A 144,179-nucleotide genomic window follows, 5' to 3' on the forward strand; every position below is an offset into this window, starting at 1 on the left:
GAAAAATTACAATCTGACGCCGAGCAGCGAATGTATCTATATAATATGTCGTAATTTAAAAATTAGAAATAATTTCAATCAATAACAATCTAAAAATACGACTAGACGAAGCCTAAAGGACTGGCTTATGAACACATCCTATGCAGTGTTAGAGCTGCTTCTGAGACCTAGTATCTAATTACACACTTCATTCATTCGCTCATTGTCTCGCTCACTCACTCATTATTACTATCACTCATACATTTGCACCCACACACTCAGTAATGCACTCTGGCGTGTTGAACAAATCAGTTTAATCAAAAACAACAATAAATACAATAAAATAAAAGATGTAATTAAATTATATATAAATATATTTAAGGAATTTATAATTAAGCTTGTTATGAAAGAGCCGGGAACCCATCAAGGAATTTTTTACTTAAAGGGCTCCCAAATCTTACACATTATAAAAAAAAATAATAAGCAAACATTAAAATAAAATCACTTGTCACTTTGTAAATACAATTTATTAAAAAGAAACCAAAATTAAAGTTGTGAAAAAATCAAAAAAAATGAAGCCTCCTTTTCTAAATGGTGACTTTTCATCACTTACGAAATCGCTAAATCAACATAAGAAGCCATTTATTTCTCAACACGATGACGTGAAGTTCGTAATTATTCAGTTACGTATGACATCTTTATTTAATGAGTCAACTGTCAATTCGTTTGACACCTGACTGTTACCCTTCATTCCGTCGCCATTAATAAGCTGGCTTTATTATTTAATCTAGATATGCAAGTCGCCTTTAAAATGATATTTTATAGTATTTTATTAAAACTTTTTAAACTCCAGGGGTAACTCCAGGCTATTTATTGTCATCGTCGGTATACGACAAAGGGAATTGCTGACCGGTCTGTGGCTTTATAGTGCATTTCTTCATTTGCTAATGGAATTTCCTAATGCAACCAAAAGAGAAAAAACAATACAAAAATTAATATACTATGTATTGATGTCATAAATGACAAATGTCGTTGATTCTAGAATAATATAAAATGTTGTCAACGTCAAAAAATATAGGAATATATAAAATATAGGTGCATTAATTGCTTCATGTTACTCACAATCTTATAACCATCCAGATACAAACCAGCAAATCACATGAGATTTCGAATCTGCAGTTACTACGTACCTTCGCATGAATTTGTGGTTCCAAAAACTAAGATGAACGCAGCGCACGATCGGATCGACAATTACTCTAAGCCACACTCTCAAATACATACGCATACACACCCATTCACACACTCACCCATTCAGGCAAACTTATAACTTTAAAATGTAACATGAACCACTACCTAATTGTATCTAGTTACTGTTAGTATGAGATTAGATGAATTTTGGTACAGTCCTTTTTTCATGAATAAAGTTTTTATTATTTTAGCTTGTGGCTAAACAGTGTTAAGAGCGATGTTGGCCTAGTAGCTCCAGCCAGCGTGCGACACATATCCCTGAGGTCGTAGATTCATTCCCCGGCTGTGCACCAATGGACTGGTGAAGGAAAATCATCGTAATGAAACCGGCTTGCTTTAGACTCAAAAACTCAAGGGCGTGCGTCAGGCACAGAAGGCTGATCACCCACTTGCCTATTAGATTGACAAATGATCATGAAACATACACTGAAATCTGTTATTTAGACCTAAAAAGGTTGCAGGATCATTGATTTTTTGTTAGTTATACTACCTGAAATTAAAAAGGCATTTAGTTACATTGTATTCACAAATAAAAAACAATCATTAATGCATATTACCTAACATGAAGTTAATGTGATCGTCGATCTTACTTTGATGAATCTTATAATAATATAATAATAATAATAATATTATAATCTTATATTATGTAGAATATATAATTGACCTCTGACTTTCCAGTTATATATGAGGATCTAGCCATTATTGTATTAAAACGTCACTACGACAAAAAATTGTAATTGTTTATTAAGTATAAGAAAGTCCGTAGTTCTTGACGTATGTGACGGGCGTCCCTCACATATTTCGTTGATAATTTACCTTTAAGTCTTTTAGCCTTCGACAACTTTAAGGAAATGAAGTCTACTTCCGGATTATTAAATAACGAAGGATAACGCAATGGTTTCAGTTAAATGATAACGTTTAAATCACCTAAACTGAACTAAATTAAATTATTGTTATTCTCCTAATAAAAAAATTACCTTCTTGAAATTAATTCTCTATTAATTTTTGTCTATATCTACCTAAATCATGATTGAGATATTTCCATTGATAACAAACAGTTATTCCTAAAAACTGAAAGTATAATACTGTTTTAAGTGCACTGAGCACTTAAAACAGTATTTATTTCCCTTTTCATCACATAGGAAACAAAATTCATAGAAAGAGACGAAAGCCTAAAGTACTTAAAAGAGCGCAAATATACTGATTAAACTTTTATGAATAACCCCTCCCCTTCCTTATTATATGGGGTTTACGAAATAAAATATATATAATAATTAAATAATAATCACACAGTGCAGAAACAATATTTAATTAAATATTGTTGAATGAGAATATAAAAGGATATTTAGTAGAAAATAAAGTTAACAAACTAGTGTCTTCCATTTGAATTATTAACGGTACTTGATTTAATCAATTCTATTTTCCAATTTTATAATTAAACAATTGTTATGCAATAAGAATACTTTCCGTTTAGGTATAGGACAGGTTCAGAAGATGTATTCTTTGGGATTGTATAAAGTAACGATAACATTCAACTATTAAACGTAAGGCTGTATTTTAGAACTGAATCAAACCCACAATGCAAACATATTTTTTGTTTACATCCGGAATTTTCATTAACAATACAACGTTAATTGAACTATACTGTTATTACTTTATCGTTTTTTATACATCGTATTCTTTTTTTTATATAATTCTTCGGCAGGACACGTTATTGGTATGATTAATTTTTACAGTAAAAAAAATCTCGCCAATAATCATACCACCTTGTTGTTCTGAGAATGATCAACTTACTACCTTAACTTCGCATCGGAAAATATAATTGAAAATAAGATGACGCGTTAAAATGGATAAGCAAAACGTAACATTAAATATTACTTTTTGTATGACACAGAATTCGGACCAACAGACATTGTCTCAAAGAAATCAATCAGATTATTATCACATAACAAGCTTTATAATTTTCTGTAATTCATTATTAATATAACACTACAATTTTTAATCTTCTAGTCTTTGCGACTCTCACATATTATCACTTTCCGAGCTTACGTACTCGGCGTTACGTAGAGATGTGGAGTCACTCTGCATCTTCTACCACATTTATGATAGAGAGTGTTCAGAGGAATTGTTCGAATTAATACCCGCATCTGAGTTTCAGTCGACAAAGCAGAATACAAAATACCATCCGTATCACCTTGATGTCCGTTTTACCACAAGTGAGCGTTTTTAAGGCAGTTTTTTGCGCGCACCACGACTATGTGGAACAAGTTGACCACTGAAGTATTTCCGAACCAATTATACTAAGTGTCCATGGGCGGATCAAGAATTGGTGATCCTCCTAGGATCACCAATTCCCCGTTGGCCTCTTGTTACAAAAAAATAAATGAATAATCTTAGTACCTACATGAATCATGAAGGTTTATGTTCTATGATGGGTCTTGTCATATTGATAATGTCGGATTTGAAGGCTTTGACGTGTTTCGATGATCGCATATACCTTGCGCACTTTCCTTGCGACGCGTACTGCATTAAAACCTTTATTATTTATTTTTCCCTAATATGCAGCACCTTAAAAATTCACGGTCTTGATTCGTATAGCTGGCAAAAACATACATTATATATTAAATAACATTTTTATAAAGCAATGATTTGATAAATTTTTAACGATACTATAAATAATACTTTATGTTATCTTTAAAAGCGTTCTCTACCATAAAGTATTTGCATGAGGGTAACTTTTATTACGGATGAAATATCACGAAGATTTGCAGCGTTTTTGTCGAAGAAATTGGAGAGAGATTGAGAGAGTAAAGGAGATGTAGAAAAAATACACGCTATTGGTTGATGTATTCTTTAGTAATTACGTATATATGAGAACTTTAGATGGCAATTCTGTTGCACAATGTCTTGTGCTGTAAACGCAGATTTTTTATTTATTTATACTACCACTATTCCATGTCTATTTGTGAAGTACTTCAACCATCACTAGGCCGGTGCTGCAGTGTGCCTTAGATGCTATTGAGAGGCGGGCTTAGTTTTCAGCCTTCTATAGATTGAACTGCGCAACCGTCATCTTTCAAACAACGCTCACCTAGAAGCACGCTGAGTACCCCTTCATTGTAGAAGTAAAAAAAAATGTGTTTCTCATGGAATGTAAGATCCATTTTATCGCAGACATCCTTACTCATCGGCAAAGAGTTAATCAAATAATCGTTAACTTTGTAGTAAACCGTTTTACACATCTTTTCCTTCACGCATTTATTAAATTTATTAAAAAGCTGAGATAAAAGAGCCTCTGGGATTTTATTAAAAAAAAGTATCCCTATTCCAAAAAAAGGAATTACTACTACTGCAGCCTGCGTCGGTTCCAAGTATTAACATTATGCATGTATGTTCTATTCTAGTAAATTTATCAAACTTTGAAGTCACTTCACAATATAGATCTTTGTTTCTTTAAAAACATCGCAGTAGTATCACTTAACATCAGGTGAGCCTCCTGCTCGTTTGCCCCCGGTTCTATAAAAAAAAAATAGTGGAGGTCATCGCACACTATCTTCCCTTAACACATTAGTATACACATACGAGCGGTGGTTTTAGACAACTCTTGGACAGGCGTGTCCTCCAATAGGCTGCATCAAGTGGGATTGTAGCCATACTTCTGTCCAGTACTGTATGTACATTTATTTGATACGATTAATTTTCCAAAGGTAAAAATTAATTAATAAAAAAAGCATATTCATTTACTTTGTGTTATTTTTTGCGCTCATCACTTATAAACGTTTTAGTTTATTTTTACTGTTTAATTATTTTGGTTGATTATAAATTGATAAAAAATCCTTAGCTTGATTGTAGTTCCCGATGTAAAATCAGAAAAAATATATCAGTCACGGCATTCGTTATGAATAGCTAAGATCAATCAGCCTGTCAATCTGCGTCTGATCACGTCATCGATTTTTAGGTCTTAGGGTTGGTTTGTCGGGATCAGAGATCACGGACGGCGCATCGACAGAGTTTTTTCTATACAGCGCATATGTTTTGACGCGGTTTCTGACTGTGGCGGGGTTATGTATGACTCTCTGCTATGCATAGTGCTTGCACTATTGTCCTAGCCGGTGCATTAACCGTAAACTCTTGTTCTCCTGTGTCAGACAGACAGACATAACAATTACTACAAACAAAACACACATAACCACACAAAATAACAATAATCAAAGAAAAAAATTAAATAAGATATCAAAAACAATTTAAAAAAATCCTTTTCCCTTTCGACATGTGTAATGCGTGTGTGTTGTGGTTGTAATTGTCCCTGGCTTAGCATTTTGCTGAGGAGCAGCATGTTACACAGCGCTGGTCATTCTGCCAGAGAATTTGCAGCTAGTTAACTGCCCAACTCTTTTCAGCTATGAGATTTGTGACAATTTGTAAAAGAAAGGCCCATTTGAGCTGGATTGTGGAGCTGGTAGAGGTCATAATGTATGTTGAGCATCTTTATGACCAGAAATGCCAAGTGCCTCGTGTGAGTGCGCGATGCTGCTATTTCTGACTTCAGCATTTAGACAACACATACTAAGGACTAACTTAAACTGTATAATTAAATTGATTTTTTTTTATCTATGAGTGATTTAATCATTTGAGTTTGAGTGATGACCTACGCAAAACTAATTTTTATTTATGCATTTTTTTAAAAACTGGAATAATTTAAGGGTTAATTATTACTTTAGCTTAGAGTAAAAATAAAATAATTTTTTTTATCTGTTCGTTTAGACTGCTCTTACATATATATTTATAATACGGGTATTAAGTAATGCCTAGATTTAAAACTGTTAATATATCGTTAAAGGGCATCTCTTAGTACCACCTACCACCACAAAGTTGCATAAGGTTTAATCATTTGGTATTTTGCATGTCTTGAACTGTCTGTAGCACTCATCCATCGCCAAAATAGTTTATCTTCATATCAGTGTAGAATACTGATGTTCGGCTTAAATAGGAAATGGATTGTGCGCACACGCAGTATAACCTAACCGAGCGCGCAGAATGCCCGTCTAAAAAATTACGAGTGTGAAGACAATTTTTTTTGTGTTAGTGCTAATTTGTGGATTAAAAAGGTAGGAAATGACACCTTTTAATTATACCTAATTACATTATTTATTTACTATAGCTGGAATATCATGACATTTTATTGTTTTTTTTATAATTTTAATATTTTACTCGGTAAATTTTATTTTAAGAAATACAGATAATAATATATAATAACATAATAGTCTAGCGACCATGAAAGTATTAACAATTTCTGTTAATAATTTAAAACTATAAATTTCATGTTTATGAATTTTTATTTAAAAATACAGGAAGTATTTTTACAAAATATTCTGGACGTTTAAAATATTTTTCCAATAAACGTGGTTTATAAAAATAAATACGTCCTCCAAACTTAATGTAATTTAAAAAAAAGGTTATGCGAGCAATACAATTATTAAATGCTTTAACTTCACAAATTAAGTAAAAAATGTATTGGTTCAAATAATTATACCATATTGCTCGTAGTGATGGCATGTCAAACACAAAGGTCGTGCCTTCAAATCCCAGCTCTGCACCAATGTATGCGCAATTCAAATCTAAATATGATGCATTCATGTAGGTTACATAACACTTATGAACCACATAATATAATTATAAATTAACACATCCAAATGGTGAAGGCGAGCATCGTTAGATACACTGTAAGCTACAAGGATTAAAAAAATCGAATGTAACTGGAAGCCAAGTATCAGATTCACATTATTAAGAGGAACTTAAGGTCACATTATTAAGAACAAAGCTTTTTACCATCTGTGGTTTAGATTTTTTGGAACCAGCTGCCCACTGAAATAGTTACAAAATTCTATTGAGGATTCTAGAAGAAAAAAGCGTTCGAATTTCTAAAATGCCGGCAACGCACACGCGAGCCTGATATTGAGTGGACATAGACAGGTTTGCCTCGTGTTCTATAAAAAAAATAGTACAAAAGGTAATAAAGCGGTAACTGATCGGAATGGAAACAAATAAAAAAAACTTTGTTAACTCGTTAACGACAGAACATATAATTGTTTTAAAAAGTATTATGTTAAATTAGCTTTTCACACTATTTAAGCTAAGTTAAATAAATAGTCATTATTGAAATGGCAGTCCCATTAACAAATAGAGCGATAACTATGATAATAACGGACAAAAACGAATTATATCATGTAACTGGTTCGAAAATAAATACTTGTCTATATTCTTCGCGGCAATTTTCAGATTCTGCCCCCGCTATCCCTTTTACTACATCTTCCCATGTTTCTGGTGGTCGTCTTCTCTTTGATGTGATCATAAATTAGACCTGCCCATTTCCACTTCAACTTTTTCATTTCCACTTCCACTTCTTCACTTCCCTTTTGTATGCGTTTGTACGGCTTCGTACTTTTTAACTTTGTCTTTAAGTTTCAACCGAAAAATGTAAAGCTTCTTTGGCATACTGCTAATGCTAGAATAAGTTTTTTATAATTACGCCGAGGTAATCCTGCATCGCGATTGAAGAGAGACAGAAGTGCAAAGTGGCATAACGCCTCTCAAATAAAGGATATATTTATTAAAAATATTACAACATTTACTATAATGTGAGAATATACTACCTAATACAAACGTTAAAAGATTATAAATTAATTATACAAGTAGGAAAAAAAACGATAATTTTTTAAATTAATTTTACTATCGGGGATTTGACATAGTTTTAAACAAACTCGTATCGCCTAACACGTGACCATAAGTGCAAAATAAGTGCTTTTTAACATTACACATAATATAAAAATATGTTTAATTATATATAAATATGAGTTACTTATGTGATTTTTATTAGTTTCCTTAAAGAATTTGGAATGAATTTTATCGGTAAAAAAATTTGATAACTAATTTAATTTATATATATGCACTACAAATTAAATTTAAAATGTCTTAGCCGTTTTGAAAATTGTTATGATTTGGGCTAGAGATTTTACCGTATAATTTAACACCATCGTAAATAATATTTCTTTTTACATGAGTTGAAGGTTTTCTAATAACGTTTAAGTCTGCGTATGCGCATTTTGTGGGAATTAAGTTGTGAGACAAACGAGTGTTTTAGCTGTTTATTTTGTAAAATTTGAAGTTGTTTAATGATTTGTTTTTCCCTTTATGTGAGGTCAAGATAATAAATGACACGTACTTTTAACAAAAATACTTTTGTTACAAACAATACACAACAGACTTAGAACAAACTATACAAATATGATTATTAGGATGTTATATAACCTATATTTTCTTCTAAATTATTTTGGAACATAAAGTCGAATCGTGCGTAGTGCATTCTCTGTTCGGGTATTACAAAACTACACTCCTGTGTTCTCTCTAGGTTTACCCAACCCTTCCGGGTCATTTGCCCTTCAGGTGTCTCGCTCACGACAGCTCAAGCCAAGCTTCGAGTGTCGCAGATGACGCTCTTGCGCAAGTCGTGGGAAAAACCTTTTTTTCGGCTGAGCTGCTCTTCCCAAAACCTGCCAAAAGCCTAACCTGAGCTTTCAACTCTCTTCTGGCCAGCAGTGAGATATATAAATAGATTACAAACACCCTGGAATAGCGCCTGGGTTCACGTCCTGACCTGTTTGAAATAAAACACGTTTCTGACACAATTTAATGGCGTGATGGTGAGCCATCAGTACCAAACAATAATACCAAGGAATTCATCCAAATACAGAAAGATGCACTATTCTGGTCCAGAATGCCAATCAGAAATGCAAACGTAGCTTGCTCCGTGAGAAAGAATAAAATCTTGATTTATCGGATATAATAAGAACATTGAACTTACACATTTAATGGGCCATAATTGAGTATTGACCGACCGACCAATAACAAAATTACCGCCCCATGTTTCTTTTTAAATCTCAATAATTTGAAATTTTAATCGACTTAAGGAAACCTGATGAAATATAATTTTATAAATATGTTTCGTGTTCTGTGCCTGGACCGTTCATCTTTGGAACGATTATGATTTCAAAGTCAAATCATTTATTTTAATTAGACCCTTTGAAAGTCCAAATTACAAATTGTTAATATTATTATTAAATGAGGGCAATTTCCAAAAAGTACTTCCATGTGCATAAGAAAGAAACTCCATACTTACTCTTTTAAAATTGTTTTCACAATATTTTGTACACGTTGATTTAATAATTATACATGAAGACCTAAGACAAAAAAAAAACTACTACACTAAAATGAAATAGGCTGATGGCGTTATAAAAAACATATTATACATACATAGCCCTCACATAAATTTTGCAACTATATATTTTACATTTTTCTTTAAAAAAAAGTAATAATAAACAAATAGCCAAACAGTGTGTGAGCTATGCCAAAGTTAATTTCTTTCCAATATATACAAACTTACATAAATAGATTAGGAACGAGTTGATTTTGTCTAGTTCGATTGTCCTATGAAGCAGGACCAGTATTCCAAGATGTACAAAACAAAATATTTTATTAATATCACTAGTAAAGTAAAGCTATTATTTATAAATCCTTTAAAATTGCGAAAATATATACTTGTGTCATGTGTAATATTATATTCTATCACTGTCTTATACCCCACAATAATTTAGTTTAAATTATTAATGTTTACGACACATATACTTAATTTCCCTCGTAAATTTCTCTTATATATAAAAATAATCACTTTAATTGTCATTAACAGCAGCTAAAGTGTATCGTATCTTCTGTATAATTAATTACTAAATATAACTTCGCATACGTCGCATTATTAATGTATTATTTGAAGTCAATGTTCTTACTGTCTCTTCAAATGACAATAATTGTTGACTGTTATTTTTTACTACTAGCAAATGGATTATATGTATATTTTTCATCTGTTTCATTTTCTGTATTCCTTTAAAAGTTTGACGTAAAAAATGTAAATGATGAAATGAATTTGTTTTTTATTAAAAATACTCTGAAAACACTTTAAATAATTGAGATTTGGTTACTTTAAATATGTTTAATATATTCTTTATTAAAGTGTATAAAATTGGGCACAAGAAATGTATATTTAATTTTTGGTGCCAAAAAGAAAGACCGGAACAAACAGACAAAGAAGTGACATTAGTTCGAAAGGTATGACAGTTGATACTACGAATAACAAACAAGAAAGGTCAAGGTAAAATGCAAGCTCAAAAGATAACTTTCAATAAATCGTATTTATAGTTATGTATTCAACAGCGCGTTACATGTCAGGTAAACAGTTTTAAGTATTTTTTTATCATCATTGTTTCTATCTAGATACTACTAATTAATAACTTAATGCACACCTACGCAACTGTTTTAATATAAATAATTTAATGTATATTTCTCTTCCTTTTTTTACGTTCATAAGTGTACATTATGTTACCCACATGAATAAATGATTTTTTGAATTTGTCCTGAACTGGCTTGGCGAATGTCAAGCATTTTACTGAACACGTCAAGTCTTGTGATGTTAGTTAGTTGTGATATTAGTTTTTTGAAGAGAAAACTTCTTTAGCGGCGTTGTACACTTTTTTTGAAATGGTTAAAAAATGTTAAACTTGCGTCAGGACACGTGACCTGATCGAAAATGCGTAAGACGGATGGAGAGTAGACAGCTGGCGCGGCGTTTTTATGTAATATAAATTGTCGTGTTTGTGTACGATAGCGCTATAAATAAATATAATATTTTACCACAACTAATGGTACTTTTATATTGATAATTAAAGCAATTCGTGCAAAATTATTCCCTAACCATTCCAAAATATCAAAAATGCACAATGTTAATATTCAAGTTTTCACTTCTGCCCGCACTACCGGAGTGCAATACGTTGTTTTTTTATATGTTACGTTCACCGTCAGATACTCACGTCATATTACCAATGTTTATAACGTGAGATAACACACTTAACTCCTGTATGTACGTTAAATATATATGTCCTGTATGAGCCAAGGCAACATTATGTTCACTAAGGCTTTCAAAGTTTATATTTTTTGTACATTTTCGGTACAGAAACAGACAATAGATTGATTGAATACAATAACTTCAACATAAAATAACATTTGTTAACCTGAAGTCCAATTACACCTGTAAACTGCGTTTCATTGTTTCACTTATATCCTATTTAAGAGGTAAAAAAAAACGTGTGGCACTCGGGGACTGCCGCGGTAAAGCTATTACATAGCATTTTTTATCAACAATTATAATTGTTTATTTATACAGTAATTTTTAAATATTTTTTTAATTTTTTCTTTGATATTAATTCAATCTACCAATCTACCACACTACCGGACACAGACTAACACGCCTAGTCTGTCTCACTCTAACTCGTACTGGCTGCAACGGCTGCGTTTACGCTACGTCACCGATCACGCCAGAACGATGTGAGTATTCGTTCTGTCCCGCTCTAACACGTACTGGCACCTATATTACGAAATGGTTTTAGGTATTTTTCGTTACGGAATTTCTTGATTCGGTCGACGTGCTCAAAGCCCGCGATTAAATCTATGCAATAGCTTAAAAATAAAATCATTTTAATACTAAGGTCTATCTACATACACCGATCCGCCTTACCACAGATAGCTTGTATCGACAGATAGCTATTAAAATCCGTCGATTGGTTATTGCAACACTTTTATCAATATTTCGATTAAGATCTATCTCAGATGGTCAACGTTTATATGTAGAGTAATGATGGAGAAAAGACAAAATTCATTTATTTACTTGGTATTAATCTGTTCTTTTTCCAAGTCAAATCGTGAGCGCGTCAGTCATTGTAAGTTTTGTGTTAAATGTTTATTAAAATAAAAAAACAGCCGAAAAGCCAATTTAAACGCCTATTTAAATTTTACTCATAAAAATCATGAATTACCATGGATAACATACAAGTTTTTGAAAATATATTGCAAATTCCGGGTTTATCGACACATTAAAGATCTTATAAGCTAAACTGCGTGGGCGATCACGTATTGATAAGAATTTGTAAAATTTCTTATAGCTTATAACGTTTCTTAAATAACTTGTCGGATATAGATTTTTTTATAGAGTTTTGAGTTACTTACAAAATACATACGTCTTCTTAGCAGTACTAAGCCAATACATATATATTAGAAAAGAAAATAAAGTAAGTAATATTAAATACATAATACACACAATATCGCTACCTTGAACTGACTCTACAAACATGTAAGTATGTCGATAGTGTCGGAAACAGTATTCAGTAGCAACATCTTTGTAAATGGGGATCTGTTAAACAGACTGGTTCTGGCCCTTGTTATCGCAAATAACCTTGGTCTTCGCTGTCGCACATATCCCATAGGTACAAAAAACCGAGTTCTGGGATCCTCTCATCCCGCAAGACTTTCAGTATATACTAGGCGAAATTATTTGCACCCCACTTATACTATATTATATATCTTATAAATAAAACAAAAAGAGTTCTTAATGCTGTTTCTCTGTTCGTTTGATTCGAATATGTTTCCGCACTTACAAAAACACATTACAGAAAGTGATTTTCACTGCATTGTTTCGCCAATTTCGACTACATTTTTGCTTTAATTTGGTACCGCTACCTATTAAATGGCGGTAGTTTGACCTATATGGTATACTCCTAGTTGTATATTATATATTGTATGTATTTTTAAGTTTCCCAAAACGTTAACTAATAGTATGTATGCCCACAAAAGTTTTGGTAATTATTTAATCTAAATTAAACGAGATGTTTTTAATAATGTATATTTCAAAGGAATTGTTTCATGCTTATATAGATAGGACTTTAGGGCACATGTATAACATGCGTCGGGTCAGGTTTTTATTTATCGTTCTTTATTATATCTATAGTATGTCTTTATTTATAAGTGCAATGACTCAACTTGTTTACTTATCTGAAAACGTATGCATTTCTATTTATATATTTTTAGCTTCGAAAGTGTTCTAGGATCTTTAAATTTATTAATAATTGAAGTATCTGATTGCTTCCTTATTAAAAAAGATAATACAGTCTAAAGCTCTTGTGTTTATTATTTATAAACACATATGAAAATATGAGAAAATGGAAACTGTCACGAGACATGAATAATTCATTTAATCATAATTTCATCGGATTATTTTCAAGAAATGTGTTTTGTGCAACAATATAATCTAGCTTGTTTGTTTAGTATTCCAATAATTAATTAAAAATTCATTTAATTACTCAGTCACGAACTAAACATTAATATCGAAAGATAAAAGCAATACACTGGAAATTATAATAAAACAATTATTTAAATTAGAATATTTATTGTTACGCAAATGGTTTTGACGTGTCGGTATATAAAACGAATTCAAAAGGCTATGTACAAGCTGTAATTAAAAAATAAAATGCCACTACAACCTTTTTAGGTCTCAGCCTCAGATTTATGTATCTCTTTCTCGATCATTGTTAATATAATAGGTAGGTGATCAGTGTGCTGACTCACACCGTCGGCTTTTTGGGTCTAAGCTAAGCTAGTTTCACAATGATTTCTTTCACCATTCGAGCGAATCTTAAATGCCCAAATAGAATGAAAGTCCATTTCTGCATCGCCGGGGATCGAAACTACGACCTAGGGATGAGAATCACACGCTGAAGACATTAGACCACCACTGTTTCCCTTATTTCGACTTAAGCTAAATATTAAGACTGATTTGAATCGCTGTAAGTGTTCGCATCAGCAAAAGTATATAGCAAGTTTTAAGGCGAATTTTGCAGTTATCGTATTGTACGGTTCCTGAAAGAGGTTTTAATTAAATGTCGCGGTAACAAAAGACAAAGATATAGTTTGTAATAGTTAGTGAGCCGTAATTATAAAACTACTTCTTAAATATTTAACCTCGTGACTAATCCTTACATAACATTGATTTCTTTTGTCAAGGACCAAAATGCTATTAGTACGTGTCAATCTACAAATTGAAATTTTCTGTTCTATAAAAAAAATTTATAGAACAGAGGGCAAACGGGCAGGAGGATCACCTGATAGTGATCAAGTGATAACGCCGCTCATGGACACTCTCAATTGCAGATTATTTATTTATTTTTTTTATTATAGAACCGGGGGCAAACGGGCAGGAGGCTCACCTGATGTTAAGTGATACCGCCGCCCATGGACACTCTCAATGCCGGAGGGCTCGCGAGTGCGTTGCCGGCCTTTTAAGAATTGGTACGCTCTTTTCTTGAAGGACCCTAAGTCAAATTTAAAAAATTAAACCACAAAATACTATTTTTAAAGTGTTAAGCACTTATAGGTAAACATGACATACACGAAGAGATCACAAAAGAAAACAAAATAATTGCGAATAAAAAAAATTACAACAAAAATCGAAGTGTAACTTTTATTACATCTTCCCAAGTTTCTGGTGATCTTCCTCTCTTTCTTCTTTTCACTGGGTCATTCTAAGTAAGGCCATCAAATATACGGGCATTACTTATTACATATATCTATGTGTATAAGTCTCTATTCTTAACTCGCTCAAAGTAAACCAGTATTATATAAAAGCGAAATTGATTCGCTCTGATGCGTGTTACATATCGAATATTCTGTTCTAATTACTTAATATTCATTTTCCTAATATAATATTTCGCTTAAATTATTTTGAGAATTACAAAATTAAATTTTATGGTCGGGCCGTTCCATATTAATTATTGTAACAATCATTTCATAACATCTATTATTTACAGAAAATTAAAATTTGTTGCCAAAAACGTATGGTCGATTAGTATTTGTGTAGCATACGTAATTATCTAGTTACGTGTCATATTATATGTGTCATTGTACTTTGACTTTCAAATGGACACTATATTGGGTAGTATCCGTTCGGTTTTAACATCCATAAAATTATGAGTCAAAAGTTATTTTAGTCTCGCCATATAACGATCTGCTATTTTTAGCATAGTTTATATAAAATTAAATTAATCAGTGGCCTTTTTAGGCCTCAGATTTTTGTTTCTATTAGATGATTATTTGTCAATCTAATAGGTAGTAGTACGTAGTAGTAGTTAGGTACGCGTTATATGCGATATTTTATATTTAATTTAAATAATATAATGACCCCTAAACGTATAATTTGTCTGTCCGTACATACTAAACCGGTCGTTTAACTCCTTGAATGTCAAACGGGTGCTGAACTGCTGAATGAGATTTTGGAGTAGGAGCTGGCTACTGCAATTCTTTGTATAATTGTAGAACACTTTTAGTTGTCACATTTTGCAACGACACTGTCTACAAAATACTATATAAAAACAAATGATTCTTTAATAGCATTGTGAGAAATACCCGAGGTTTATACATGCTATATTCGTGTTGCTGGTGGGTTCTCTGCTTCCGTAGATAATAGTGGTATGTGGAACTGGATTCACAGAACATCTACTAGTTTTTTTTTAAACCAATTTTCCCCATGACATCTCAAAATAATATGGCTACGTCAAAACATAATTATGATGAGCGCTTTTTTGTTTCTGCTTATGACATTTTAAACGTTTTAATATAGCAAGAATTGCGTCATTGACCAGTTATATTATAAAATAGGAAGACATTAATTAACAAGCTCAAATAGTCATCTACTTAAAAAATCTGAAAACTCGAAAAAAAAACAAAAAAAAAAAACAATTTTTCCTGTTGCAACCGTTGGTGGTCCGGTGGTGCAACATTTTTATAAGCTGTCAAGACTTTTAGTTACCCAGTAATGAAAAATAAAAAAACAAAAATATAAATATAGTTAATAATTAGAATTGTTAACAAAATGTAAACTTTCATCTTACACTCAAAGCCAAAACAAGTCCTTTTACCAGTCATGAATTGTAATTTAACATTCTCGTTTTCGATATCCAAACACATAAGTGTCACTTAGCCAAACCCAAAAGCCAAGTTAGTTTTTGTTAGCATCGCAACCCCATTCCACGTAATTTTATTTCAGTTCTAAGCTCAAATATAATTTATAATTATTATTATTCATATACTTGGAGTTTGTTCACACATTTTGTGTGTGTTTCGACACTCCCCTGCTGCTTAGCCGGTCACATATTTGCTTGATTGCGTGCCTGATAGGCTAGAATGCATGGAAAAACTTATATTAATGATTTTTTTTCGTAGGCATTTATTAAAAAGCTGTTTGACCTCTGAATTTTATTTAACCTCTCAACAAAACCTAAAGAAATCCAAAAATACTTTGTTGGCTTTTTTCATGTTTCGGTAAAGGCCTCTTCAAGGACCCCATCGCGTGCATTCTCCTTGTAAATTTTTCCTCGGCAAAACTTAGCCAACCACATATTATCAACGATTGGGGCACTGCTAGAATTATAAAACAGTAGCTTCGGGAGATACTATTTGTGTTGTTAAGTGTCTACTTAGTTTTAGTTTATTAGGTTACAATATTTTAAACGGTATTGTATTAAAAATACTGGCGACATTGTAGCTAATTCAATTAACGTCAGTTCATTGTACTGAGCGGAAAATGTGTGATTCGTCTTTTACCGTTTCAAAAAATTTAACTTGCTCCTAGTCTAGAAAACTTAAAAGAATGCAGTCACGTGTTTTATTTGAATGAATCGTTCACGTGTTTCTCTTAAGTAGTTCGTGAGTGTAGTAACAATTTACGAATAGATTAAACTGACCTAAACGTGTATGGAATACGCGTTTTTTTGTAATTTATGTTTATTGCTGAATGAATTGTTGTTACTTTAAACAGATTCATAATTCGATTTTGACGTTAAAATTCATTAAAAAATGAATCTCTCGTGTCCACGCGGATGGCGGGAAGCGATTAGTATAAAATCTTCTTTTCGAAAATGACATCTGCGACTTTTACTGTGTGAAATTAAATTTTATTACAAATTAAATTTTATTTATTTATTTATATACTATTATTACGATTAAACTCTACTTGGAAGGGAAAAAAAGGCGAAAAGTAATGTAGCTATAAGGACAGCAATAACAGAAATTATTGTGCAATATTGAGAGCAGTTGTCAGTTAACAACCACTAATAGTTAAAAATTAACTTCTTATTTTTAATTAAAGTAAATCTTTAAATTATTATAGATATATTCTATATAGTTCTATATATTTATGTAATAAATTGCTACTTATACTGTAGAAAATGTATTATAATTAAATAAAATTCCATTAACGCCTAAGAAACCTTCTAAGTTTTTCCTTGTTAATAAAAATTATAATTACAGATTCAAAATGGTGTTCGGAGCGAAGAAGGCACTACAAACTAGCAGGAGTCGAATATCGCTTATGAAGATACAAAATTTTACTGTTCAAAAAAGGCGTAAGTATTTCAATAGTCTAAAGTCTAAACACTTCTAATCAAGGTGAGGCTAGCTTTGTGTAATTGTGATGGATCAAAAAGGCGAATTGTCGGAACCTTCATCTTTGATATTTTTTAGCATACAGTGTATCTAAAAGTAACTGACGGAACTTAAGAAATGATTCTTTATGGTGTTATTCTTGGGATTCGAAACGAATAGTTACCATTCTGATTCACAATTCATGATTTCCAAATTACATGTAGAAAAATCTGTCATGAAAGTGATAAGAGAGAGGGTATGTCAGGACCGCAGCAGATCCGTAGTCTCTGCCTACCCAGGAAAAGGGCATGATTAAAAAATCTTCTTTATACATCATCCTTGTTAAGAGAATGAATAGGCGATCTTTATCTACACTAATATTATAAAGAGGAAAACTTTGTTTGTTTGATTGTAATGAATAGGCTCATAAACTACTGGACCGATTTTAAAAATTCTTTCACCATTCGAAAGCTACATTATCCACGAGTCATTTTGAACAAAATACTATATTTAATTTTGAACAAAAATAGGGTTCCGTAAGGTATTAGGGTTTTTCGGACACAAGGTGTAAAAAATCAACCAAAAAAGTTACTTATTTTGCGTACCCTGCCTAAACTATTAAAGGTAGAACCATAAAATGTTCCAAGTGATTGTAGATCTTATAAATATCTACAAAAAGTCCGCGACACACTATACCTATCTATGTCGAGTGAGGCACAATAACCATAAATGATAGACATGGCAAAACGACGTTTGCCAGTTCAGCTAGTATCACATAAAATTTAAATTCTCACCTACTTATGTCTTTTTTTGTCAACAAACTCTCGAGTATATCAAGAACGCGACCAATTGTCTAATAACAATCACGAAAGTATCGTCTCTTCCTTCTTCCGGTTAAAAAAAGTTCATTGACCTATGGACTTGTCAATTGCTCTGATTACACTTATCAACCGGGACTGTAGACTCTATAAAACTTAATCGTTTGACCTTTTAATTGTATTTGTAGTATTCACCTAATTGTATAATTAATAATGATACAAGATAAATGTCTTCGTACATGTGTATAATGAATGTCTAGTAACTAAGAGCGGGACTCTTAATACTAAAGTCGTGGATTCGAGCCCCGGCTGTGTACTGGTGTGTATTAATAGATATATTCATGAGAATTCTTAATATACAAAGCGTTAAGTTTTAAAACCTATATATTATGCATGCTCATGCGATGAAGATAGTCGAGATACGTAAAATATAGAAACACTATAACTAAGAAATAATTTAAAACAGACAGGATATTATACTTTATTTCACTGACATTATATTATGTGCCTATATGAAAATAATAAATCGTGATTTACATTTTAAAATGTATCTTTTACTAAAGCTTTAAATTGGTTTAAGTTAAATTTAAATAATATTGTAATTAACGAAATGCAACGGGAAATATATAAATACAATTAACTTGTTTACACACTTTTATTTGGTCTAGAAATATTCAATTGATTTTAATAAGTAATGTTGTTGTATAAAACATAACAGTCTTTTTGTTTTTTATTAAACCCATACAGGGCTGAAACGAGGCCTGAATATAAATATTTTGTTTGTAGTTTGTTTATTGACAATAAACAAATTACAGAATCAAAGAAACAGCAGGTTGTATATGGCAGAGAGTGGCACAGGGCAGAGAAGAATTACGCGATTCGATGCCTTAAAAGGAAACACAGATACCTAAAAGAAGAACTAGAAACATGGTTAAATGTAAAAATATCTAAATTAAAAGTCTATTATTATTATTATTGACAATAACTTAAATTATTTTCTTTGTGATGGTAATTTGAAAAGGTGCCGTTTCTTTGTGCCGTGATGTAGTTTCAACATCAGATGATGCATGACTGACACATACATACATACATACACATACCACCCAACGTACATAAGAATATGTCAGTAGTTAATTTTATTTTATGAATTAACATGTAGATGTAGTAAAAGGTGCCAAGATGTTTGCTGTCAACCGTTTAAACCTATTAATTTCATAGTACTTTCAAAAATAAAAAGTGTTATCAAATGTTAAGCACTGGTGATAACTGGCAAGTTAACATTCATGTGATTTGAGTCAATTAATTACTTAATTATCTTATCTTTATAATCTAACCCTGATTCGATAAAAGGATTTTTTATTACGTTAAATGGGTCCAGTGATGTTAGACGCTATACAGACAGTGAGTACTTAACGTTATTTCAGTACATATTTCTCACACGGCTTACGTTTTGTTTTTGCTTAAGGATAAACAGGGAGTTTAAGCATGAAGACTTAGTAATCAGGAGAGTAGATCTTCTGATTGTCAATAAAATATTTTTCTTATGTTGCAAATATTGTCATTTCCGCTGTATTATTTATTATGTAAGAATGAAAAATATATTAATAATTCAAGCTAAAACACTTTACATACAATATTTTATATAAACGAAGGAAAGACCTACCAACAACATAATAAATATCCCTTGTACCAGTTGAAAAAATACTATACTTTAGGTTCTAACAGAAACAGAGAGTAGAATTGAGAAGTGTCAAATAACATTTTCATATCATGACTGAATTAACGGAAAGGGGAAATATTAATTAATAAAATTAAAACATTATATAAGGTGCCGTCAAGAATTGGTTTAATAGTTAAAGGCTGATATTGTATTATTATTTTTGTTTCAGAATCTGTGGTGACATTGGTGTATGGCACTCTGATGATCGTACTTGGACTGGTCACAGTTCTAATTGATCCAATCGCCTTATTTACGGATTGGGTAAGAATATATATATTTATATTTTTATATCAAGTTTGATACACCACTTGAATAACTGAATTATACTAATTTGATTCATCCCCCACCTATCTCAGACGTTTTTTTTAAATAAGTACATAATCGCTTTAAAATGCATTTACTACAATAAAAAGTATATTGTAATATTTAAGAACCAAAGAGAATTGATTTGGATAGCAAATAATAAAGCAATTCAATATTGTCGAAAGGTCAAGTACTTAATCTAAAACTGACCCTGACCTCTGAATTACAATAGAATCTTATTTATATACTCATTATTTCAATCAATTTATTATTAAACTGTATGATGCATATGATTTTATTACAAACATATATTACACGGAACAAAATATTTCCTTGTACGATCCAAACTTTTTTTAATATTAATTTAAATGGATCTCGAGATAAGTTATTTGTCATTATAAAGTATAATAATAATGAGAGAACCTTGAAATATTTTTAAAATTATAAATAATGTAGTGTCTAAATGATAAATTTCGAAAACAAATTTTAAATAAAACCAAAGCAAAATTTCCTATTTTAATAGTAACTTAATACAACAGAAAACTAAAGAATATAAAAATTAAACTAAAATCATAAAACCCATTACTTTTTTATAACTTAGTATAAATATTGCGATTATTGTGAATTTTTGCCAGTGTTTAGTTGCACACTTAGCCAATGCCTAATAAATAATGACGATATTAAATGTGCGAATACCCCAAGGAGACCAAGAAGGAATACTGTGAATCACTCACCAAACACCATTTGGATTCTCTTTAATTTGACGTCATACGAATAAATATGGCTTTATGGGTTTTATTGCGTTAGGCTAAAACTATAAAGTGATTCATTAGGATCTTGGTTATGAATATGCCGACTCATTATTAATATTTATTATATTAATAAACAAATCAGTGGCACTACAACCTTATCAAGCCTCAGATTTCTCTGTTTCATGATAATTTGTCAATCTAATAGACAAGTAGATGATCAGCCTTCTGTGCCTGACACACGTCGTCGAGTTTTTGGGTCTAAGGCATGCCGGTGTGAGGGAATGTTAAATGCACATAAATCGGATGTTCATTGCACAGCCGACAATCGAATCTACGACCTCAGAGATGAGAGTTGCACGCTGTAGCCACTAGGTCAGCCCTGCTCACAACTCTTTATTAGATACTACACATTAAAAATTATCTAAATGTCTTGTAAAATGTTTCATGGGATTACTGTTAAACATGTGTGTCACTCATTGAAATTTATTTCTATAAATATCTATAGTGATTTTTATACTTTTAATTTACACAGTCACGCAAAATGGCTTCTGTGATTGCTATTAATTAACACAATCAGAGCGGATTTAATCTTTTACTGAATACAATCCAAGATTTTGATTGTTCGCTTGCCCTTACATTATATCTTGAGCAACATGCCGTACAACTTAAATGGACATGTACAAGACACCTGTACAGATTACACATAGTTTAAAACAATAACCGTATGGATTGGTCCAAAAGTCAACAAAAACAAGGGCAGAACAATAGAGCGATGGGCCCACGGGATCGAAAGGGTAGCTGAAAAAAATGGCAAATGAAACGACGATGGTAAAAAATAATGGCGATGATGATGGTGGAAAAAGTTGGATGGGGGGCTTTCTCCCGAACAGGATCTACATCTTAGAGTAGTAAAACTTTTATTTATTTATATATTTTGTTAAATGTATGTCAATAAGATGAATAAAGGCTTATTTTTATTATATTATTATATATTGCGAAACATGTTGGGTTATCCTAAATCGCTAAATAAACTTTGTTCATAGTTTATAAATAGACACTGCACTAATCTAACACAACATAGTTATTTTGTTCAACTTAACTCGCGTCATGGCAAATACTGTTAATTGCTAGAATAAATTTTGTTTGCTGGTTTAAGTGTTAGTGATTCCTTGAATAAACTTCCTCATCACTTTGCTAGCTATATTATTGGAGGTACATCATTGTCAGTAAAAAGTATCTGGAGAATTATACATAGCTTTGAGAGAAATATTTGCTAGGCGTTTCTAACTAAAGTTAAATCTAGTGACACCAGATTCCTTCTAAGTTTATGAGAACATTTCGCTGGCAATCAAAGACAACACCTAAGCATGACTTTAGTATCCCTTAATCGAATGTTTTTCACAAATTAGAGTTGTAACTTAGCGCTGTTGATTCCGAACTAATATTAATCGCGTATTAAAAAACAATCGATGCATCACCAGTGGATTTAAAACTCGAAGGTACAATTTGTTATCTAAAATCTATCAAATCACAGTGAATTGAAAATACGTTGTATCAATAGAAAAATAATTTTATTTATTCTAAATAATATATATATATTACAAGAACAGTGTTAGCCTAGTGGCTTAAGCGTTCGACTTTGATTCCTGAGGTCGTAGGTTCCCTTCCCCTTCCTATGAACTTTCTGTCTAAGCGTGCATTTAACATTCGCACGAACGGTCAAGGATAACGAGCGATAACCGACTTGTATTAGACCCAAACGCGACGGCGTGTGTCAGACACAGGAGGCTTATCACTACATTAAGATTGACAAATGATGATGACCAGATTCAGAAATCTGAGGTTGTAGTGCCACATTGGCACTACAACCTCAGATTTTTAAATTATTTAAATATGTCTTTATCAATATTAAAATTTATTAGTCTTTAAATGTTTTTATCACATGTTACCCTATCTGTTACCTAATAAATATTAAAACGAATTATAATAATATATATATCTAATTAGTGTTTAGGTTTTTACATCTTTCATGGGTTTTTCAATAATGTTATTCACGTCATCATCAACGTTTCAACTAAACGAATTTGTAGGTTTTGAAGGTGTACCTATTTATCATCTATTGTTATGGCATCAATTAAAGGTGGATGGCTCATGGATTACAACCAAGAAGTCCTTGATTCGATTCCCGTCGAGACATTAATTGATTCCACGTGTCATGATGGTATGTGTGCAAGTGAGCGCATTCTTTGACATTAACTAAAGTGTGTAACATGTTCTGATGCGTAAATGTTAAACGTTCGCTATTGGAATAGCAAGATTTTTCCCATCTATGTATATTACAAATTCATACATTATTTAAAGGCACTCAATTTACTTTTTTGTCACCAGTTTACAGAAGTAAGAGAAGGAAACTTCATTTACAACATGTGGTCGAACCCTACGTATAAAATATATTCTGACGTCTACATCTTCAACTACACCAACGTTGACCAGTACCTGAGAGGAGAGGAGAAACTAAAATTGACAGAATTAGGACCTTACAAGTTTCAGTAAGTTTATAAAACGAAAATATTAATACAATAAATTGGAATGACCACTAACATTAATATTTTTTTCTGTAAACTTCTTTTTTTCTTGTTAAACTGCGCATTGTTTGGCCGAAATATGTTACTATTCGATGTAGGCATTTATCAGACAGGCGACTCCGAATGCGGAGTTAGGAATTGAGAATAATTAAACAAAATGAAATAAGCTAGAACCACCCAGAGTTATTTTTAACTAAATCCCTGACTTGGGATTAAGTCTAAAAGCGCATTTTGATAACATTCCTAATTGAGACTTAGCACCACTAAAACTCTGTGTTTAAAAGTTCATACAGACAGAAGTAACAGTAAAAAATATTGTTTACAGAGAGATGCGAACTAACGAGAATATAACCATAGACAAAGAAAGAGGAGTGATGACAATGAAACCGAAGATTAAACTCAAGTTCCTGTCAGAGGAGTCAGTGGGACAGTATAATGACAGCATCGTAGTGCCTAATATCGCCCTGATTGTAAGTATTGAAGATTACGATACATAATATATAAAACCTCCCAGCTCCATAGAAATAAGCATCAGCACCTAGGGGAACCATATAAGCAAATTTAAATATGAACTATCAGAATTACTTAGGGATAATGTAGCATTCTAATGGTGAAAGAATTGTTGTAATTGGTCCAGTAGTTTTAGAGTTTGTTCGTTACAAAGTAACGCGTAGTAATAAATCTTTCCTCGATACAAAACTAGTATTTGCCTCCATTCTTAAGGATTACAATATATCAAAATCCATTGTTTCATTGCTGTACTACGCGCACCAGCTAAGAACATAAAATGATGAGGATCAGAGGTGGAAGGCCATGTCACAAGGAACGTGTTGTCGCATATTTATTATATATTTAACAATTTTAAACACATTATTACGTATTTATGTTAAGTGGTTTTTTTGTCAAGCGGTGAACAACAATTGAATCTTGAACTTTTGTAGAGTTTTTTGTTAAATTGTATCAAATATAGAAAATTAAATTTCCTATCTTTTATGTACGTTTAATTTTAGCGTAATAAAACGTTATATTTTTTTATAATCGAGATGTTCTGTGTATGTTTCGTTGTTTATCTAAATGCCAATATAATAATAGAATATCAAAGGGATTTACATAATTGCAGATTTGAATGATATCAGAAACCATAAGAAACAAGAATTACGTTACTAATTAGCAAATTATTCGAATGTTATACTAAGTAATCATATTTCTAAGTAATTCCAATAAAAATTAAATTGTAACTTGAAAACTTTGTCGTATTCAAGAATTTTAATGACACTCAATTGTTAATTACTTCGAAACAACTCGTGGATAGATCATACATTGGATAACTTAATTGAGTATTCTGACATTAATATTCTGATGTTTTTTTAATATCACCAACATAGGAACAAGTATGAGTTTAAAATTGTAAATTTATTCAACCACTTCAGTCAGTCAGGTTAATTTTTCACAGGTTTTAAAGTCGATTAACATAAAAGTTAATGGATTTCTAAAAATTAACCTAACAGGATTTTTGAAACTTGTTAAAAATAAATAATTTAACCCAATGCTGATTCTCTGAGTAATACAAGGCCAGCCAAATCAGTGATAGTATCTTTTATTTTTTCGATTATTAAAATTATTTATAATAAATTGTAATAAATGTTATAGTACTACTTAATAATAATGATTGATTTGCAAAAATATGGCACATGTTAAAGAAGTTATAGTTGTTTATTATGGTGGTACAATATAAAGCTAGCATATTCTGCCACAATTTGCGTGCAAATTTAAAAACGTAGAATTTTACATAATAAATATTATCAATTATTATTATAATTTATTATATCATCACATTATTAAAATAGATATTACTTTATCAAGTTATTATTAAAATTTTTCAAAAGGTAGCACGATAAGTCGTCTTTTTAAATATTTTTCCTATATATGTAATTCCAAATTTTATTTTGGCATAACCGATTTCTTGACATGTCTGCTGCGGCAGTTTTACCTTTCCATTGACTTAAAATTATTTATAAATTTGTGAACGGATCAGAACATTTCTAGAATATACATACAGGCACGAGACACTATTCAAATTTTTATATAAGAAACTAAATAAAAGTGAATAAGCCAAATTATATTAAGTAATAAATTCAAATTTCTTCAATACTCAAATTGTTTCAATATGGTTTAAAACCGCTACGCAAAAGAGTGGTTTTAAGGGGTCTGTGGTTAGCGTGATCGAGATATTTATAGAACCTAAGGAAATTTAAGGATGTAAAAATTAGTTATAGTAACGAAATGCGCTAAAAAGAGTTACGACAATTTGAGATGACTTAGATGATGAGGAAAATTTTATTTAATTTTATAGTATTTATTCTGTCCGTGCTAATAGTAATAGTAACTAGTTATTTTAAGTGAAGGTTAGTCTTTTACAATATAGTTAAATATTTAAAACAAACTAAGAGCTTTGTATGCTTAATTATTGCCAGTTCTTCGTTTCCGTTCTACGCCCTTGATTTGAGAACTGTGCGTAAATGTAAAATTAGAAGCATTTAATGTATTTTTTTGACGTGCATAAGTGTACATTATGTTATCTACATGAATAAATGTTTTTTGAATTGATTTGAATTTGAATTGAATTTTTGAATTGAATTGAATTAATAGTTTGGCAGATTATTATGAATTTGGTTTCTTTTTCTTGTTTATTGTCGTCAGGTGTAAGTCTTTATTAGATGTAGTGGTCTCGTTGCATATAAAGACATTTAACCAATAATTTTAGTTTTAAATCTTTAGGTCTCCAAAGGTTTATGTGTCAGAAAGTATAAAGCATAATTTTGATTTCAGGCTATCAGCACACTCCTTGCAGACCAGGGTTTGGGCTTGTTACCCAACACAGCCGCTTATTACACCATGACTGTTCTGGGATCCAAGCTTTTCAAGCCCATGCCTGCGGGTGATTTCCTCTGGGGCTACGACGATCCCCTAGTGAATGTTGCCAGTAAATTAGTCCCTGGTTGGATCGATTTTGGCAAGATCGGAATTATGGATAGGGTGAGTTGAAAATTATTTATTAAAATAAACGTATGCGCGATTAATCATTTTATTTACACAGTGCTTCGTTTGCTTTTGAAATCATAGGCTTAGATCATATTAACGCCATCTATTGTCGCGAAGTCAGTATTAGAAAACAAGCGTCTTTTTTATTTGCTCGTTACAATACTTAAGTACATGTTTTTAGTTCTACGCTCAAAGAAATGATGAAGTAGAGGTGGAGCTGAAGAACATCAGCAGGAGGTACTCTATTAACACATGGAATAGTCAGCCTGGCCTTAGAGAACAGGGTTTTTCGTCAATCAACACTAGGTAAGATATTTTTTTATAGAACAGCAAACGAGTAGAAGGCTCATATAATAGTTACTTCTTATGTTCAATTAAAAAACTATTTTCTTTAAAGGATAACTTTTAAATATAACTAGATATGGAAGAAGAAGATGAAAGGTTTATAACCAACCATCCAACCGCATCGAATTAAAAAAAAAATTAACAATAAAATTCGATTTCTGAAATTTAAAAAACAAAACGCCTTCCAATATCAACAAGGCAAAATGTTTAAGTCAAAACAATTAACGGATATAAGTACTTATTAACAATGTTATTTAGCATCCCCTGTAACCGGCTACAAGGAACCTACGAAGGTCTGATGCTACCACCTGGCTTCAACAGCACGGTACTCCCAGTTTTTAGGAAGCAAGCTTGCAGAGTCTACCCCTTCGTATATAAGGAGGAAGTTCTTGGATCAATAGGAATTCCACTAACTAGGTATTAAATTAAAACATTACAGTGGCATGTATATGATAATTGTCAAAAAACATCAGAAAATACTTCAGTGACCTTAGACATTACTTAAGACTTTAAATTACGAAAAACTTTAAAACCTATGAGTTAATAAACCTATTTAGGTCTGGGCATCAGATTTCTGCATCTTTTTCATGATCATTTATCTATCTAACAGGCAAGTAGAACATGTAACACCTGAAACACGATGTCGACTTGTTGGGTCTAGCAAGCCGGTTTCCGCACGATTTTTCATCGTTCTAGCGAATGTTAAATGCACTAAGGAGGAAAATCCATTGGTGCACAGCTAGGATTGAACTTACGACCTCAGAGATGATGGTCGCACGGTTAAGCCTAGGCCAACATTTCAGTATAATATAAGTTAATTAATCTATAATAATAAATAAGACTGTATAGTTAGTCTTAGTTTATTTTATTAATTCCAGATACAAGATGGATGATACGGCTTTTAACAAAACGAATCCTTTTGCTTGTAAATGCACGACAAACTGTCTGCCTGACGGTTTTGTAGATATTGGCAGTTGCTATTACGGTAAGAAGTAAAACTAAATAAAAACAATTCTTTTGTCACAATATAGTTCAGAAGTTATAACATAATTTTCATTCTACAGTAATTATGTACGTCTGGTATCCGTGATTACCGATTTTCCACAAAGATGCGAAGTTGCTAATATCATCGAATCGTTTTCAACTTAATTTTTTTCATAATAATAATATTATTTTAGGTTTCCCTATAGCATTATCAAAGCCTCATTTTTTGGACACTGATCCTGAGCAGCAAAAATTGTATGAAGGTATGAAACCGGATCCTCTACTTCATTCTTCGCATGTGGATTTGGAGACGGTAAATATCTTCAGAAAGTTTATATGAAATCTATGCCCTTACAAAAACATAACCACTGATTACTTTTAGAAAATTGGTGTACCAATGGGTTTGAGTACGAAGTTGCAAGTGAACATCGCTGTGAGGATGGCGCCGGGAAATCCAATCACCAAACCTTTAAAAGATATGGTTGTACCACTTATGTGGCTGACACTAGTAAGTATTGGAAATGATAATTGTATTGGGAATGGGAGTAATGGGGTATTTGAGGCTAATTAAATCTTCCTTTAAATAATAATATTGATTTAAAATTTGCAGTACTGCGACGAACCACCTCCAGAAGTAGTGTCTCTCCTACGAATGCGGTTAATTTTTGCGCCACCACTGGTTCTTACTCTTGAAATCCTTCTCATCGTCATCGGAAGTGCTCTGGTCATCCATGGTCTTTATCGGCTCTGGTACCCAAAATACCAACTCATCCAGGCCCAAGACACGAAAAAGACAGAGAAACGGATAAACCATAGTGTGTTGGAAAGACGAAAAAGTAGCCTAACGTTAAATATGGCTGATACGTTTAATGATGATGAAATGGCGAAGGAAGCTGTTTCCTTATTAGCTATCACGGAAGAAGATTTGCCGGATTTATTGATGGGCGAAACAATTGATTACGATGAAAGGTTTTCTGAATAATGAGATACTTGTCAATGCATAAATTGTGTCATATAATTACTTTTTCGTTAAAACAACCAAGTTACCAGTAGTAGTAATAATAAAGTCGGAATAGGAGAAGTGAATTTAAAACTATATTTTTACTTCTTAGAAAAGTAAACATATAGCTGGATTTTTAAACCGGGTGTAGTTTTAGTCTGTCTTTATTAAAGCTCTGTCATTTCTATAAAACGTGGACTGAATATATCGTGAATGTTACCATAAATCAAGCTACGTAGCGATGGTAACCATGGAAACAAGCACACTTTTAGTCCACGTTTTTTTGTATGTTTGTATTAATATTTACACACGTATTATTAAATTATTTACGGTCCATTTCAAAATGTATTAAGTACCTTTAAGTTATGTCATCCCTGACCAATGCTGAACAAAAAAACACAAAGGGTTTTTGCTCAGCATTGGGCTTCAATCAAAGAATAATCGGATCTATAGGGTCTTGTATATCTGTACTTTAGTATTTTCGATTTTTACCGGCCTTTAATTTATACTTGCCGTAAAGTTAAATCTTGCCTCATACCCTCATTTAAAATTCGAGTAATTAATAAAGTAATAATTATTGACTACTCAATTAGTTTGCTCTATTATTAATTGCTCAATTAGTTTAAGACACAAGGATGATAATACGATATATCGTATTGTTCTATTGTTTTATATTTTAATTATTATTAAAGACCGCGCCTTAAAAGTTTTAATTAAAACAATAACATACATTACATATTTAGATTTAAAATTCGTAACAGTGGTGGATTCAGCGTGCGATTCTCTAAAGTAGGTTCTATCACCGGCTGTCCATTAATTGCCTTTCTTTCAATTTTACATTCGATCGAACGGTGATGGAAAATATCGTGAAAAAACCGGCTTGCCTTAGACTGAAAATGTCGACGGCGTGGGTCAGGCACAGGAGGCAACCTACTTGCCCATTAGGTTGACAAATGAAACAAATAGAGAAATCTGAGGCTCAGGCCTATGAGAATAACATACTTATTCGGTTCATTGATAAAAGTTCCTTATAGGCAAGTAGGTAGGTGCGTGAAGAAGCCCATTATCTCTCAAATTAGGAATATTTTATTTTTATGTGTTAGTGTTTATTGTGTATCTAGAAAATTTTATTGACGTCTATATTATTATTGTTGCATTTGTGCGGTCTCTTTGTAAGTTTAAATATAAATGAAATTATATATGCAGCCAACTAGCTTAATTAACCGATCAATTAACAGCCTAGCCATTTAACTAACGGTCTGAAAGACGTTCCGCCAGATGATGAAACAGGTAGCCAGATGACTTGGATCATTGATGTTTTATTACCTGCCTAGCCTGTTGATTGTCAATTTAGATATAATTCCACTTTCTGCCACTCGAAACGAAACTTTTCAAACTGTCAAAATGGCCTATGCCAACCACAAGTTTGTGGTGTTTTCATGAAAAACAACAAGTACAGTGGAAAAGTGTAGTGACAATAATAAAGTGAACTTGACTTTATTTATTTTTAAAAGATACATTTTATATGTTACATCTTTTTCATTTGTGCCAAATAATGACTTTACCGTACTAATGGCCCAAGCATTAGCCAGCCAGTTTATTATATGTTGTTAAAAACGCTACGTCTTAATATCTTTCAGGCGGTTAGTTAATTGGCGGCGGTTAGTAAAAAGGCTTGGCTGTTAATTGAACAGCTAAGATTGCAATAGACATGTACATCGGAATCTTTATTATATCTAAAAATTGCGTCTTGTTAACACAGCAGCAGCATACATGAGCGAATCGTAAATTAAAGAATCTTAATAAATAAAATATATGTTTTTTATGAAATGCAAAGACATCATAGTGTTTAAGACTGTCGTGGTGGAATATGTTAAATATTTAGTATTAATAATATAACCATAGTTAATGTGATATTACTTTTATTATATTCAGATTAAGTTGTACATATTAAGGATGGTAAGTTATGTGGAATGAAATAATAGTTATTTAAAAATTGTTTTATTTCTTAATAACATTAGAGACTAGAGGTAATATTAACATAATGGTAATCAAATAATTTAACTAACACAGTACACTGGCACACACAGGTAATACACACACAACTATCACACATTTACACCCTTGGCAATACAGACATCTGGTAATCTAGAAAATATATATAATAATTATAGCGTGTAAAGTCATTTTTAAATTACAGTTAATATGAAATTATGTGGCATATATATGGCCATAAATCCAGGACACATAGTGTTCAACATTTGTATATACGTCTGGGACGCCGCGGTGGGCGCAACCTGAGCCGAAGGATGTGAGGCCCCGGAGTTCCCAGCGAGCCCCACTGCCTCCACTACGGCACTGAAGGGGGCCTCCACTATCGCCCTGTTAACAAAAAAAGTATTGAAATAAATCTTATGGCAGGCAACTGACTTCATGTTAATACTCGTATGTAATGTTATAATTCTGTCATTATTGAAGTTAAACTTCATTGGGCGCAGGATAAAAAATTTATGGAAGGAATATTTCATAAGTCAGTGTCAGAAAAATGAGAAATTAATATATGTATAATAAAATATACACACTTTTAACAATGTGATTCTGTCAAACTGGGAGTTTGTATGTATATAGAGCTTACGATCACCCCTTCGTGACCAGAAACAGAAGAAGAACTGTATAATATTTATTAATGCAAAGAAGGCATAAATTTTATTTGGTTTAAAACCACAAACATAAAATTTACAGAGAAACTATATCTTAAATAATACTATTAACTTTATTGTGCATTCATCAATACCTTTAAAAGCTTAATTGAATCAGCCTATTGTAAAGTTCAACGCGTGCGTTGCTAAGATAGAGTGTACTTACGTAATTGGATGATAATAAATTTTTTATATCAAGATAATATTTTATATTTCAATTTGAAAAATGCTTTATACGAACTAGTAATATTTTCAGCTAGTAAACGTAAAGGGAAAAATCTGGCGCAAACTAGCTGCTGTGTTCTCTGGCAGAATGACCAGCGCTGTGGAACATTCTGCTCCTCAGCATAATGCTGAGCCAGGGCCAATCACAGCCACAGCACACACGCATTACACATTTGAAACGAAACGAACGGAAAAAGTTTATTTTTTATTGTTTTTGATATCTCATTTTATTTTTTCTTTGATTATTGTTATTCTGTGTGGTTATGTGTGTGTGTTTTTATTTGTTATAAATGCTATGTCTATGTTCATTTATTATTGTTATTAAATATATTATTAATAAAAAGTGATACATTAATAAAAAAGGCAAGCGAATGTATGTAATATAAATCAATAGATCGATATCAAACGTCGCAATCTCATCAAATAAAACGGTCTGACCCGCGGACAGTGGGTTCGATGATAGATAACGTACTTTGATTTGTTTGTCTTAATTGCATTCCGCTAATAGAAAGTCGATCTGAGCTTTCGTTGTTCGTTATAATATTAAATTAATTTGAGTTTAATTGAATTAAGTATGACTTATGAAATGACAGAAATGAATTACAGTTGTGTCAAAACTTAATACAACATTTTTAAAGCAGAACAAAGATATCGCACCAACATACTATAGCTATGTATGTAACACGATTGATTGAAATTTTTTTTCTGAAAAGAAAAATACATCAAATATTTCCCAACTACGTCCAGTTTTTATTGGAAAATTTAAGAGTCGTTTTGTAATATTTTAATATACTAATTGTTAATGTTTTCCGTTTAAACCTTGCCTGAACTTCAACGAATGCTACACGAACGCTCCAGCCATTCTCGAGGTATCGCAAGACAAATGTAAAACAATTGATTTTTATACATATAATATTTTATTTCACATTGTATTCTCCCGCCTACCCCAATTTATTAAACAATATGGTAGGAAAATGTCTTTTTTGTATTTTTACAGCATTTCAATTGAGTATATATTGTAACGCGATACCATACATACAGTGTTATATAAATAAGTATAGATAAATACATACCACACAAGCACCAGTGCTTCCATCAGTACTTCCAGCGCAAAGATGGCCATCGTTCAACGGCATACTCAACGAATATTTGTCTCTACATTGTTGAAGTGGCAGAACCGGAACTTCCGCCTCCAACAAAACATCTGTTAACGTCCCGTTTGTCTGTTCTCTTCCCCAACCAGTCGTATAACATTCATCTTTGAAGTCAAGTCCATTGTTATCATCAATAAATGGATCTATTTCTTCACCGAACATTAATTTCTTATCACTTCTATTAATACTCCTTGCTGGATTCTCAAGTTCTGCTACACTATCAAAATCACTATTCGCGTCTTCTTGGGCCTTTCCGGTTCTATAATTAGATGATCTATCGTCAATTCTGGATTTAATCAATTTAATAACACTATCCAAATTGGCACTGTCATATATAATATCTCTGTTGTTATCGTCAACTTTTCTCTCTGATTGCTCATTGGAAACTCTAAGATTGTATTTCGTGTTTTTGTGTTTCTTGAATGATCCGAAAATGTTTTTTGTTAAATTATTAAGCTTTTCTAAATATTTTATGGCCGAGTCGGGACTGGGCTTCGGTTTGGGTTTTCGTTTTGTTTCCGGTTTTGTGTAATGTGTGCTACGCTCTGTGTTGTAATTGGTAACTATAGGTTGGTATGGTGGCAGACAAATAGTTCGGATCCGACTTCCGGGGCTCACGTCAGCCGCTTTAGTGAGTTTCATTAGAGCTGCAACGATACATATTATTTTGAAGTAAATTAATTTCTAGATTATTATCTACCACCTTTTAAAGCTTTTATTAAGAACAAGTAAAGTGATTTAAGTGGTAATTGAAATGTTAATAACAGACCTATATCATGTTGGTAATTGTGAAAGCGATGATGAAGGACTATCCTTTCCACTGGGACGTAAGCCCCTCGCTGCTCAGCTCGGTCCCATTCTCCTAAAACTGCTGTCCACAAAGCAGGAACCGGTAGATTAAACAGCTCACTAGAAATATTACATTGTACATATTAAGAGAATGAAAGTAATTATGTAATAGATACAGACCTTTTTATTGTACCGATTTTATATAATTTTATAATGTATTAACAATCATTGGTGATTTTGTAAATAAGTTAAAATTTTGTAGATTGTATATTACTGCTAAATATAGTATCCATTTAATATAAAAATTATAGATATACGTATGTCTGCGTTTTTTTTTTGGGTGACTGATTGGTTTTTTTTTCTAATTAAAAATCATTTAAAAAGCTAATGGTTCTTACTTATGGATACAGTGTGCAGTAGTGAGCAGCCACATTGGGTGAATCAGCACTCCACCACACCAGTGACCGATGAGGCCGTAGTTAGGATGCAAAAGTTGTAAGGATACCTGGAGAAACAGTTTCTTAATAGGTAACCAAAATGATTCAATTTATATTAAATCAAATATTTTTATAGTAACATTATTGTCTAAGGATTTTAAATTCTCAACTTTTATGACCATAATAAAAAAATGTAATCAGCTGTATTTAATAAATTTGCCTCTTTTATTTATTACCTATGCCTTCATAAACGTAATTAATATCAGTTAGTTAAAAACAATATTTACTTTTATTATTTGCCAATAACTCACAAAAGTGTCAAGGACAAAACTATTTAAAAAAATGTTTATGGGTGAGTACAAAGAAAGGCTTTGAATGTTTTTTCCTTATCACTGTCATGGTAGTTTACGAATAAATATACAAGACAAAAGATAGTTTATAACTATTAGGTCTATGTAATTACCTGCCAAGGCCATGCCCCTCTTTTAGACTCTCTTCCTTTGATGATCCGAAGTTGCCCTGCTGACCTCTCCCTAGGCTGCCTGGTATGCCTTCGAAGTGGAACACCACATTCTGTAATGAAGATTTAGTTTTTAATTAGGCATTGTTTAGGCTGGCGATGAATTTGAACACAGTTATAATAAATTTCAAGTGGATTTCTTCTCTTCCTCTCAAATTATGTTTACGTTGTGATAAAGAGAAACAGGTGAGTATTTTTGTTTACTGGTCTAATTACATTAGACATTCAATTAACTCTCTGATTTAAATAACCCAGATTTCGACTGCTGCGCCATCTCATTTGTGAAAGTAAACCATCCAGAGTGCCACCCTAACATATACAAAGAAAAAATATCATAGAAGTAGAAAATAATTTAATTTAAACAATGCATTAATGTTCTACCTAAGTGAACAATAATGGTTATTTATGATTCTGTAAGATCTTAAATCAGTTTTACTTTCATCCTCAATAGATTAAGCAATTAGGAAATGGCATTGTCACGCACGATAGTAATACGGAACGTCACGCATGAAGTGATGATAGTTATCAGCTGTTTCCCGTATTATAAGTACTTCCACGTGCTTTCCGGTAGAGTTTGAATCTTACGCAGTTCTTTCCGTTAAACTAACTTTATATTATTGAATGAAAAGGTAGCGTTAGAATGTAAAATACATTATTAGGGACGTAACAAGCGATTTTTTCCAGGCAACCCTAAAGAAACTTAAAAAAAAGAAATATGTAAAAGTAAAGTGCATGAAGTACATAACCAAACTTAATCTTGAAAAAATAAACTTAAAGCTAACGCTAAACCAACGGATAAATGATAATGTACTCGTAGAGGACTTTTCAAACTTGCTAGAAAGCGTTTTTTTTTTGTTGTCATAATATTATGTAGTGTTTATCTATATGACAGTGATAAAATATATATAATACTAGCGGATCCGACAGACGTTGTCCTGTCTACACGTCTTTAATTTCAAAATTTCAATTTTTAATAAGCCATTTTGATGAAAATTATTATTCAAATGTTATGACAATATCTAACGATCCAGCACATGGTCACACACGATATAACACAATGATAACAAAACTTTTTTTAAATTTCGGGACAGACTAAAATTAAAATTCGAATATTATTTAAAATTTGACACTGCGATGGCAGCGCCGTCTGTCGGATCCAATGTAAAATATTCCAAAATCAACAACAACTAATAAATTGAAAATTAATTAAAAAAACATTGTCCAGCGGACAAAATTGTGAATCTAAACCATTCCCAGATCCCCTTGAACACACACAAAAAATTTCATCTAAATCGGTCCAGTCGTTTAGGAGGAGTTCAGTCACATACACACGCACACAAGAAATATATATATTAAGATTTATATTTAACAGAAGTGTGATTCATATAATTATTATTAATTACTTAGTAATTTTAGCGAAAAGCGAAAAAAAATCGGTACGAAATTTATCTAGGGAAATATATGGACAATTAATTACAATGAAATCTATTGACCGTAATAGGCCTTTATTCAATCCCCTTTCCTTCCGTTAAATGTTACGTAAGACGCTTGCGCAGTCGGCATTGTGGGTCATCTAATTGATATTCCGCACGCCCTTTGCAAATACAGATACAATTTTATTACAGACCTGTCACTGATTTCACTTTCAATATTTGCATTCTACCTATCTTTGGTTAATTAGAATTGTCTATGGTGTTTATATTTAAGGGTTTGAACCCTCCAACTGGCCTATAAAATGTTATGGTATACATTTTAAGGGCCTGTTTCACAATGTATGGATAAAGTGTATATAACAAATAGCTATGCAACACATAAATTATTCGAAAGATAAAAGTTCCAAATAAGATACTTCGCATTTCATGACGTATAGCGCTATCTGACAGTCGTGAAACGCAAAAATACTATTTATCATACCAATAAGTAACAAATAGCTTATTTGCAACTTATCCGGACATTGTGAAACAGGCCCTAAATGTCTTCATTTTTGTTGTCAAAACTACCTTATAGATACCGGCAATTCTTGAACAAATGCCCTTGAGTGCGCAGAGGCGATTTTCAGGTAACAGTGGGGGAGGGGAAGGGGGGGAATGAGAAAGAGTGACGTGTCGATCGCGTGATTGGAAAAGAAGTCTGTACCAAAGAGGATATGAGAATATATTTTAAGCGGGAGACTGGAAAACATTTAGTTTTTTTTAATATTAATTATTTTATGATTAATTTCTGTTTTCTTTTTTATATTAATGTATGTTTTCTGTTACATATATTTTGTTTATGAATGTTACCTTTGCTTTTAAATTGTCTGTCTTTTATAATATGATGTAAGATCAATAAATAAAACTTTTTACATAATTAATACAAATGTTACTTTTGCTGCATAGTCTAATCTACGTTTAAACTAGGTAATTACCTGCGTGACGTGGCGACTTCAAATCAACATATGCGGCGAAATGCAAGTTTGTTTTAAACAATGTAAAGATTGTCATTACAAATTACTACTTCCGCATGTTACGATAGTAAACATCACATTCGTTACCATTGACATGCGTTTGCTTAGCGTGTTAACACTTTAAAGTGTAATAATAGTTTTAGCGGTAATTGCGCAACGGCTATTATGACATTAGAAGTTAAAAATTAAAAACTATAGGACAGAAGGCTTATCTGATGTTGAGGTACTCTTCTCTTGAAGGGCTCTTGTCTACTCTTATCTTGAAGTCGAATTGGTATGGAAATACTTTAGTGGGCAGCTGATTCCACATAGTGGTGCGCGAGAACTGCTCAGTTGAGGAACGACGCACGTCCAGGTCATCTTGGTGGAATTTCATATTTTACATCGACGACGTCCGTAGATGACTAATACCGCATTTACATTCAGCCGTAGTGAGCAGGGAAGTGGGCAGGACGAGTGTGTAAATGCGATACTTACGACGAAGTATTTCGAAGATGAAGAGCACTGCATCAAAACGCATTGCCAAGAGATCAAGCCGCTAGTAATTGGAATAGTATTAACAATTCAAGCACAAACATATCTTTAAAGTTAGTTTATTGATACAATGGGTGACTGTCAAGTTAATTATAGGAAGTCGTCGTCAAACGGTCGGTAAAAATAGATTACTACCCTAACACCAAAATTACGATTTTCAAAGCCTTACTGAATCAGTAACTACATCCGTTGGTACGCCCACGCTGTTCTTCTGTTTCTGTTTTATAGATTTTACTATAATATTACTAGCTGACCCGGCTTACTTCATTCCGCCTAACAGTAATAATATCGTGCTAACTTTAGTTACAACAAACTTTTAGTTAGTACAACTGTTTTTGCAAATACCGAAATGTTTTATTGCTTGCCATTACGAAAGAAGAATGGCAGTTTTACACATTCGGCCTCTTCTCTCTAGCGCCAACATTGCGATACTGCATGTTAAAGTACTTTCTCATTCTCTGAATACATCATTTTTTGATGAGGTAAGACATGTCTTCAATCAAGATCAAAGCCTGGTCTCTCATTCACCTGAAAATGGGAATTTCTTGAAGTGGCATGAATTCGATATAAAATGATGCGTAGTTTTGTCAACAGATGGAACCACATGCTCTTTGCATACGTAAAATGTATTTATTGTTATTCGATTATTCTGCTATTCGGAGAAGAATACACCAAAAGAGTTAACTAACGTCGGTCCAGCAGATCTTTAATGATAAGTGGTGTATCTTACGCGACAATTTTAAATTAATATTATGATATTTATACTAAACTAACAAAGTCAGGTTTGTAATATACGAATTTAATTAGATAGATATGGAAGCTCGAAGCTAGATTTAGACCTACTTAATCGTATCCACGGATGCCGTGTAAATGAAATTTTTATGTTAAATTTTTAAATCTAAAAGTTTAAGGAAACAATTTAAAGTTTTTGTGATTATGTGAATTACGTCGGGCTTTCGTAACCGGCTTTCTTCAGCACAAAAACTATTACGTGAGGGAATTGTCAGTGGTCAGCCGTACTATTGCCACCCGTTCAAATTGAACATTCAATTAGACACAAAATCTATAATAAAAAGTAGATACCCGTGATGGTAATGCTGTATCTATGATATGTCGTATAATTTGGGTAGAGTAATAATTAAATAACCCACCTCATATGAAAAAAATTATGATTATTATTTTTTCGCAATACCCAGAGGAAATGCTGCCAGCATTAAAGGTACATTCATTCACTGCCACAGGGACCAAACTTTTTCATTTCTGTTTTTTTCTATCTATTCATTTTTAATTATTATTATTACTATGCAGGTTAAGAATACTGTATATTTGTGTGTTGGAAAACTATTAATCATAGTATAAAGTATATTTAATTATGCATTTGATATTTTTATGAATATTATATTATTATTTCAAAATTAACGATACGCGCAATATTTTTTCTCCAAATTACTGTCACGGTCATCAAATAAGTATCCAATAATACTAATTCATAATTGACAATATGTATATTTCTAGAATCCAAATTTGCATTTGAAAAACACAATTGAGACGAAAAACTGACGATGGCTTCATTATCCACAGCTATGCCTTTAAAATCTTATTAAAAGGCTTTTTTATATAGAATAAACCATATTATATCATATATATCGAAATTTATTTTGTTTTTGCGGGAACGAAAGAAAAGAAACAAGATATAAACAAATCCTAATGAACTTAATCTCCGCCGCAAAAGCTCGCCTAAATCGCATCAAAAGTAAAACATGACACACTTTATTAATGTCTAACGCAATAGTGGCCAAGATTATGGCCAATAAAGTTACGTGAACGCAACCGCAAATTGTTATAGGCAGACGCGTAATGTTCACAAATTTTGCATTCAGATTGCATAAGAATTGTAAATTAGATTTTTATTACATTTCGACCAAAAGCTCCGACCGGAGATGGAACGTTTTAAATCGGTTTAATTACTTTAAATATGAATTGGATATGTATTTGTTTAACGTGAATACTAAGCATTTAAAAGTTAACATCTTTCAGGCCGCTAGTTAAACTGCGCCGTTTAGTTAAAAGGCCATCCTATTAATTTAACGGCTAATTAAGCTAGTTGGCTTCAACAGATACACAATACAGACTTTTCTATAGAGATTGACGAAAATAAGCCGTCTTTCATTAACCATTCACAATAAACTATATAGAAATGACTTCCTTGTGAGTTAGTGGTAAAAGGCAGTTTTCACGTGGTTGGCGGTCTCAAAACTCATCAAGATCACATCAGGAATGATTTCGCTTTCACTGATCTATTGTATACTTAAATACTATGTTATTCCTTCCGTAATTACGAGCTTAAGAAGGAAAGCCTCGCTGACTCTGCAAATGTTTGATTGCATCATTAGAACGTTGGATTGTACATTGAATCATAATATAAAATGATGAATTCGGTAGCACTGTACGAATTGCAATTGTTTAGTCATGAGAATTGAAAGGTCTTAAGGGTCGTGAAATTTGTCATGTACACGCAAATCTCTTGTCTTCATATTACCATTTAACCAAAACGCCATAATTTCAGTAACGTCATATAGACGTTAAAATTAAACAGTAAACCTCCGTATAACACGGTACTCTTAAGACGCATTTTCATATTACGCGATTTCAGTCCCGCGTATAACACAGGTACTTCGGGATATAACGCGAGAATTTTATTTCAGTACATGTTACATTTATAACGATTTATTTATATTTTATATTTATTACATAGTTTTTCTTAACATTCAATTATAATCTTTAACGAGAAAAGTTAAACGTGAAGCAATTGTACATAACGCATTTTAACCTATGTAACAACGCGTTTCCTATATTCAATCTACAGTGTTATAGGAAATATTGAGGAGGAAATAAAATATTTGGATTTTAAACAGTATTTTACCTAATCCTATCTTATGTAACTTATTTTACTAAGATTTGTACGTATACTTTAATAAAAACTGAGAATAATGGTTACTTTGAAAGCAATTAGGTGACGTGGACGTAACGTGAGAGAACGTTGAGGTATTTGCTGCAGCGGCTAATTAATGGCCTACCTAATCACTTATTAGGTAGACTACAGTTAAGTCACATAAATACAACGTTAAGTAGGTATTTTTTTATTTTGTTCTTATGTAATGGGAGGCAAAAGAGGAGGAGGCTCCCCTGGTGTTATGAGTTACCGCCGTCCATTGCCAAAAGGCTCGCAAGTGCGTAGCCGCCCTTTCAAGAATAGAGGAGGATAAATTAAAAAAATACAGGATTACTTAAACATTGAAAAATTTCAGATTGAACGACCAATACTTTTAATGAAACTTACTGTTATATTTCTTGCATTAATAACAATACGTTTAATACTTTATCGCAAAGTAATAAAAGTTTCACTTTCATATCCGCATCGAGTACCGATCATATCTCAATAATGACAGCAATTAGCCGCCAGCTTCTGTACTAGATTGCATCTTTTTTAATTGTGCCATCTTTCATTATCAAGTAGAGGATCTTTGCTTGTCGCTAGAGAAGTTTAGTGGGGGGAGTCCAGAAAATAATTTGTATGACTGTTTAGTGTTTATATAATTGGAAAAACTCTACGCATATACTAACTGTTTACATTACTTTTAGACATTTAGTACAATATTAGCAGTTCAGGAAATCAAGACACTATTGAAAATTTTCTGCAACTTAGACAATTTCCGGCAACGCACTTGCGAGGCTACTAGCAATGTGAGTGTTCATAGACGGCGGCATATTAAAAAAAATACTTTTTCATACCCATTACGAATGTTTCAATATTTACAGTACATATTCATTATTTTAAGTAAAAAACTTAAACAATCTCCTTCATACTTAAAGGTGCATAAACATAATTGTAGAAATAATATTAAACAAAATAGAATTAAATGAAATAAAAATCATTTATTCATTTAGGTAACACAATGTACACTTATTAACGTCAAAAAGAAATATATATTAAAAATGCTTCTAATTTTACATTTACTGCCAGTTCTCAAATCAAGGGCTTAGAACGAAAGCGAAAAACTGGCAATAAATTCTCCGCCACTGTTTGCCACCATTATACCATATTCCACATTGTAATTTAAGTTATTAATAGTTATTCAAATAAAAAAATCATAGATTTGTCAATCAGCAGTAGGCATGGTGAAAATGAGCACGCACTTACATTCTCATATGAACAACACGAAAATATAAGTAATATAAGCCAACAATATTATCAATAGGAATTTCGTCTTCTGTTTTGTGAAATAATATGAAATATTTTTCTGTATTTTTAAAACTCAGTATTAAACTTCATTCCCTATTAGTTGACTACAGATTAAACAAAGCATTATGCCGACGATGAACTTATCTAAAACTTATTGGGCAATGGTCGAATATCAACCGAATTTTATGGCTGGGCCTGGGATTTGAATTAGCATGTAGGTGATCAGCCTCCTATACCTGACACACACCGTCAACTTTTTAGGTCTAAGACGAGTCGATCCTCACGATGTTTTCCTTCACCTTACCGACCCAACGGGCGAAAGTTCTTTGTAAAGGTGATGGAATCAACAACTAGTGATGAGAGTCACATTTTGAAACCAATAAGCCAACTATGTACTGGTTACGACACCCTTTTTCAACTCTAAGTTTACCTTTAAAGTGATTGTGTTAAACGCATTCTTTTTTACCAGTGACAGCTTCACTTTCAGCGATGACAAATTCTTGATGACGTCACGCCATTACTTATCCATTACTCCCAATTACCATAGAGTAATGAATGAATGCACGTGCCAAGGAAAGTACATTAAAAACTAATTATGACGAGTGAATGACATGGGAATGGAAATGCGCCTCGATTGGAAAACCTCCCGTTCTTCCGATGTCACTTATTACGGTCGGCAATATAAGGGGGATTAAACTCATTTTCAAATTACTAAACGAAGCCTTTGTGAAAAAAAAAGAAAGAAATAAAAAAAATATTAGTCACAATATACAGATATTATATAGATATTAGATATAATATTTAGATAAAGTAAAGTGCGCTGGCCCCCACAATAGGATTTCCAGTCTGGTGGGCAGCCAGTTTCTCTTTTTACATGTAAACGATTCTTCTTTTTTATAGAACAGGGGGCAAACGGGCAGGATTCTCACCTGATGTTATACCGCCGCCCATGGACACTCACAATGCTGGAACAATCGCAAGTTCGTGGGCGTTTTTCTTCTTACCGCCACTCTACTTAATCGCCAAGTTTTGAGTCATAAAAATTGTTTCAACTGCAGCAAATCAATCCCAAACAACATTAAGTTTTAAGGAGTTTTTAAAAGGTGGGCAACGCACTCGAGACCCATCTGGCATTGAGTGTACAACTTCACTTTAGTCAACAGCCGAATAACCTCAGGCCCTAATCATAACTCAATCAATGGCAGTTCAAATTTGTATTACATCACATCTTTCACCATAATGCACTTATAAACTTATTGCTTAACAAATCAAGATGAACCAATGACGCAATACAACATCTCTGACGAAATAGGCTTTAGAAAGATAATTCGTTTTATTGCTGTTTGGTTAAGTTATGATTTAAGAGTAGTTTTAAGAGTAGTATTTTTTTTATTATATTTAAAAACCTATTTGAAATGTTTTAAACATAGATATGTATATTCTTATATTATTTGTGCGGTTTTATTTACTTTATTTGGTTTATATTAATTATTTAATAAGAGTGTAAAGAGCGAAGATTCTCTACGGCGCCAAAAATGGATTGTTTTCGTAGTGTTTGGTTATTCGGAGGCAGATAGGAAATCGATCTACTGTCACGGTCTGATGATTGAAAAAAATCTGAGATTGTGGATTAGTTATTGGGTTCGGACGTAAAAGAAGATTGAAATAGAAATCGTGTTTAAATGTATCTGAATGCTATTATTATAATTAAATTTATTCGTAATAAACAATGTTCAACTTAATCAAAGGATCAAAGGAAGAACTGTTATCGAAAATAACAAGATAGCTTGCCATATTAAAATATTATGAGATGAGTCCTTGTCTAAGGGAAACAATAAATGACATCATGAACACAAGTTAAATATCAAGTCACGCAACGCAGTTCTACGGTAAGATGTCGTGAGATCTAAGTAATACCAATTCAGTCCCTACTTGAGGGACCTTCTGTGTTAAGTTATTACGTAATTATCTAACTTAACAATATCCTTTTGATTACATATTGACTTGGAAACGTAAAACGTTAAACAATGTAATTTAATATAACATGTTTTATTTATTTGTGAGATACGTGTTTCCATTAGTGTTGCCCAAAATCGGTCTTGGTCTTGCAGTCTTGGTCTTGTTCTTGCATTTTTGCAAGACCAATACCAATACCAAGACCGCCTTATCGTAGCAAGACCAATACCAAGACCGAAGCCTGCAAGACTTGAGCAAGACAATACTTAAGCCTGCAATACTCTTGCGTCTTGCAGTTAGGACAAACTGAGATTTGGGCGTTATCAAATTTCTTTAACAGATTTTCAACTTTATCGCTAGATAATTAAGGTTCAAGGTTGATTGGGAAAATGTGACGTTCTGCGAATAAACTATTGGTCGGTCGGTGTATTTTATACCTACATATTTGATAATTTACCGACAAAGACGCCGCGGTTTGCAACAAGTGTATCACAGCATTTGACACTGTTTGAGCGCCGCATTCGCCGACAAAGAGTACGGACAGAGGCACACAAAATTGTTCCCTATTTTGGTAGGGTTGGTACAGGAGGATAAAATTAAATGACCGTGAAGATGTCTAGCAGTAGGTAGGTATAAATTGAATGCTCTGAGTTTCTTGTACAAATACATTCTCACACTGGCTGTCGGGCGAGATGATAATTAATAACTAAGTAGGTATTGCATCTATTGAATTGCGAATATTTTGATTTCGAAATAATCATTGTTAATATCGGTAAATGATAGATAGTGAGCGATATACCTAGGTACTAAAGTGTGAGCAGCAAGATTGAAAATTGTATATGCCATGTCAGTGCTTTCGTTTTATTAACTTAAGTTTATTTTAAAAAAGCTCTCAAGTAAGATTTAGAATTTACTATTCAATTACACACAATAAATTATTGAAAAACAAAAAATTATGAAAAATATATTAAGACTGAGTACTTAGGGAATTAGTAGAAATAATATTCTATCGTGGATACCTAGTTATTAAAAAAGTGATAAACGTTGTGTTTACTTAATTTTATTTTTCTGTGCTAATGCCAACATTGACAATCCTACCAAAATAGGTAAAAATTTAGTCCTAGACTTTGTGTTGCCGCCGTCGCGTCGCTTTCATGTCAAAGGTCGCCGCCACTGGTTTTCGGGTGCTCAGAACGGACGTAAGTTATGTTGTCCTCCTCGCAAGGAAGATTGTAGTCGTAAGGATATTATAAAAAATTTAGTTATAATAATATACATAGTTTATATTATTATTAATACCTATTATACCTTTTTGAAGGACATTGCACTGCAAATTTGGAAGTGGGTGATTTAAACAAACTTGAAACGTGGAAGAACTCCAAATATGAGCGACGTCACATTGCTTTACGCATTTGGTTTTAAAATCACACATTTCCAAAAATCGAGATTTGCAGTGTCGGTTTATCAACTTATTTCGTATCTACTCTAGTAGCTTCCTCCATAAAAACCTCCATAAAAACAGCAGGCAACGTACAGTTACAATAAAAAAGGAACATAATAAACAATATTATTTGTATTATTATCTACACTTTATTTTTGCGTAGGCACAAAACCTATCTGATTTTGATTCTGATACTTCTGTTTTTTAATCTTTCAAAGATTTATTCTATCTATCAAAGATTTCCGCATTTTTCTTTGTCGGTAAATAAATATGAGTTTTTATTTCAATTTCAGTCATTTCCAATTGAGTTTCGCTTCGAGTCTATCTTATTTATTATTCTCGCCCATTTACCTAGCTAGATACTCTAAATTCTTTTTGCTTTCGCAGTGAATGTTTACAATTTGACATAAGTGACGAATAAATAGCAATAGGCTAATAGGTATTTACAAGTCTTGCGAGACTTGCGAGACTCTTGCTGCAAGATCAAGACCAAGACCAAGACTGAGAGCGCAATACCAATACCAAGATCAAGACCAGGTGTATTGACGCAAGACCAATACCAAGACTGGTCTAAGTCTCGTCTTGGTCTTGCATTTGGGCAACACTAGTTTCCATAGGATGTTTTTCTGCCAAGTCAATGATTTTTTTGAGTTTATACACTATACACTAATTGTATATTAAGTTTGATGCTTTTATTTCTGCTCGAAGTTTTGTGAATCGGTCAGTCAGTGAGTGAGTGATAATATTTGACTATTTATAATTATTAATGTAATGGCTGAAGTTGAATGAAATTTGAAATACACATAATTTAATAATCGTTTATTGTTAACGGCTTCTTACTTTATCTAAGGCATAGTTAAATAGGGGGTTAAAATGGCCTTAACTGTTTCGAGAATTGGAGGGTACCACCGTGCCGCTTGTCAAATGTCAAAAGTATTCACAATCAAATACACACCACAGAGAAAGGATTGTCTTCTTTCGTCTATTGTTGAAGCACAGACTAAACTCGAATCTATCAGATAATAATTCGAAATTCAAACAACGCATTCAATTTCTGCGTAGTTAAACTTCTTAACAAATTGATTTAACATGAAGCAAATAGGAAATTAGCCGCATGGTCTGTCAGACGTCGAACCCGTGACCCTTGAGAGTGAAAGCCGAGAAACTGCTATTGGATTACTTCGTAATAAAATCAATATTTCCGCGATACTGATCGCTCGTTATTTAATAATTTCTAACACCTAGGTCCGCTACTTCCGCAGTAGATTACGAAAGTGCTAAGTACTTATTAAGTTTCTATTACGTACTATAAAAACAGATGAATAATTTCAGATTGTTTTAAATATTACTGGCTGTTTTCTTTATTAAAAAATATATTTATTGATAAAAATTTTGTATCAAAGTCGTAGTATTAAAGATTTAAGCGAACGGTTTAAGGGCAACAAAAATAGTTAAAACATTTGTATCATCAATTCATCATATATATAATATGTGTACATATTCTTCCCTATTATGAATGAAGTCTCACACAAAGTCTCACACATTTCTTGATAATGCTTAAAAATATACACCTACGGTACCGACAGTAATATTGATGGAAATAAAAAGTGATCGATGCACAGCTGGGGTTAAAAACTTATGACCCCAGTATTAGCACTAAAAAGACGATTACTAGATTATAATTGTATTATTTTAAATCTAAGTCTGTCATAGATTTAATTTGAGTAAAAACGTGGTAAATTGATTTGTATTTTAATTAAAATTACGGGAAATTAATCGATCTTTAAAAAAATTAATTACACGAGAAATAAACCAAAGCTATGATTCACTTTTAATTCGATAATATTATAGATCACCATTGAATAACAAAATCTTGGAAAAATGTAATTCTTATTTGTTCGAATGTGATATTTTATTTAATTCCCATAGTACTAATCTATCTTCACAGTTTTTGAAATTATATATTATTGTAAAAACTTGCCTCTGGATGATAAACATGATGTTAAACAAATAAATTCAAAATTTGAGATTTTGCCAGCAAGGGATTGAACGAAGTATGTTAATATCAAAAGTAAAGTAAAGTAACAAAAATAAGAAATAGGACGATACTAGGAAACATAAAATATAGTGTGAAATAATTAAAATGCCGGCAGGTCATACGATAATACAGGTAAATAGACTAAAGATAGAATGGTATCAAGACACGGCGATAGGAACCGAGCAAGAACATTGCTCCAATGGGAAACTGTCTCCAGGCCACTATGGAGCAAGACATCCCAGGACAGACTGGAGGAGGCGTATGTCGGAAGACAAGCAAACACCGAATAAGACTGAGAAGTTAATTATAATATTACATATCAAATAAAAATAAATTTATTAGATCAGTTATTAGGTGTAAGAATCTGATTGTCTATACTAATATTATAAAGAGGAAAGGTTTGATTTTTTGTTTGTTTGTTTGTATGAATTGAATAGGCTCCGAAACTACTTGGCAGATTTGAAAAATTCTTTCACTGTTGGAAAGCTACATCATTCCTGAGTGACATAGGCTATATTTCATTTTCAAAAAAATAGGCATCCTTACTAAAATTACGATAACATTAACATTTGTTTATTATTTGATACAATTCTAACAGATGGCGCTGAGTTAAAGGTAGTAGTTTGGCAAGACGACGTTTGCCAGGTCAGCTAGTATGAAATAAAGACTTCACTCATTAATTTAATAGTTATTACTAATATGATAGAACTATCTATAACTTACTAGAATATCATACATTGTAGATCTCAGTTTTAAATGAAAATTCATTAATAATAATAATCAAATGTCTCTCGTTATCACAGCGTGAACCTAATTTGGCAGAAAAGTTTTATGAATAAGGAGGTTGGTTATAAAATCAATTTTTTCATTAAAATACATGTACGAACAGTTTCATATCATTCATGTAAAATAGATAATGTATGTTTAACATAAATGGCTCTCATATAAAACAATAGTATCAATGCAAGAAACACGATGCGATAGATTACTTCCTCGCTAAGTGTTAGCGTGAAAGTGCATCTAATTCGATTTTACAATCGTCACAATCTTAGAAACTCGATAAATATCTGAAAATCGATAGAGTGCTGAGCAGACCTGCCGATTGAAGGTTGGCTCCGCTTGGCTCGCGCGGAGATTACGAATTTCCTAAGAGTTTTGCTTATTTATTAACTTGGTTAACTGATAGACTGTATAACGTTGAATTGTCTGAGATAGTAAAAATATGTTTAATGGTGACTTTTGTAATTGTTTATATTTTCATTTATTTTAGTTTAAAACCTATGATTTATGACTGCCCATGTTTTGTTATTGTATAAGTGTACATACTGTGTATTTTTTTGGTTTTAATTAGTTTGTACCTGATATTTATTTTTCCTTACTAGAATTGCCTGAAAGAGATTGCTTGTTAGCGATAAGGCCGCCCGTTGCCTCCTTTATGTTACAGATGTATGTAGCAAATATGTATTCTAATGGAGTGTTAATAAAATAAAAAAGTTCAGAAATAGATTTAGCGTAGAGACACATGATCATAGCTTTTTACAACGATACAATAATCTTAAATGATTGTATTCGGCCCAAAGTGGAAGTAACCGGAACGAGAAATTCATCAATACCACCATTGTATTGTCACGTGCTATTGTGATGGCGATAATTTCTTGCGTTTCGTAACTTACTGTAACTAAATAATTAAATAAAATGTTATGTGCTGTATGATTACGTAATACATATGTACTTAGTTACAAGTTCACTTTTTGGTTTTCTATTAATTGTTGGTCGTTTTAGGACGAGGCCTATGAAGAGATAAGAATTTGTATCATAATTATTAAATTGTAAAACAAATAAAAGGTGCCGTTAATGTCCGGGTAAAATGCAAGAGAGATCCCAGAGTCTCTGTAACGCGGCTATGTAGGAAAACTACTAAAACTACTTGAAGTGGTAGGTAGTAGTGTATTGTTTACCCAGTCTTTGAATAGCAGAGGTGTGGCTCTACAACTTTCGGGGGCAAATGGATATCAAAAAAGGACAATTAAAAAGAAGCAGCGTGGTTTAAATTGTAGTTTTGGTATTTAAATAAACGGTTATATTACATTCACTTAATACAACTGTTATTTGTATTTGATGTCGGCGTGAATAGACACGCGATCATGATTTTTCTATTATTTTTAAAGTACGCGTTGTTCTAGTAACAAAATGCGAACTAAATCACGACCAGTATAATTGTTACCATGGTTATGACTATTCTATGAACTATAATTATCGTAAGCGATTTTCTGGTAATTAAATATAAACCTATATTAATAAAAACCTATTAAAAATACTTATACACTTAACAAGCGTCAAGATAATTAAAACGAACAGTTTTTTATATAGGTATGAAGATATGCCTTTGATATTTGTTATTAATTATTGCTTTTTATTTGGGACACAGAGCTTCTAGTAGAGACGCTGTAGGTCAACGATTTTATTGAATTCGATATACATTTGCAATTCAAATTAATAAGGAAACATTCGTTTATGTTTCTGTGCTTATTATACATGGTTCGCATTTTGTGTAATCTTATTAAGACAATTATATGAAACTTATTCACATGGGAAGTTCACGAGATATGTTTCCGTTTTAATTAAATTTATTTGCGATTAAAAGGGTCTTATTTAAAAGTGAGAGTTGGAAGCAAATTTAAATGGCACTGTAAACTTACGTCGGAAATTATAATTTATTAAAGTCAAAATATTATAAAGAAATATTGTCTTGAACACGATATACTTATTAATGCATTTATGGAGCAATATACGGTGCTAAAAAAACTATGGCAATTAGTGTTAATGTGTTACAGAAAATGAGTTGTATGTTGTCACAATATATTATATAATCGATAGATCGAATATCAAGAAATTAATAAATGTTAAATAAAGTGTATCAAAAGTATCGTGACCGATATTTTAGCTTTAATAATTTTCGAGTCGGTACACCTATATGTACAGGTACACGGTTTACCTTCTACGTTATCTATCAAACGGATACATAAATATGTCTAACTCGTAGGTAATAGGAACTCAAGTAAAATATATAAATAAAATAGCATATTATATTCACAAGGAATGGCGGCTTAATCATTCAATTGTTAGAAGATAATGTCTATGCCTAGAGCTATGGGGTGAAACCCCATTATTTTGTTTGACTCGTTACCTTGCTCTAGTCTGTATTAGATTTAAAGATTACCATAATTAAGGTACGATTTCTCATTGGTGTTTGTGTTTTAATACGAATTTCTCAATCTAGAAAATAAACTTAATCTACAATTTTTACATCAGATTTTTGAATCTAGATATTTTCGCCAATTTTATTTAAGTATTTTGTTTTATAAATTGCAGAAGACCATTATAGATTTATTTACAAGGTAATTAAGCTACGTATAATACCTCTGACATATTTATTAAATCTTTAACGATTTTTTCAATAATTCAAATTCACTTATAGCTTTATTTATTGTATAATAAAGTACCTAAACGTATTATAACTTAAATAAATCTTTAAACTCACCCCGCGGACTGTATCCATTACATTTATCCAAAATATTTACAAAAATACAAAATAATATCACAGTACAAAATACACTTCTATAACATATCACTGCCATAATTACTCTACAAGTTCGTCATCACAATAAAAAAGGAATTAATTCACAAACAAATTGCCAATCTAATTCGCGCGGTAAAAGTGACATTGACGTTTTAAAATAAATGTCAATAAAAAGTAACCACTGCGTTGCCAACCGTGGTTGACGATATTCGAATTAGAAATGATCGGAAAAAAGGTGTGCGCGCATTTGTTATTATTGACTAAGTAGAGTATTTTTACGTTTTTTCCGTAGTGCCCCGGCGCTTATCCCCACTGGGGAAATGTTGTGGTCGCGCTTAACAATACGCAGGCTCTCAACGTTTGGTTCAAGCCTTCTTGCTTGTCAAGCTCCATTTAATTTTGTGAAGTAACACTGCACTACAAGAAAAATCTGTAGTATGTCCAAAGCAAAATTGTTTTTCATGAGTTAAGTGAAACAATTCATGAAACATAGAAAATATGCAGGAATGCTACTAAAAAAGGTTATTTTCTTAAATAACTTCATTACAAGCTGAACAACGTAGTGTCGGAACGCACTGGCGAGCCTTCTGGCATTTAGAGTGTCTATCTCTTAACATCATCAGATGAGTCCTTTTGCCCTGTATTCTATAAATATATGGGAAACCGAAAACAAATTTTTATTGAAAATCTCACCGTCTGATGAGTTACCCGAAGCTTTAAATTGAAGAATGTAAACACCTGAAATGTTTGCGACACCTGGTTCATAGAGAGTGAAATGAAGTCTGATGGCGCGTGGTCGCTAACTCTGAGCAGGCCGCATTCGTTACTTAACTGCTGGTACAGTCACTTAAATATATTGTGTCTAATATTTATTTATTTATTTATTATTTATTTATTTATTTCAAACATACACATTATCTTTACAGCCTATGCCAATACGACAATGTGGAGAAACATTTAATAAAAATATAATAATGTACATAAAAATTAGACACAATATAATTTACACAATATAGATAGATAGATACGGAATAATAATGTACCTAGGATTTGTCCTGTGTCTGAGCACCCAGTCTCACTCGGACATCCTTATAGTAGCTTTCCCTACTGTAAAATCAGTCCCGATATTATATAGCCACCGTTGAGATATTTATCTTATTCAAGAATTACATTAGTAAAAACTGCCTGAGTATGGAAAATAAAATTTACAATTCTGTATAGTTGATTTGTCAGAAGGTATTATTTATAAAAATATATCATCTGAAACATTAAACATTTCAGATGATATAAAGGTGTGCCGAACAGGGTTTAAATTATTTGATAAATATTTTGTATAAATAATGAATTGTAAATAAACACTATTATCAAAATAGCCGCGCTCAAAGCCCGCGATAAAATCTATGCAATAGCTTAATAAGAAATATTAAGCAACAAAAATAAATTTTGACAAATAAATGAAAAAAAAATAAAAAAATTCTTGGCCCCACGTACTCCGCTTCCATGCCAAAGATTTATTTACTTTTTTTCGATACAGGTGATAAAAAAACGTCCCTAAAATAAACAAATAAAATGTATTTAAAAGCAACCAGTGATCATTTGGTTCTTTGGTTTTGGCACTGACGGTATAAGTTTGGTCAAATTAAAGTGCAACTATGACCTTTTTGGGTTCGTTAGATTTATTACACATTTAACATATTTTTAATAATATTGCAGTGACATCTATCATATACAAGTTAATTAAAAAATGAAAGTCAGCGCCATCTACAGTTATAAATAAAATAATAACAAAACAATGGCGGAAAGCCTCGTAACTTCAAGTTACAATCATATACGACTAAAAAGTACCTAGTTTATCCGTCAGGGGCGCTATTTAACAAAAATTGTCTGTCTTTGTCTGACAATAATGCGTTACTTAAGAAAGAAAAAGACAAAACATAGCCTGTCCTCTTAAGTTGTTTAACCTCCAATGAATAGAATGTAAACATGTCAAGATGTCAGTCTCGGAGAAAAGACCACGGTGGCAGCTTGCAAGTTTTGTAACGACAAAAAGTTGTTAAAAATAAAAATAATTGCGAACAATTTGTTGAAATCATAAAAAGTGTTTACTTTGCCCCGTTTATTGATGAATTCTTCTGAGTTTAGTGGTAGTTTGTGTCATTTTGTGCATATTTGTGCCGATGTCGGAGTCTTGTAGTTAACGGTTCATACTCGTGAACTTTTGTCTGAATTTTAACCCACCTAGATGCAGCCTCCTTTAAAAACCCGGATGTGAGACCATGCGACTTTTATAATACTCGGATATTTGTTTGGAATTTTTGTAGCGGTAAGTTCATGCTAAAAGTTCAACATACATAATATGTAATTAGTATTGTGCATTGTGTATATTGTATATACCTAATTATAGTAACCACCTCATTAATAAACATACAAGCCTTTTATAACTTTAGGTAACTTGTGGTAAGGTAAATTTAAATAAGTGACAATCCTACCACGAACTACAATAAATATTACTAATAATTAGCTAATGTCGTCCAAAAATAGTATATAGGTAATTGCTTAAAAGAATAGTTATACCTAGGTAATTCAAGGTACGAAAATTTTAACGATTTTTTTGTATTTATTATTCTAAAAATTACGTTTAAGTATTTCAAACAATACCGCATTGATTGTTGTATGGCCAGTAACGATTCAATAAAATAACAAATTATAATATAGGGTTAAAACAATGGGGTGGCGGCAGCTGTGCAAATTTATGCGTCATCAATACCTAAATCTATAGGTAATAGTTATTGAGAAAGCGACGGTAAATTTACCTAACACTACTTACTACCTTTACGTAAGTTATTTCTTGTATACCTACCCGATGAAGGAAACTAAATCATACATATTGAGTAACATGCCTTTACGAACTAGCTTACACCCACTGCTGGTTGGTTCCTACAAGATTTAAGTGGGCCCGTTCTCTTTGGAGACGGTAGAAGATAGATAGAAGATTCATGACATCTTCCGTCCACGTTTTTTAAGACCGTATGTAATTTCATAATAATTATTTATGCAATGTTAGCATAGATTAGCGTTTAAATACATTTGCAAATCTAAAAAGTAAAAACGTCCTTGTGGTAAAGGTCCGTGCCATTCTCGACCGGTTAGTCCGTTTGTCACGACTCGCGTTGCACTAAAATGAATCATAGCTTTCTGTTGAATTGACAGTGTGATATTCTATTGATGTTGTATAGATTATTTGAAACATTAAATTAATATATTCAATTTCTTTTTCTGCGATAAAATATATCGTGTAAGTTTCAAAATCATGTACATGTACATTCTCGTCATAAAGTAAATTTAATGTGTAAAAATAAGTATTTGGATTTCTATCAAGTGAAGTTATTTAAATCGTGTATCGATCTTTCGAAATGGATACATAAACTACTCAACACCTCCATATATTTCCATTCTCTACTTCAAGAAACGATGACGAAGATTGAAATGAACAATATACTTTTTTGGAGTTTTGCGACCATATCGGTTCTTAAGACTAAGAGTGTTCAGTACCAACGTCTAGATTCAATCTCTAGTCAAGTCTACCAGTTCAATTTCGAACATAAATATTTTGTTCAGTATTCAACAAGAATGCAACCTTGATGCCACGTGTTCACATACCGTCAGCTCTTCTGCACTTCTGAAAACGTTTAACTCGATTTGCAATTACAAACGCAGGTTATGTCGGCTTATCTGTCATAAGGGTCATTTGTTTAGGAGCACTTCTTATTAAACATCTTACATATTTACAAGTGTATTCGTTCACTTACCTCTACAGTAGGTACTAGCGTTGTAATGGTAATTGATATTATTTTGCATATTTTGAGAATTTTTTTGTTAAAATGTCACACGTCTAGTTTTAATAGGCAAGTAATAGTTTAAGGGTCTGTTTCACAATGTCCGGATAAGTTCCAAATAAGCTATTATTTACTTATTGGTAGGATAAACAGTATTTTTGCGTTTCACGACTGTCAGATAGTGCTATTTGTCATAAAATGCGAAGTATCTTATTCGGAATTTTTATCTTTCGAATAATTTATGTGTTGCATAGCTATTTGGTACTTTATCCATACATTGTGAAACAGGCCCTAAACCTATTAAGATACATAAGCAGATTCCTTGCATCGGTTGTACTCACAATGTTTTGATGGGCTTATTAATAATGTAATGTCACGCGCATATAATTTTTTTTTTTTATTTTTTTATTTAAATTACTTACAATAATTATTATAATTATAACTTTATTTTATACATATACTAGCGACCCGCCCCGGCTTCGCACGGGTGCAATGCTGATAATAAATACACTACAGATAATCTGTGAACGTTGTATATAAAAATGTGGGTTATCCATAAGAGATAGACATATACCATCACGGACTTTTCTGTAGACCTTTTCAATGTGTACAATACTTAGTACATTATTTTGATAAAACTCGTAGGGTTCAGCCTGCGTTTGGAATGCAAGCGGAAAAAATGTACTTATTTACGACATCACATTAGAAACCTCAAAAATAACAGTACTTCTCCACTATTTAATGGATGTTATTATACATATAAACCTTCCTCTTGAATCACTCTATTAAACCGCATCAAAATCCGTTGCGTAGTTTCAAAGATTTAAGCATACAAAGGGACGTAGGGACAGAGAAAGCGACTTTGTTTTATACTATGTAGTGATATTATATCATTGGTATAAGTGTTAAATTTTTTCAACGTCCTGGCGGACTGTTTATTTTATGTTTCCATCACACTTTTAGAGCCCTTTTTTAAATTATTTATAACATTAAAAAAAAGCTTAAAATATGATACGCAAAGTCGAAATCCAACTCGGATATTTTGAATTTTCATTTAAGATTTTCATTTAAAATTTAAGGATTCATTTTCTTTTGAATTATTGTATGTAAAGGGAGGATAAAACTTGCTGAGTTTCTTGCCCGTTCTTCTCAGAACAAGACCTCCTGGTAGTCTTGCGAACGGATGGCGTAGTTTTGCTCTTTCGCGAATTTTGTAAACGTTTTTGACATTCATAAGCATGCCTTAAGTCGCATCTAAACTAAATAAATTTTGATTGATTGATTGATACTTTACTCGTTCGGTTGTAAGCCATTAAGTAAAAAAAGCGCTTGACTTTTAAGCTTCAAAGCAAGGCTTTTCAAGCCTCTGACAATTCTTAAAACACCTTTTATATAGATTATCCCACTACAACTAAGCTACTAGACTATACCTAAGTAAACTATTACACGCAACTTGTCTTTAACAATGTCTGAAGTAGGAAATATCCACAAGAAACCCGACACCAGGCCGTATACAAAACAATGCTTAGTTTCACTTTCCTATGACAATATGGAGTCATAAGTAATTGGTAAAGATTATTTATAAGCGAAACAAAATTACGAAAAGAGATATTTAATAGTAAAGGTATTGTAGAATGCTATCCGAGCTATAAACCGAGGAAATCATTGATACGATGGAAAGATGATCTTAAAAAAGGAGTATCTTAAATTCATAAGATCTTATTAGGTGTAAGATTTTGGTCGTTAGAAATAAAGGCTTTATTCATTCAAACAGAATGTTATAATTACAGCGAGAAAAAGCCTTATAATGAAGAGACTACTCATATTTGGTCGTAAAAACCAGTAGTCGTAACAGCCTATGTCGTTGTTATTAAGTACCTAATACAATACAATTCAACCTTTGATTTTGTTTAATATAACCGATATGTTGTTGTTAACGATATCTTCGTAAACGGTTATGACTGATATACTTTTTGCACCGGATTCCTGGAAGATATCGTCTGTTATCAATAAGGTTTTTAATTTATGTTATCTAAATGTATCAAATATTTAATGCAATAAAGTGTTAATAAATTAACTGAAATTTTATATTTCATGGTAAATAACTATAAACGATGTAAGTACAATTTATAAAACGGTAGTGTAATTAGATATAACTTTCCTTATAATCGCTAGACATTGCGTCACTGTTATATCACCCCCGCTTTAAGCAGCTGCAAAGTGCAAACAATGAACAATCGTTGGCAGGAACAATAAAAAGTTATGAACAACATCAGCTTAGGGCTTTATTAATTATTTTAAACCTAAATATTGATGGAGGATTTTTTTAAATGCGATACATCACGCGGTTATGTGGACCCTGGTACATTTGCAATAACGAAATCCATCTTTAATGTAGAGGACGGCGCCACAATAATAAAAAACTGCTGGAGCCCAACATATTCTCCACCATAGCATGAATGTCGAGGCTATTCAACTCCTTGACACCATGGGCCTAGTGAGAAGGCTGACAAAACCATTTGAATTAGTGTTAGTGCACGTTAGTATTAGTGAGTGTGAAAATAGAACACAAGAACGGTGTCTACCCTTTAAAATAGACTAAGTATGTAGTGTTATTAGACACTATGTTAGAAATCCTTAGTAGTAAATTAGTTTAGACTAATTTGGTACTTTTTAGTATCAATATATAGGAAAGAGTGTGCATCCCTAACACAGGTAATAGAACTTAAAAGGGATGTTCTAAAATGTATATTTAAGACCATTAACTTAATAAAGGATTTTTTTTTTGTTTTTAGTCATAATTTAGGCTAGATCGTAATGTTTCATAAAATATAAAAAAAAACCTGGGAAAAATATTTCTGTTTACGACAACGGGTATTTACTTTACGTTTTAGTAATTACTTAGTGCTATATTTGTGTTAAGTGGAATCACAATAAGCAACTATCAGGTATATATGTATAAGAAAAAGTTAGGGTAAGCAAAAATATAATTATATGCTATATAATTAATTAATCGCATCGTTAATGAATACCGTTCTGCTTTTAACGCCGTTATAAGAAGCCTTGACCTTCTCGATTCTGAATTAATTAATAATATATGAATTAATTAATAAATATGTTAAAGCAAACATAGACACTTGTTGTTGCTTTCTATTTGTTCTCTCGATTGTAATTTTTTTTAAATATTGTTAAGATTGATATCCGACTACGCTACTGCTAGGTCGGAAGCCACGTATTAGGTAATAAATAGATAATTATTATACAGAGCAAAAAGCCATTATAAATAGCATATAAAAACCTTCCTAAGAACATATTTGTATTCATAAATATTCCAACACCTTGGAACTTTACGACCTCAAGAATTTTGATAAAATTAAAAGATTTAATGTGTGCAGTTCTCACCAGCCGAAGGTCAGCTCATGGCCCAGTTCCCAGGATTGTTGCGATTCCTGTGACATGGCTATGCATGTAGCGAATTTAATTCACTGTTATTTGTGAAATAACGGATATATTCGTATAGACAGCTGCTTCGAATTGAAGAACCAAGTGCTGCTATACTGTCGGGATATGGAGCATCTAAAGTACGAAATAAAGCAGAAATAAACGATGTTCTGACAAATGTTGTCCCGTAATAATAGGTTGGGGAGAATGTACAAATTCTAAAAGGCTGGCAACGCACTCGCGAGCTCTCGAGCATCGAGAGTGTCCATGGGCGGCAGTATGGCCGGTATGTTCTATATAAAAAAAAGTTTCTCCGCATTAAAAAAATCGTAACATTTTTTAATATACTTTATATACATTTAACTAAAGTATCATATCATCATTTTATTAGGTAACTTTTTACCATCTAGTAGGACATGATCCTATTGTAATAGAAATTTTGCGGCTTCTGATCAAAATACCGCGACAATTAGTTTTGGCAGTCCTCTTGTAATGTTAATCTGTCACTACCTAAGAAATTCTGAAAATACCGAAACATGTAGATATCTGAAAGTGCAAAGTCAGGACTATACGGCGGATGCATTAACACCTCCCAGACAAGCTCTCTTAATTTTTGCTGAATGACTAAAGATCTAAAGGTTAGGAGGAGCGTTATCAAGGTGAAAAACCACACCCCTTCTAATGATGTATTCCATAATGTTTTTTTTGATATAACGTAATACTGCCGCCCATAGATACCTACTCACACGGCCAGAAGGTTCGCAATTGCGTTGCCGTGCATAACTCATATTGTTTCAGAAAAGCATTTTGTCCTCCGTTGCTAAATAGTTGTCAGTAAACGTTTAAGGAAATAAAACACATAATCAAGAGTCGAAAAAAGTTAAAATTGACCAAGATCTCGGTTTATCCAATGTCGGCTACCTATAGTGCTATGTTTGAATGGTTTGTCCCATACCTACGTATAATGTAATATTTATAATTTTATGTTGGTTAGTATAGGTTTTAAATCTGTCCGACGATCTCGCGAGGTGATGAGAAAAGCTATGTTTCCTGATAATATATACAATAAATAAATATAAGTAAGAGAGGAATTTAACCGCTCTACGCCTGCAATGATTAAATTCCTTACGCAATGCGAGTTAATACGTACCTAAGTTTTTGTTCGCTACGCAAAAATGTCGATTGACTTCTTAATTATACATTTTTAATTCTCGCCTATTTTCGGTTAAATTTATACATATATAAGTATTGGATCAAAAACTGGGGCACCCGAAATGTCTAATTTTCGTTTACTTAGTTATGTTTTATAGAACGAACCAGTTTGAATTAGGGTCCTTCAAGAAAAGAGTATCAATTCTTATAAGGCTGGCAACGCACTCGCCCTTTGGCATTGAGATTCCATGGGCGGCGGTATCACTTAACAACAGATGCCCAGCCTGTCAGTTTGCCTCCTGTATGTATCGATGTTCTGTTTAATTCAATAAATATAGTTCCATGAGTACTGAACAATATATAAAAAAACTACTTTTTATATTTAAACTATAAATTTGTTATATTGAAAATTAGTTAATATTTGACAAGTTACTGATAATTTAAAATTGCATAAATTCATCGTTACGCAAAAGTTAAGCAAATTGGTTTTCACAAAATTACAAAACGTGATTATTTTTAAATTGTCTTCTGCTACATTATTTTAGCACGTTTTTATGTCACACATTTAGGTAATACATTAGTTATAACACAAATATAGGGTATTTAACATATTGTTCACCCACATGATACCAATTAAAACAGACCCAAATAAAAATTCTTCGATGTAGTGCTATACATATTCAGCAGCTCTGGGGTCACCGGTTCTACATACCTGGTGCCAAATGTAGTCTTGATTTGGCGCCTGTGCACTTAAACCTCACGGTTCAATTTATTAGCTCTCTTAACATATTAATATATTTGATATCGCAACTTTAAATTATCAAAAAATCTCAATATGATATCTGAACCAGTATCATTAACCAGTAGAATTACTATTGAAGTATCGGCAGTCCCTGAAAATTTTGTCAATTCTGGTGGTATTAACTCCCCATTCCAACGTCCATTCTACGAAATTACGATACATCTCGTAACATTATTTAATATTCATATTATGTAATGCTTAACATAAATTAACTTATAATTAACATAGTTAACAACTGTATCATCAAATTACTAGTTTAAAGTAGGTTTATTATCGGAATAGCTATACGAAACTCGATCGTCAAGCTAATAAATAAATTTATATTGCAGTTGACAGATTAAAATTAGGTTATAAAAATCTATATAAGAAAAAAGTAAATCGCAGAATATGTTCCTGAGCCCAAAACTCGAAGACGGCTAGATCATTTTGAGAAATATTTATTCCTTAGAGTCTAAGGTAGCTTTTTTATGGTGAGAAAATTGTAAAAATTTACACGGAAAACCACACTAAAGTTTGTCTTCAGAACAGAACTAAAAAGGTAAATAAAACATATTAAGAGGAAACGCTTCTAAACGCGATTTTTTTTGTTTTTCTTTGGATTGTCTTACACCCTTTCTTTGGGCTAATCAAACATAATTTCTAGTTCCAGTTTACCGAAATTGAAGATGTATTATGTTAAGCTTCTTTTCTTTGACTTTAGAAATTTAAATCCGCGGTTATTTATAAGTGGCTGGATCACCGTTACAGCAACAGGTAAGTTCAAATTACAGAGTTAACTGTACCAGTGATGCGGTAACGGCGTTGTGATTACTTGACCGCATCTTGGTTCCCATACTATTTTTATTAAATTTTGTGACAAATTTTGGACTTAAATTATGAATTTCTTTTTATGATATCATAACTGTTTTACCGAGGTTAAGAAAACTGATGTTCAGTGGTTCACTTTGTCATTACTCAACCAGGAATGGGTATTTTTTATTCATCTGTTTCATTATATGTTTTTATGTGCATAGGTGAATTTCTTTGCACACGTAAAGCTTTTTAATGACACCACTGTGTTAACTAGCATTAATTCTGATGATGATCATTTTCTTTCGTAACATATGGTCTATCTACTATACTATCTATCTTCAATATATGTTCTCCTATTCTTAATATAATATTTGAGTACATTTTTAAATTTATTTTTTATATTATTTTAATTCATTTAAAAAATGTTTATGTTATTGGAATATAAGATATACAGGTATAATTTATTCCACGTAATTAAATTTGAACCGGTAGGCATCCCTACTAATCGGCAAAGAAGACAGGGTATAGGTTTATTATGGCTTAATATAGTCTAGATAATCTAGAAATACAGAAGACTTGAAACATAAGACAACTAAGTAAGGGGTTTGAGGGGAACACTGTACAAATTCATTATAAAACTAACGAGTTAAAAAAAGAGATTTTTTTAATTTAGTGTAAGTAAAAAATCTTTTTTACAAAAATTCTAAATATTCTCAATGCGCGCATAACTTCCGTCATCAATTTATTTTTGTACGTGTGAAAACGCATTGGAAAGCGAAACATCCAAATTAAAAAATCTATTTCTCGTTTTATTACCTGTATATATATGTAGAAACACGGAGCCCCGATTGTGTTATTAGATCTAGCACGTCTACACTATATCTTGTACATTCTTACGAGAACGATTTAGCAAGCTCAACAAAAACATGTCATCAACAATAGTTGACGCAAACCATTCGATTTTATTCTTCCCACAGATCTAGTTTATTGTATTTCTTTGCAGTTGCTTTTATCGGACTGGTTGTAGAATCTACTACACGATATCCTGTAGTAATGTTTTTATTAACCGGTGTTTATTTAAATGTTATAGCTATAAAATATAGAGCATTCTGTTAATATATTTTGGCCGTGGGGTTAAGTTAAGTACACACTAGCTAATTAAAGATTTAAGTTGGTGCCTGATAGTACTGGTGCCCCAGAGCTGGTATTTTCCTCGCTTAACGAATAAATATTGCAATACAGCAAGGAAATGCCACCAGCGTTAAAGATACACTGCCACAGAGACTATATTTATTATAATTTTTTAATTGATTATTATTATTACAATATACTGAGGGTAAAATATTTTAAATGCTTGTCATGGCTGTAAATATAAATATGAATTTTGGCGTTGTAAATACTTTTTATTTTTAAAGGAAATGTTGTTTCTGAAAATCTCCTTTAAAATGCAATGTGTGAGTTCCGGCAAGTTCTTATCAATAGTCTAAACAAAAACACAATTTAATCTTTACTAAACGCTAATTATCTTTAAAATTTAATATAAAACCTTACAGTTTTAACACTGTTTAGTAATGTAAAAAGTCTTAAGTGATCATTTGATTAAGTATTATATATTTAACGTAGAAAATGGTTGTTCAGTCAATATAATCAAATAGTGGTAACTAGATTCTATGACAATTCTTTAGACGTAATGGAGACTATTACTTATTACTAGTATTAGCTTATTAACTTATATAATAATATATATACATTTATAAAATGAAAAAACTCATTTTATTTATTTTAACTGTGCGTTTTTATTTATTGGAAAATTTTAAAGGTATTTTTAGATTGTCCAGCAAACGTAAATCGGTTTGACATATTTAAGATACGAATTGAAAACGGAATACTTTTTGAGTGAATAAATTGCTTTATGTAGGTAGGAATATCAAATATATTTTATAACCCTCATAGTAGGAAATTAAAAAAAGGGACTATCCTTGAAAGTTTATCTTTATTTGCTTAGGATATGACAGTGTTGATATAAATAACAAATAATAGTTATATTTACAGAAAAACTCTTAAAATCGTGGTCGTAATATCGTTCCCGTTTTAATTTTAACAAAATTAGAATCTATATGTATATATATATGAGTGTGTGTGGCCATAGGTAAGAATATGATAAATGCAATATCATAACTTTACAGGACAAACAATTAAATTATTAATCAATGTTGAAGGCACTTTTAAAATATGAAAAATTCATACAACAATAAGTCATACTGAGCAAAAATTTACTTATCATTGTCTGCTCTATGACCACATATATATACCCTTGGCAACCCATTTTCACATTTGTTCCTCCTTACAGATTGAGCATTTTTGTAGATGAACTGTGTCTGGATATTAACAGTTGCTACTCTCACTCTCACCCTCAATTTAAAATCGATTATCCTTTAGACTTTATCATAAATCGAAGATGTTTTTTTCCCCAGCTCCACATTAAATTTTGTATTTTTTTCTTTAATTACTAATGTATAAGTGTGTCGAGAGCTGGCATGCTTTTGTACTTAAATAAAATCTAGAATCAGATTAAAGTCTGATAAACCTACTTAAAGTTTTGAAATTATTGCTTATGATGAATGATACATTACATCTTACGGATGTAATGTATCATTCATCAGCAGGGTAATTAAAAGTAAACTGATGTGGATTCCAAAGCAAATACAGAAAACAGGTTGTGTCATATTTGTGTATTACGTATTGCCTTAGAAATCTTGGACAGATGTCAATTTTTGTGTCTGTCCTTTATACGTTTATACTAAACTGGTAGCTCAGGACGGGAGAATTTCTTATTCTATTTCGATGTTTGGAGATCAAACTCAGCCCTATCTAGCATTCATTGTCATCCCTACTGTAAAATATGTTATACAACGTGTAAAACTTTTCTTCTTTAGTTGAGTGTAATGGAGGGGCATTACGGAGGTTGGCTGTCAGTCCCTAAAACGTGTCTTACCTGTGCCAGATACAGGAATTCTTCCGTACTGGCAATACCCGTCCACTCCCTAACGATACGAAGCCATGATTATTTCCCTTTTAAAACGCCGTTTATCCCGCATTTTACCTATTACATATATTAATGATCAGTATCGATTATGGCAACACGTTTAGGGGCAACACGTGGCCAAGACAACTTTCGGTTGTTTGTTGTTCTACATAAATTTTCCGAGTGTATTTTCTTTATATAAATAGATAATTTAAACTGTAATAGGAAGTAACTGTAAGCTATGGAAGTAGCACATCTTTAAGTAGTAAAATTATTTTGAGCTGGTCCATTCTTAAATTCTCTTATAGCTCACGGTATGCAAATCGCGTTACATTGTTCATAAGTGTGTCGTGAGAGCGATTAGTTCTACCAATTTTTATCTTTTACATTTGTTAATCGTTGTGTAATTTGTTTGTGAAATTTGTTTCGTCTGTAGCGAAATCTAACTCAGTTAATTAGTAACAAAATTAATATTGAATACTGAGGTAAAAAAAACAGTGTATTCTCATTAGGAAGATGCACGTAGTACGCTGTTATTGCATTAAAGTCCATCTACCAAAAACTTCGCAGGCGTTCGTTCGATACGGGTTCGATATATATATCTATATAGATAAAGAGCCTCCTCGGAAAATAGTAGCAGTAGAGTGTGTATAATATATTTCACTCTGTTGTATAGAGTGTATTATATTATAATATAATAATAATCTCTAATAATCTAAAATATTTAGTCTATACTATATTTAGTCTAGACTAAATATTTTAAAGAAAACTCTGGAAACGTCAAATTATGTACCTACAGGACAATTGACTGAATATTTTTTAACCGATATTAATGTAGTAATGTACAGAATTCAATTACGAAACAAGCATAACTGCGTAATCAATCATAATTAATTGCATTTTGCATATAATTTGTCATAATAGGGTCTTGACATTAGGGTCAATTAATGCTACGCCCTTGTAATGACTTACCATGAACCTGTAAATTGTGTTTTGTCGTAATTTATTAATTAACAGGACTCAATAACAAGATTCTTGTTTAAGACTAAAAATTCTTGATCAAAGAAAATCACTTGATCACCCAATGAGGTTCGTTTAAAAGATATTTTAAGGCAAAAAAATACTCTGGTCAAAATTTTTGGTACCTACCTATTTATTGTTTCTTAGTAATCCGTATAGTCTACACTCTACAGTAAATGTATGACTCGTACATTTGGATCTAGATCAAGGGAGGTTTAAAGGCAACATTTATAGTTTTCTTTTTATCAACCCTCACGGAAGAGATAATTATATATCAGAATGATTCCTTATTTCAAGTAGTAAATTAAATTAAAATATATCTCTCTCTAATATAGGTCTCTTTGTTATCATCGCGAACTAGCGCTGTGTGTTTGTTAGGGAAGTATAAGTTGTAGATTTCTATAATTACCTTTTAAAGAAATACAATATATAGAACGTGGGACTCTTATATTATTATTTGTATTAAAGGTTTTTTAGAGACAAATACCATAAATCGGTGTACTACTATTTGTGAATATTTTGTATAAGTTCCGGCATAGCTCATTCGTCTCCAACTGCATCATTACTATTTAATTTTTTATTGGGATCATTAGAATAATTTTCAAATTTATAAAAAGCTTTATTGTTTAATTTACGTTTCACGAACGATTAGAGCGTATCTTGTGTTGAGTTAATAAACACTAGACCACTGTTCTAGCCTTTTAGATTGGTAATCGACACTGCATACTTTTCGCCGTATATAGATAAAGTTTACGTAACTGGAATGCAGGACCTATACGGCGAATTGACATTTATGCTGGTAGCTAACGATATGTTTCCGGTGCCTAAGAGCACTCATTACGATCTCAATTGATATACAATTGAATTATTTTCACGTTTATAGTTCGCACGTGTCCGACATAGGTGTGCGTATGGAGTATTGGCACGTATATGGCCAGATATTGCGTGGTGATGGAATGTCGACTTTACGACTTCTGAGCATAAATATCTATCTTTACATAAATATATTCCTATGTATATGAATGAGCATTCGCCGGCAGCACCACATCTGAAAGGCATCAATCCTTTCCATTTCTTGAGCCTAGTTAGGCCACATTTCTACTCCATATCACAGGTTCTTACCTAGTTTGGAAACCAGTCTCCCAATACCATCACAACTGTAATCTTATTTATTGTTGTAAATGTTATATTGGAGAAAAATATATAAATTATTATTATTATTATTATTATACAGGAAAACCCATATTAGTCATTTTTTGATTTTGATACCAATTAAAATTCTTTTAAAATTACCTAAAGTATTTTTGTGCGCTTTACCAATTCCAAGTTTACGAATCGAGTTCAAAATTTCACCTTAATTTTTTTTAAATTGGTTTATTATAGAATTTAAAACCTATTTACTTGGTTATATGTCGAAATTAAAAAGATATTATTCAGCCTCTAAGGTTATTAATTTTCGTTACTCCATGATCACACGGTACAATTTATCATCATACAAAATTCTTATTCACACATAAGTAGACACAGTAATTAATTGAAGTTAATTGCCACTATCTGTTTAATTAAAAACCTTTTTTTTTTCAGAACAATGGCATCGCAATGGATTCCGTTTGTTTTCTGTGCGGCGTTATGTTTCCGGTCGGGTAAGAGATTATAATTAATTACACTTATTTATTATTATAAAAATTAATTTTAAGGTTATGTCACTTAACGAATTATATCATTACTCTCCTCTCACTTTCCCTCCAGGAACCAGGAAGTCATCCTTATTGCAGCTTTGCTATATTTTGAAAGCAAAATAAAATTGCATTTAAGAATTACTGATTAAAAAAATACTATATATTGAAAGGTATTTCTAAAAAAAGAGCCGACAACGCACCCAAATTAATGTCCATGGGCGGCGTCAACTGCCTTTTATGGCTGTTCATAGGCTCGTTTATCTCCATATCATTAAAAAAATCAAGCCGGAGATTTATTCCGTCAAACATAAACGGTTAAAGAAAACTAAGCTTTACTGCTATTTGAATAAAAAATAAATCGTCTAGAATAAACAAAATCGAAAATTATTGAATAAATTTCGTAGTAATTAAAATTTTGCCGCCAGTTGGATTTAATCGAATACTGTAGAAGTTATACCATCATAAACGACTGAATAGGCGACCTAAAACCATCAATTAGCACTCTTCGTCAACTTTCACTTAAACAACAACTTGATTCACGAGTGGGATACAACAAAGTCATTGTAATGAATCTGTAGAATTCATTAATATCTATTTTTGATTTCAAATATATTTTTATTAAGCCTTTATTTATTTCCAATACATCACAAATATATATAGAGTTTAGAAGGTATTCACTAACGCTTTTTTTATTTACCCATTCGGCTTTTACGGCGTGGGTGACAAAAATGGCTTTCGTCACTTTATTACGTCCACGTGTTGTCTAGTCGTGTCCTGTCTGAATTGCAAATACATATATATGTATATGAAAAATTATTTAATGTAAATGTATGTAATAATGTACAATCAAAGTGTAATAAAATTACTTAAAATAACGAATAAATACGACCTATATTTATTTTCAACACACAACATTACAAGAACACAAAAATAATAATTAAAAATTGAGAATTAATAAACTCAAACAAATTTAGTTACTGTGGCAGTGCAGGACCTTTAACGCTGGCAGCATTTTCTCGCGGTACTGCCTTATTCGTTGAGCGACGAAAGCACCAGCTCTGGGTCATTAGTGCTACCTACCTGGCGTCGACTTAAACTTATTTAATTAATGCCCGTGCACTTGAACCCTACGGCCCAAGATCCACGGTCCAATGGGAACAAATCAAAGTTGGAAGAGAGATATTTGAGTTATAGAACTAGATTATGTATATGACCTACCACGTTACTTTGCGATTCTAACTCAAGTTCAAGATTCACGATTCATATAGAAAGAACTATATCATAACTGGTTTTGTCCTTAGTTGGCCTTAATAGGCTTCTTTGGTCAGGAGAGCCAATTAGTTATTAATTCTAGGAATGCGCAGTTATATAAAATCTTTAAAGGTTACTTCGCTGGCTCTTCGACCCAAAAAGTGTATTGGCTTCCGAAATGACAATCTTACTGCACTCCAAGTCCTGTGTTACCTCTTGCCAATTGCTGGCTATCAGTATTCAGTGGTGCCAAGGCCGACCTAATGGCCTCCGATCCCTTCTATGCTTGAATTAATTAATTACAATTACATGGATGGCATTGTATAAATAAAAACAAAATTAATAAAGAATTTCTTAAACGTGTTCAGCAAAAGTGTTATTTGCAGTACTTGTACATTTCCAGGATGTTCGAAGGGTTTACCAGTATTTGTACAAGATATGGACAACCTGCCTTTGTCAGAGAGCACGCCGGTTGGTGAAGTTGTCTACACGTTGCTGGGGACAGATCCTGATGGGCTACCGGTGAGAATTTTATCTTTAGCTTCAGCTGCGAAAGACAGTGAGGGCGTCTGTTCCATAATCTCTAATTGACAAATAATATGTGATCAGCCTTACATGCTCAAGAAATGTCGAAACATATCTCGTAATTTTTTTGGTTGTGAAATTATTTTTTTTTAAGTTTACACCAGTAACTACAATTATATATAAATTATTACTTGTGCCAGGGTACTCAGCTCTTCCGCAATTTATATGGTATAAAATTATTGTGCCAATGGTTGACTATGTGTGTGAATGTATAATATTATATATAACAGCCATTTAATCCTCTACTTTTGTGTAACTCAAGTTTTGCAGCCATATAATTGTTGCTTCAACCACGCTCACAACCTAAAAACACGCCGGTTTCCTCTTGATGTTTTTTCATTAATATAATAAAATTGAATAGGTGCTAACGTGGTTGAAATAAATCTCATGGTACTTGCAACACTTCTTCATTAAAAATGTAAATAAAGAATTTACTTATTTAATCACTTTCAGATTAAATATGGACTCGTGGGTACTGATAAGTTTTCAGTGGATCCAAAGACTGGAGAAGTTAAACTCGTACAGCCATTAGATAGAGAGGTAAGACATGATAACCATACTTTCACACTAGGATTAGTAGTAGTAGTTATGACGTAATCCAGCCACCCCCTATATGTTGTGCTCGATAATGCGGCCTACTCGATTGTGAGGAAGTTGCACGGGTCTGGTTAGCGTTCGTAAGTTTTTGTCATTTTCACATGTGTATATCCTTTCTATAACATATTTTCATATGCGATTGTTCTCATATTCTCATGTTTGAGAACAAAAATTAAATAAGAACAAGAGCGTTCAGTTTTATATAGTTAAATAAGAGGATTATGTACGAAATTCCAGTCTTATTTATTATAAAATGTAGCCCCCGATAATACTGTTTATGTGTCCATTTATATAGACATAAACACGATTAACTGAACGGATTTTTATAGGGCTGCAATTGTATGTTTAAGAATGTTTTAGGTGTCAGTCTCTACTAAATATATAAAGTATATAATATGTTTAATAATAATTGATCATATAGACCGTGTATAAATAAGTCATTGTCCTATGAAATCTGTTTAATAATAATGGACAATGGATTAACTTTAATATTTATCATAACATATATTAAGCGGTGTTTATTTCAAAAATACTTTTGTAAATTGTTATTATATAATTCGTATGTTTTATACAAGCATATTAAATTCCGAATAAAAATGTAAAGAATGTGTTGCCATGGGCGTTAACGTTTTATTAAAATTTAGTTTGAACCTGTTGCTAATATGTATTTATGGTACAACGCTATATTCACAACACACACAATGTATGGTCAAATATTACCGCAATATAATACAATTTATTCGATAATTTTACAGAAAGAAGATACAATAAAGTTCCTAGTAGTCATAGAAAGTTTGGATCCCACTGCCGCCATCAATTTGGTGCAGACGCAACCTGTCACTGTCATTGTTCTAGACGAGAATGACAACCCGCCTATATTTAAGAACGTAAGTTGACAGTTGACATGACATAGATCTTAGAAATACCATTGGGAGAAAGAAGACAATAAAAGCTAGGGTTTTTTTAAATATTGAAAATTGCCATTTTAAATATTTTTCTTTACTCGGAAAGTTAGAATGATGGAATAATATCATTCTAAGTTTCCCTGGACTTCCACAAATATTTCAAGTTCATATTAAATCGGTTCAGCCATTCTCGACTTTTACCAAGACAAACGATCCGCAATTAATTCACACACACACACACATATATATATATATATATATATATATATGTAGATGTTTATGTTAATGGGCTATTTGAGGAAATATTAAAGAGCAAGTTAGCTTTTAAAATTGATTAATTTTGGAATTCATTTTTACACAATTAATAAAAAATATTTATTCCTAATACGCCTACTCTTTGTGTACTATTTTTAGAGTCCTTATGAGGTAGATGTGCCAGAAGACCAAGCTGTGGGTACGACAATACTTCGAAACATTGAAGTCGAGGATCGGGATTCAGTTGGAGACAGTCTGGAAGTTGGATGTGTTGTTAATGAACAGGTGATATTTTATAAACTTCAAATCTATAATTATTATTAAACTCGTATTTAATTATTTATTAAAACTAGGAATAATTATTTTATTTGTATCTGTTATTATTTTATTAAGTTCGTGGGTTTATGTTGACTACATGAAGAGGTGTTGTGAAATTGCACATATTTTGCATCAGGTACGATTTTTTATTATTATCATAGTGGGGTCACGCCACTTCATATGGCACAAAATATTAAGAATATAAGTTTTTACAACAACCTTTAGATTAATTATTATTCTAAAGTATATATTTAAAAGAGTTGCCAACGCTGAGCACGCTTATACATTGGAACAAGAAAAAAAATACAATATTATTTGCGGCAGGAACTTATAGTCAAACATAACAAAGACGAAGAAGAAAAAACACACTTTGAAACCGAAAATCATTTTCAAAGTGTGATTTCTACTATAAATCCCGACCCACGATATTTTTACTCAAAATTTAGATTTAGCTAAAAGCTTCCAGCAACCTGATTGTTAAATATCTTAATGCAAACGATATATCAATTAATTTTTAGAATAAAGACCACATGTATCTATTTCAGTGGCCAGAAGCGTGTGAGTACTTCGAAGTGGTCAGCCAACAGTCATCAGCTAACCAGTACGTGGGATGTTTAGTTCTCCGAAAGCCATTGGATTATAATGAGAAACAATTTTATCAATTTAAACTTCAAGCCACGGTAATTTATTTATTTTATTCATAGATTTGGAGGCTCATTTGAAGTTCAATGTCAGAAGTCAGGATCAAAATCTTATGTGTATTAAAATTAAAATGCCTTAAAGTGTCAAAAGACAAAAATCATTTATTCATATAGGTAACATAATGTACACTTATGAATGTAAAAAAATAGATTTAATGCTTTTAATTTTACATTATGTTTTTTTTTTTTGTAAGAATATAATAGCTACCTATATATAAAAACATTTATTTTATCTTTATTAAACCCTACCCACTATATAAGAGGTTTAATCATGTGATCATGGTAGATATCCACATGCAGAGGAAATTGTAATATCGTGTTTTCAGGACGGGACCCTCAACTCATCAGCTCCAGTGGAAATAAAGGTGGTGGACGTGCAGAACAGTCCGCCCGTGTTCAGTGGGTCGTTGAGCGGGAGTTTGTCTGAAGACGCGCCCGTGGGCAGTGTGGCGCTAGTTGTCAAGGCGAGAGATGCGGACAGGGCTCAGCCGAGAGATGTCGCTTTAGAACTTATTACCAGTAAGTTTACAAACTAATACCAGTATTATAGATTGTAATTTTTATACATACCATATTACATTTTTTTTCTGCTATAGTTTAATCTATTATGCTAAGATCAGCTACGCCTTAGAAGAGAGTTTACTGGTATTTATTTATGATACTTACGGGTCGGGTTTAAAATCTGAATTACTTTAAAAAAAATATTTGCTCACATTTGCTCGAACGGTGAAGAAAAAAAAAGACTCAAAAGTCGACAGAGTGTCTCAGGTACAGGAGGCTGATCACATACCTGGATTGGAAAATTATCAGAAAGAGATACAGAAATCTGAGGCCCAGAACTAAAAAGGTGTAAGCGTCACTAGTTTTATATTTTTACTTATTGTAAATCATTATTACAGATCCATTGGATTTCTTTTGGCTCGATAGCAAGACAGGAGAACTGAAGACGGCTAAACCCTTAGACAGAGAGGCTTTAGCCGATCCATCGTCACCCTTAAATCTGACTGTTAGAGTAAGTAGAAAAGAAAGTATTAATAATAGTAAAGGTTTATTATTATATACGTATCATATACTCTATAAGAGATCGAGACGAAATTTTATTAATCAAAGTATCAAGACAATTAGAGGAAGGTAGTTGCAAAAATAATTATATCTTATTTCGTACCCATCACCGACGAGCATACATGGTGAATATAAAAGTAGATGAAACGAGAGAGGTGATCGTAACTGGCTGGTTGTAACTCTTTGGGTAACAGGGGTGATAATATACATAATTAATTTTCCAGGCGAGTGAAATAGTAAACGGTATTCCCATAATATCGAACCTGACTTCGAGTCTCGCGACTGTGACGGTCACAATCAAGGATGTGAACGATGAGCCACCGCGGTTCAACAAAAGGGAGTACAGTGTGGAGATACCCGAAAGCTTACCCATCGGGACACCCCTACCTAACCTTGACATGGTAGTGACTGATACTGATGTTGTGAGTATACAAATATTCTGACCATCACACATTTTTTGAAAGATGCCACTTTTATTAATCTTTATAAATTTAGTAACAAAATATAATTACAAGCAATCCTTAATTTAAATACGTTGTAGTGTGTTAGGTTTATTTTCGTTACAGAATTGCTTGATTCGGTCGCCGCGCTCAAAGCCCGCGATAAAATCTATGCAATAGCTTTAAAAAACGGTGTTCCCCTGCTTATACCACAGCAAATACTTTAATACCGAAACAATAGTTTTTAAATTTTATTAGTAATCATTACAAAACTTTAATAAGCGGCTGTGCACTTGAACTCAACGACCCAAGAATCGCTATTATAATTTTCTAATGTTTTCAGGGTCTAAACTCAGTATTCAGTTTACGTCTGTCTGATGAGTTGGGCGCTTTCATCGTAGAGCCAAGTACGGCCACTGGGAGTGCTACTGTCACTCTCAGACTCAACTCTACTTTGGACTATGAGGACCCTAATCAGAGGAAGTTTATTCTGGAGGTAATTACTTCATAAAATCATCATAGCACTTATTCTCGTTTCTCCTAATCATCGTCAAAGCTATACAGACCCTTTTGGACCTTAGTCTCAAGTATAGCTTTATTTTATATGCAGGTTAAATCAAATAAAAAAACCTTTATTAAATGTTTTTGGAAAATAATATTCATGAAAAATGGTGAAATCTTAAATGTGTAGGGTAGACCAAAATGCTTACAAATTGTATTATCTCTTATGAAACCTACCGAAAAGCAGTTTACGATATCATCAGACCTGAAATCTAGAAATTCTTTACGCTTCAAAACTAAACTCTTTTAATTGAACGCGTTTGATGTTCCATACGTTTAACATCATCATTTTCTTTCAATCAAACCATGTACCGTTTCGTATGTACGGCGGAAGAGTGGTCACCCATACCACCAGAATATCCGGAAGTGGATTTTTTCACCGTCTGTAACCAACCATATTTTCTTAAAATTTCAGGTCATAGCAGAAGAGCTGCATACGTCTCCGCGACTGTCATCCAAGGCCAGTGTGACGATATCCCTGAGTGACGTCAACGACAACGCGCCCCAATTCGCGGAGCAGCCCTATTCAGGTTCCGTGGCTGAAGGTGCTCCTCCGGGGACCAGAGTGGTCGCTATTAAGGCGACAGATAGAGATACGGGCAGGTAAAAGAAGTTGATGTCGAGCTGTTTTATCAGAAAATTGTTAAGATGACATGACGCATGAAATAGTACCCTGTTTCTAATTAGGCAGAGTACTAATAATTATTGGAACGAAGTTCTTTATCGCGAGTTGCGAAAGGTGGCTAGACGGAAAAAAATAAGACCAAAAGTTATAACGACACTTTATATATATATATATAAAGCTATAGTTGTTAGCCGTATGGCGTGCGCGTGTTTCTCTCTCTCTCTCCCTCATCCTCTCTCTCTCCCCCCCACTCTCTCTCTCTCTCTCTCACACACACTTTCTCTCTCACTCTCTCAATTACAATTCCTTCATTAATTAATCGAAAGGAATCTTCGTTCCATTTGTGTACCCCTTGACACCTCTCAAGATTATCTTTTTTTCCTCAGGATAATTTTAGAAATAATATACACTGTCTGATATTTTTACGTATTATTATACTTCGTTATAGTATAAAAGCTGACGTTGGGGCTCTTTGGCTATAAATAATAATAACCTTACAGATACGGCACCGAGGGCATAGTGTATCAGTTATCAGGCAACGGCGCAGAACTGTTTCGCGTCGACAACCGCAGCGGAGTCATCACAGTCGCCGCTTGTGCCACACCTGGAACTCCACCCTGTATTGACTTTGAGACCCGGAAGGATTATTTCTTGCAGTACAAGGTAGGTTCTGGGAACTATTTGCTATTTTCTTTGTATTGTATACAAATTATCATACGTTTTTTTTAAACAGAATATAGATTTACTTAACATATGTATATTAAGGGTTTCCTGTATAAATTATTATTAATATACGATAAAAGTATCATATTATGTATGTCATTATGTCGAAGAGCTTATAATTGAATAGCAGTAAAGTCAATTATTTCAATACCATTAAAACGAGTGGATTTTATTCGCCAATATTGATACAGAGTTAAAACGTTTTATTTGAATAAATACAATCTTAGGCGACGGATGACGACGGCTCGGGCCAAATGACGGTGGTCTCTCTCCACATCTCCGTCACGGACTCAAACGACAATCCTCCTGCCTTCCTGACTCCCGTCTACCGAGCATCCATCGATGAGGATGCTCTGAAGTTTGAGCCGGAGTTACAGGTAGGCTGATTCATTTATATATTTATAATAGTACAGGAAGAGAGTGTCTACCTTTTAAATCTTTTTTAGTTTATAAGGTTTGATTTTTAATTACTTAATAGTCTTAAGTTAGGCTGCATCGTAATGTTAAGAAGGAAGCATATAGTATATAATTTCTTCAATTTTATTATGATTTAAATAAATACTTATAAAATAAGCGGGTTTCCTCGCGTTGAGCTGACTTTTCATGAAAAATACTGACCAATTTCGACACATTATTTGATAAAAATTAAATAAAAAATTGCCGTATATCCCAGCACTTTTTAGGTTTTCGTTGATAAGTCCAATCCGCGCCATATACTCAACTATCCTCGTACGTCAACAACTCCAAAAAGCCGAGAAGTTGCTCCTGCAAGGAGAACACATGTGGACTGTAACCGTGTAGACCTCTCCGATCACAGACCTCATATGGTCTGTGGACATAGTCTTATATAAATTTAACTCAATATTTAAATACCATCAATACAGGAATCAACGAACGTATGGTATTTCCAAGTAACTCTTTTAAATTACATGTTTTTTTTTTTCTGAAAATCCCACGTCTCTTGCCCAAATATTTATAATAACCCAGATCCAGATAATCCAAATCGAATAATTAAGTATTTATCATAGTTTATTTGATGTTTGTGTTATTATTAATAAAAGATAAAATTAATAGGTCCAAGCTCGTGATCCAGACACGACTTCAGATATACGTTACTCTATCGTCGAACCTAAAACGCATCCGTTCTGGATAGATCCCGTTTCCGGAAGGATATTGGTCCGACCAGAAACAGGTGGAGTGCATTCCACAGGCGATAACAAAATCATTTTGACAGTTCTCGTAAGTATTATTAGGAAAAGTACTACCTTTTCATTTTTTTATGTGTTACACTACGTTTGTGCAGCTATATAAATGTATATGTCATAATTGTCAGGTGTATCTGTAAAGTAGAAGTAGTGTGTGTGTTAGCAATCTGCACTAGATAACTTAATATTACAGATACCAAAGCCCTATAGATGTACCCTGACACATACATAGTGAATATATAAAGCCCTGATTATCTCCAAGCTATTGGCCAGGTTCACTACGATAATCAGAGCTCGAAGGAGTATTTGCCACTTTGAGAGGAATCGAGAATTTAATGGTACAGGGCAAGATTCCAATCTAATTTATTGTTAAATTTAAATACTACTTAACTATTCACACATATTTTGAATTACTCTCGTTAGCTGTTGGTGTGGGTGCATCTTTAGCTATTAAAATTTATATTGGTCAATTTCAATTGTTTCAAGTGAATTCTGAATAATGTTGGTAGTTAAAGTATAGTTAGTATGCAAATATTCTTCTGTTGGTAGAATTTAAAATTTTCGTGAACTGTATCAATAGAGGGTAATTAATAAATTAACTGCTGCAACATTTTAAATTTCATAGCTGAATACATATATTAATACGTTCTTAGCTTTTGAATTTCCTAGTTTGTAATTATCGACTCGGGAAATAGTAGTAGATGTGTATAAATAAATAAATAAATACATAACATTATGTAATAAAATTATTTTCTTAGGCCACAGATGGCATCCACAACGCAACGTGCAAAGTCGAGATCTCGGTGCGTGACGTCAACAATCACGCACCCGTATTTGACACTGACAGATATGAGGCTGACGTCACTGAAGATGCTGCTACTGGTGAGGATTTATACAAATATTACAAAACGTATTGAATTGTTAAATAAACTTTATTTAACTTATTTCTTATCGGCCTATTTTAAAGTAACTTCTTTGTTGTAAATGTTTTTTGGTAAAATAATAAATATCAAATAATTTTAAATCTAGAAACAGTTAAGAAGCTCTTGACCGCATTCTTAATGTAAAAAAGTACGAACATATATAGTATATACCATGTTTCATACAAAATGTATGGAATCGAAACGACCTGTAAAAGAATTACTTTATCTACGTTCACGAATACTTGACAAACTAATTTACTACCGTTTGTCCGAAGGTCTAGGAAAGTTCAATTCTCGATAAATTACAACCTTTCTTAGTTCTGAGCATCAGATTTCTGTATCTGTACCATTATCATGTTTTGTGAACTCTTCTGCCTGACACATGCCGTCGACTTTTTGGGTCTAATAAGTTTCATCACGATGCATGTTTTCCTTCGTTCGAGCTGATATTTGTGACAGCGGGGGATGAGAGTCGCTGCTAAAGTCAACACTGCTATTCCCGATGCAACAATGAAATAAACCGTCTTCGTATGCCTATAGGTAGTGAAGTAGCAATAGTCCACGCCACCGACTTGGACAGTGGAGTGAATTCTGAAATAAAATACAAGATACAAAAAGGGGCCCTGGATGCCTTTACACTAGACAATGCGACTGGGGTTCTCACCGTTGCTGATAAACTTGACTACGACAAACGGAATACGTATAGGATTCAGATAGTGGCCGTTGATATGGGTAAGACCACTAAACTTATATAAATATAATAGTGGACCCGACAGACGTTGTCCTGTCTACACGTCTTTAATTTGAAAATTTCAAAGTTTTTTTAATAAGTTAAAACATTCTGGACCATTTTGATGAAAATTATAATTCAAATGTTATGACAATATCTAACGATCCAGCACATGGTCTACAATAACACAATGATAACAAAACTTTTTTTTAATTTAATCGCAGCGCTAACTGTCGGGACAGACTAAAATTAAAATTCGAATATTATTTAAAATTTGACACTGCGATGGTAGCGCCGTCTGTCGGATCCAGTGTAAAACATTCCAAAATCAACAACTACTAATAAATTAATAATTAATTAAAAAAATATTACACACACACACACAAAATTTCGTCAAAATCGGTCCAGTGGTTTGAGAGAAGTTCAGTGACATACACACTCACTGAAGAATATTCCTTTTATTTATGGAGTAGGTATATTTTATGGAGTAGAGACTCGCTAATAAAAGATTTAAGTTGGCGCCTGGTGATCGGTGACCAAGAACTGGAGTTTTACTTACTCTTTTTTTTATTTGTTTTAATTTTATATTTTTTATTATTACTATATATTTGTTTCTCAATAAAATTATATTTTATACCAAATATAAACTGCTAGCAATTAGAGTTTCCATGAGTAGTTAAGCGAGACTTTCAAGTTATTTCCTCGAATACACAAACAATAGATTTTCCTTAACCAACCACCAACATCACAAATTTTACAATAATGTAAAAAAGGAATCCTGAAGCGACCATGACATCAGGAGACAAATACCGACGCGATGGAAAGAAAGAATTGTGTGGCAAAATATGTTTATTAATTGCGCACGTAGAAAAGAAAATAGTTTAGTGCAAAGCCGTGATTCAAACGCACGACTTCAGGGTTACGACTATTATACCTAGTCTTGCCATAAATACTGAAACAAAGAAAAATACTTTTTTTCTGTTGCAAATAACATTTATTACTTTTACAGTGTGTTAGTTTAATACATAAATAAAAAACAATTTATAATATAAAAAGCTTATTAGAAGTGTTCTCCATTGGCTGCGATACAGTCCTTAAAACGTTGAGGCCAGTTATCAATAGAAGCACGCACTCTTTCTATGGGAAAATTCTTCACTGCCAATCGTATGGATTGTTTTAGGGCCTCCAAATTATTATGCCGTTTAGAGCAAGCCATACTCTCTAAAACTGATCATAAATCATAATCTAGCGGATTAAGATTGGGACTAGACGACGGCAAGTCTTCAGCGCTGATGAAGTCCGAAACGTTCATTTTAACCAAGACTGCGTAGGCCGAGCTTTATGACCCGGTTCCGAGTCTTGCTGGAAGGACCATTCTTTGTTATTGAAAATGGTGTTATTAAGGGGCTTCACTACCTTCTTAAGGATGGTATCTTGATACACTTGTACCGAAGTTTTGCTACCTTTTTCACAAAAGTATGGCTCAGTCTCTCCTTCATAGCTAATACCCAACCAAACCATCACTAAAGTCGGATAGTGCCCACGTTGCACTCTGTCTAGTAATTGGGAAGCTTCCTTAGAGCTTTGAGAATAAATACGGTGATTTGTTTGTTAAAATGTTGCTCGATTGTAAAAAAAATCTCATCCGTAAACAAAATTTTTCTGTGACCTACCTTTGCGTACCGCTTCAGAATTTTTTCGATTGTATCACCCTAATCTTTTTTAAATTATCAGTTGAGAAATTACCAGTACATCTCTTATAGGCTACAAGTCTAAGTCATCTTTAAAATACGCGACATGGTTCTAGGTGCTATCTTCATCTCCCGATATAAAATCTTTTGCTTTCGGACAGGATTTCTTTGAATTCTTTCCCTTACTGCTTTGACCATCTTTTTCGTACGAACACTACGTGGACGGCCAGATATTTTTCTGCCACAAACAGAGGAGGTCTGATTGTACCTATTAATAGCCCGGTACACAAATATTTTTCTAATACCAAGCGTATGGAGAGTTTTAAAAATTGCATTTGGCTCTACACTACTTTGTGTAATGCAATCACAGCGATTCGGTTCTCTTTATCACCTCACTGCATTTTAATATCGCAAAATATTATACAAAGTATTGGCGCCAAAATGAGAAAACTTAATGGACAATCATATAAAAATGACATATTCCAGATTCAAATGTAATATTTTGTTTATTTATAGTTGTATCAGTATTTATGGCCAGACTAAGTATATCTGCAAACTATGATCCGATTTCAGGCAAATCAATAAAATTGTAATATCTGGTCAATGTTCCAGGTATCCCAAGCCTAACTGGTACAACAGAACTAATAGTCCATGTTATCAACGTGAACGATAAGAAGCCATATTTCACTCCTCCGATACAACGAGCTGAAGTATCGGCTGATGCGGATATGGACACCCTGGTGCATACCCTGATAGCGGTCGACCCAGATATCACGGATAATACCCAATTGGTATTCGAATTGGGAGAAAAGCCGGTTCGGGCGGTTGATAAGAATGGAAAAGAGGTAGCTTTTTAGTTTCTCTTCTTTCTTAGTTTTTTATTATCTTGAACAGAGAAACAGACGCGGCTGAGGACTTTGTTTTTTTTTATTTGTTGTTAATCTTATACTACCTTATGGCGCTACAACCTTTTTTTTTTATAGAACAGGGGGCAAACGGGCAGGAGGCTCACCTGATGTTAAGTGATACCGCCGCCCATGGACACTCTCAATGCCAGAGGGCTCGCGAGTGCGTTGCCGGCCTTTTAATTAATAAAGTTATATTAAGTTAAATTTTAAGTAATAAAATGTTAATTTTATTTAGGTGTCCGATGATATCATCTTGTCATCTTGGTTTAAAATTCTCTCCAACGGCACAGTGGTAGTCGGTAATCATTTAGACAGAGAAATTGCGGCCGTGGTTACACTGCCCGTCGCTGTAACAGATGATTCCGCGCCTAATCTTCAGAAGACTGAAGGTAATTATCATGTGCTCTTATTCCTTTTTATTTTGTCCATTTTCATTTTCATGTGGCCTTTACCCTTTTCTTTTTTTATCGAGTAGCCTATTTTTTTAAATTTAATAATTATATGTCTGATTTAATTTTTCACTTGCGCTCACTTTATCTTATTTTATTTTTTCTCGCAGTGGTTGTGATATATACTATAATAATTAACTATGTTTTCCTCATATTGCCCGAGACTGAAACATCTAAGATACAAAATTTTAATCTACTTTTATGAACCTTCCATTTAAGACGAAACGTTTAATATTTATTATCATTGCAGTATTTCTATTGAACCGCATTTTACAGGTGAACTAATAATAAACATAGTGGACGTAAATCGTCACGCGCCCGTATTCACGCAACCCGCGTACACCGAGCGTATACTCGAGGAGCAACCGATTGGGACCGTGCTGAACACGTATACGGCTACGGACAGGGAGACGCCTATATCCGCCATTGTTATCTATCCGCCCAGCCCTTATTTCTCTATTGATAACGTTACAGGTAAGCAAGATTATGCAAAATTGATTATTTGACAAGATAAGCATTTCAGATTATTTATTAGTAACTATAGAACCTATGCAAAACCTTGTTGGGTTGAAGTATTCCACTTAAGAAAACAGTTTCTTTTGTGAACTAGCGAAATGTGGAATCGACTCCCGGTAGGGGTCTTCTCGGAGATATAACATCTAATTTTATAAACAAATAACTCTTTCCTCAAAGTCCGGCAACGCAATAAAATGGGTGTCCACGAGCTGCCATGACTATTTGACTCAATTGCCCCGCTATGCAAAAAAAAACACGCCGATGACGTAGTATGTGGTTTTTTACTGCGTTTTACCGTGCGTGTTATCATTTTTGACTGACATATAAGCCACTTTTTGAACTCTGATTTAACTACTTTTCTGCGACATATATATATCAATATTAAAAGGGCTAGATTAAGATTTTTGTATGTTTGTAACGAATATCATCATAACTGGATCAACGCAGTTAAAAAACTTCATTTTACCGCATTGTTTATTTAAATATATATATATATATAATTATAATTACATATATTTATATATATTTTTTAATTTACTATTTTTAGGTGTAGTAAAAACTATTCAACGAATCGACTACGAAAAAATTCATTCGATAAACTTTACACTCGTCGCTTTCGATTCTGGTGTTCCACAATTGTCGACTTCTGCGGGTGTCTTCGTTGACGTGGTGAATGTTAACGATGAGGAACCGAACTTTGACCAGGAGCTGTACGAGGCTAGCGTCAATGAGCATAGTGTAGTGGGAACGAGTGTTATCACTGTACGCGCTACTGATAAGGATGAAGGTATGTTCTTTATTGTAATAATACACTTTATTAATACATAATAAGAATGGTTTTCTGGTCTGCTTGATTGATTTAGATGGTCTAATTGGAATGAATTTGACATTTAACTTGACATTCGCTTAAATAAATATATTATTATTCTCAGGTGAATTCGGTGAAATAAGATACAGCTTGGCTGGCCAATCGTCATACTTCGACATAGACCCAAACACTGGCATAATCATTGTGGCGGATAATATTGATCGGGAATCTGTCACTGATGTTACGTTGCGAGCAGTGGCCACAGACATGGCGCCTGCGCATCTCAGCAAAAGCACTAGTGTTCCTGTGAGTATGATTTGCTCCATTATTTTTATGATCTAAATTTTATAAATTTTTACTTTGCAATAGCAATTATTGAAACGTTTAAATAATTGAATACAATGATCTGAAATATTTCAAAGATCTCTTCGCTCAAAGGCCGGCAACGCATCTCATAATAACTAAAAATATTTTCTACTCATTTTATAATAACTAATAAAATGAGTGTCCATGTAGTTTATTTTTTATGTACCGTTCTGGAGGCTCGTTTGCTTGATATATGTATATATATATATATTTTTACGAAATTATTGTAGGTAGAAATTATACTCCGTATAGGGTACTCGAACATCTGTTTTAAGGGTACGAATTTTAAATGACAAAGTATTGCTGATGTAAAGAACAGTTGATGTCAAAGATTTTAATTACCTAAAAAATTAGGCTTATCAGATAGTGCTTTAGCATGCAGTATTGTATTAGGTATTTGCGCTAGAGAGAAGAGTTAAATAAAGTTGTATATTTCTCTCCCTATTAAAATTTTAAACGAATTTCTAGTTCCGTCATAAACATGGCAACTTTTCTCATACTTGTTTAATTTTAAACGTGAATACCGTTAATAATTGCTATTTTATTTATTTATTTTTTCCAGGTACATATCAAAATAAATGATATAAACGACAATCCTCCAATATTTTCCCAAAAAGTGTACAAGGGAACTATTGCCGAGAACCTTCAACTGAACCCTCCAGCCGCCATTCTTCAAGTCTTAGCTGAGGATAAAGACGTTGGGGTTAATGGGAAACTCCTTTATAGGATAGTTGATCAGACTGTACCAGGTATTTCTCGTTTCAAATGTTCACTTGATATTACACTACAACTCTATATTAGCTCTGTATATCTATTTTAGAAATTGAATATTATTTCATCACAAAACTAAAAACGATATAAGAGCCTTCTCTTATTAAAAGTTTGGGAACGCAGCTAACTCACCTATTTTAACATATATATTTTTTGTAGCTAATTTGCCATCTATATTGTCATCAGAGGTATAAAGTAACGTATGTATATGTATTTCTTAAGTAAATAGCATATGTACCTGTATGTATGTTTTTGTTCAACATTATTTCTTTGAAGTTTGTCTCTGTTATGTTCATTAGCATTTTTTTCTGTGTGGTACATGTCGCACAATAATCACGTCTCTTCAGCTGTTTTACTACAAGAACAGGCAGCTTGCCCTTAGAACACATCAGATGACTCGTTTTCATCTATTACTTAAATAGACTATTACAACAATATTAATAATAATGCACCATCTGACATAATTTAATTCGCATTTCAGGCACTTTTTCTGTAGACCCTACGAGTGGTATCATATATCCTTCCAAACCCGTGACAGGCAACACGACATATTCCCTCACGGTGTCTGCATCTGACCACGACGGGCAGGGATTCCAGGACACGGCCAAAGTGGACATATTCGTGATGAGCGTAAACAGACACACACCTGTGTTCGTCGAACCGCCGCCGGATCAGCGTACTATTGAAATTCCCGAGGTAGACATTTCTACTTAAATTTGTTTATGAATTATCTGTATATTGTAATTGCTGTGGTATCGCTAAAGCTCAAAAATGGTTGCATTGATTTGGCTAATTTTGAGATTAAAATATTTATGGAAATGAAATATCAAGTAAATGAAAATATTACAAAACGATAATTGAATTGTCCAATTAAAACTGTACGTAGTTGGAAATATCTGGTGTGTTTTGTATTTATTAAAATAATATGTAATAACGAACAATTACACTATTAATATAAAAACGAAATAAATAATATTTACATACTAAAAAAGGTTCAAAGTGCAAAAAAACTAACGAAAGGGATCAGTGTGTGAGGTTTGCTTATTTTACGCTATGGATATTCTTTATACACCTCTTAACTATATTCTGCGATAGCACAAACATTTAATTATATGCCCTCAGTAGTTAGTACCTATCATTGGTCTATTTTAAAATTGTTGTATTAAATTGACACTAATAGTATACGATGTTCGCCGGCTGTGTAATCGAAAATTAATAAAATGTCTTTCAGAACGCAGCACAAACAGATTATCTCATAACAACGTTCAAAGCTACGGACGAAGACAGTGGGGAAAACGGCCGCGTCTCTTATTACCTCAAAGTCGATAACAAAAATGTGGTCGAAACTCAGGAATTCAGTTTGGACACGAATTCGGGGCAGTTGAGGGCGAAAACCTTCTTGGATAGAGAGCTGCAACCGGAGTATGAGGTAAGTCCACTTGCGAAATTCATTAAAACTTTGGTACCTGGTGGTTTTATAAACATTTAAAATCAATGACATTTTCCACCTTTTTAGTTAGTAATAGCAGCGGTGGACAATGGTACTCCAGCTCAATTCGAGGCTCTACGGGTCATCACAGTTGTATTGTTCGATGATGAAGACAATGCACCCATCTTCCAATTGCCCACACACACCTTTACTGTACCCGAAAATCTTCCAGCGGGAATTATTATAGGTAAAAGATTATTATCATTGCACTCCTTTTCCATTTGTAGGAAAATGTTTTTCTGTACATTTTATCGATTACAAGCACAATGGGTATCTCATGACCCTGGTTTTACAATTTATTGCAGCTTCTTTAAACTCATCTCTTTTCTTCTCTACTCCTATTTTATTCTTGTTGTTTACATTTTTAACTTTAAAAACTTTTAGTATAGTATGACAATATTCCGTATCTTTAAATTTAATTCAATGTTTCAGGTTCTGTAAAAGCCATAGACAAAGATTCAGGAGAAAACGGCAGAGTGTACTATCATCTACTAGAAGGCAACCAAGATGGCGCCTTCACTCTAGACAGGACACAGGGAACCATTCGGGCTAATATCAGTTTTGACAGGTAGGAGAAGATATTATTATATACTCTACAAAAACTCTTTCATATTTTGACGTGGAAACGTGTAATTATTATATGCATTTGGTAAATTAATTAATAATAAAAAAAAACATATATAATGTGTGAAACGTTAATTAATATATTTAAATTTCAGGGAAAAACGTGACGAGTACACAATGACAATATACGCTAGCAACAATCCGATACTGGAACACGCGGCCGCCATCTTGAATTCCATAGACAATACCACTGACAGCCCAGATGCGAGTGTTACCATTGTTAAAATTAAAATACTCGACGAAAACGATAACGAACCGAAATTCGAAAAAAAGGTTTACTATGCAGGTATTGCGAGCTAATTATTCAAAATATATTTATATTGAACATGGTTAATAATAACGTTTATAGAGAATCTTTTGATACTTCGAAATATATTAAAGTGTGTCAAAAAAGTATGTATTTGGTATGTCAAAAACATTGTATTATGCCAGACGAAACTCGACCCCATTTAATACCAAATATTTTTTATCGAAACAATTTAGATCTTTTCTTTTCTTTTTTTAGAACAATTGTAAATTATATTTCACTCAGAATTTACGTTTATTTTTTAAAGTATTTTCTAATAATATAAGTACAGTCTGCTTTTTAAATTTGTTGCAAAAAAAACGTTTTTAAATTGTTTTATATTTATTTATCATATTATTTCTTGAAAACCTCATGTTTTACAATAAATATTATTAATTGATACCAAAATCGTACTAAAAAGGTATATTCTTTATTGCTGACCAAGAAATTACGAAAGCAGATATTTCTCAGCCTTATGTAAAAGAACTGTAGTTTAGGACTACCCAGATACATTTTGTATCTATTTATTTTAATAAATATCTCTTATCCGATATTAATTTGGTATAGTAGTCTAAAATATGAGGAATATTTTAGGTGTCAAACACACGGCGCGTATCAATGAGCCGATAATATCTCTGGTAGCGTTTGACCCGGATCTGGACGAGAATGGAACCTTGATCTACATGGTGGCAGCTTCCAACCTCTACAAGTTCGGGGCTTCGCAGTCCAGTGGCAGTGTGGTGCCTTCGCCCTTTAATATCACACAGGATGGTAAGATTTTTCTTCGATTGTTTTTTTTTTTAATTAAAGTATCATGTATTAACTAATCAACTATTGATTTTTTAAGATGTCATGTGGAACATGGTGAGATTGTATATCGATCTTTAATTAACTGTCTAGAGATTTAATGAACTCTCTAATTTAACTACTTTACTGCGACATATATACTACACAAAGATTCGAAAATATATTTTTTAGTATCGAAATTAATTATTTTATTAAATTTTAGGCACTCTAATGACCGCTCACTTCATGTCGGAGTACAACCAAGATAGGTTCGTACTGGACATCATCGCACAGGAAGTAGCACATCCTCACAGACAGGCCAAGGCACAAGTTTATGTATGTACTTTAGCTCTCTTTCTATCTTTCACTTTCATAATATTATTTATGAATTTACATTTTATCAAATCAAAAAATAATTTCTTTGAAACACAGGTTTGGATAATAGATCGATCATCTCTCATCCGCATGGTGGTATCAAGAAGTTGTTCCACATCTGTGGATGCTGTAGAACGAAGATTAGGAGAAGCTGGAAGTGCTTTATTGGTTCCCGACAGAAGAGTACCACTCGTGCAGGCTGATAGGAGATTGGATGATTGGTGAGTTGATATGTTAAAAACTGTGTTATTATATATTAGATAATCATGATAGTAAGTATTAGTGACTACAACTTTTTCGTGGTGTCTAAAAAATATTCAAAACTAAATGAATATAAATAATCTAAAATTTAAATCTAAAGAACAAATCAATTCACATCTTCAGTATGTACCAGGGTTATGTGTGTGAACAAGTGTGTGTGACTGAGATGATAAGTGTGCGTGCGCAATGTTTGAGTCTGTTTTATCGTGTAGTACTCGCGATTACAATATTATTTTAACAAATAAAATGTCCATATCTTTTTGAAACCTAACAAAGACGCATCATAATCGACTGAGTACGCATTACTATAACATTAGACTGAGATGGGCATATATCTGAGAGCTGCTTTGTTAGGTTTTATTTAAACAAAAGGTAACTCGTTTTAGGTGTGAAGTTCACTTGCACGCAGTGGAGCCACTGACATGGCAAGTACTACCCGTGGAGAAAGTTCTGGAAAGTATCGACTCGAAGTACGATGAGCTGAAGGACGTTTACCAGCAGTACGGGGTGGAGACTCTTATTGCAGCTAGTTCCACTTCCAAGGGTATGTCCAGAATAGATGTATTGTTCCCCACCAAATAAAATAAAATGCAATTAATTACTACATACACACATATTATTTTTTAAACAGTAAATTTGTCTTTTTATCAACTATTATAAATACATTACAATAATTATAAAAATCTGTATATATAGTTTTATCTCAATTGTTTCGATAAAGGTAATGCCAATTAAATGCATTTTATTATGACGTGTTCATAAATAGACGTACATAATTTCGAACGTGCACGTATAAAGTATATCGAATACGAGTAAGTATTTAATTTCATTTGAGCTTTGAAGATTTTGTTAGATCCAAACCAGTTTTTTCTAATCTTAAACTCAAATAACAGTTCCAGATAGTTTCGACCCAGCGCTCGCAACGTTGATCGCACTTCTGATAGTTCTATTCACGGGAATCGTCACCTTTGTGGTCGTGTGTGCCTGCCTCAAGCATTGGTAAGAACACAAACGTACTTCTATGTAATAATGATTTTAATGTGATTTATTTTGTTACTACATTCCTGAAAATCCAAATATACTATTTTAAAAATTAATAATATTATAAGATTACGATCATTATAAACGTTACTACTACCCTCGATGCATGAACAATAATAATGGCCGAAAACTGTGGAGGTTGCTAGAGTAGGCTTATTGTGTGAGAGACACAGGAGACCGGCTTCGGTCTCATCCCTACTCCTTGCTGTTTACTAGGAAGTGACACCGTTTTAGTCTGGCAAAGTGGTAACACTAATCATAACAGGAATAAACTGTCTTTATACTAATGTTAATAAAAATCAGCTAGCCGTTAAAATTTTACCCTCATGCACCTAAAGAAGTTTCACTTAAAAAATATAAACATTTCCAGGGTGATCCCTCCGCCATCCCTTCAATCGAGTAAAGGGGACAGTTTGGCTCGTCGACGAATTCTCGAAGAGCTGAGTACCACAGAGAACCCTTTGTGGTTGGAGACCAAGTTGAGGCCTTACGAGGAGCAGGAGCTCACTATGAACGTGTTTGGAGACCAGCAGGACACTTCTAGTGAACAGCCACAGGTGATAACATATACAACATGTACATGAAGTTTCAAAATATATTAAATGGCTCAAAGTTTGCATTACTTTTACATAGTTCAATAAGTTGTAACCAGTACACACACACACATTATTGTGGAATTATTTAAAACAGTTTTACTTTTTTTTTGTTTTCACAATCAATTTACTTGATTAGTATACCCCCTATATTTTCGAGGTCCTTGACAAATCCATCCCTCCAACGCGGCCTCGATTTACCAGGTTTACTCTTGCCACCAGGTTCTGTATTCAGTAAGGATCTTGGGGTTCTTTCGTCTTTATTAATGTCGTCGTAATTAATTGGACGATTTTGCTAAAAATATCTAGGAAATAGATTTCTGTGGAGCCAGACCATCTTACTCCATTATTATTTGTCTTGATCCACCGACATTACCTACTTTAATGTTATATATATACTATTTGCAGCCAACCGACAACACATACGCAACAATCCAAGGTCGCGGAGAGAGATTCGGGGACTACGCAACGCTTGGGAGGGATTCACCGACTCCTCTTGAAGCTGCTCTGGGCTTCCAGGTAACTATAGCTCAGAAAGTTATGTATTTCCTTAAGAGTTAAAGTTGAGACTTTGACTAACTGTTACTCACGTATGTCAACAATGGATTTTGATGTACATACAGGAGAGTTATTTCGTTATATCACTTTCAGCTATAAATTACTTAAGAAAGGTTAATTATAGAAATTCTCAGCCTTCAGTACCCAAAAGACGCTTACCTATCAAAATTATAAAATATATTTAAAATAAATGTTATTCGTCTCTTTTGTTCAGAGTGGATACACAATTTAACAGAAAGAGACGAAAGAGTATTGTTGTTTTTAGATGTTAAGTTTAGTAAAGATCAATCATCAATGTTTGCCCACGCCCTTCAGGGGGAAATTTCTTTTTCTAAAACTTTCTGTGTTTGCAATTCGATTTTTTACCTAAAAACCTATCATTTAGGTGAAAAATTCCATGTTTTAATGTAAAGAATTAAGTATATAAAGAGAAGGTTATAATGATTTTAGAAAGAGTAAATTGGTGCACGGCACAAAAAAAGATTGGGAAATACTTCTTTATATACAAAGTTGAAATATATTTTTGTCCTACGTCTTAAGTTATTTAATATAAAAATCAATTCCAGGGAAGCACATTCAAGCCTCCGGCATGTGATACTCCCGAACCTCCTCCGCGGCCGGCAGGGATGGGGCCGCTTTCATAGTTTTTCGTTCCCCTTTTTGTAAATATAAACATTTTTAAATAAATTACAAAGACTGAAAGAAGTGAGTAAAAATGTTGCCAGTCAAAAATTTCCCAGATTTTAATAATTTAAAACAAACAATGAGTAAACGTCTGCAGTATTAATTCGTTCTCATATTTTTGCGTTTTGTCTTAATTTAAGAAAATCATAACTGGTTGGTATTTTATTTATAAAACTATCAGCATTAACCTTATTGTCTTTTTACATTCCTTTAGACGTGATTTTAGAATACAAATATGATCAAATTCTAGTCTATGGAAAACGATTTATTATGTATGAAAATTGACGAAAATGTTTAATTCCTAATTAACTTCTTATCTATAGAAGCATAGGCTAGAAAAAATGAACCAACTTTATAAAATTTTGAAAGTGATATTCTTGGATTTGGATAATATTTGAGTATTATATTCCATTCAAGCTTTCAAAGCAATTGCCTAGTAATTAGTCGGAAACTAAGTCTTATTGAGATAATGAATTAAAATTAAAGAATATTATCCTTATATAAGTTGTACAGTGTAAGTTTAATCAAAAACATCAACAATCAGTTGTTTTTGAGATATTACCCATATCCAGGAATTTCTTGTTTTTGAAAAATTTAAATTCTAATTTGAAAAAATCATAGGTAATGATGAAGTTTATTATTTTTTTTTTATTATTTAACTTATCATATCTATGGTCGCTTAAGTAACCCTTAACTGTTTATAAATGACTCTGAGTGCGACTATTATATTGAAAAAATGATAAAAATCCGCTTACCGATGCGATAAGTTTCTTATATGATTGTAATTTGAGTCATTTTGTAAATATAGATTAATTATTGCATGTTGACGACGTGTTATTTATATATTTAAGAACTATTGGTGCATTCTTCTGTTCTCTTCTTTCTACATATACTATACATAAACACTAAAGTAAAAAAAATATAGTTTATATTTATCTATCATTTGTATTTACGAATGAATTTGACAAAATAATTCATATAATTTGTCGTACTCGTATCGAAGAACTAAAACACTCTGACATCTCTCTTCAGCACAGCGTCAACAAAATTCGAGAGAAAGAGACGAATGAGTGCAATCTGTATTTTTGCCTGTTTATGAATTATTTTAAATGTAATTAAAGTTACCGGTAATACGTCGACAACGTTCATTTATTTATGTACATTTTGATATATTTTAGTAACATAGTATTGTCTTTTATTAACCTATCTTTTACACATTTAAAGAAAACACTTTTTTAACGGATTAAAGTTTAAATAATATGTTTAAATAATTATTAGTTTACAATAATACATAACTTTAATCCGTTAAAAATTGTTTTCTTTAAATATTTTAGTAAGTTTTTGGTGATTTTATAGTTGATTTTGGGTAATACCATTTGTCGGCTTATAAAAAGTCTATTAGTCTATTTTCAACGGTAATAGCAAAGGCTAGCTTTTATATTTTTTATATATAGATATATTTTTCTATGAGTTTTTGTGATATTATATTTTTGAATATAATGATATAGCGACACAGTTTTTTTTACTTGAGGTAATTCATTGTCTTACCCACTGCACTACTTCTTACTGCGGGAGGGTTATTTGGGACATACTCTCTAAAACCCCAAGGTGCCACCAACTATCGTCTTATGCGGGATTCGGTACGCAGTATCACAAGCATTTACTTATAAATGTGTGACTTTGTGTAAAAGACAAATATTATATTATATATTTGTTTTACGTGTCATATGTACAAAGATAAGCCAATTAGTTCTTATCATCGTTACCAACATCCAGAATACATATTGAGTCAACCATTCAGACAATCACAAATCACTTCCGGGCGGATGCTTGGCTCAATATAAATTGTTTTCGGATTCCGGGTGTTGAAGGAAAGTAAGATGAAGGTTATATTTTAAGGTAGAACTCTCTATTTTTAATATCAAAGTATTTTTGTAAATACCTATTTTTGTACGAATAAAAATATTAAACAAACTATAGTTTTATTTTATTTTAAAGCATATAACAAAGACCTCGTATCGAAATAATATATTAAATAAAATAGTAAGTAGGACATACTGTCTCGTACAAACCAACACAACAATAAATATTTAAGATTACATTTTACTAGGTTAGGCCGTTCATGGCATTATTTTTTCTTATTAGTAATTTTTATATAACCTATTGGCTACCTAAATGAATTTCGTGAAAACTTTGGGAATTTCGATGTATGACGGAGTTATGACATTACTGTCAGCTGCAAATAACTTAAAGCTCTATGACATGGCAGCAGACAGTAACAGCAGTTCTAATATATATATTTTCATAATAATATAATAAAATCATCGTATGTTACATTAGAAAACCACTAGTAGTGTAGAGAAGGTAGTGGTTTTCTCTCTTCTTTATTTAACGGAAATATAATACCGTCTGTATTATATATCCGTTAAATAAAGAAATATCTATCAATTCTTTGCCGGCGGGCTAATTCGTGATTATTCAGACTAATTTCTATTAACAAAACCTAAGTTAGGATATAGGTAATTTTTTGGTCACATTATATTATAATGAGAATATTTACTCTTTAGAACCCAAATCTAAAATGATGACCCTTCTTATATTTAATGTCGGTGTAAGGTTTAGATATCAACTATAATGTTTACTACCAAGGCTGTTCATTTTATTCCCTCGGGCTTTCTTAGTTTTATAAGCGTGGTGATTACCCAAATCGTCGGAGTTACTGCTTCAGAATATAGCCAGACGCAGGCTCTGTCTTCAACAGTTAAATTGCAGTCGTTCGTTACCATTTAATTAATTCGTTTATATTCTATTGTAGGCGAGTTGTAAGTATAGCGGAAAAACTAAAATTCTCTATTATTAAAACCCATATTTCTCTATTATTAATACCCCCATGACCCATAATAAAGAGCCCCTCTCATCCCTTACTCCTTATATTTACTTTTCATATCATAACATAAATGTAACGTGTCCATTACTTTTCTTATTTCATAAAGAAATTCCGAAAGACATGTTTTTAGGCATTCGTTCAAGTCATAAGAAGAATACGCCATCTTTAAATATACGTCAGCTATACATTTCTGTTTGAGATTCATTAGCCTTTGTAATGATAAGTCGTAATTGTCCCGTTGAATCTGAAATTAAATAGAGAGATAGATTTAGCCTCGCAATACGATGTGACAGGTTGTGTTTTCTAATATGAAGTTTAATTAGAGAATTGTCATGAAATGAATACGTCCTCCAAATTATCGTGGATAACTTCTTTGTTTAATTAAATGATTTCAAAAAGGAATTTTCTGTCTGGTATCCACGCGATTCTGAAGGAATATTATCGTTGTTTTGAGGTGACATTTGAATTCGGTTTAATTTTCTAACAACTGATTTTGTTATCGTTTCATTTCCTAATTGCATCCATTATGATGGCATAAAAAAGTTTCTAATTTTGACTGTCTAAACATATCTGTTGAATTAGTTTGGTTTCCAATCCTAACTCTTCTCTATCTGATTGTATAGAAAATACCTATTGCAATCAACTACATATTATAATACAATAATATTAAGATGGTATGTTATTATATTACGTACGTATTCCACAAGACATGCACCCGCTGCGTCCTCGTTTCTCGGATTATCCAAATGGCACTGATTTCCTAAATATCGAAAGCTTTTTCGCCATTGTTTAATCTGCAATAAGTAAAAGTTTGGAAGACACAAAAAGCTTATCGTATTTAGTAATTTATTTGTTAGCAAGAAATATGAATGTTATAAATGTGAGGTATCTATTTATTTGTCAAGCTTTACTTTGACTCCTCTTAATATACCTAGAGTAGATTTGGGACAATTTTTGACTAGAAGACTTAAATATCTAAATATTCCAAAACTTCGATACCTCTTTAGCAACCTGGTGGACGGCTTTCTTCTCTTGGTGATCTGCCACGCTTGCTACCTGCAGGCAGTCTGCTTCGCAACGGTAGTAATTTCGTTCGGGTCTCTTTATTTCCAGTTCATGTAGGGATAAACATTCCAGCCACTACAGATATTTTTAAATGAAAAAAATAACAAAAATCCTCACAATTTATAATATCGCCAACAACTTAAATAATGTCTATAGTATGCACATGACCACAATACTCCATACTTGCAGTCTCCGTGCACAGCCTGACCATACAAATGCAACCTGGCCTGGGCTGTTGACATAATTTCTGTATACAATTTTGCATCGCTTACATAAATTACTTCATTATTAAAATATGAGCAAGGAACTATGTACATAGTTGCCATCCTATAAATAATCAAAACAGAAAACATATCGGCATAATTTAAATCCCTTGTCACGAGTTGCCATATTTTAATTAAAATTTCGCTATTATATGAAAAAATATTACCCTCTGACTAATATTGTTCCGATTAAAGCTATGTTCCTTGTGGCGTACCATCTCAAGGCGGTAATGAGAAGTCACATTGACGCGATCCACCTGCGCTACAGAAGCCCAGCTCTTCAGGAGCGCTTTGTCACTCTTATCCAGGTCTTGGGAGGCCTTTATGTAACCCTCGTACTTGAGGAGGAAGGCAGTAACGTTTTTTTGATTTACCTATTTTTTTAAATATATATGATAATATGTAATACATTCGAGAATACATAAAATTTTATAATAGAGTTGATAGTCACAAGGTCAAAGTCTTTTGATTGTTAAGAATAAAATGTGCGCAGAGACTGCCACGGTGAAACTAAATGATGCTTTTGATTTTGCCACCACTATGTGGAAGCAGGTGCTCACTGAAGTATTTCCGAACCAATTTTCCTTCAAGAATGTACTATTTTTTTTTTAATTCCGGCAACGCACTTGCGTGTCGTCTTATTAGTGTCCATGGGCAGTGGTATAACTTAACATCAGGTGAGCCTGAGAGATGAACATAAAACGAGCGCTCAATACATAAGAATTAAACTATAATAAATACTTAAATGACTAGTGATTTGTCTTACCTGACATATACATTTAGTAGACATTAATAAAATAACAAAAATCTGCACACCACACAACATGATAGATAAAATACTTATTTGCACTAGCTCCACATATTAATAGGAAATGTCATGTTCTAGGTGTCAAGGCGATTGATAAAATTGTAATAATGCATCTGATTACGCAGAAATATGTTTTATCAGGCGCATAATAAGGCAACATGGCTCATGTAATACCGGTAACAAAATTATAAAAGACAGCGGTGTTAATCTAGTAGAGGTATTCACATGGGTCCAATTGGAATATTTTACTACATATATATACAAGATAAAACTTCCTACTGTAAAGCAAAAACGTAACGCCACGTTGGAAACCGAAAACTTATAGCGGAAGCGATAGCGGAAACTGACCCGGAAATTTATTATGTATATCTTATTTGTGGATCTTGTGGAAACGGAATTTCATTCAAAGTATTGAGGGTGTATAACAAAAATAAGAAGTAATCATTTGTTAAGACTTTACTATAAAAATAATCTACTTATTAATAATATTAACAACAAAAAAAATTATCATCTAAAATACTTGTACTCTCGACATAACACTTTGTTATTACAATAGATTACTTCAATTTAAATTACGACTATCACAGTGAGACTAAGTACAATTTTACATAACTATTTCGTCCTGTTGGACGTGTTACAACTCAGATGGCAGCACAATTGTAGCGGGGTAAAGTATGAAACGTCAGATTTGGTATTCGATAAGCATTTCTAATGCTTTCATAATCATTTTTAAAAACATCGAAAATCACCCTACATCTGTGCTATTAATTAATTAACTTGTTGAAACCCTTCTTAGTTAGGTGACCGTTTTGCGAAGTTCAAAGTAAAGACATGTATTTTTATCTAATATAGAAGAGTCGATAAATTATGTTTATATTACTCAGAAACAATATGACATAACAATCAATGAAATAGGATCAAAGTGTGGTAGTATATGTTAAAACGTCTATATATCGAGATCAAAATCATCTAATAGAATACAAAAGCTTAGACAAATGGCTGTGACTCGATTAAAATAAATCTGGATTGTAATACAACTTTCATTATGCTAGGCTAAAAGCTTTAATTAACGATACCGTTAAACAAGAAATAACTGTTGCAATGTTAGGATGAAAGTTTTGCATAACAAGAAAGCGGAAAACTAACATACATAAATTTCACAATTCATAGACATGAATTAAAACCAAGAACTTAAATAATTATCTACATCGTAACGAGTATGGCACATTTATAATTTTCAACAGCTTCATTACATTCACCTGTATATTTTGTCCCTTAATATGAATTTATGTAACAACATTATGGAGTACTGGTTTTAACAAGCCTCATATAGAAAAATTCTTCTCTCATAAATATTTTAAAAACTTAATACTAGAATAACATTACTCGTTCGTTTATCAACGTCGTTCAAATTCGATAATTCATATCATTTACATTATAATTTTTCTTACCAATTAGGAACTTTAATGAACAATTATATATATTAATCAACAATTGGAGGAATCATATCATACTGCCTGGACAAGGCAGGATGGAAGGATGTTATACAATTTAGTAAACTTTTCTCTTTATAAATATTTTTATACACAATTAAAAATTTATTGATGGATGAAAGGAATTCCCGTCCTTTACTGTTTTTTTAAGAAACTACGAATTACATCGTGCAGTGCGGCAGCTGAAGATTATTCAGGGCTCTTTCAGGGTCGACTACGAAGGGGTCAAACTCCAGCGTGCTTCTAAATGAGTCTTTGTTTGAATATAGAAGTATTAACTAACGGTATTAAGTAAACGATCAATTCATAGGTTGTGATTTCGTAAGCGACCACTATTGCCTCGTAAATAAATCTGTGATTAGTTTTGCGGATTTAATGTTCGTAAGTTTTCTTACGTATTACATAATTCCTAATTTAGGTTACCTTTTGTGTTGTTAATTTGCTACAAACATTAATTCATAACATTAAAATAATTGTACTATATAAAATTCAGCATGTCAAAATATGTATTAACTGAACGTCTAAATTCATAATCTGTGCCTAGTACAAGCTTCTAAGCTTACGATGGCCTCTTTCGACCGCGAGGTGGCGCGTCGCCGGAAGTGGTTTAGCTTCCGGTGTACATGGAGCAGGAGATCCTGTAAAAATATTTTTTAATATAAAACAATTATTTCATAGTTTATTCCTAATTTCAAAGATGTTTTGCTATTAAAAATGATTGTATTGTTATGCTTGGCCCACCCATGCTATACATTAATTTGCTTACATTGGTTATCGAAGCACCAATAACGCAAGCAATACAAATAATAAATAAAATTTCTATTCAGGTAGATTTATTTGTACACTGGCTTAGTTCACAAGAGTTGCTTGCTAGTTATAAGATTTAGGTATATAAATATATTTTTTTAATGTTTTAATCGGTGTGGGTAATAATGTGTCGTTCTATCGAATTAGTAATAACTGTTAACTGTAAAGATAGAATAATGAGATCAAATAAATAAATATTTTTGGTAAATAGAAAAACGAAGTATTTGTTTTAAAGAAATATGTTAAACTAATAAAATAAAAAAAATTAATCAGCCTCAGATTTCTGGATTTATGTCATGATCGTTTGTTAACCTAGCAGGTGATCAGTCTCCTGTGCCTGACACACGCCGTCGACTTTTTGAGTCTAAGCCAAGCCAATTCCCTTATGATATTTTCCTTCACCGTTCGAGCGACTCTGCGATGAGAGTCGTACACTACAGCAACTGCTCCACATTAACTATGTAAATATTAAAAAGCTATTAATATTTACGACATTTGTAACCTACCTTGTAAGATTGTCGTGAATGTTGTATGTCATCTCGTACCCTGTTGATCTCAGCTAACGCAAGCCGCCTCCATCGAAGCATACGAGGAGTTGTCTATTAACAAACAATATAAACTTAAAACTAGTACCGAAACTTCATTAAGCCAATTACACCGAATTATTTTAACAATTAGGGTTTCCTAACAGTAAGGACTTTTTATTCCCCACTTTAGCTAATGTACTTCGATACGGGATCACTCAGTTCTATTAGGTGATTGGATTATCTTTTACCTTCTTTGGAATTTATTTTAAATGTTCATCTTGTCAAAAAAATCGTAAAACGATTTAAAAGAATAAATGATCGAATAGTTTTAATCAACAATTTTTTTCACCTACCCGGGAACTAAGTAAATAATATCTTTCATTATTTACGTTTCGATTATATTTAAACAGTACGGCGACCTTTAATGACGTGGATTCAATCACATTGACAGACAAACTGTCTTGGCGTGAGCTAAGACAGTGATGCAATTTCTCAGAACACCTCGAACTTCAATTAAACCATAATAACAAGATCGCATCAAAGTTATCTAAGCTTTGCAATTAGTTTGTTGTTTTTTTACGATAGACCAGAATGTCTTTATCTAATACACATCTTTAAAACATAGGCACAGGAATGCAAAATCAACAGATTTTTAATTTAAATGTAATCTTTAGCAATATTTGTAAAAATATTTAACAACAAAATGTTGTTATTATATATTTTTATTTTATTTATGCTCAACATAACACATTTAAATGCTCTCGCTTAAATGACGATAATCAAACGATTATAAAAATCTGTTGTGTAGAAGTAGTTGTATTACATGTGTGGAAATGCCATAGAACTTAAGAAGGCGCTAACCAGATCTATTCAACTCCCTCAGGATGGTGGCCCGCAACATTGGGCACAACTCCCGAGGGGACATTTGGTATCGAAAAGTCGCATATAAAATCTCTCGTTAGTCTGTTAGTTATACATTTTTTATAGAATAGGGGGCTAACGAGGCTTCAGGATGCCTGGTTTTAGTGCGAGGGTTCATGGCTGGAATGATCTTTATTTTGTTAAATGCCAGAGGTATAGGTAGCGATAGCCTTTGATAAATGCAGTTTTCAACCCAAAATGAATTTAACAACTAAAGCCAATTCCAAGTGCGCTCAATGAAACAAACAAACTAATAGATATATAGATCCTTTAATCTGTAATCAGATAGTTACAACTAAATATTACGGTTTTAGAAATTAAGAATAGAAGACAAATAAAAAATAGTATTGTGCATATATATAAACAATTAAATACATTATGTACTTACTTCACAAGGAGTGCCACAGGTTTTTATAATCGTTTCGCATTTTCGTATGTATTCTTCACTCTGGAAAACATAATAATTACACAGTTTGAGTTTATCAAAGTTGCATCGCTGTTTACTAGCATTTTACAAGATACTTAATTCTTCAATAATATTTAAATAGATTATATAAATTCCTACATAGCATCATGTATGACTAATAATAAAATAACAATTTTCTTAGTTTTTAATGAGCATCAGGGAAGGAGTTTTTTTATCAGATACAAACGTAATCAATAAAGCTTTTCATAAATTGGACGATTATTTAAATGATCTTTCCTAATCTTTGGGATTGATTTTCTCCAGTTCAAACAATTTGTAATTTGTAAATTTTAAATCAATTTAACATATTTTATTTTGACCTTCATATGTGTTTTTGGTTACCTATATGAATGACATTATGTTCAGTTAGAGTTTGAGAATATTAATAAAATTCTTATCAAAGTTTTAAATTATTTATGTCCTAAGTTTAGCATACCTTATTCAAATGCATGCGAAAGACGATCATATGGCCCAAGAAAAATTTGTGATGATTTTCGGCGCTAAACATCGCAGCGCGGTCAGCGTCATATTCTATCTTCTTTAGTTGCTTTTCGAATTCTGTTCTGCATGTGGAAGGCTGGAAAAATAAATTAATCATTATTCATGTTTCAACACTCCGTGGCGCTACAACCTTTTGAAGTCTGGGCCTCATATTTGTGTATCTGTTTTATGATCAGTTTTCATACAGATGCCGTCGACTTTCTGTATCCAAGGCAAGCCAGTTTCCTTTCGATGTTTTCCTTCACCGTTCGAGCGAATGTTAAATGAGCGAAGAAAGTCCATTGGTTTAGTTCGGGATCGAATCTACATTCTACAACCTCTGGGATGAGAAGCCACTTCTCACTCCACTCCACATATTGACGAAGAGAAAATATAATTCCGGTATCTATCGTGACTAGTTCCGTTACATAACGTTTGCTGAGAACCCAAGTTTTGTAAGTCAATCCTTTATTTGCGTTAAGAACTAAGCCTAGTGTTGAAAGAAATTATGTTTTATTGTATTTATTAATATTATCATTTTGACCGACTTAAATTTGTCCAACTATAAATAAATCACATCAATTAATGAATGCAAACCATTATTCATATTATTTGTAAATATGCCAAAAACGTTATCAGATGAAAATAGACGTTTCCGTCCACGTCCGAATCAATAAGAAATAGACTGTGATGTCATGTGTTTAAAATTTCGTTTATATAAAGCATTGGTTCACGTGAGTATTAAAATAAAACTAAGCATATTTTTATAAACAAAGAAAATATATGGTTGGAGGCGATACTAAGACGATAGATATATATATAAAAAATCGTCTGTCGACACATTGTTGTCAACGCATTTTGAGTTTTTTTTAGACATAACACGCAGATATCCTGAAAGCTTAAAAAACCTCATTGTGACTAGCAGAGTAGAGCGCACCAGACTAGGAGGCCGACCCCTTACACGCTGGACAGGTGAAGCCCCTTACAGGTCTTAACATCAAGACAGAAGACAGAAGAGAGTGCGACTGAACGAGAAGCATATTTTCCTTTTCATTTGACAGGGGAAATCGATTAAATCTCTCTAATATAATTTATAGTGAAACTAAATTCGAATATAATATCCATTCACTACATTATTAAATCTGTCAGAGTCAAGGTTCGTGACCGGTCACGACGCGTGCGCATATTTCAGGTTCATTTTGATTTTCTATTATTGTAAGGGCTTATTGACTATTTTTGTAGTATTAAAATATCTAATTTAAAAAAAATACAGAGTATAATTTATTTAAAACTAGGTTCCGCTCGCAGCTTATTTTAATTTAACATAAATGACAATAAAAAAAATTAACCAAAGATATAGCCAAATACAACTTTTGCAATATAATATATGTATAGCAAAACCTTGAAATATTTATGAAAAGGAAAAAATATTGCATACGACGAGATAAATGTTATAAAGTCATTTTGAAACTTTTCAATTTTCTCTTTATACCTACATACTTAACATATGATACTATGCAAGTGTCTAATTAATTATCGTACGTTTGTTCTATCTGCATCACACCAAGTGATTCATCAAATATTCAGAACAGTAGGTAATTTGCATACAAAATGTTCAAACAATTCGTTTTATTATCTCAATAGTCACTCGATATGTGCTCGCGCTTCATAAACGCGGGGAAGTCGTAAAAATATAAACAATGTTCGTCTGTCCGTTGCAATTAAAACTGCAACCTTGCAATATTTCAGAAATAACTGGCAATTATTATCTAGCCTTCACATCAGCCATGCCTTCGCAAATATTTGCGACATGCATTTGACGCAGCGTTTGTCAATGTATAATTCAGTCACGGCTTACAAATAGTTTCGAAAATAAATATACACTTCGTAACCATATCCTATCCTCCCCGATCGTGATTTGTAATTCATGTACTTTTGAAGTGAAACTTCTTTAAGCGCATGAGGTGAAATGAATGAATCAAACGTCACGAAGATGTGCAGCGTTTTTGTCAAAGAAAAGGGAGAGAGCGATTGAGTCCTATTGAGAGAGAGTGAGAAAGGGTGATTTTAACTTTTAAGATTAAAGTGCTATGTACTATGTAGCATTCCAATGGTGATATATGATTTCAGTTTAGTGTAATAACGGGGTCTCTGAATATAGAGTTTAATATAGAATAGAGAGTTTATGACTAAAGCAACAGTTTACATTAAGATATTATCTGTATACAAAAAAAAATATTTAATAAAATGACAAGGACTTGAGATATTATTATGATTAATTGTCTTTTCCTCTTGCCCTAAAGGCCCTAATATTGTGTAAATGCTTTTGTGCTATATGCGAATCGTGTTAATGAGTAACACTGCCATGAACCGTTAGACTGTCAAGGCAAATAATATTATCATAGTTTAAACAATTACGTAAAGCCTTAAATTATTTATTAAAGTAAAACCAATAAATGACAGTAGTGGTTTAAATATATTAAAAGTAATGTTTATAAAAGATTTCCGATGATGCTACAGGCCGTGGAAAGCATAATGTTTTGTACTACATGTCGCTTGATAAAACTTAATTTCTGTTGTAGTAGTTTTTAAAAAAATTCTGCATTCTGAATTATATTAGACAACTACTTGTGTATATAAACTTTTAAAGTTGAGTAAAATGATATGTGTGGCCTCAGATTTTCATAAATACACAATTTTAGTTTAATAAAATTTGATGAGAGTGTTCAAAAATATTTTACTCAGCCGATTGCCACATTTTTTTGTTAGTGACTGTTTACTTTATTTAGCTTGGGTTAATGTTAGACGCCTTTTTATTTTTGCTTATACCTTTTTTGTATTAGTCAATCTAATTGACAAGTAATCATTTATTTGACACAAGGCGTCGACTTTTTGGGTCTAAGGCAAGCCGGTTTCCTTACGATGTTTTCCTGCACCGTACGAGTGAATATTTAATGCGCACATAGAAAGTATATTGGTGCACAACAGGGAATGGAACCCACGACTTATACGGATAAGAATCGCACTATGAAGGCACTAACTACTATCACTCGTTGTAAAATTTGTATTATTGTATAAGTTTGCGTAAACCTCTAAACAATTCGTATTTATGCTATCTTATTATTAATAAATCGCTTATCATAATACACATTAAATGCATTAAGCCGCGTATCAAATAGAAAGCTAAATATGAAGTATGAAAATGACAGAAACCTTGGCCAAAATGGATTTACGTGAGTTAAGCCAAATGGTTGATTTAACCCCGACATTTGATTTTGGCAAGAATTCCGTATAATTATTATTGACAAATTTTCAAATATTGCAGAGATTTGAGATACATATATTACAAAACCTCTATGTATTTACTTGGCTGTTCGTATATTTACGTGCTTCTGCGTATATTTAGTTGCAGTAAAAAAAATCTTTTACAGTAGTTCTTAAGTGCAAACTAGGAAACTGAAGACATGCCAGTCAGCGATCAGGAACTCGATAGAATCAATAATTAAATAATAAGAAACTGCACAAAAATTGAATATGTCACAACGAGGGTTTGAGAACTAAAATGGAGATGGGCAGCTCATTCAAGAGGTATTGAAAAGTGTAACAAAAGGATCATATATTGGTACCTAAGAAATAAAGTAGATAGTGTCGAAGGTGGACGAAATGAAAACCGTAACTGGGAAATATGGACAAGTAAAGCGCAGAACATAGCTGAGTGGAAAGAAATGGACTGTCTAACTGACTAACTAGAGTTACTAGTATAAAATTAAATTGATTTAAAAATTATATCTGTACAAAGGCTTTTATCATTATTAGTACCTAAGTATAATAAATAAGTAAGTATTGCCGATCATAAAATCTACTCTTCATCTCTATTACAAGTTCCTGTTGAATATTTTGTTTGGTACAGTTTACTGAAGCTAATTTAAACATTCTGCACACTCATAGATTTAAATATCCAGTTTACTATGAATACAGTGATCTTCTTGGAAAGATAAATATAATTTTTAAGCTAACTCAATTAAAAACAAGCTTAAGACAGATGCCCTAAGTGGTGCATGGAATGCGCGGTGGCACACATTCGGTTCAAGTCTCGATTGAACCACACTGAGTCGCGCCATTACTGCGTTTGATAAACGATATGATTTATTGGAGCTTGCTATTTGTTGAAGTTGCAGGTATTATTGTATTATTGGTGCTTTAGATATTAGAATTTCATATTGGAATTGGGTTAGTATTAGCGTATTTAGATGATTACACAAATGGAAGATGCGAGTACTATAATGACGGAAATAAATTTAGCCTCTGTAACTTGGGGCCGAGCAGTGTTGGCGGACTCTCATACCTGAGGTCGTAGGTTTGATCCCCGGCGGTGCACCAATAGTCTTTCCCTCTATGTGTGGGTTTAACGTTCGCTCCGTGAAGAAAAAGATCGTGATGAACCCGGCTTTGCCTTGGACCCAATAACTCTTAGGACACTGATCACCCACTTGCCCATTAGATTGAAAAATGATCATGAAACAGATATAGAAATCTGAACTCCAGATATAATCATCTTGCAGAGCCTCTGAGATTTAAATGGACAATGCATTCTTACGGTTAAAGGTTTATTAAATCGATAAGTAGTTTTTGAGTTTCTTCGTTTCAAAAATAACAAGTAAAACACTTGTTTTCAGTTTATAATGTGAGTTTTATATATGAATATTATGTACCTAACCTAACAAAACCTCACATGTCATTAAAAATTTATTACTTTTTTGATTATTAAGAGAGGCCTCATGTGTTTTTAGTAACAAAAATATATGAAGTACGGATTGATCAAGAAAGAGGTACAGAAATCTGAGGCCTAGACCTAAATTTGGTATTTATAAATTTTTATATATATTGGTATTATTAAAATCACTCCTTTTTATTTTGAAACAACAAAATTAGTTCAATATACTAGAAATTTTTTGAATATTTTATAATTTAAAGCATTGAAATTATATTAAAAACATAATTATGTCGTTACAAGAATACAAGGGAACTACATATTTTACATCTGTTAGTACATCATCTAAGATATCAATTAGGTAATAATCTATTTTCATTCTAGTTATTATCAAAGCCATCGACAATATTTAAAACAATTAGTCATATGATTCTTTATTGGCTCCGATGTAGACGATTTTTGCCAATGTCTTTATCAGACAAAATTGTAAATAGATTAGTCACAATAAGATTTAAAATAGTTGGATAGAGATAAATTTTCCTTAGCTTGCCATATCAATATAGCACACATGTTCTCCCATATTATCTACATATGTTTCATGACTATTTTATATGCAATACACGATCAGATTTCTGTGATAATTTTCTGTTTAAAACATGCTATTTTCCTCACTTTCGTCACCATACGTGAAAGCGTGAATTCTGCACATAGAAAAATGTTGTGTGTGTACAAGTGCAAGAGTACTGTGTAGAAAGATGTTTACAATGCACTTTGTATATCTTTCCGTATATATAACTACTTAATTGAACACCGGCGTTTTGTTTTAAATGAAGCCTTCACTCTAAACTTATATAATTATTACTAACATTAAGCGCTTTCAAGGTTTGAAAGCACGTATGTTCCAGGTTAGTTTGCAATACCGCATCAATTGATACACATACAGTATAAATGCGGGTACCTATAGATGCGGTATGCAAATAGTCAGCAATATTCAGGAATGCGGACAGATCAGCTTATCTAGTATTCAAAGTGCATATGTATGCAACTTGCATGGAGATCGTCTTGCCTTAAATTATTGTTTATTGATGTTAGTAGAACATTTCATTTATGCACTTTGATATTTGACTATGCAAATAAATATAATTAGCGTAAAGCTAATTATATTTAATTTTAAAAGACCATTTTTGAAAATTTATATTGATTTTTTACTATAAATAGGTAAGAGAAACACCTGATGTTGAACGCGATGATTTAATTTAATTAAAAAAAAAATTACATATTGTGAAGTCTGACTGTATCTATGTGAATCTAAACTATTAGTATTGATTACACTTGAATATTCATCTACTTAGCTATGAACTATCAATAATTATATAGCTTCTCTTCTCTCTCTCTCTCTCTTCAAGACACCCAGATAGTAGCTATGCAACTAAGAGATCTGTTTAAGATCCACTCTATATACACTCCATGAACTAATAAATCTGCACACATCTAAGAAAAGACGTTTACGTAACTATGTATTCTCTACGCCAAAACGAAGAACTGTAATTTGCTTATGCTTTTTTGCATTAATGGGGACTATCCATATTAAACTCACAAAATACATAAATTTTTGCCGAATTGGACTTTAGTTCTACAGAGGCCTTTTATCTATAATATATATATATAATCAAATTACACAGTGCACAACACAGAGCTCAATTGGTGAACACCGAAACCGCTAGGGCAATAGAGCTCGGTTGATATTAAAGAAAAGGAAATACTTACAGCGCTATCCAGTAAAGTCTTATTCATGCCTCTCACAGTTTCTTCTGTCAATCGGGATATATTTCTAATAAAGGTTTTCATATCTGTGCTAGCCTGAGCCGTGTACTCTGTGTAGAGGAGGAGCGCATCGGCCTTTGCAGACTGCAGCTCATCAAGAAGTTCAGGTGTATACCGCTTCTCAACTTCCAGGTTCTCCACTTCGGGAGCCACGTCGACGTATATCGATGCATGTGTCTGTATGAAAAATATATTATACAAGTTAACGATTATTTCATAATTGGTTCTGCGGTCTACAAGGAACTCAGAGTGCGCCAAATAATTAGACGAATAGATATTTATATAATTGTTCGTTAACTGATAAAATGTCTGCATCATGTCAGTTCCTTTACAAACCTTTACAAAACTAACGAAACAGCTGAATATCTTTCAGGCCGTTAGTTAACCGGCTAGGATTGTAATTGAACGGCTGATTAAGCTGTTGGCTGCGAAATATACATATGTTACTCTATTTGTATATTTCGCAGCAAATAATCTTTAATAGTAGCTTATTATATAGTATATATTGAGGTATCAGAACAAAATAATGCATAACATTAAAAAGACTAGATATACTGTAATTTAAAATTAAGTGCGAATCGACAAGTTTTGAATGAATGTTTGTTTGAATAATGACCCTTTCATCTTGATATTGTTCTAAAAACAACACATTGTTTAAAGTTTAACTCAATTACGAGTGAAAGTTATTTCAGAAGTTTACTGAAACGACCATGAATACGTTACGAATACGTCAGCATCTTAGAAATATAGTTTACGAGATAATTAAAATTAAACGCTTGGCGAAATATGTTGTTCATACGCGCAAACTTATCCGTGATGAAAAGTAATAAACTGGAATGTTTATAATTTTTAATCAGACGTTATAGTTAGGGACCTTCATTCATTGTGAATGGTTATAGAATGTTTTATATAAATTAAAGTAACAGATAAAAAAGTTTTACACTGATTTAAATCTGTTTTTATGAACTATTTTATTTTGTCTATGTATATTTAGTTTACATTTATTTAGTTTGGAGTTATGTTATGATCGTTAAATAGACTTAAATAATAAAACAAGAAACCAATTCCTTTGCTGCCAGGTCGCAAAGGAATTGGCAGTGATGCGGCAGAACAAATGAATGTAATGAATTAGAATCAAATCGATTTCCTATGTGAAGGAGGTTTAGGGGTTTGAAAGATTGTAGCCGATTCTCATACTTACTGAATATGCATAAAATTTGATAGGAATGGGTCGAGCTGTTTCAGAACGGGAACGAACATTCTGACACGAGAACTTTATATATTAGATATAACTGAATTCTCGTACGTCAGTCAATATCTATGGCCGCAGAAAATAAAGAATACATCTTTAAGAAGAAAAACTAATATCATTGATAGTTCAATCAAAACCAATAACTTACGTGGAAATTGGCATATGGCAAGAGGAATATATAGGTGCAAGAATGTACTAAACTGGTACCCAAGGTATAATAAACGAAAAAGAGGAAGACAATTAAGAGGAATGGAGGGATTTGTAGGAGGCGAAACAGATACCTATATGTAATAGAAATACAAATGTGTTTAAGTATAAATATATCTAAATAAAAAGATATTATTCTGTCATCGGCGCTTCCATAAAAAGTCCACCACCAACATCTTTTACTTATGTGAGAAGAGGCTAGGAGCTGGCAGAATATTCATGAAATAAGTACTTATTGGTATATATTTTATAATATGATTATTTAAAGCCGTGACTACACGGCTTCCTAGCTCGGAATGCAGCTCAGCTGGTTATCTTTATTATGACGTGTCTGCGGTCGTCACTCAGTCTAGTATATCATCATGTTACTCACATCTTGTAATCTTCTAATCATGCGTAAGATTCTCATCGGCGTATATCAAAGATTAAACACAAGTTTATATTCTATTGTGTATTTAATCAATATGTTAATGCTAAATGAGTCAGTGATTTATTTTATAATAAAAATACATAAATATATGAAAAATATATCTCATTAGAAACCAGACAAACTTTGTACGGAAGTCTCTGTTAGATTTCTGTCATCTATTAAGCTTATTTAAGAAAGTTCTTGGCGTTTATAAAATTAACATAGATAGAACAGTGTTAGCAGTTGTTTCAATATGCGAATTCTTGAATCCCTGAGGTCTTAGGTTCGATCCCCGGCTAAGAACTTTCTATGTGCGCATTTAACATTCGCTTGAACGTTGAAGGAAAACATCACGAAGAAACTGCCTTAGAACCAAAAAGTCACAGCGTATGTCAGGTAAAAGAAGCTGGCTGATCAACTACTTGCCTATTAGATTGACAAATGATCGTGAAACAGATTCCGAAATTCAAAACCTAGACTTAAAATGTTTGCAGTACCACTGATTTATTTTACTTAAAGAATATTTTTTCAAGTAATGCACTGCAGGAAGTAGTTAAAATACAAATATTTCAATGATGTCACAGAGGAAACATAAAATCTTGATATACAAGAAATATGCGATTACAGGTTTTGTTCGCAACATAGTATATTTTATTGCTTAATATAATTTATTTTGAGAATAATAGGAATTCTAATACTAATATTAAATATATGCTTTATTAAGTATTTCGGTAGGATACGATTTCCTTAAAATCATTGTGCTTCTTGAGTTATCATCACTGTCATTGCCTCAGTATAAAAATACGGGATTAATATAAGTGAATTTTTTATGTGAGGTGAATAAGCATAATATGTGGGTATAAAATTCATAACGAAATTGCTTATTTTCTTGGTATTTTATTACAGATTCTAAATTATATATTTATTTAAAAAAAGCTTGCCAGCGCCCGGAATACTGATACATTGGTACACCAATAATAAAACACAATAATTAATTCATATTCAAATTTAAATTCGAAATCATTTATTCATATAGGTAACATAATGCACACTTATGAACGTCAAAAACAGAAATGTATATGAAATGCTTCTTATTTTACATTTACTGCCGGTTCTGAAATCAAGGGCGTAGCGGGAAAGAGAAGGACTGGCAATAAAAGGGGGGGACCATTGGAATGACAGGAAGCTTGCTATAAATGAAATCATTACGCTTTAAGGCTAAGATTTTTGCATCATAAACATGCTGGTTTTCAAAATCAGGTTATAGTAGAAAAACATTGTCGAAATTCGACCGCACGACATAAGATTTTTAAGCAACCAACTAACACCATTCTAACAAAATAATCGTCATAAACGGTGTAAGGTTAAAGGGAGGTACTTGTTATCATAATATAGATCAAGAGCGTGGAGATAACTTTGTTGATATAAGATACGTTTGGACAGCATCCCAATGTCTACGATATTGTGACATTATAAGTAAATTGTAGGTACCGAATTTTGACTTTAATTTTATTTAAACCCTTTTTAAAGGACATAAATAAAAATATATATATATATAAAGCCAAAAATCGAGAACTCATAATTAGAACCAGTCCAGCCTAATCGATTTGTTTAATTATGATCTGGAGACAATTGTGGAAGATCAGGGAAGATTTAAACCGGTATTTCCCAGCGTTTTCTGCGCCATGCCTTTCAAAAATTCTTATCAATCCACCCTCGTGTAACAAACATAATTTTTAGTATCTCAAATTGAATTGAACTTAAGAAACGTAAATTGTTCAGTAAATTTTAAAACAAATAATGAAAAACTGAAATTCCAAATAATACATTTTTTAAATAACCCCCCCCCCCCTTAGACAAATACTAATAAGAAAAGAATAATACTAAAAACCACAATATAAATAATACTAATTGAAATATAAAAAAAACTGTTTCTAGCTAGATATCAAATATTTCCGAGCTCGGAAAATCTTGTTTAAAAATGGTCACTTGTTCAAATATTTAATGATGCCTTCAGAAATTTGTTTTATAGCTGTAGTAAGAGATCTGAACTCTGAGGTCTGTTTTGCATTATTATTTAAAAATTATATCAAGTTTCGACACAAATATATTATGAAGTTCACCGTGTCACCGAGTAATTTAAAAAACTCGCGTTTTTGTGTGCTTTTTGGCATCATGTAGGATCTAGTATTTTTATAGTCTTTGACAAATGAAAGTCAAGAATAGCATTAATCACTTAATAATAAGGTCATAAACAGTTCATGTTACTTAAGTAAAAATTTAGTTACCATACATACAATCGGAAGCAAAAAGTATTAACCATTCAAGTGTTAATTACGGACATAGAAAGATTTACGACAAAGGCTGGGATGAACATTGCTCATGAACTCCTAGTACCAACTAGATAATTACTTAACTTAGTAGATAAATTACTAAGCATTTGCATTTTAACCGCATGTATTAAATTCCTAACCGGCAAGTTAAATTATTTTTATTATACCGCTATCCCGCAAGGGGTCAGAACCTGCCGTCCGTCCGCTACATCGGGGCATGATTTATTTGTGGAGAATTGCATATTTAAATATTATTGTTTTCATTTAGAACGTATAGAAATTGCTAAATGTGAGAAATATGTAGTATGAGTAGACAAAAACTGGATTGGATGGTACTCAATCAAATCAAAATCAAAATACTTTCATTTAGTTTAGATGTGTCTTAGGGAATGCTTATGAATGTCAAGGTTATTTGTAAAATTCGCGAAAGAGCAAAACTACGCCATCCGTTCGCAAAACTACCAGGAGGTCTTGTTCTGTGATGAACGGACAAGAAACTCAGCAAGTTTTACCTTTACTTTTTACATTACATTTTTTCAAACTACAACGTCATTAAAGTTACATAAGAAAAAAATATATTATGTTCTTTGATTTACCACATTCACCATTACACACTCATTACATGTTCACTACACTTCAAAGATAATATAAAATACTCTAAGAGAGTCTAAAATGTTTTTAATAAGAAAAATATATATACACGCCATGTTTCTTAGATAGATGATCACATTGATGCTATAACAGTTTGAATGTTTTTGAAAAACAATCGGATGTAGTTAGAATATTTTGAAGATCGAACCAGAAAGCTCCCATGTCACTTGCGACATTTCTGACGATCCACTACTCTTAAAATCTTGGATCCCAAATCTCTAACGAAGGCAGCAGTGACCCCAAGCTAAAAAAGACAGTCGAATGGCTAAAGATGCCATTTTACGTTTCAGCCACATCTGGAAGTAAAGAGGAATTGGTATCGAAACCAAAACAGGATCTATCTGGATTATATATACAATATGGAGAAGAAACGGTGACTGTGAAGAATTGCTGGAGGCAAATACTAAAAATACCGTGGACTGTTAAGTGCCATAGCTAGCCTGACTCCGCATCTGTCTGCTATATGCTGACAACGGATTATATCATATTTCGGGCATACATATCGCAGAAGTGATGAGAACTTGGATAAACTGATCGTGGTTGGTAACATAGAAGCAAAGATATCGCAAAATTGCTGAACGTAACCGTTTGTCAACCAGATGGACCGATCGACTTATCGTCCTCTACTCTATACACGGTTATAAGAAAGACGCTCGACTTGTTGACCACGATGCGTCAGACATGAGCTGCCGACTGAACAGAGAGAATATATTTTGAAGAAGCAAAACATACTAACTAGATCAATTCAAAGCTAAATAACTCTTCTAACATAGTAATAATTGTATGCACGAATATGGTACAAAAATGTGTAAGGTGGTAAAATCGTTAGTTCTCATATTCTCAATCATAATGGCTCGCAAATTGTCCCTAAAGGAATTTAACATTTTACATTATTAGTCATACGATTTGGTCAATTCTTATGTTATTTGTATCGTACACCTATTCATACAATTTATATCAAAGACAGTGTCTCTAGCAAATAATCATATTTTATTGAATAACATTTTTTTAAGTCGATTTTTAACGACTCTAGTTGGAAGATCTTTTAATTCTTTTGCAAAATTATTGTAAACCGTAATTGCTATACAAAAGGTGTGTTTCCTAAAAGGTTCCAAATTGATTTTCGGCACTGCCAATTTCTCTCCATGTCTTCTTACTTTGACTTCTACATTCAAATTAAAAATATGTATGTTTCTATACCCTTAACCTAATAATCATTGATGAAAATCCATCCTTGATTTCAGAATATTATTTTTGTGTGTGTTTCAATAATTACATAAGTGTGTTAATACTATCGTGCAATGACGTGGATGCATCATGACGTGACCTTCAGTTGCACAATATCGACACTGCTAGACGGCGTCACGGTATATTTTTAGTTCAATACACATCTATAATTTTAAATACTCTATATTACATATCATAAACATAGGCCACACGTAAATACTGGCAAAAAATTTCGAGAAACGACCGCCTTTGAAATTCCTGAAATTCCCATGATCAAGTTTCTTTGTGCAAACTTTTTAGTCTATATAAACTCAAAAGTTATTATAACGTCACTATATTGAGTGAATCTATAAAAATGCATTAACACAAATACATATAGGAGAGCCACAAATGAAAAAAAATACAGAATTTAACTTCCATAATAATAATGTTTTTTTTTGCCTTTTTGCTTCATCCGAAAACATGCAAGAAGAATTACGTAATTTCTTCTTAAGCTGCTAGCTTCTAAGAGGGAACTTAATATTATAAAAACCGCTTCAAGAACAAAATTCCTGTTGGATACGTGGATAATTAATTTACGTAGGGAAATTGTTTCTTTGCCTCTGTTTACATCTTTCGTACCTTGGGTAACAAGCAATACAAGGAAATATTCGTTTGGCAGGCCGATAGCAGTTTCATGGTACGTTTAACCACAAAACAAGAAATAATCAAAGTTATTTTAATATTCTAAACGCATTAACGCGCATGTTGACTGCGATTGCTGATGATGCGAAGTAAATATGTACAGTAATTCCCCTTTGAAGCGGTAGACCTGTAAAACCATTTTTTTACAAAAACTAGGAACTAGGAAAAATTATTTAGTTTAATTTCATAACGTTTATATTATATGACATAATAAAATTAATATGACATTTGCATGCCTATTTATACATAGAATTTTTTTTATTAACAACACAATCGAAGCAGGTGCAAAGGCACGCAAAACTAATTATGGACTTGACAAATCATTATAAACTTCACACTACAGGTATATAACTTGACATCTGCGTCTTATATGAAAATATCTAAATATAATTCACGTTTAAAAAGTATTGTTAAACCGTTGAGATATTTTAGTCTACTTGAAACGAATTCCTTCTAAGTATGTATAGGAATCATTAATGCTGTAGTCTGCTGTCTATTGTCCCACGGTGTCACGGGACGCTGTTCTCTCGGGTGTCGCGGTCAAATGTCAATTGTCAACCAAAATATTACTAAAGCTTGGTGAGAAAGCAATTATATTGTTTATTAAATGTATAAAGTTTTAGTGATATATAAGTTTAACATATATTTATCACTCTTGGGGATATTTCCGTTTCCGACAAAAGGAAACTATGTTTATAATGAAAAAAATAATTGAAAAATATTATATTTTATATTAAAAAGCAGCATTGCCCTACAGGCAACAGCGTGCCACTGTCATCCCGTAGATCGTAGGTTCGATCCCCGACTGTGCACCTGTGAACTTTCTTTCTATGTGAAAATCGTGAGGAAATTGGCTTGTTAGCACAAAAAGTTTGATCCTACTTGTCTAGCAGATTATGAAACAGATACAGAAAACGGAAGCCCAAATCCAGGAAGGTTGTAGCACCACTAATATTTTTTATAGAAGGTGTTTCTAAAATCATATGTAACCTGAAAGAGTTACTTGTAAGTATATAAGGAGGTGTGTTGCAATAGAATTTTATTTGTTAGTAAATAAAGAGAATTTAAATATGCGATAAGAATTAGTAGGGCTTATCACGAGGAATTTCATATTTACGTAACGTTATTTACTTATATATATAAAACATCGCTCATACTACGAATTTGTCTGGATTTGAAACGATTTTTATCGATATAAAAATCACGAAAATTATTTAATCAAAATAAAAAGGATATTTAAATATATAACAAATTTACTCAGGCATGTGAGCTCTATTAAAATGACCGAAACATATAAATAATTAAAAAATCAATAGTAATAAATATAGTTTAATCCTTCCCCATAACTATATAACAGGCAATATTCTCAAAAGAAAGAAACGACTTCAACTCCTTGTCTGGTTAGCTTAACATTTAAATAAAAACTTTAAACGGTAATGTAAACTTTGTTAAATTTCCACAGCATTAAACATTTTCATTCTCTTTCCTACGAGGTGATGAATTTACTATTAAAATTTGAACTTTCCAAATTCCTACATTTTCTGATCAAAGAAATTTTTAACAAAAATTTTAAATATTTAATTTCCGTTATAAAAATACCTAAAGAAGTTGGAGTTCACAGTACAATTAATTTAATAACAAATATATGTCTCAAATAATAATCGAATTACTAACCTGCGCGAGAGTTTCTATCGGGATCGCGAAAAGCGCGAAAATCACAATAAACACGACCATTTTCCGCGAACGTAAAACTGTACTGAGAGTTAGCGCACGTGTTGTCAAGAGCTCATTACAATGTGCACTAATACCTTAATCATAATCTAATCCATGCATATTCATATTATACATTGCGTATTTCCTGTAACGCTATTAGACTCTATCTTTATTGAGCCAGTAATGTATTACTGGTGATGTTAAGCTATTTTCTTGCAATAACTATTACTTTTTGCTGATCGCACTTTTGTGTAATTATTCATAGATTTTTACAAGTGCATAATATATTGACATTGGCAGTTACCTTCGCTAGTGGTAGGCTGGTACCATCAGCACTATCTAGGTACTTAATACTTATCAAGTAGCCTACTTGGTAATCATAAAATTAAACTACTATAAAACTACTTTTGGAGGGCTGGAATGGCGGAGGCTCTGCTCTCTCTGAAAATATCGAGCTTAAGATACGCTGCTTACGACGTTGTTTGCTAGTACAGAAACTAAAATGATAGAACTGCCGAACTCTGACGCCATTCACCCAGCTGAAAATCGTCGAAGACGGAAGCAGTAGTGCAGTCTAGGTCGAAAGGAATTACCTTTTAAGTCTGGGTTTCAGATTTTCATTTGTCAAATCAATAGGCAAGTTGATCAGCCTCCTGTGCCTTACACACGCCGGTGAGTTTTTGGGTCTGAGGCAAACCATTTCTTCACGATGTTTTCCTTCACCGTTCGAGGGATTGTTAAGTACGCAAGAAAATTGGTGCACATCCGGGGATCGTACCTACGACCTCTGGGATAAGAGTCGCATGCTGTAGCCACAAAGCCAACATTGCTTGCTTGAAGGTTTTATAAAAATTTGGCTTTTATAAGATTTATTATAAAGTTTTAATCGAATTAACTGCAAGGAAATTATTTAATGAAATCTAAGTTTACGAGTTTTGTACTAAATCCAAACGAATTTAAATATATCAATGATCATTCATACAAACTGGTATTCGTACGTGTCGGTATGTGGACAAACAAAATAACATAAGTCTTTAGAAATTTGCGTAGGAGATCTTTCCCAAACATCGATATGCTTGTAATAATATTTGGTCTTTCACTGCGTTCATTCAACGAAAATTGTTTTAAAGTTGCAACTTTACAAATTTTATTTCTTTTGTTTTTCATTTATCGATTTATTATCTATTACCAAGCTAACTTAAATTACATACAACAAAAAACAATTATACTAAACATATAACCAAAGTTGGATTACATATAATGAATATTCAAACATTTACGGAAGGAAAACATCAATACAAATTCTTTAATAATGCCTTATTCGGCTGTGCTGTGTGATTATGGTGGTGGTGTGAGGTGTGTATGTGGGGTGTGCACATGACGCAGGTGATTCGGCCTTAGGGATATCCTTAATAACCATTATAAGGATATTTCGCACAACCAAAGCATGATTACGATTGTTAATTTCAATATTATCATTCTACTAACTCGAAAATCATAAATAACTATAATAAAAATGAATTCCTTCATATTGTAAAAATTTAGTTTATACGTTAACTAATTCATATAATATGCATAAGTATTTTTCTTTACACCTTAACATGACAAACTCTGTGAATTAAGAGACAATATGAATATATGTTTAACTTCAACTGAAAATTACTTGAAGACATCTTTTCTCTATCTATCTTTATGGCATCATTTAACTAAATAAATACTGTTACTATAATTTAACAAATGCCTTTATAATTTACCTGTTATAAATTTGTAAAATATCCATGTTAATTTAACATCAAAAAGCAGTTTAGAATAATACAATACATGAACATAGTGGGGAAAAGTTATATTATAATAGATACTACGAGAACGAAGCTATAACACAGAATCCTTATGAAGGTTCAGGTGTTGATAATGCCATACTTTAATACACGGAATAATTGTTGAAGAACTCGTCAGAGAATTTAGTAAAATACACGAAACCAACATGGTTTAAATAATTTGTTTTTTATTTATTTGATTATTGAACATAGTTAGCGCAATTATTTGTAATTGCACAGAAATCTTCAGTCCAAATCGTTGATCTATCGAAAATTATAAACTCAAAACGAAATCGTTTTTTTTTCGATGTCATGGTACGAATAAGTGATGCAGTTCAGTTATAGGTTATCAATAGGCTCGCAATAAGAGCTCGTAGTAGGCCCCATGAACGAAACCAAAAATCCAAATTTCATTTTTAGAATAGTTTTAAAATTATTGTATTAGAATAATATTTATTATAAAGAGTAGTGTTGCCCTAGTAGCTTCAGAGTGCGATTCTCATGCCTAAGGTTTGATCCCCGGATGTGCACCAATGTACTCAAATCAAATCAAAATTTATTTATTCATGTAGGTAACAATGTACACTTATGAACGTCAAAAAAAAGAAATATTAAATGAATTTAATTTTACATTTACTGCCAGTTCTCAAATCAAGGGCGTAGAACGGAAGAGAAGAACTGGCAAGAGAAGAACTTTCTTTCTATGTGCGCATTTACGAATAACTCTCACTCGTACGGTGAAGGAAACCAGCTTGCCTTACAGCCAAAAAGACGGCGGCGTGTGTCAGGCACAGGAGGCTGACTTTCCTATTTTATTGACAAATGATCATGAAGCAGAAAGAGAAAACTGAGGTCCAGACCTCAAAAGGTTGTAGCACCATTGATTTTTTTATACTTAAATACGTACGAAATGTGTATGTATTATGTGTATAATGTAATTAAGTCATACCATATTAGTCACATATCAATGAATAGTCGACCTTGAGGAATTTCTTCAAACAAAATATCTGAATAATCTACATCGGAATTCAACACTTGTGTCCACAATTACTAACCTTTAACTAGGTCATGTAGTCATGAAGTCATTTTCATAGAAATTATATTATGAAGATCAATGTATAATATATGCGTTATAATATACGTCTTTGCCTTTGTTCACTTAATACAGAGAGCAACTATGATATTTCATAAAATTTAAATTTTATTTACTAGAGACTTTATTTCTTAAAAAAGACAAAAACTTCACTTGCATGAAAACAACACTTTGTTTAACATTACATTGAAGTCATTCTTACAATAATCACAATAAAAAGATAGTACATTTAGTGAACTTGCGAAAGTAACCGAAGAAATATGAACCAAAACTGAATTTAAAAGTAATTTTGTCTAACATATTCACTAAGCTTCGATTTGAATGAAAAATGAATTGAAAGATGTAATATTTTTTATATATTTGTGGGTAGTTTATTATTAGCTGGCATTGAGAGTGTCCATGGGCGGCGGTATCACTTAACATCAGGTGAGCCTCCTGCCCGTTTGCCCCCCGTTTGTTTGTTTTTTTTGCCCCATAAAAAAAAACAATTGCTGGAATAGCCAAATTATATTTTATTTATTTATTTTATTTATTTAAGTATTCCTACAGCTAATACATTAAACAATAACCAAACAATTACATTACACACAAAAGCCAAAACGGAATACACATATAAACAGAAACATAACATAACAGTTTTACAAAGCACAGAATCGAGATCGGTAAATCAAAACATATATTCAACATGAAACAACAAACAAAGCCATTATTGGTAAAAATTACCTGAATTTTTTAAAATATTTTTTTAAGAATTTTTTAGTCACATTAAATATATCGATTTGTTGGTAATTTATGTTGTAATCTGTAGGTATGCGATACATAACCTATATATTTGTTTAATTAAGTTCACTACATCATATCTGCAGTATGTAGATCATTTCTTAAATATTTTTATGGTAAAGGTGTTACAAAATATTATGTTTATATTAAATCCCATGAAATGTATTTTCTTTTATTAATCAAACTTCTTCAAAGTGATTCTCGTGTAAACGTTATACAAAACAATATCCATGGCGAAGTTCATAAAAACATTAACTAAGCCCTAGTGGTAATAATTAGCCACAATGTAAGGGATACAATATAAAACAAATCAAGTTACAGTGAATATAATACTTCCGCTATTTTAGATTATTTATTATGAACGTGTTCATATGAGTGACATTGTGAAACATCGTCACTGTTTATAAAAAGGGTTTTTATAAATTGTTATACTTCGATGGTGATATTTAATATAGTAAATAAACGATAAATAAATAAGAATAGACTTTATTGGAGTAATACATTAAGTCGATTTCATTATGTATTATATTAGCAATCGGCTTCCGAAGGAGTGAAAGACATCACCAAATTCTTCCACTTGTCTCTCATCCTCGCTAATCCTTCCCGCTATTCTTTTTTTCCATCTTTACAGGTTTCTGGTGGGTGTCCTTTTTTCACTTTTTTAATAAACCGATACAATAGTTTGCACAACACATGCTGAATTGTTTAGAGTTTGGGACCTCTATGTAAAAAATAAAGCATAAGACAAAAGTGGCTCTGAAATCTACATTACCCCAGTTGCACACACCCTGAACACATTGTTAACCTGGAAAATCTCTGCGAACCGACAGTGCTTACAAAATGTAAGTGTTGCAGCCTGCGACCCCAGGAGGTTCGGCGAAGTACATAATATATGTCTACAATTAATTCTTCCATATAAAGAGTATTATTAGTATATTGATTTTAGAGAACTTGATCCCATACTGAAATTCGAAACTATATTTTTTACTTTTATAAAAAAACCTATAATCATAATCAAATCGTATAAGTTGCGTAATTAACACATATTGACAATGAGCTTGCTAGCTCATTTTTGCATAAATCCAAAGTTTTTATTCATTATAAGTATATTATGTATTACAATGTGTTAGATTTGGGAACCTGTTCAGGTCTTCCATAATGAGTGAATGACAGAGTTCAATGTGTATACTGTTAGGTTTCTGTAGCATCTCCAACTCTGTGTGTTCAGAAGCATGAGGCGAACTGCCTGACCGACCACGACATTCCCTATTTCTTTTTAAATCATCCTGCAATCAAAGAATCAAAAAATACAATGTTATGTGTGACAAAATCTATAGAATTGGTTTAATAATGTGCGTTGTAAGAAATCCAAGCACACTTCAAATAAAACCAATCTAGACGGAAGATAGTAATTATCAGAATACTTGTAATAAAAATAGTAACGGTGCATATCATCAATCAGTTAAATAGGTACTTGTAATCTGCCCACTTGAGAACAAACAAGTCATTTGATTTAAAGTGCTCGAGTTAATTATTTATGTAATATATAACTAGCTAATGCCGTCTTTGACTTAATAGATTTCAAACAGCAATATAACGTATAAAGTAATGTTATTTTGTTAGGAAGCATTTCCATGTAGGGAGGAAGGTGTTGGAGTATAACCTATGGTTGGTATCTACCCGATATGTTGCTTGAGCACAGATCGCATCTAGAAAAATTCTAAAATATGTCAAAAAAGATAATATAATAAAAAAATAACACAAAAGGTCCCGTCCCTCTGGAATTGACAGTGTCCATCCATGGCGGTATCACTTAACAGCGGATAGGTTTATTAGGCGAACGGAAGGTTTTCCGTTCGCCCGTTATTCTATGAAAAAAAGGGAAACTTCGTAAATTTTTGTCGGCGTCGGGACGTAATGACCCTATCGCCCACTGGTGAAATAACCTGTGACAGATGTTATTTCACCAGTGCAATTAGTCTACCCCCTTCCTAGTGGGAGTGCCATGCTGTTGCCTTCGGGCTTCAGCCAAATGGGCAGGCACGACCGGGGCAGTACCACAGTCTCACAGAAAACCGGCGTGAAGTGATGCAATAGGTTCGTCTTATACGTCACATATTTTTATCAATGATAATATTTTATACGTCTTAAAAAAATAATAAATATAAAACTTTTTAATAAAAGACAGATATAACTTCAATAGTTTATTTCGTATGTATAAATTTATCCGATTAATGAAGCCTGATACATGGATAGAATAAGGAAACCCACTGCATAAACGACTAGTATAATATCCATTGCGGTCGCAAAAACATCCCTAGCATGTGTGTTCTCGGAGATATGACGCAACTGACATCGAATATGGCTGCAAAGTCGTCCCAATTGTGCTACTAGTAAGCCAGCAGAATTATAAATCGCACTGAAAAATCAAAAATATTTTAATAGTATGTCTTTCTTTATCGTATTCAATATGTTGAAATTATTTAAGTATAGTATATTGGAAATATTAAATTAAATAGCTTGTCGTGTAAAATACTGCATTGTGAAATATAATAAAAAATAAGAAATAAAAACCTATTTATTAATGCTATTGCGTACAATTAAAAGCAGCGCCATCTGTGGTAATAATGTAGTAAGATTTACATGGAGATTGGAAAGATAATTACTGCTGCATTAAGGACCTTTACATAGTAGAAGCAACATTAAATAGATGGCGCTGTAATAAAGAAAGAAAATATTTTTAATATTATTAAAATAAAGTTTTCAGCTATATACCTATTATATACTATATAATTAAAATAATATATATGTTGGCAATGTATCTGTATAGCGTGGCACAGTATTTAGGCTAAGTTGTGACAACAATTATCATATCTACTTTCTTATTAATATGACATTATTATAATATATTGACATGAGATTTTTATGCCGATTGCAGCTGATTTGAATATAGCTGATTGTGCGGTCCTTTTTTAAATCAATCAATCTTTCAAATAAACGATTTATTATTATAATTGATCTTATCCATTCCAGTAAAGGTAGACCTTAACTTTCTTATATGTATCTACACATAAATTTTATAAGTAGTAATACATACTTTGGTGAACACTGCCACTGGGAGTAAGTATTAGTACTAAATATGGGGAGGACCAACGCAGCCAAATACCAGAAACTGTTACTCAGGAGCGAGTCTTGTGTAGATATTAATGCTGATCTCTGGATACCAGAAGGCCTATAATAAAAACCATTACATTGTCGAATTAATCATGCATTCAAAATTCATTTTTTAATTTGATTAATAGACCTACATAGAAAAATATGCTTTAAAATTACTATAGAAGAAATTTTTAAAAATTTATTTTATTTTAATGTTCGCGTCTGGATGACATAATTTACGAATTTTAATTTTTTAACAAAACATAAGCATTGTTTTTTTATTTAATGTAAATCCATTAAAAGATTTTTTTATAGAACATTTCGTAACCTGATGTTAAGTGATACCGCCGCCCATGGACACTCTTAATGCCAGAGGGCTCGCGAGTGCGTTGCGGGACTATAAAACTTAACCAAACAACAACCCTAACAGCTAATGGATAGTTGTGTAACTTAATTATTTAACTGTAATTTTAAACCCATTCGACTTTGCCTTCAAGAAAAGGACGTATCAATTTTTAAAAGGGCGGCAACGCACTGGCGAGCTCTCTGACATTGAGAGTGTCCATGGGCGGTGCTCATCATCAGGTGTCAGACCTACCCGCTTACCCCGTTCTATATAAAACTCGTGATATTTGATATCGTTTTAGCAAATTCGCTCTGATAAGATATATAAAATTAAAATCTTAGCAGAGAAATAGAAGAGAATAGCTGAACAAAAATCGAATAAGAAAACAAAAGCTATTAAAGATGGTAGTTCGTTAATGATCGACAGTCTCTCGTCTCTCGTCTTCTAAATTTACATTTGCTACCAGTTTGAGTCAACAACACGAAAAACTGGCAAGAAACTATTTTAATGAAAACTTATTTAAAACTTCAATAAGCCTATAACACCTAATGAATGACTCTGAGTTAAACAAATACTTAACCTGATACCACGTAAGGGTACTTCAGTAGGAGAGTCACCTATCCAGCGATCCACATCACCACTGAGTTGACTGTCATTTCGGGCTAGCACATACGACGAGGAATGTGTCAAAATGCTCTATAATAAAGAAAAAACATCTGAACTAAGCGGGCTAGGGCTCTCAAAAATGGAGCTTAACTCCTAGAGCTTAACTCCTTAAGTATAAGATGGCATTACCATTAATTTTATATTACGACAAAAATAAAACGTCAAGTGAAAGATAAAGTAAATTTTGGGGCATTATTTTTGTTAGGCTTATAGTAAAAGTCGTCGATTTCTTGGACTTGAGATTAAGCTAAGCTAGCACTCAGAGAGATTCGTTTGCTCTACAAACAACGACCGTGACTTAACTCGAAAGTTAAGATTGAGCAAAGTCTAAAGACTACAAATTTTAAAGTATCATACATCACTGAAAATGAAATAAAGGATATTAGTAATAATGTTTGTTTCCTTGAAAACTATAAAAAATTACTCCGTAAATTGATTAAATAAACCAGTGAAACGCATTTCTGTCATTAAGTAAAGTAAATTTGAAGGTAACATAAGAACCACACCCAAGGTAGGTTTAATATAATGTCCAGTTTACAGGCAGTACGCACTAAATACACTGTACTAGCCAAGGCTGTAGGTACATACATGTTCGTCACTCAAGATTTCTTAGTTTTATAAGCGCCCCGACAGTATAGCCAGACGCACTTTCTTTTACATTACATTCATTTTATCATCCTCTATAATTTAAATCAGCCTAATGACCCAATAACCGTACATACATATTAGACACTGATACAATGTCGACAAAACAAAAAATACATCAAATCTTTAACTTCTCAAATACTAACCTCTGATTCTTGAATCTTATCATGTGTTTCTATTTCATTTCTATTGCTTTCTTGGTTCATGTTTAAAATATATTCATTTTCCAATGAATTTTCTAAATATTCCCGTGCAATATCTGCCATTTTTAAACTAAAATAAAAACCGCTATTAGAATTAACTGAATGAAATTCTGAAGCCGTTACAAGCAATCGCGAAATGAGATATTTATATAGACTTATTTTATTGAGAAAAAGATAAAAAAACTTACCACATTTAGGAATAAATAAATTATAGATTTCCCTAACGCATGCCTATGGCAAGGTTAGGAAATATACTAATTTGATTACATTATTACCAAAACGTTTTCCAAATTGTAATGTGTATTTTCCAAATAAATTTTGTTTTTGACAATCATTAGATTCATGTACTTTGACATACATATGCAATTATTGAAAAGTTTTTATTCAGTTTTGTTGTTACGAAATTTTAGTTTTGATCGAGTATTTTTGAATGGCCAGATATGTAAGCCAATGTCTCGGACAATACTTTTTTGTACAATAAAGTTCTAGTCAACTCTTTAGTTACTTTTGTAGTTAACGTAGTTATGTTACTTTTACTCCAAAACTTATTACTTAAACAGTCACACTTGACCGGTCCTGATTAAATTATACACAGTTGATTATAACCTGGTAATTAATTTGTTAATTCAGTAGCGCGTGAACTCTAACAATTTTTTATCTATGTTATTTTTAATGTCATTGTGTGGTCTGCGAGGTGGATTTGGCGCGAACGGCTGGAGTCTATTGTTCGAATTGACGTCAATTTGAATTTTGGACATCCCGCCGTTTCTTTATTCGCGGGTGCACAGATAAAAAAGGTTTTATTGTCATTTGATATAGAAACTTTTTGCGGCATCCTTTACAATGGTAAATTAGTTAATTTGAAAACAAGGAATTATTCAAAAACGGGATCATAAAAAAAAGATTAATAGTTGTGGGCTAGGAGAATGTATGATAACGTTATAATACCATGGGAAATAGAGATCATTTTATTTATTATTCCGGTATTCTAGAAATGTAATTTTTAACTTTTGTACTTTGTGCAGTGATTTTGCAATATGACTGCAAATTACGGCGATTTAAGGAGGATAAGTAGCTATAATAAGGATTATTGTCAACGAGGTCACTTAATGACTTAATCAGAAGACTGCGTGTTCTCCAGTAATCTGGATCAGCCCTTACAGAAATAAAACTTACCGCATTCTATACGTGTTTTGTACAATATACTCTTAAGTACAATTTTTTTCGTGGTTTACGAAGCCCACTGACTTACTACAATTTTATGAAAAAATTAGATTTTTTTTACTAATGTCATACAGTAAGTGACGCTTATTTTATTTCAGTTGGAATATATCACAAATACAATCGAGTGGGCGTGAAAGATTGAAAGTGTTTCGAAAGTTGCACGAATCGATCAATTTTTTTATATCGCAACACTTTTTCTATGAAACCAATATTGACCACACTGCGGGACATCGCTACCGTGAATATTTCGCAACTTTTTTTCCACCTGACTTTTGATATACGTCAAAAATTAATCGATTATACTAGCTGTCAATAAGGAATTTATATTTTACATTTTTCTTGAATTTTACCAAGACAATTCAAACTGTCGGCACGTATCACATGATCGTAACTTAAAATATAGATTTGAAAAAATTAATAATGGTTTTTTTTTGTATAAAATAAATATGTGTCAGAAAAATTGTCTGACTTGCCTTCTTGCCTTGATGAAACAGACACATAAATGACTCGGCTCCATACCACATAGTTACAAGGCTAAGATGTGCAAGCTCTTCAAAACAGGGAGGTAAAAAAGAGCAGAAGACTTGCAACATATTCCTGAGAACGTTATTAAAAACATTGTGATAACTGATTTTGGCAAGGGGTCACAATCGTTATAAAAAAATCCACTTGTTTTAATTTCTACGTATTGTTTGGCCGACTACATTGGTTTTAAAGATCATCAAACATGATTAAAAATTGCCGGAATTCACTATACGAGTATTAATTTACACAATTATAATTAAACAAACAACGTCAGACAGATATTTTTTTGTTGGTAGCTTAGATAAATTTGTATTTTGTATCAACAATATTCACATACTGTTAGCTTAGTATTAAAAAATAAATCGGCCATATGTTGACCAAATGAAGTTGTAGTCAACCCTTTATTTGCCGCGACCGTTTAGACCCCTATTATAACATTTAATGCTAAACAAACATGGGATCTTTCTAAATCACTTCATCGTCCACTAATCGACTAAATGGAGCGCGGCTTTTATTTTGATCCGTTAGGAATAGGTTAAATTACCATTTAAATGTGAGTTAATGATGGTTAAGTGTAAGTTCTCGATTTAACTATTGCCTCAATTGTAAATAGGAAAGCATTTGAGTGAACTGAGCCGTCCTTATCAAGAATAAATAGGCTGGTCGAATTGTCTTTTTGATTCTTCTTCTCTTGCGTCTCCATGCGTATTCTCCAAATTGTACTATGAAGCGTGTTCTTGAGTGTGTTTTGGGTTAGACCTTCCTGGCTGGTTTTATCATCGTACGAGCTGTATTAACTCAAAATTTCATTCGCATCATCTTGATGGCTGGACCCTTGGGTGGGTGTCCATGATGTGCGATCAGTGCTCTTTTTGTTCGTCATCTAGGCTCGTTTTTCCCCTTTCTCATAAAAAATGTACCCATCTAAACTTCTTGAATCTATTGGAAAAACTGTATTAAAGTCTGTTGCATAGTTTACAAGTGCGGAACGAAAGACAGAGAGAAGATTTCAAAGGACTTTAGAAGAATAGTATAAAATTTATTAGTGTGAACCGAATGTCTGTGACAATATTAAAAGTGAAGTATGTCATATAAATGAGGTGTATTTCAACTTAGCGAACTGTGCAAATTTCATTGAAAAAAAATCTGCAGGTTTTTAGATATACACGAGCTATTTTCTTTATAGTTGACAGTTGTAAACATTGAAATTCAAGTACAGAAATCGTGCTAAAATATGTTAATGTACAACCGAGAGTGGGACTGTTGACTATTGAGTTTTAAATGTAACTGCTGTTCCTTAAAATAAAATAAATATAATATAAATAATAAACGAAATATATAATAAAATAAATTATACGAAAATAAAACAGCATTTTTTAAATGAGTATGGACAATACTAAATGGACTTTATCATTAAAATATCCGAGTTAGTAAAACAGGACTACAGCTTCACTGGCTAAGTACCTACATCTAATGGTGAATAATTATTATCCCTTTTCACTATCTAGTCTCGATATCATTGAAATTATTTATGTTTGTGAAAAAGTATGTTGAGTAATCAAATAATGAGTTTTTATTAAACTTAAACGGTTCTACCTAGATCTGAAATTTGTCTCACAGTAATAATTTAATCAAATATTTTTGTTATAAATTTTAAATAATATAATTAAGAAATTATTTTTGTTATAAATCGGCTCCGCAGTATAAGGTTAGTTCGCGCCACGATTTATGGAAATAGCATCATTTACTTCAACCCTTTTGAAAGTTTCTTTGGTACATTATACCATCCCTTATTAAGAGTTCATTTCGGAGAAATGTCGTAAACACAATGATTAGTTCATTAGTTTTTAATGGAACGCTATTGTAATGTTTGTGTTATCATTTCTTTCTTTTCTTTAGAGTTTTATATTACATTACAAAATATTTTGGGTCTTATTAAATATTGAAGCCTAAATAAGGAGAGGAGAGAACCAAACAGTCTCGACATGTTGATAATGTTAGGGAGGAATGATAGTAGAGGAAGTAGGGGATAGGGCTTACCCGTCCGTCTGATTTAAAAAAATGTGTGTCTTAAGCTTAACATCTCTCATTCACTAAGACATACAGATGATAGAGTGGTGTGGAGGTAGCAAGTAGACGTATCGCTTTGGACTCTTTAGACAAGCAGGACCTTCAGTAATGAAGATTATTGTGTCAGGTATTCTTGCAAATAAATTATTCTTTAAAATTTTATACAAATTATTAACTAATATTTTATCATGTCATGTTCACAGACAGCAAAACAAAAATGGTAGTAAAAATTATACTTACCAATACAACAAAGAAACTAACTTTCTTACATTTTCGAGATTAACATCCTATTGTTATAATCCACATGTTATCGTCCAATATCCTGTTCGAATTTTGAATTCGCGTCAAAGCCTACCCTCCCTTCCGGAGCACGTGTCTACGACACAAACAATTCTTCGCAATTCAAAAAATACCGACTAATGAATCTCCTATCCCTTTTCGTTCAATACACATTACGAACAGTATGAAAGAGATAGCCTCGACGACAGTTGGTATGGCGTCTGCCACCACCATATGTTCTTGAGGTTTGAAAATTACCCACCCGTTGGAATGGCGATTTTACCTTCAAAATTGTCTATTGATTTGAATGACAGATCCTTAAATAGGTAGCACTTTTTGTATTGTAATATAATTGTATATATTGTATACAATACTTATTTATACGAAAATAATTATTTTATAATAATACATAACAGCATGTACACAAAAAATCTATTAAATTGAAAAAATTGTTGAGCTTATTTTGATTAATTTGGATATGGCTTCTTTAAGAGTGACAGGATCTGCGTAGTCATGGAAAACTACTCATCAGCTGTTGGCTATAAAAACGTATTTTCAGGCCAAGTAGGCCTAGCGTTGTCAAAGTTATGCGCACGCGCCATATGTTGAAACTCGCCCTTAGAACCTTCAATAATAGACACGATGGCTTGTTATAATACAATAGGTATAGGAAACGCCGAATGAATTGCTAGAGAAAATAATATCTTATTAGAGTAAGTATTAGAGTAAGACAAAATAAAGCTTTATTTATTTATTCAAGAGTACCACATCTATCATAATACTATATCTACGGCATATGTTACCAACTCTTTCATCTTAAATATATGACAATTTTGGTAAACATAAATGTTACGAAAAATACTTACAATTTTTGTTAAGCCGAAAAAAATTACCAGCCAAAACCACAAACAATGAATTTTTTAACATTGAACGACACATTACCAAATTTATTCAGGTCCGGATAAGTACTGTTGAATCTGTTATAATCGCGAAGAATTCAAAAAAGAGTTCCATGACTCCGGGAACAATTCCAGCAACTACATGGGGACTTTTCGCCGAGACATTTTAGAAACCATAGTGTGTGATTAATTTGCTAGTATTAATTATTATATTCTTTATTCCTACATAACTATGTTTTTATATTATATGCGGATTTCAAAACAAAGACAAGGTTAGCTGTTTACTGGAATATTCTGGGATAATGAATTGTGTGGAAGTTATATAGAAATTAGGTTAGCGCCTTTTTAAGTTCTCATGTCATTTTCACTCATGTATATCCTGTCTATAACAAATATTCATAAGTAACTAATGTACATAATAAATGATGTTTAAGAACAAAAATAAATAAAAATGTATTTGGCACAGTTATACTACCACTGACTAATATGAAACTTTTAACACTGAAACTAGGCAACAAATATAGGCTATACATTTTAAATAGTTTTTTTATTGTGTCTAAAAGCTGGATGGCTTAGTGATAAAATATTAATAATGTGCCGAAAACATTGTCTATAAAACCGGCAAAATAGTTTTCAACTAAATTAGCGTAGTTTATAAAAAACTTAATAATTATTTTGGTATAACCAAAACATTTTAATGGGACAAATAACTCATGTTTTTTACTAATTGCCTCCAGTGTTTAGTGACAAACTGGTTTGATTTTTTGCCAAATTTTTACGGCAAATTAAAGCAAATTAGTTTAGAAAAACTATGAAATTTATTAGCTTCCTAAGCAATAAATAGGCAGAACTACCGGTGGTCGTTAAGATAATTAGATAAGACGTGTTTAAAAATTTGTCAAATAAGTGAGTTTTGGCTGATGAATAAATTTATTTATGAAAAATTTTGCTTAACTATTTGTGTCACAAAAAATCAAACCCCTATATTTGTTCGTTACAAAATAATCTACAAAGGAACCACTGGTTTCAAAAGGTCCGTGCAAAAGTTTATAAGCGAATTGAAAAGTATAAGTATACACTAGATTATATATTTTATTTCGATAAATTGCTATAATAGAAGTAACTGTTTCTATCGTCTACGACCAGACACTTGGGCTTGATCACATGGCGTTGCGATGTGGGTTCAGTGGAGAATGTTCAGAGGAGTTGTTCGGACTAATACCAGCTGAGTTTTATTATCAGACGTCAAAGCAGAATACAAAATACCATCCGTATCACCCTGACGTCCGTTGTTTCACGACTGTGCGTTTCTTAAGGCAATTTCTGCCGCGCACCACCACTATATGGAACCAGCTTCCCCACTGAAGTATTTCCGAAGTAATTAAAGTTCTCACTCGCAAGCTTTCTGGCAATATGAGTCTCTATTACATAACAAAAAATCAGTATTGACAATAGACCGAATTAAAATGGTTATAATATAATTTATTTAAACAATAATAATTGTCAACGTTACTTGCAAATAAATTACATACTAACGGTACTTAAAAACCTATTTAAGAAAGTGGCATACATCCTTTTCCCTTTCAAACTGTTTTATCGATTCTAAGAATACAGAAGCCGATACAATAAAACCTGTGAAATACAAAACGTTAGCTTAACTTATCTATGATACAATAACTTTACACTTAGGCGTAAATAAGTTATGTACTTGAATCATTATGTAAAAGGGCCTATCTGAAAACAAGTGCCAATCTAAATTTGTTTCTAATAATAGGAATTAAGACTGAATTTACCTCACACGGAATACTTGGTAACTACTGAATGTTTGAATGTATGTTCCGAAGTAAAATGAGCTTTAATGTTTGGTATTAAAGTACTTTATTTAAAATTTCTTTGCATCTATTGTTGCGTAAAATAGGGTTGTCTGTTTGTTCCTGATCGCCGCGTGGACACAATAAATTCAGTTTTATTGCTCTGCTTGACCGAATGTCTGATAGTTTTTAATTTGACAATAATGACTTTGTCAATTAATGGTCTTGGCTTATCTTGAGTGCCACGCTTTTGGTGCTACGAAACCTTTGTCGCTTATCATTATGGCGTTGTATGACGCCAGTTGTATATTGCCTGCAGTTTACTGTTGATTTAATAAATCTGTATCGTGTTAATCATATTCGATTTTTGAATGGGTTTGTGACGTTTAATGCGCAATATATTGGTTATATATTTCTGTTATGTTCGTCATTGTAGTAATAAGTTTATGCGAAGTACTGGTGGACAGAAAAACTGTGTCCAGTTTGTGTTTCCACCACATAAGTGTAAATTAGTTTTTTCTTTCTTATTATGTATACAATGAAATAAATTCTAAGGGTGTGCAATTCTTTAATCAATTACCATCCAAAATTCGCAATATTAGCGCGGTTTAACAAATTTAAAATGCATAAAGATGCATGTGCAGAGTGAACATAGTAGACTAAAATTGAGACAACTAATGGCGACGTGAATGTAGCTCGTATATACATATTAAGTTTCTCATGTAAATAAATACATTTTTGTAATGAAACATAAAGTTCTTTAAACATTATTATTTATTAATCTTACATTTCTAAGCACAAAGCAACAGGGTGTGTCATGGACATAAGAATCAAATATTTATTGTTAATAATTGGTTTTATATAACACGGATTTTAACTGGATCAATAGCATTAAAAGATACAATGTATGTAATATGTCAAATAGGGGTAAGTACAAATTTATCAAATTACTGGACAATTATTTATATGCAAGCGGAAAACAATTGAATAAAAAAACGACGAGTTTTGCAATGTAAACAGTGGCGGATTTACCAGACTGGAGCCTGGGGCGGCAGATTTTTAGGGCGGCAAATTTGGGAAGCGAATTTTTTTGCTACTTCATACAAATCAAACAGATTTTGACTTTTGTGATGTTTTACAGATAGAAGTTTGCAACGTATGCCGATGACTTTCTCTTCTCACTTATCATTCCACATTTTGTGTAGCCAGCTTCCATATTCTAGAGTAAAACAGCTAACCCCCCAACCAGTCACCTATGCTAATACTTTGCATGAGAGAAAGAGATAACTTGCAGAGAATACATTTCCCTCTTTCCTCTTTCTCTATCAACTTATACACGTCAATCCTACTATTACTTGGAGGCTGCAAAGTGGATTGGAAAATTACATAATTTTTATATTTATGTATTTTTAGCGACATTTATAGCGGCGAGGGCGGCAAACTTCACAGCCTCTTGAAAATCTGTAAATCCGTAACTGAATGAAAAAGATCCAACTCGCTTTAATACATAACTGAAGATATCCTAAAATAATTACTAAAAAGTGATTGATTGACGCATTGACACAACATCAGCATAATATTACAGTATGCGGTAAGCTTTTTATTCTAATAATCATCTCTTTAGCTACGGATAGAAAACAAAGTGCAGTACTCAGTGCACTAGTAAATTCAACTTTATTCTAACACAGTTAGGTTGCAATCCAAAAGCTCGATCAACCGAGACTTATGACGTTATACAACAGGGTAGGTTATGCAACTATGAATAATGGTTGATCATCGATTATTCTATTGATATTTCTACCAAAATATACTATAATTGGCGGTTTTGCTAGCAACCGGCTATTAAAAGGTTGCGAAACATCAAAATATTTTTTAAATACTTTTGTGAAAGGGCGTGATATGGCCTATGGATTTATTTCAATTTGAATTCCTGTGGGTGGGTTTAATTATGGGTATTAAATCTTTGGTAATTAAGTTGCGAAGGCTTTGGCCCATTATACATTTTCTAGGCATTTATATTACGATTATACGCGGCATATATTGTCTTACAATGTATATTATTTTGTTAGTTAGAGTCTTGAGTACCACGCATTTCTTTCTCCATTCTTTTAAAGCCAATAGTTCTACACATCAATAATCCGAAACAATTATTTTGCCGGAGATCAAATGCACTATCTATGGCTTAAATTTATTCAAGGAATGTATTTTAACAATTTATTAGGTTTAATATAAATATATGTATATTAATTTCCCTGAAAAAACATAGTTCACCCGTGCACGGCTTGACCCAATCGATTAAGTTTTTGCCACACGCGTTTCTAAATAAAATCATAAATTTAAACATGGCGGTAGGTGGCAAAAAATCGTACATTATGAAATGCCCCGGGCGTGGCATGGTCAATTTATGACTATATCTTATGGCCCATTTTTGACCATAAGTGCTTTGAACATTGTTGTTCATATCGGTTCCCACATTATTTCTATTTTGAGTGATATTGTATGTTATTGAAATGCATAAGGTTATGAATAAGTACTTTTTTATATTAAAACTCTTTCAATGACTCAACATTTTAAATTGTGTATGATATGATATATTCATTTCAAACACACAAATTTACAAAATTTTTAATCATGTAGATGTAACAATAATAATAATAAAATCAAATTAATAATAATAAAATCTGCCAGCGTTAAAGCAATACAGCGAGGAAATCCATTCTCGTTGTATTGCTTTAGTGCGATACCTATTCGTTGAGCAAGGAAACTACCTGCTAGAAAGAAAGAAATAAACTAAAATATAATAATATTAATAAGCACCTTTGTACTTGAACCCTACGGCCCATGAGACTCTACTCCAGAGATAACAAAAGCAGAGGACTCTTTTAATTGAGTTTAATTTTTTCCACCTTGGTCTGCTGCCGCACCAGCTTTTGTGCTTCTCCGAAGGAAGTAAGATGGGACTAACGTGTACACAAGTAGCATCCCAGATCAAAAATCTTCCAAGGGAGACATCCTACAGAGACGCGTGCCATCGTCTCCAGCGATTAGTGATCCTATTTAGAGATTTTAGCCAAGTTCATCAGCTAATATTATATAATTAAATTTTACGTTAAAACCTTCCACTGCCCTTCCATTTAGTTTCCTTAAATCTGTCGTTAAGTAATGGAACATTAAATACTTAGGTCGCACTGTTCATTAAATATATTTAATTACAGATTGTTAATGAAGACTCTGATCACGGCTGTCTGATTTACTACTTTGAGTGCGTGCGAAAACGTTAATTATTTTTGTTATTATTTTTATATAAATACTCATTTATAACGTAATACTGTCTACAGTACATCTATTGTTTTATATTTAATCTACAATAATGAATTCGAGAGATAGTCCGTTTCATTTAAGGCAGGTATCAAAGCAAGCGTATCTAATTCCATTATTTTGCAAGCATTAGCTGAGCCGCAAACTCGAAGATTATACATTGTTACCGCATCCCTAATTTGACATAATAGTGGTCACAATTTTGAGATCATCATGATGAATTTTCTAATACAATATTTATAATTAGTCGTGGAGAATAAAACGACATTTAATTTCACTATCTAAGTTAAGAATTACGTTTTTGATGTAAAATTTAAAATAGTAAATAAAATAGATTTTTTAAAGATATGTAAGCCTGGGCCTGATATAAATTCCAGAGATTTTGGATCTATTACATTCTTCTTTTAGATGTTTACCGCTGCACAACATACAAAAGAAACTGAAACAACACCACTCTTAACACAAAAACCAACTAAGATACTCGTTTTTTATATATAACAAGCGAACCGGCTGGCGGCTCATATGCTGTTAAGTGATGGACTCTCTCAATGCCAAGGGCCTGCGAGTGCGTTGCCGCCCCTTTAAGAATTGGTACGCTCATCATGAAGTACTAAGCCGAAACGGTTCGGAAATTATTTAGTAAGCAGCTTACAAATAGTGGTGATGCGCGTAATGAAACCAAAGAAAAATGTTCCAGATCTGGGGCATTAATGTTATTAAAAGTCACCAAATTAGCCGAATAATAAGAGGCACTTGCGGCTTCGCTAAGTAGATGATCGCTATTTGATGACAAGCTCCTTCTTTGCTAATAGAATCAAATACCCTACAATTTGGGTCCATTATGACCTAGTCCTGTCATATCTGACCGTATTCATTATAACATCCTGCTATTTTCAATTTGCAAAATTACTTTTTTCAAAATTATGGGATTTGATGAAATGTGGCAGAAGTGGTAACAGAGAAATAGGATATCATTTACGTCTAAAGAAACAACGCAACTTATATACTTTTAGTACTTTGAGAAAAATTTAATCATAATATACTAGTAATTTCATGTATTTTTATAATAATTAACCAAAAACATAAAACATGTCTACTTTTTTACTTAAAAAAAAATATTTTATCATTTATTTCAGTGAAACAATATGGTTAATAGATATTCATTTGATAATGTAGTGATAAAATATCTAATATAATTCATTAGGTAACGCTTCTTCTATGTAAAATTCTACCTTGAATACAAATTTGCATGTAATATGTGGCAGAATATAATGGTATAATAATATGAAGTTGCACTTCTGCTGATATAAAACTAATACGACATTCTACTGTATGAATCACACAGTCTTCATCAAAACTAAGTATAACTCACGAACGTAAAAAAATTAATGTTTTGTATTGATCCATATGGGAGCCATATGATAAAGAGACATAGTAGAAGTCCGGGGTTACCTAAACCAAAGTAAGTGATTAATTTTGATATGTAGAAGTCTTCGCGATAAATTTCGACTCTGAGTATTTCTATAGAATGTGCGAATTTTTATAGGAAATCATAATTCGTCTGAACTCATCTCAATGTGGAAATGAATTTGGGTGCCCGTTTCAAGCAGAAGATCGCTAGCCCAAGGGACTTTGCCGTTAGCCATAATAGAGTTATTAACCCTACATGCCCAATAATAAAATTAGCTTCAAGCCTATTTTATAATTTATTTTTAATCTGTGAAAGACATTAAGTGTGAGATATTAGATTTGTTCTGCAAAATAAAGGTATTTTAGATGCGATAAATTAAACTCTGTGTGAAAAACATTTTTATAAATTTCGGTAACATATAACCGAATGTTTTGTGGTATTTAATAGTTAAATACATTTGGATTTTTATTATTTTTAAATTTTAAGAAAGTTAATGTTAAAGTTAATTTATGTAAAAAGGAACAAATCCTCAACACAATCCTTTTGGCTTCAATGTTATTTTTTTAAAACAGTGGCCGTCCGTATAACCTCGATGTCCGCCGTTCCACAACTGAGCAGTCAGCAAGGCAGTTTTTGCCGCGCACCACCACTTTGTGGAACCAGCTGCTTACTGAAGTATTTCCGAACCAATTCGACTTAGGGTCCTTCAGGAAAAGAGCGTGCCAATCCTTAAAGGGCGGCAAAGCACTCGCGAGCCCTTCGGTATTGAGGGCGTCCATGGGCGGCGATGTTACTTAGCCTCATGCCCGTTTCCCCCGGTTCTATAAAAAAAAAGTCGCGCTACAACCTTTTCATGTCTGGGCTTCACTTTTCTTGTATCTGTTTCATGATCATTTGTAATTCTAATAGTATGTTATCTATTCCTGACACACGCCGTCGACTTCATGGGTCTAAGTCGGCAAGTTCTCACGATATTTTCCTTCACTGTCCGAGCGAATGTTAAAAGCGCACATTGAAAGAAAATCCAATGGTGCACAGCCGCGGCTAGAACCTACGGTCTCAGGGATTACAGTTGCTGAATTGACTCGGCAGCAGAGAGCTGTATTATGCTCTCTAATTTTGTTATAAGTGTCGGTTAAACGGTCTACGCAGTGTAGACCCAATGAATAAGTATAACACGGACTTACTGGACTTAATCTTTAATACTTTTCGTTCTTTTTATCGAATATTTTAGACGAATAACGCTAAATATAATTAAATGTCTTCATAATAAGCAGCGTGAGAGGAATTATACATCTACGTATAAACCGTTTACTGTAATTAAAATACATGCGGCAAGGCAATTTGTGAAAAAACAAAAGCCGATGGAAAATACAAGAGACAAAATTGTGGTTAGTGCGTCCTTACAAATATGACAATGTCCGTTAATTCCGGTGTCCGGCGATCGGTGATGCGTGCAAAATGTACACTATGGAAGTGCAGAGATGTGATCAGCAATAGATACGCAAGTTTTGATACTTTTAGATATTATGAGTTGTGTTTGGTATTCTTTCTGGGTCGGTCACTAATGTCGGAGTATTGTGGTATGGTAATGCCTGCCTCAATTAGTTCGTCTATATTCTTTTACTGTATATAGTTTTGAGGGCAACGTGTCTTTCGCTTGATCAATCCATCTCGTTGGCGAACGAACACGTGATCTTTGGCCATCTGCATAGTCAATCACGATGAGCTTCTCTACGTTCTCGTGGCATCTATGTATTACCCATGTGACCAAAGTACGAAATGATGCTTTTGTATTAGTTTTTCTAAAATTTGAAAGGCTTAATACCGAATAATAAAATACTAGTATCAATACTAAGTGATCGTAGTATATATGACAATATTGGCTATTAAACGGAAGAGCGATATCTTACAAATTCTGCTAGCTTCCGTCGTGAAACCTTTTTGGGGAATTATAGGAAGCAATTTTGTACGGTATTTTGAAATTTATCCGTCCTTTTCAAGGAAACCATGGCAAGGTAGCGTTTAATTAGAAATTAATACAATGGCGTCACTATAAGGCTAAGTTTGCCAACCTCTCTATTGACATTGAATATTTTTAATATATTGGGACACTTAAGGACAACATTAACTAGTATTCTGTAGAATCTTCTTCTAAATGATATATGGCATTTGTCTAACAATATTGGTAAACCTTCGATAGGTACTGAAAATTTATTAAATAATAATCAGCAAACAATCTATAAAACGAGCATAGATGTCTGTCTCATAAAGAAGTTGCTGGATTAGCTGATTTTTATTTGTCTTTATAATAAGACTAGTGAAAAAAAATCGTATTTTTTAAATTACCATTTTCATTGAAAATAAATATATATGAGGTTTATAGACGTTTAAAAGACTTTCGTGTGGCTTAAATCCTCTTGGAGATATCTATCAGACAACTCTTTCCCTGTGGTGTTGAGTACCTTTTTGCGAATTTGTAAAAACAAAACACCTGTCTCTCTATTCGAATAAAAACCCACCAATTGCGAACCATCTGGCGGCGCATGCGCGAAGGCGCGAAGCCCCACAGACAGATCGAATTGTCACAACTGTCATACTCCCCGCCTCTTTATTTTCGCGCCCAGATGTTGATTTTTTTGCAAAATCTCGGCAAATTCTTTATAGCGTGATGTAATTAAGTGAATAATTGGTTTAATCGCTCGGTATGTTGAATATTCGTGTGAAGATTGTGGGTCAGGTTGAAGAATTTGTGACATACGGTTGTTGGATCAATATTTTCTCATGGGAAGGGGTTCAAAATCAGTTCGGACCACCTAGAGGCTGTGTAATCGGGTTCACTCGATATTTGGCTAATTTTTTAACTCTTGAATTTTCACACTGTTTAAAAAAAACATGTTCAGTGTTTATTTTATAGTCCTTGGTATTGATTAATTTAAACTATGGAAATGAATACTATAAAATAAATGCGGCAAACCAATTATAAAATAGGTGATTTTTAATTATCTTATAGATAGTTATAAATTGGTAACATGATAGCTCACTACACAAATTTCAAATACTTTTAGGATTGGGGACTGCGAACGAAAAATTCATATAGTTAACAGAATGTACACTTATAACCGTCAAAAAATAAATATACATGCATTGCTTCTCATCTTACATTCACTGCCAGTTCTCTAATCAAGGGCGTAGATCGGAAAAGAAGAACTGGCAATAAACTCTCGGCCACTCTTTTTTATCGCCAAGTTTTTTGTTTTACACAAAGTTTGTAATCAGCTGCAACCATTGCAACCTTAAATTCATTACTACTGACTGACTACGCAAAAATAATTCTTCAACTCGAACACATATTTTACCAATCAAATTCTTGAGGCAACAATCAAACATTGTTTTAAGCCTAAATCTAATAGATACACCATGACAATAAACGCAATTTAAGCGAGGTAGCTTAAATCTAGATTAAGATTTAGCTACTTGTTTTGAGTTCTAACAAAAAATAAACACCAGTAGGGCACTAGGTGACCGCAGTGCTAGGGCTTCGGCCACACGGGCGCCGTAATTTAACGCCTCATTTCACCCGTGCACAATGCTAAATAGTTTCCTTCAAAACGTGTTTTACAAGACCTAAGGTAATAAAAATAGTTTCCCTAGAACTTGGTCAGATACGGGTTTTGAGGAGGAGTTATTCATCCCTCACAATTTTATATATTCCAGGTTGACATGCTTCAGGTATTTACATCTTTGTGAGAGGAGCCGTTCAAGTATTATGTTAGCAGATTAGCTATTTATCCCCCTCCCCCTTCCTCTCTTCAGCAAAAGTAAGAAAAGCTTTCAAAAATAATAGTACATACACACAACCGTATTTAGTTTTTGTAGGAATCCTCAAAAATGTATTTAGTTTTCAAGCGTAGAAAATGTGTGGGTAATGTGTGTAAATAAGTACATAATTGGTGTTGACGTAATCACCAAATAAGAAAACCAAAGAACCAACGGCATCAAAGTCTGGTGCCCATAATAGGACCATAGAAGTCCTGTGGTAACATGGCACCAGCCTTTCATCGCGGACAGAAGATATACAAATACATGATCACAGATATAACTAATCTAAATAAAGAAACAAATAAAAAAGAGTGGTTATAGACGTGTGAAAGATTTTATTTAAAGTATAACTTAGGATTATAAAAATCTGTTGTATGAAGAATGAATGTTGTTGTAATGAAGGATTTTTATAAAGTTAGAAATAGCTGTTTTATTTTTATTTTGACTGTAAATACTTAAGGAAGAATTTAATTTATTGTACAAAAATGGCACAAGAAAGTAAAAAAATGTTGTGAGCAAAAGAGATTAGGTGAAGTCAAGTTTAGTCAAGTGCTTTAAGATAGAATAAAAGATAATAATAATAATAATTGTTGCGAGAAGATTTGTCCAGTGGCTAATCTTCATTTACAGATACTTATATGATGTGTTACACAGTCTGACAATATGATGGACAAATCACCATAATTTATAAATAATGTTAGATGTAATTTAGTTTTTCTTACACACATCTTTTTGTACCTAAAAAGGGTTAGTGAGGAAAAGTTTTTCAAAAAATGAGTCTCCCACACTCGTTGTGGGAAACACGTTTTTATATAATTAAAAAAGTCTAATGGTTCTATACGAGAAGGACGGAACACTTCCGCAGCATCAGTCCGTTTGAGGCACACCGGGAGACATTATACATTATACACTAGATATGTAATGTAATTTATAAATATATAATTTAAGGTTAGTTATTAGATATATTTTTAGTTTGTAATTGTATATAAATATTTATTAGATATTAAGTCAAGTATATGTCACTTACATGTTTAATATAATAAAGTCAAGACATTTAATCCTTATATATACCAAAATAAGAACATAATACGTTTTATTTTCCTTATCCCGCATTTTGGTTGTATAAGTAAATGTAAAATCGTTATAGTTATACCTAGTGAAATTTAAAAATAAAATGTGTAATTATTCAAACAGACGCATAAACTAGACATAAGTTCCTAAAAGGTTATAACACCAATTAAAAAATATCATAATTCAAAATTTTATTTAATAGCAAGTTACATTATTAGTCTTAGAATTAAGTCTGATCTGATCTTTACATCAGCGTACTCCGCTCTTGAAATTGTTTGATGAAATTGTAACTTTACCATCGTTACCTTTTGGTAGTGAGTAATTTTCTTTTTATAGTAAAAATACTATAAACTCACTTATTCGTAAAATAAAGATATAGGTTTACAGGGTTGAAACGTTTGCACACACCGGAAGTGGATAACTGTGATAATGTTTGACAAGGCGTCGATGGATTGGAAAGTGAGTGCTAGTGTAAAAAAATGTTAGTGCATTGTGCAAATTAAAAATGATTTGATTATTCTTGAATTTGTAATTCAGTTTCTTCATAGTTTATTGATCTTCAGTTTGAATAAATATTATAACTTGTTGTTAAAAGTGTGAACAGTTCTAACTAATTATATAATATATATAATTATATGATCCAAGATATGGAGCTGAAAAATCTCGTCACACGTTTAGAAGTGTGATTTTGTTCTCAGTGTGACGCATGCTTTACGCTACCTGTAGATAATTACGTCCTGTATTAGAGATATGGTTCCCATATTTAACTATTCCCAGAAACTATTACACATAACAATAGTTTTATAGTGTATCAATATTTTATGAATAGATTTATATTACCTTTCTGTTCTGAAGATGGCCCATTTACAACAGATTTGAAGGTACATATAAGTATAGGCGAGGGACTTTATTTAAGTTTAGTGTGCCGGTTTCAAATGTTATATCTGTAGCTTTGTGGTTAGCGTAGAACCCGAAGGGACTATGTTATATGCCCTGTAAAACAATGGGATTGGTTGGAATATAAAAGTGACTAACACAGCCCCAAAACGATGAATGCTATTCTACCTGGTGGGGTTACTTCAAAAATCATCGAACAACACTTGATTCCTATATAATTATTTCTAGTCAAAAATGAATCAGCGATTTCGTGGACTGGACTAGAAGGACAGTGATGTTTTTAATGAAACCGGGTGGGCTACCCAAGCTGCCGCCCAATTAACTTAAATCAAAATAAAAGTCAAAAAGCTGGCAAAAAGTCCAATTTGAGGCGCCAAAATTGCCGCCACCCTTTTGTCACGGTCATTATAAATTAAAAAATTGACGATAAAATATCCGAACACCCCTTCAGTTATGGGAATCTTCGAAAGTGTTGCCATTTTTTAAATAGTTTTATTACCACACTTCATAGTAATTTAATAGTTGTGTCTTGGACGTCAAAAATTTATTTAAATATATTTATAAATACACAAATATTATAGAGTATTGTTTTAGGCTGACCTAATTAATACTTATCTTGGTTATTTTTTTGACTCTGTTACAAAACTAATTTTTGCCTGGACAGCAAACTTGGAAATGAAGAAAAATGATTCGTGCCAAAAAACCTTGAGACGAGAGGTGATGTTTTTATTACCGAATTGAGCGTACTTGTGCAGGTGCTGAAATACTATCAACACAATAAGTGCATACAAAAACAAAGTTTATTTGTGCAAGAAACAGAATCCCAGAGATCACCGAGGAAGGAAGCTTTTTATTCGACACCGCCGCTGACTCAGCATATTTACATAAAAAATTGAGATGTCGATTCCGCGATGACTGTGTGAAAATACAAATCAACGTGATGTATCAATTGTGTAAAAAGTTAATCGTTAATTGTGTCTTTCATTGCCAAAGACTATGCCTAGTGTCTTCAGCGTGTGTTTCAAGTGTGTTAGATCCCCGAGCATAAGGCATGTTGATATGTTTTTAACTACATATTTTCTTAAAGTAAAGTAGCTAAGCATAGCGCGTTTTGAATCCGTGTGACAACAAATAGCAATGTATACACAAAGAACCATACAGATATATAATTACTTATTACTGTCAGTATAATATAACTAATAAACATTTGAATTAATTAATACCACGAATGAATTCTCACAAAACTGATCGATTCACCGTCCTCACTGATTTTTTTACATACTCAAGAGGCTTGAGGGTGGCATCTTAAAAATCGGTAGCTTACGTTAACACTTGACAGGGCCAAGTGTTTTCTTAACAAATGGTTAAGTTTGGTGATTTCATAATTGACGAAAACTCATGTTTTTCTACCAATTATTGATAGGTAAGGCATGGAAAGTGGCGAACCTGGGCCACGTCTTATGCTAAGACTGCTATCTCCTGCTTTAATTACAATAGAAGAAGGAAAAATATAATGGCTTCGCATCGTTAAGGAGTGGACAGGTATTGCGCCTTCAGAAGAGTAGCTGCATCTGGCATAAGACACGCTTCAACAGCCCACCTCCAGTAATAGGAGAGGTTCTAAAGGAGAAGACATTGCTTGTGTAGCTCTTTAATGTTTGAGCTAGTAGAAGCTAATTGTAGTAGGTACATTCACAAGTGCCTAAGAAAGCGATAGGTGAGAATAGGCTCGTTTCGGAGGCCAAGACATATTTTAGATCATAGAGTCAGCTGAAAAGTATAAATATTCAAAACAATATTTTGTTCTCTGAAATTTAAAAAAATCAAATTGAGCAAAAACGCCTTTTGCTTCGTCAATTAATGTTCTTATGATCAAACACGTATCAACTATTCAAAGATCGTTTTAAGCATAAAATCGCAATTTTTAATCGCGGCGTGTGTTCTTAGTCACACACAAAAGGGGTAGTTTTGTTAACAATGGTCTATTAACCTTCGTTGATGGTACAAATTAATTTCTGCAACGATGTGGTATAAATGCCCTTTAGCCATGACGGGGGGTAGAAATGTATTGTTTTCGTAGTGATGATAGTGTTATGTGCTGATGATTTATAGATAATGAATTATTAATGGTTTCGTGTTCCGGTATACACTTATGTATTCAATTATATCATAATTGAAATTGTGTTTATAGAAAATACATCAAGTTTGTTTAAGAAGTAAATATACATTTGTTTAATTATCCTAAGATTTTTAGTGTTAATAATGCGTTAAAGTATTGAAGTAAATAAAATTTCTACGAATTTCATGTAATAACATAAGTGTGGAAGTTATATTTTCCTCTAAAAATTCTAGTTGTTTTATAGAAACTCTCTCCCACAGTTTCGGTAATTTTTCAATTCTCACACGCCTAACAAAAAAATCTAACGCATTTATAACGAAAGAGTTATTAGCATAAGTCGAAAATAACGGGTTGATTAATATGAACCATATAGAGCAATAAAATAAAATGAAGAAATCAGGACCTCCCAGTTGTAGCAAATCGTCACTATCAATAGTTTCATATATTTATTAATGCAAACAGTTCGGCGGTTCTTTGGCGAAGGGTTCAACACACCGGGTGGCGGTCGTTAGATTTTATGGCAACTGATATTTCTATTCTCTTCAAACTGTAATATGACGCATAATATGTCAACAATTTAAAATTAATATTTAGTTCAAATTGAGCAGCTATGGCGGGAATTTACTAGATGACAATTAAAACTTGTTGGTACTGGGACAGAACAGAGAAATGTGGATTTGATTGATCCAGAAATTCAGCTCAAATCATTGCTTGATCTCTACACATGTCATCAGATACCAATAATATTAGATTTTGCGAAATTACTTACATGATAAATATATACCGTTTGAACGCAAATTCAATTTAGTCTATGAGAACATAGACTCTAGGATATACATCTAATATTACTAAAGAGGTATATTAAATATAGGAGCGGATCTAGAGTTCACGTCAGAGGGGGTTGTCAAAGGACCAGAATCTGCCCTTGTCACGAGAAGTAGTTAGTATAGACTTAGTCATAATTTCATGAATAATCTACGTTAATTAGTAACCAAACTTAACTAAGACCAAAAAAATGATACGGCAGTCTGTGTTCGATGAATTCCGTATTTTGGTTAATATAAAAAAATACTTCGCGTACTTGTTTCTCACAGAAACTCATTACATAATTACCTGCTGATTTTTCCGTTTAAATCCTAAATACTGTACTTAGCTTCTGAAACAAGGCAAATTTCGCAGAGAAAATTGCACTACCGATGTTTTCACACTTAAAATAATTTTAATTTAGTCGCTCGTGTCTGTAATGGGTCCACGTGCTTGACGACATATGGGCG

At 32.5% G+C, this 144,179-nt stretch overlaps 6 protein-coding genes across 7 annotated transcripts; 2 read left to right on the top strand and 4 right to left on the bottom strand.

The window, feature by feature from the left end:
• Positions 1–6,251: 6,251 nt before the first annotated feature.
• LOC110992072 (scavenger receptor class B member 1) lies at positions 6,252–31,101 on the top strand. Of its 2 annotated transcripts, XM_022257738.2 has the most exons (12): positions 6,252–6,335; positions 17,467–17,561; positions 20,288–20,379; positions 23,562–23,722; positions 24,084–24,228; positions 26,588–26,794; positions 26,982–27,106; positions 27,404–27,562; positions 28,024–28,130; positions 28,324–28,442; positions 28,512–28,637; positions 28,740–31,101. In XM_022257738.2, exons 2-12 carry the CDS (start codon positions 17,474–17,476, stop codon positions 29,109–29,111), a joined length of 1,701 nt encoding a protein of 566 aa, XP_022113430.2. In that variant the 5' UTR covers positions 6,252–6,335; positions 17,467–17,473; the 3' UTR covers positions 29,112–31,101. The 2 variants fall into 2 exon arrangements, with proteins under 2 accessions (XP_022113430.2, XP_022113431.2); XM_022257739.2 differs by lacking the exons at positions 6,252–6,335; positions 17,467–17,561; positions 20,288–20,379 and adding an exon at positions 23,310–23,394.
• Positions 31,102–31,157: 56 nt separating this feature from the next.
• Positions 31,158–51,437, bottom strand: LOC110992074. Its single transcript, XM_022257740.2, has 6 exons — positions 51,153–51,437; positions 34,897–35,006; positions 34,395–34,501; positions 33,977–34,116; positions 33,127–33,854; positions 31,158–31,511 (listed from the first exon to the last, which is right to left on the bottom strand). The coding sequence occupies exons 1-6, from the start codon at positions 51,247–51,249 to the stop codon at positions 31,341–31,343; spliced, it is 1,353 nt and encodes a 450-aa protein (XP_022113432.2). The 5' UTR covers positions 51,250–51,437; the 3' UTR covers positions 31,158–31,340.
• A 1,765-nt stretch (positions 51,438–53,202) lies between these two features.
• Positions 53,203–91,639, top strand: LOC110992066 (cadherin-87A). Its single transcript, XM_022257733.2, has 36 exons — positions 53,203–53,514; positions 66,844–66,902; positions 68,593–68,711; positions 69,228–69,314; positions 70,127–70,258; positions 70,691–70,816; positions 71,395–71,529; positions 71,877–72,069; positions 72,450–72,562; positions 72,837–73,034; positions 73,396–73,548; positions 74,029–74,216; positions 74,739–74,901; positions 75,189–75,338; positions 76,036–76,200; positions 76,925–77,048; positions 77,630–77,821; positions 80,123–80,355; positions 80,654–80,807; positions 81,144–81,341; positions 81,931–82,170; positions 82,316–82,497; positions 83,120–83,306; positions 83,810–84,024; positions 84,560–84,757; positions 84,845–85,004; positions 85,250–85,385; positions 85,537–85,727; positions 86,322–86,498; positions 86,737–86,849; positions 86,946–87,109; positions 87,536–87,693; positions 88,043–88,148; positions 88,561–88,747; positions 89,192–89,302; positions 89,908–91,639. The coding sequence occupies exons 2-36, from the start codon at positions 66,848–66,850 to the stop codon at positions 89,983–89,985; spliced, it is 5,481 nt and encodes a 1,826-aa protein (XP_022113425.2). The 5' UTR covers positions 53,203–53,514; positions 66,844–66,847; the 3' UTR covers positions 89,986–91,639.
• Positions 91,640–91,995: 356 nt separating this feature from the next.
• LOC110992075 lies at positions 91,996–95,139 on the bottom strand. Its single transcript, XM_022257741.2, has 5 exons — positions 95,007–95,139; positions 94,408–94,614; positions 93,912–94,052; positions 93,608–93,706; positions 91,996–93,156 (listed from the first exon to the last, which is right to left on the bottom strand). Exons 1-5 carry the CDS (start codon positions 95,064–95,066, stop codon positions 92,947–92,949), a joined length of 717 nt encoding a protein of 238 aa, XP_022113433.2. The 5' UTR covers positions 95,067–95,139; the 3' UTR covers positions 91,996–92,946.
• A 347-nt stretch (positions 95,140–95,486) lies between these two features.
• LOC110992080 lies at positions 95,487–114,830 on the bottom strand. The gene is made up of 6 exons (XM_022257747.2): positions 114,715–114,830; positions 106,221–106,454; positions 99,699–99,839; positions 99,185–99,244; positions 97,855–97,947; positions 95,487–97,179 (listed from the first exon to the last, which is right to left on the bottom strand). Exons 1-6 carry the CDS (start codon positions 114,772–114,774, stop codon positions 97,069–97,071), a joined length of 699 nt encoding a protein of 232 aa, XP_022113439.2. The 5' UTR covers positions 114,775–114,830; the 3' UTR covers positions 95,487–97,068.
• A 5,829-nt stretch (positions 114,831–120,659) lies between these two features.
• Positions 120,660–123,780, bottom strand: LOC110992077. Its single transcript, XM_022257744.2, has 5 exons — positions 123,648–123,780; positions 123,403–123,529; positions 122,526–122,641; positions 121,541–121,675; positions 120,660–120,862 (listed from the first exon to the last, which is right to left on the bottom strand). The coding sequence occupies exons 1-5, from the start codon at positions 123,650–123,652 to the stop codon at positions 120,667–120,669; spliced, it is 579 nt and encodes a 192-aa protein (XP_022113436.2). The 5' UTR covers positions 123,653–123,780; the 3' UTR covers positions 120,660–120,666.
• Positions 123,781–144,179: the final 20,399 nt, after the last annotated feature.

Source organism: Pieris rapae, chromosome 8 (genome assembly GCF_905147795.1).
Source record: "Pieris rapae chromosome 8, ilPieRapa1.1, whole genome shotgun sequence".
In the NCBI taxonomy this organism is placed as follows: domain Eukaryota; kingdom Metazoa; phylum Arthropoda; class Insecta; order Lepidoptera; family Pieridae; genus Pieris; species Pieris rapae.

Excerpts from the sequence above, each read along its gene's own strand:
- LOC110992072 (XM_022257738.2), top strand. The coding sequence starts at position 17,474 with ATGGTGTTCGGAGCGAAGAAGGCACTACAAACTAGCAGGAGTCGAATA. Across the intron at positions 20,380-23,561 it reads TCGCCTTATTTACGGATTGG|TTTACAGAAGTAAGAGAAGG; the intron begins GTAAGAATATAT and ends TTTTGTCACCAG. Across the intron at positions 28,638-28,739 it reads CACTTATGTGGCTGACACTA|TACTGCGACGAACCACCTCC; the intron begins GTAAGTATTGGA and ends TAAAATTTGCAG.
- LOC110992074 (XM_022257740.2), bottom strand. The coding sequence starts at position 51,249 with ATGGCAGTGATATGTTATAGAAGTGTATTTTGTACTGTGATATTATTT. Across the intron at positions 34,117-34,394 it reads ACTGCACACTGTATCCATAA|TGAGCTGTTTAATCTACCGG; the intron begins GTAAGAACCATT and ends TAATATTTCTAG. Across the intron at positions 33,855-33,976 it reads CAATTACCAACATGATATAG|CTCTAATGAAACTCACTAAA; the intron begins GTCTGTTATTAA and ends GTATCGTTGCAG.
- LOC110992066 (XM_022257733.2), top strand. The coding sequence starts at position 66,848 with ATGGCATCGCAATGGATTCCGTTTGTTTTCTGTGCGGCGTTATGTTTC. Across the intron at positions 68,712-69,227 it reads CAGATCCTGATGGGCTACCG|ATTAAATATGGACTCGTGGG; the intron begins GTGAGAATTTTA and ends AATCACTTTCAG. Across the intron at positions 73,549-74,028 it reads AGAGGAAGTTTATTCTGGAG|GTCATAGCAGAAGAGCTGCA; the intron begins GTAATTACTTCA and ends TTAAAATTTCAG.
- LOC110992075 (XM_022257741.2), bottom strand. The coding sequence starts at position 95,066 with ATGTTGTGTGGTGTGCAGATTTTTGTTATTTTATTAATGTCTACTAAA. Across the intron at positions 94,615-95,006 it reads CTACTAAATGTATATGTCAG|GTAAATCAAAAAAACGTTAC; the intron begins GTAAGACAAATC and ends TTAAAAAAATAG. Across the intron at positions 93,707-93,911 it reads TCCACCAGGTTGCTAAAGAG|ATTAAACAATGGCGAAAAAG; the intron begins GTATCGAAGTTT and ends TACTTATTGCAG.
- LOC110992080 (XM_022257747.2), bottom strand. The coding sequence starts at position 114,774 with ATGGTCGTGTTTATTGTGATTTTCGCGCTTTTCGCGATCCCGATAGAA. Across the intron at positions 106,455-114,714 it reads CGATAGAAACTCTCGCGCAG|ACACATGCATCGATATACGT; the intron begins GTTAGTAATTCG and ends TTTTTCATACAG. Across the intron at positions 99,840-106,220 it reads AGACTTTACTGGATAGCGCT|CCTTCCACATGCAGAACAGA; the intron begins GTAAGTATTTCC and ends TTATTTTTCCAG.
- LOC110992077 (XM_022257744.2), bottom strand. Across the intron at positions 121,676-122,525 it reads GTACCCTTACGTGGTATCAG|GCCTTCTGGTATCCAGAGAT; the intron begins GTTAAGTATTTG and ends TTTTTATTATAG. Across the intron at positions 120,863-121,540 it reads CAGTGGCAGTGTTCACCAAA|TGCGATTTATAATTCTGCTG; the intron begins GTATGTATTACT and ends TTGATTTTTCAG.